Below are 136869 nucleotides of genomic sequence, written 5' to 3'. Positions count from 1 at the left end.
CCTCAGACAGGAGCCTGGGCACGCTGGGCGCTTCCCTCCGTGTCCCAGAGCACCCGGGGTGGGGGGAGGGCTCCACCAGGATCTCCAAATCCCCTCATGTCCTGGGGATTGGCTGCTTCCCCTCCTCCAGCTCAGATGCCCTGGAGATCCAGCTACCGCTAGAGCACCTCTAACCTGGTCTGGCCACTGCTACTGACCCCTCCCAAGACTTCCCACCTAGCTGCTGAGATCCTTTGGGGTGAATCCCAGAGGGCTGTCCCTGCTGCCTTCAGCCTCTGGGGCCCCGAGGGTGGGCTCCTGACATGCTGCTGACCTCAGGTTCTATCCCCTCTGGCCTCCTGCTCTTCACAAGTAGAGTCAGGAGTTGGCACTGTTGAGAGGTGAGCACCCACCCATGTGCAGGGCACCTACTGGGCTTTATGTCCATCATCTCTGATCCAGGAATCCTAGGGCCAGATAGGGAGTTGACATACCCAAGGCCACACAGCTGGGAGGTGGGAGGGGAGTTTCACATTTGACCTAAAGCTGCTGTCCGGAAAAGGGAGCTGCGAAGGAGGTCCCAGCTGTTGGACGGGCTGCCCCTCCACAGGCAGCAGCAGAGCCCGGCAGCCTGTCCATCTGTACCCCGATTTTTGGGGGAGAGGCCCAGCCTCCACCACGGCTGGCTGAGCCCAGCCCTCGGTGCCAGTCCCACATGACCTTTCCAGGTGGCTAATGAGAACCTGGGCACCACTCAGTAATTGGCCTCATTAGGCAGCTAGGGCTGCCCAGGGGATGGGGTGGCGGATGCTGGGCCCCATGGGGACTGGCCAGACAGCCGCCCGTTAATTACCTGAAAAATCAGACAATTAGGCTTCCTGCCACCCGCCTGCCCACGTCCTGCTGGCCCCTAATTACCGAGCGGCTGCTGAGCAGGCTGGGAGTGACCTGGATTTGGACTGAGGACCAGCCCCTGCCATCTTCCCCATCCCCCACCCACAGCCACCATCACATGCTGCAGGGACAGAGAGCTGGGGTGCAGCGTGTCTTTCAGGGATCTCCCCCTGGAGCCCCCAGCCCCCAGCCCCCAGCCCCCTTTCCCTGCCCTGTTCCCTTCCTGCTCACGATCTCTCCTGCTGAAGACAGCTCTGGAAGAGAAGAGACGGATGCCCAAAGCCCTGGTATGCCTCAGGGAAGATGGCTGCTAGGGGAAGGGCAAAAACCCAGAAAGGGGCTTCCAAGAGGCCTTGGTGAGGTATGTGGCTGCTTCCCCTCCTGCTCAGCTCCTCCAGGGAAAAGACAGTGGACTGTGTTCAGGAGTAGGAATGGCAGATAAGAGGAAGTTAAAAGCTCTCTTGAGAGCCCCAGCACAGCCCAGGGGATGCTGGGGGCCCAGACCTGCCCTTGGGGAATCTCCTCACTCAGAAGAGGAGATAGAGCTGGACAAAGCAAGACCAGCGTGCGGGGCTGGCCTGACTAGAGTGACCCTGCAAGGCTTCCCAGAGGCAAGACCAGCATGCGGTGCTGGCCTGACTAGAGTGACCCTGCAAGGCTTCCCAGAGGCAGTGACATTTAGGCTTGGTCAGGTGAAGTGTGCACTGTTCCAGGCAGAGGGAACCGTGCGTGCGAGGGTCTGAAAGTGGATCTTCCTCTGCAGGAAGCACAGCGAGGCAGGGCGCCCTCTCTGCAAGCACCGACCGTGCACCAGGCAACTGGCTGGAGGTGGCTAGATGGGCCCTAGCTCAGGAGGGAGTGGGGTGGACACCCTGGAGGCTAGAGTGAGGCTGATCTGGGATGTGGGGCCTCCTGCCATCAAGGTCCAGCATGCAGGAAGTACCTGGGCCACCCCCTTCCTGACCTGTTTCCTTTCTGGGTTCTGTGCTGGAATCGAAAGTCTCTTTCTTTGTTTCCCTTGGTGACTTGGAGGCCCAAAGGTACCTGCTCAGAAGGGCACTCCCAGCCCAGAGAGGTCAAGAGACTAAGCTGAGTTCACCCACCCGGGTGGCTAGAGTGGGCCTCAGAGGGGTCCACTGTGCTCTTCCGGTGGGGTTCTGGCCCAGCAGAGGTGAAGCCACCATAACAGCGTAGGAGAGAGACAGGAAGGAGATGGGACTCACTGGGAGGCTAGATACCAGCATTTGAGAGCTGCCACATAGGAGTCACGCCACCCGCCATCCCTAAGCCTAACACCAGGGTGGCCCCTAGAGGTCTTGCTCCCAATCCACTCCTTCCCCAAAGCCACCCTGATGGGAAGGCCAGGAAGGCTTCGTGGACTTCCTTTAACGCACGAACTGGATCCTGGGGCTTGGGGTGGCCTGAGGCCAGAAGTTGGGAGCAGAGTCTGAGGGCAGAGCAGGGGAAGCCCCCTTCTCTCCACCCCTTTCTGCTGGTCTGGGCTTGCTGACAATCAAGGGAGCAACTGCTCTGTGCTCTGCAACCTAAATTGCAACGGCTGCCGAGGTATTTCCTGTCACACACTACTTTGCTGCGTGGTGATTACCGCAGGGATGTGGGGCCTCCAGGCTTCTGCCAACAGCTCCCCAGAGTCAGAGTCCTGTGACACATGCACTTGTGTGCACCCAGCTTGGGTCCCTGACTGCCTGGCCGGCTCTGGGTCCACCTCTGCTGCATCATCATTGTCCGCTAGGGCCCAAGATGTACCCTGCACAACACCAGGACCCTGTTCGCACACATACCCTGCTCTCGTCTCTCTCTTTTTTTTGTTTGTTTGTTTTTGAGAAGGATTCTCTAACTGCCACCCAGGCTGGAGTGCAGTGGTGTGATCTCAGCTCACTGCAACCTCTGCCCTGCAGGTTTAAGCAATTCTCCTGCCTCAGCCTCCCAAGTAGCTGGGATTACAGGTGTCTGCCACCACGCCCAGCTAATTTCTAATAGAGACTGGGTTTCACTATGTTGGCCAGGCTGGTCTTGAACTCCTGACCTCGTGATCTGCCCACCTTGGCCTCCTGAAGTGCTAGGATTACAGGCGTGAGCCGCTGCGCCCGGCTGTCTCTCTGTTCTTATTAGACTGGTCCCATGCTTATACCTTTGCTACCTCTGAGGACAGGTTTTCACCTTCTCATGGTGCCTGACACACAGAGGATGCCTTATAAATGTGTGTTGTATGGCTTGTGGGTGGTTGATGCATGGGTGAACAGACGAGTGACTTAACTAAGCTCTCCTAGCCTGCTCCAGTGGATGTAGGATTTGAACCCGGGTCCTGGGCTCCCACATGCTGCCTGTCTTATTTGGCACCCAGCCTAATCCCAGCTGGATCCCCTTCAGGAAATAAGGGTGTCTGTACAATGAACACCCCCAGTCTGTGCCGCCACCTCTGGCTGCCACTGAACAGCGTGGGTCACCAGGTCCCAGGTCTCTGCCCCTGCTGCCGGGCGAGACCTAGGAAGGTGTCACACATCTGAAGGAAGATGCCATTGCCTGGGCCAACAGAATTCTCCCATTTGATTTCACCTCCAGGATCCAGAGCTGGGCAGAGCACACAGCTGGGAGGAGAGAGTGAAGAGAGGTATAAAAAACAGGGGTCCCCTACGTCTCACCAGGCTCCCAGGCCAGTCAGGGAAAAACGAGCATCCAGAGCTTTGGCCCTTCAGGTGGGAGATCCTTAGAGGCCAACTTCTTTTTTTTTTTTTAATATATATTTTATTGCGTTTTAGGTTCTGGGGTACAGGTGAAGAACATGCAAGATTGTTGCATAGGTACATACATGACAATGTGGTTTGCTGCCTTCCTCCCCATCACCTATATCTGGCATTTCTCCTCATGCTATCCCTCCCCAACTCCCCACCCACCGCTGTCCCTCCCCTAGTTCCCCCCAACAGACGCCAGTGTGTGATGCTCCCCTCCCTATGTCCATGTGTTCTCATTGTTCAACACCCCCTCAATGAGTGAGAACACGCGGTGTTTGATTTTCTGTTCTTGTGTCAGTTTGGTGAGAATGATGGTTTCCAGGTTCATCCATGTCCTGACAAAGGACACGAACTCATCGTTTTTTTATGGCTGCATGGTATTCCATGGTGTATATGTGCCACATTTTCCCTGTCCAGCCTATCATCGATGGGCATTTGGGTTGGTTCCAGGTCTTTGCTATTGTAAACTGTGCTGCAATGAACATTCGTGTGCATGTGTCCTTATAGTAGAACGATTTATAATCTTTGGATATATACCCAGTAATGGAATTGCTGGGTCAAATGGAATTTCTATTTCTAGGTCCTTGAGGAATCGCCACACTGTCTTCCACAATGATTGAACTAATTTACACTCTCACCAACAGTGTAAAAGTGTTCCTGTTTCTTCACATCCTCTCCAGCATCTGTTGTCTCCAGATTTTTTAATGATCACCATTCTAACTGGCGTGAGATGGTATCTCAATGTGGTTTTGATTTGCATTTCTCTAATGACCAGTGATGATGAGCTTTTTTTCATGTTTGTTGGCCTTTAGAGGCCAACTTCTGAGTAGAAAACCCATTTTAAGGGAGGGAGGTGTGGGACAGACAGAGTCCAGCAGCATGGCGGTCTCAGAGCCTGCAGGCGGCCGCCCAGCTCAGCTTCACCTCCTGCCTGCACCAGCGCCAAGTCAGCCAGACCTACATACAACCCGCCTTCATGGATCATGGGCTTGGACAGCCTGCTTCCTCCTGAAGCCTCAACTTTCGTACTCAGAATCAGGTGAACAATGAGATCAAGTGTCAAAAGATCTCTGGGCACAGTCCCCAGGCATTCCACAGATGATGGGCTATACTATGTATTGCTCCATTTTCTAGAAGGGGAAACTGAGTCCTGGAGAGGTAAAGTGACATCCTGAGAGCAATGGCAGAGCCAAGACTGGCACACCAAGCTTCTGGCATATGGTGTGGCATTTTGGCCACACTGCGCCCGGGCTTAGGGTGGGCCAGACCCAGCAGGTTCGTGCAGCTAGGATTTGTGGTCTCAGTTGGGTGTGTAGAGAAGAGCCACTCACATCTAGTCGAGGTCGGCTAAGCAGGCCTCCAACATAGTACCTGGGTGACCCTCAGGGCGCCGACCATGCAAGAAGCTTCGGAAGACCTTGCCCCCAGTCTGCCCTAGGCAATCGGGTCTGAAATTTTACCCTGAGCCGTTTTTGCTGTCCCTTCTCAATGTTGACCTCTGCCCTCCCCTCCCCTCCCCAACACCCAACCTGGGGCCAGCTGCCCAGGAAGCTATCCTGGGCTACACACTTGCTCTGAAACATCTGCTGGACATGGCCAGACACATATCCTTCCTGTGACAAGTTTGGCACAGGATGGGCAACACTGTCTTTGCTCTTTCTCAGGGCCATGCCAAGGTACAGGCTGTTCCTGGAAGATGGTGACATGAGCTGGGCGGGGGAGGACTGTGCCCATGGCCCACAGATTCTGGGCAGCTCTCTGATCAGTGGACTTCAGGCTCCCCTGTGATCAGGCTACCCAGGGCTATAGCTCAGCATGTCAAAGCCAGCAACTCAGGGACAGGAAACTGGTCCTTTCCTGTGGGGAAGAGCTAAGTGCCAACAACTCCATCCCCCAGTATAGCAATCTAGTACCTTCCAGGTGGTGATGGTGGCGGGGTTCCTGTATGCCAGGGCCTATGCAGGCTGGTCTTCAACATTAGTTCTCTTGATCTTGACTACAGCCCTGAAAGGAGGAGCTATCATGATTCCCATTCGGCAGATGAGGGTGTGAAGACCCAGACGGGGGTAGTCCTGAGATCACACAGCCCTAGAACTAGGCTCAGCTGGACCCTTGAGCAGGTGCTCCTTACTGCTACCAAGGATGTGGGTGTCATGGCCATTTATTACTAACTGATGAGCTAGAGGCTTAGGTGAGAGCAAGACGGAACCTCAGAGCCCCAGGGCTGTGCAGAAGATATGGCAGGCATGAGCCCTGAGCTGGGGAGCAAGAGGTGGAAGTCACAACAGGTAGACCAGTCCTGGCTGGACCAGAACTCTTGCCCTACTCCTTAGACAAGGCAAAGAGCTCCAGGTACCCGGGGCCAAGGACGAAGGCAGCAAGGGACAGCGGCCTCAAGGGGCAGCCTCAGGTGAGGGGCTGGCTGCAGGTGAGGGGCTCATACCAGGTGAGGGGCTGGCTGCAGAGACTCACAATTGTTGGATTTTTTAATTTAAAATTTTTAAAAGTTGGCAGGGTGTGGTGGCTCACGCCTGTAATCCCAGCACTTTGGGAGGCTGAGGTGAGTGGATTACCTGAGGTTAGGAGTTCAAAACCAGCCTGACCAACATGGTGAAACCCCATCTGTACTAAAAATACAAAAATCAGTTGGGTGTGGTGGTGGATACCTGTAATGCCAGCTACTCAGGAGGCTGAAGTAGGATAATTGCTTGAACCTGGGAGGTGGAGGTTGCGGTGAGCTGAGATCACGCCATTGTACTACAGCCTGGACAACAGGAGCATAACTCCATCTCAAAAAAAAAAAAAAAATTAATAGAAAAAAAAAAATTGGCTGGGCACAGTGGTTCATGCTTGTAAGCCTAGCACTTTGGGAGGCCGAGGCAGGTAGATCACCTGAGGTCAGGAGTTCAAGAGCAGAATGGCCAAAATGGTAAAACCCTGTCTCTACTAAAAATACAAAAATTAGCCAGGCGTGGTGGCAGGTGCCTGTAATCCCGGCTACTTGAGAGTCTGAAGCTGGAGAATCGCTTGAACCCACTAGGTGGAGGTTGCAGTGAGCGGAGATCATGCCATTGCATGCCAGCCTGGGCGACAAATGAAAAACTTCATCTCAAAAATAAAAAATAAAAGATAACCAATGAGACTTACGATTGCTTTTTGTTTTTGTTTTTTTTTTGAGACGGAGTTTCGCTCTTGTTACCCAGGCTGGAGTGCAATGGCGCGATCTCGGCTCACCGCAACCTCCGCCTCCTGGGTTCAGGCAATTCTCCTGCCTCAGCCTCCTGAGTAGCTGGGACTACAGGCACGTGCCACCATGCCCAGCTAATTTTTCATATTTTTAGTAGAGATGGAGTTTCACCATGTTGACCAGGATGGTCTCGATCTCTTGACCTCGTGATCCACCCGCCTCGGCCTCCCAAAGTGCTGGGATTACAGGCGTGAGCCACCGCACCCAGCCCCTGCTATTGTTTTACGGTGTTCCCTGCCTTGTTCCTGTCACCAAAAGCCATCAAGCCACAGGTCCTCCCGTGATCCTTCCGAAATGCTTCACATTCTACCATCACAGCATTGAGAATACTGAACTGAAATCCTGTCTATTGCTCCCAATGGTGGGGAGTTTCAGGAATTTGGCCACTTTTCTTTCACAGCTTGCCAGGTGACACAAAGGGGATGGTCAATGAATATTTGTTAAATGGGTGGATAGTTAGCTAAATGGACAGATGGATTGTTGGATGGATGGTTGAACAGACTGATAGTTGAGCAGATGGTAGGATGGATGGCTGGATGGATAGTTGGATGGATGGCTGGCTGGATGGATAGTTGGATAGATGGTTGGGTGGATGGTTGGATGGACAGTTGGATGGGTGGTTGGATGGATGGTTAGATGGAGAGTTGGATGGATGGCTGGATGGACAGTTGGATGGATGGCTGGATGGACAGTTGGATGGATGGTTGGATGGATGGATAGTTGGATATATGGTTGGATGGATGGCTGGATGGACAGTTGGATGGATGGTTGGATGGATGGATAGTTGGATAGATGGTTGGATAGATGGCTGAATGGACAGTTGGATGGATGGTTGGATGGATGGATAGTTGGATAGATGGTTGGATGGATGGCTGGATGGACAGTTGGATGGATGGTTGTATGGATGGATAGTTGGATGGATGGTTGGGTGGATGGCTGAATGGGTTGATAGTTGAACAGATGGTTGGATGGATGGATGGATGGACAGTTGGATGGATGGTTGGATGGACAGTTGGATGGATGGTTGGATGGATGGATAGTTAGATAGATGGTTGGGTGGATGGTTGCATGAAGGGCTGGATGGTTAGTTGGTGTATTAGTTTCCTATTGCTGCTGTAACAGATTACCACAAACTTCATGGCTTAAAACAACATGAATTTATTATCTTACAGTTCTGGACATCAGAAATCTGAAAGGGGTCTCACTGGGCTAAAATCAAGATGTCAGCAGGGTTGCATTCTGGAGGCTTTAAGGGAGCATTCACATCCTCCTTGTCTTCCCAGATTCGGGGGGCTGTCAGTTTTTCTTGTCTTGTGGCCCCTTACTCCATCTTCAAAGCCAACGGTGTAAGACCAAGTCCTTCTCACGCTGCCATTTCTCTGGTTTCCATTCTCCTCTTAAGAACCTTTGTGATTACCCTGGGCCCACCCAGATAATCCAAGATAATCTCCCTATTTTAACACCAAATGATTAGCAACCTTAATTCCATCTGCAACCTTAATCCCCATTTGCCATGTTAAGTAACATAATCATAGGCTCTGGAATTAGGATGGAGACATCTTTTGGGGACATTAGTCTGCCTATTACAGATGGATAGATGGTTGGTTGGATGGATGGGTAGATGTATGGATAGATGTATAGATGAACGATTGTATGGATGGATGGGCAGATGGATAGAGGGTTGGATGGATGGGTAGATGGTTGGATGGATGGGTGAGTGAATGAATGGATGGCAGACTAAACCCTCCTGACCCTCCTGACTCTGATGGGAATGAACAGCTTGAAACAGATCATACATGTTACCTCCCATCTCCTGCACTCTCTATCACTATTAATATAGTGCAAGAGCACTGAGCCAAGAGAGGGATGTTTGCCAGGCCCTGAATGTCTTTTTTTTTTTTTTTTTTTGGAGCTAGAGCCTCACTCTGTTGCCCAGGCTAGAGTGCAGTGGCACAATTTCGGCTACTATAACCTCTGCTTCCCGGGTTCAAGTGATTCTTCTGCCTCAGCCTCCCAAGTAGCTGGAATTACAGGCGTGTGCAACTATGCACAGCTAATTTTTTTTTTTTTTTGTATTTTTAGTAGAATGGGGTTTCACTATGTTGGTCAGGCTTGTCTCGAACTCCCGACCTCCCGTGATCCACCTGCCTCAGCCTCCCAAAGTGCTGGGATTCCAGACATGAGCCACTGCACCCGGCCACCCTGCATGTCTTTCTCTTTCCAACTGGTTCTGGTGCTCCCAGAAGTGGGGAACTCTGTCCCACCTTTGGCCTAGCACTCCAAGCCATATTTGACCCTTACCTGCTGCTGAATGAGAGAATGACTTTGTGGGACATTCAACTGGGCTGGGAGATTGGGATGGGGAAGGAAATCTGGGATTTGCACCCCCTCTAGGTGAGTGTGATGGGATATCCATGAGGGGTAGCAGGGAGAGGAGCTCAGCCCCAGAACCCACCCACTTGGGTGGGATGTTTTACTGGGGAGAAGGTCAGTTAAGTCTGTGTTTATTCCTTGTTTAATCTGTTTAAATACTAAATTTTATATATATGTACACACACACACACATATATAGTATTTAAACAGAATATATATAGATATATATAAATATAGATATAGATTTTTTTTTTTTTTTTGAGACCAAGTCACTCTGTCACCCAGGCTGAAGTGCAGTGGTGCAATCTTGGCTCACTGCAGCCTCCACCTCCCAGGTTCAAGTGATTCTTGTGCCCCAGCCTCCCAAGTAGCTGGGACTACAAACATGTACCACCACACCTGGCTAATTTTTGTATTTTTAGTAGAGATAGGGTTTTGCCATGTTGCCCAGGCTGGTCTCAAACTCCTGGGCTCAAACGATCCACCCAACTGGGCCTCCCAAAGTGTTGAGATTACAGGTGTGAGCCACCGTGCCTAGCCTAAAACAATATTTGATTAATATAAAATAATATCTGTGGCCGGGCACCGTAGCTCAAGCCTGTAATCCCAGCACTTTGAGAGGCTGAGGTGGGCAGATCACCTGAGGTTGGGAGTTTGAGACCAGCCTGGCCAACATGGTGAAACCTCGTCTCTACGAATATACAAAAATTAGCCAGGTGTGGTGGCTCATGCCTATAATCCCAGCTACTCGGGAGGCTGAGGCAGGAGAATAGCTTGAAGCTGGGAGGCGGAGGTTGCAGTGAGCTGAGATGGCACCACTGCACTCCAACTTGGGTGACAGAGCAAGACTCTGTCTCAAAAAAAAAAAAAAAAAAAAAAAAGAAGAAGAATATTTGTGAGGGACAATTCCTAATAGTATAATGGACAGCTGCAACCTACCGTACTATACAACACAGAATGGGAACGGCACTTGCCTGGCTAGACCATAAGCTCCACAGACCTGGGCTTCAGGTCTGCCTCGCTCACTCCTGTATCTCCTTGGCATCATGAAGAGTGCCCCGCACCCGGTGGCCTGTGGCAGATGTCCATGGTTGGCATCCCCCAAGTGTGCCTCTCTATCCAGCTCCTGCCTGTCCTAGAGTGTGACAGAGTTTGGATTAGCACTTCCTAGCCTCTAGATAGTTCTATCACATACGCCTGAACTCCTAAAATGATATCATTTGGTTACACTTCAGGGGGGCTTTATAAGAATGGCTTTGAACTGAATGTAGTCTACAATTTGCTTTTTCACCTCACGTGATGGTTCGGGATTCACCCATGCTGCTGTGGGAGCCGTGGCTGATTTCTGTTTGCCTGTCACTGGATAGTTGAGTTTCTCCTCAGGAACAGTGCTGCTAAAAATGTCCCCGGGTGGGGGGTGAGAGTTATTGTCATTATTGTTATCACTGGTCCTGTTCCCATTCAAGCAGGTTCACACTCCCCCTCTCCTCCCCACCTCCCAAAAGCACGGCCACTTCCCAGGCCCACTGGTGCCTCAGAATGAGGCTCCTTGTGGCCTGAGCCAAATGTGGGTGGGGGTGGGAGGAGGTATGGGAGGGCGCAGCTGTAGAGAACTTCTCCCATCTGGATCTATGCCCCTGCACCCCACCTTGAGTCACCCCCAAAAGCACATCTCGTCCCCCAGGCCCTACGTTTAGAATAGGATGAAATGGAAAACAGACTGCAGTTGGGCAGTGCTGGGTTCAAAATGAGCCCATCACGTCCAAGCCGTGTGACAAGTCAGTTCCCCTTTCTGAGCCTCGGTCTCCTCAAGTGTGACAGGGTGACCTCCCTGCTGTCCTCACAGCACATCTCGGCGCCAGAGGTGCTCAGGGAAGGGCAGGGAAGCTGAGGTCGCAGCTGTTGCTGTTTTCCCGACTGCAGCTACCATGCTCCATCTTCCCCAGATGCATCAGGGAGCATCTAACCCAGACCTCTTTTACAGATGAGGAAACTGAGGCAATGGCCGGGGGTGGGGCCTCCAGCCTGTTCCCTGCTGCAGGACGGATTGGTCCCACACCAGTATGTCCCCACTGCCTCCGTGCGCGTGCAAGGGACTGCCATGCTGTCCCCCTTCCACCATGCCACCCTGGACCTGCCCTTGAACTGCTTTTGCAGCATCCTGCTCTGGCCTGGCCCTGGGGTATGAAGGTGGGGATGGTGGGGGGCAGAGGAGCAGCAGTGATGGGGTCATGACTATGCCACCTGACCCCAGGCTTCTGCCTGGGTCCCCCAGTCACCTTCTACTCTCCATGAGGCCCTGGGGTCCCCACTCTCCCTGATCAGCCCTGCTACATCTCAAGAGACTCACGTCCTGCCTGCCCAACCTGGACAGAGCACCCACTCTGCTCTGAAGGGTGGTCACAGGGTGGGCCCCCTCTGCAGGCACCAAGGGGGTGGGCAGTGACAGAGCCCGAGGCTGCTGCTTCAGACAGATGAGAGGCTGTCTAAAGAATGGGGACGGAGGCAAATGCTTGATTTTGCAGTTGCATCCAGTTATCAGCTAAGGAAGTCGGGTTCAGTGTCACACAGAAGAAACAGGACATGAGCCCAGAACTGACGCCTCTGCCTGATGCCCCACACGGCTTGCATTCTGGTACCGCGGGAGGGCATGGAGGGGGCTCCTGCCCAGAGCATATACAGGGGGAGTCTCCTCCAACCCGGCGTCTGTGCTGGGAGGAGCACCCCCAACGCAGCCAGGCCGCTAACCCCCAGTGATGCAAGTGCAGGGGTCATTTTCTCTAGAAGCACTGTCCCCACACTGTCCCCAGGGAGCAGGCCTGAGCCTGGAGGAATGGGTGAGAAAGGGCCAGCTCCATTCAACAAGCTGCACCCCTTCCCACCTGCCGACACTCTTCACCATTTCCTGTCAGGGAACCCCTTCCTGGCTGCAGCAACATTCCCTCCAGGCGCCGCCCCCGCAGCCCCAGGCCCCTCCTCTTCGCCACGGTGGGAGCTCAGTAATTCAAGTTATTTTTAGTCAAGCTGCATCCTCCAGGAGATTCGAGTCAAGGGAAGCCGCCCCCGCACCTCCAGGAGCTGCTTGCGGAAAGAAAGTGATCGATTAAAACCAGTGCCGCAAGGGCCCCGTGCCAGGCAGGCAGCAGGCACTGAGACAGGCAGAGCCAGGACCGTGGGCCTCTCACCCGTGGGCTCCCAGACACTGGTGCTGCATTGTTAGGAGTGGCGGGGGTCCCCACAGGCCCCTCACTGCCACTGATCAGCAGCTGCTGGTCAGCCCAACCTCATCTGACCCTGTCCCCAGCAGCCCTACCCACAGGGAGAAGGGCCACTGCAGAGCCATCCCCTTCTCTCATCCCCACTCTGGGCGGGATGTTTGCCCCTGTCCCCACCAGCCCCTGCCACCTGGGGAGATTGGGGAGAGCAGAGAAGGACCCCCATTTAGCCGGCCTGGTCTTCTGTCCAATCCGAGTCTTGTCCCAGGAGAGCTGCTGGGTGGGCGGGGACAACCCTGGCCCCCTGACTGCCAGCATCTGGCCCTGAGGATTATCAGGAAATGGGGAGCAAAGCCGCAGGCAGGCGCAGGAGTTGGCAGGTGGCTGGGGGATTAACCAGGGCTGAGGAGTGCCCGGGCGAGCCGGTGACCGAGCAGTGTCCACAGGCCAGGCCCCAGTAAATGCTCAGAATGAACAGGGCCCCGGAGCCCTACCTGAGCCTGCCGAGTAGGTGGCGCCCTGCTCCCCTCTCCCTGATGAGGAAGCTGAGCCGTGGAGTTGAGTCTCTGCTCAAGGTCATGTGGCTGCCTGGCTCCAGGCAGGTCTGGACCGTGCTCCCCAGCCCTCTCAGTAGCTGCCTATTGGTGGGGTGTCTGAGAATTTGAAGAATCAACTAATGAGCGGGTATGGGGCCAATGTAGAAAGAGGGACTAACAAATGCAATATTGCAGGGGGTCGCCTGCTGGATGAGGTGGGCCTGAGTCTCCCAGCACCTGCCTCCACCTTCCACGGACGCCTTAGCACCGTCCGCCAGAGGGTCACTCCTTCCGGTAGGTGTCCCCTTCCTTTTCCCAAGTGGTCATCGATGTGAGAGTGTCAGGCAGTGTCCATGCCCAGGAGCATTTCCAAGAGTGGCTCTGACAGGGGAGAAAAGGCTGAGTGACCACCGGCAAGTCACTTTACTTTTCTGAGCCTCAGTTTCCTCCTCTGCAATGTGGGAAGCCACTCTGAGGTGTGGTGAGAACCAGCCACAGTACGGGCAAAACTCCTGACTCCAACCCCAGCAGCAGGCCCCTTTCCCTGCCCGTGCGCTGGACTTGGGGCTGTGTGCAGGAAAGGCGAGGGCATCTTCCTCAGGCCAGGCCTTGGGGGCCTCAGGGGCGCAGTGACAGCTCAGGAAGGCCTGGATCAGCTGGGAGTGCTATGGGAGCAAATGCCAACCTTCACCCTCTCCAGCCCACTGTGCTCTCCCCATCTCTGCCTGATGGCATAGGGCCTGCCTCATCTTCCAGGAAGGCCCCAGGGTGCTTCTCCAACCCCCAGAGGCTTTGTGGGGCCCCCTGGCCTGGCTTGAATGGACCCCTCTCTGGTCTACATCTGGGCGTGCTGTGCCCACAGCTTCTTCCCCTCCCAGCCTCCCCAGCTCTGCACACCATAGGTGCTCCCAGTGATCATGGCGGTGGCCCCGGCATAGCAGATTCAAGAGGTTTGGGTCTTCGACCCCTCACAGGACCTGTCCACAGCTCTGCATCTGCTGCCTCATGAGAATCTCCTGTAGCCGCGTGGTCGAAATCATTTACGTGGGGGTGGGAGTGGGCCGTTTAGCAGCCCCTGGGAAGTTGAGTGACTTGCCAGGGACACAGCCAGGAAAGGGCTGCCCTTGGGCTGGAACCCACTGGAACCCACTGCCTGCAGCCACAAGCCCTTCTTGCTCAGGGGACACTCGATGGGGCCTTTAGGATCCCCAGCCCCTGCAGACTCCTAGCTCCTCTCTGCTCTTGCTGGAGTCCCATGTGCCTCCCTAAACAGGCCAGGCCTGATTCTTCTTCCTTAGCCTAGGTTGTCCTGGGGCCTGGGAGGCGGTTATTGAAGCACTAGTGGAAACCCAGGAATAGGGACAGTGGAGAGGCCAGCACCTCTCAGGGAACAGAAGTGGGTAAGGGCAGCCAGGGGTTTTCCCTGGACCCATGAGGGAAGTGCCAGCAGCTGCCTTCCCATGGGGTGCGGGCCTCTTGTGGCCCTCCGTACCTATCCACTCCTCAGGCCAACAGTAGCAAATGCACCCTCCACCCCCACCCGGCTTAGGCCTCTCTGGTTCCCTTCCTGACTCTCCCATTTCACTGTGTGCGTTGAGCAAATTCCTTCTCCGCCCAGACCTCAGTTTCCCCAACCACAGGCTTAGAGAGGGGAACTAGATGACCTTCAAACCCCTGCTCCAGTGCTGGCTTTCTGAACTCTGTCAGGGGCTCCTGGGTCACAGCCTCTGTCTCCTGGGAGGGCGTAGGGACTGGGAGAGCTGGGGCTTGAAATCTTTGGGAGAAGATAGCCCCCTTGTTCATTCAGAATAATTCTTTCAAAGGTCATTTCATCCTGTCCTCTCTCCCTCTTAAAGATCCTCCATCTGATCCCTCCCTAGGAAGGGGTGGTCCTGGGAAGCAGCCAGGGCATTAACCCCAGGACTGCTTGGTGAGCAGAGAAGTCCTCTCTCCCCGACCCGCCCAGCCTCTCTTTAGTCTGAGCTGGGAAGGGAGGGAGGGAGGGTACAGAAGAGAGGGGCATCCAGGCAGGATGGGGTTAAAGGAGAAAGGGAGCTGGAAGGGGGCTGCGGTTGCCAAGGCAACGACATTGCTGGGGCCATTGGAGGCTGCTGGGGAGGGAATGGAGAGGGGTGTCCCGCCCAACCCTCAGCTTCATTCTTCCTTTCAGATGCTCTTTGTTAAAAGGGAGTCTCCTTAGCTTCCTTTTGTGGCTGGGAACAGGAGTGGGGAGAGGTACTGTGGCTTCCCTCCAGCCCTGTCCAGTACCCTCATGTCAGCCACCCACCTTGTCCCTTCCCTCCCACCCTTCCTGGCAGGTCTGTTTTCGGTGCTGCTGGGCTTCTCTTCCATTCATACCAGGCCAGCTGACCCTAGCCCCGGCCTGATCAGGCAGCAGCCTGCCCTCCATCCATGGACACCACCACCTCCTTTCTAGGCCTGCTCTGGATGGGCAGGGTGTCTGAGCAGAGGCAGGGGCTGCCACAGAGGATTTCCTCACTCTGGGCATCTGTTGGCCATAGAGGCCTTGGGCTTCTCCCATCACATGGCAGTCACTGTCACAAGGCCTCTTCCGTGGCCTCCCTGGGTACAAAGCACCCCATGCTCCCCCAGATTCTGGTGGATGCCTGGACGGCACTAGCTCTCCATTTGGCTGCAGGGCCTCTAGCCAGTCATGCCCAAGGACTCCATCTCCCCATCCATGAAGTGGGGTGATGAAAACCCCATCTCCTTCAAAGGCTGCTATGTGGTCTCATGGTCAAACCCGAGGGCCTCCCAAATGCACAGCGAGGCTCCGGGAGGCCTCCTGCCTGCTCAGCCCTGGTGCTGCTCGCCTCCACTGTGGCAGGAGGCTGAGGCTCAGAGAGGTGAAGCCACTCTGCTGGTTAGTGCCAGTCAGAATCAAAAACCAAGTCTGTCTGATGCCAAAGTCTGTTCCTTTAACCTACAAGAGGCATCGCCCTTGGGTAACTGCAAAGTGGGCCAGGAGGGGCTGTGCTCAGGGATGCCCATGGACTCTACTTCCTCTGCCTTGAACCCTCTCTGGGTGAAGACACTTCACCACCACCACCACCAGGAACTTGGAGGCAAGGGAGACCTGACCCAGCCTAGAGAACCTGTTCAAAATTGATGGACAGGGACTGAATCTGGAGGTGGGGCAGTGGGGGGTGCTGAGAAGTGCAGCTGTGAAACGCTTGGGAGGCTGCAAGAGCCTTCCGCGGGAGGGGAGTGTCTCCAGCCCACCTGCAGCACCAGATTCCCTCGGCGGTCCCACTCTGCCCCCTTGCGGATGATAGGCTCACATCCCGGCTCACTTCTGGGTTAGATGGGCCAGGTGCGCCCCCAGAGGGAAATCAGGCTTGGTGATGAGAGCGGGGGGAGGGGGGCGGCGGTCGCGGTAACCCGAGGAATGGGCCTCACCTCCCAGCTTCTGCTGGAGCCAAACTCTCTTCTGACAGATACTGAGCACCAGCCTGGCGTTGTGTGTGGTCCACCGCCCTTTCCTTCTGCCAGGAGCTTTGAATCCCAGACTCCTGGGAGGGAGTGAACTTAAGAGTTCTATTTTCCAAGCCTCCATCCCTTTTTTGGGAGGGGGAGGAAACAGAGTTTTACTCTTGTCGCCCAGGCTGGAGGGCAATGACGCGATCTCAGCTCACTGCAACCTCCGCCTCCTGGGTTCAAGTGATTCTCCTGCCTCAGCCTTCCAAGTAGCTGGGATTACAGGCACATGCCACCATGCCCATTTAACTTTTGTATTTTTAGCAGAGATGGGGTTTCACCATGTTGGCCAGGCTGGTCTCGAATTCCTGACCTCAGGTGATCCACTCACCTCAGCCTCCCAGAGTGCTGGGGTTACAAGTGTGAGCCACCACACCTGGCCCCCTCCATCCCATTTTTAAACTCCCAACCCCAGGTCATTCAGTGGCTGCTGGCACACCCCTTGTATCAGGAAGCTCGCTACCTCTGGGAGCAACCCATGGTTTAGCGGGAATTCTGATTGAAGAAATGCCTTTTAGCCATGGAGCTGGCATTTGCTTCCTTCAGTCATAGCTCTGTCTTCTAAGGACACACAGAATTAGGTAGCCCCTCACTCAGAAAGTCCTAAGCAGATCCAAAGTCCCAAAGCCCACCTCCCCTCTGCACTTCTGTCTTGCAGAAAAAACACCCTGGTTCTGATAAACTTCACAGTCCTTCTTACCTGAAAACACTGGTAGCCCCTGTCGTTCTGGAACTCAGAGGTCGATGGGACCTAGCGCCCCTGGCGACCTCCGGTTTCCTCTAGCCTGGCTTTCTCTTGTTCTTGGATCTTGTCCTTATTTCTAGCATCCACTTGCCACTAACTTTCTTTCCCCAAGCCTGTCTCCCTCCCCTGAGGCCTTGTGGGGAAGATGCATGGATGAGACTAACAATGATTGAGCACCTACTGTGTACTTAACATAGTGTTCTGTGCTTTATGCAAATTATCCAGTTTAGCTCCAAGAGGTAATTACTATTTTTATCCCCACGTTACGCTGGGAACTGAGGCTTGGCAAGCAAGGCTCTGGGTCCCAGGAGAAGAGCTGACTCTTTTTTTTTTTGAGACGAAGTCTCACTCTTGTCACCCAGGCTGGGTGCAATGGCACGATCTCAGCTCACTGCAACCTCTGCCTCATAGGTTCAACAATTTTCTGCCTCAGTCTCCTGAGTAGCTGGGATTACAGGCGCCTGCCACCATGCCCAGCTAGTTTTTTTGTATTTTTAGTAGAGACGGGGTTTCACCATCTTGGCTAGGCTGGTCTTGAACTCCTGACCTTGTGATCCACCCGCCTCAGCCTCCCAAAGTGTTGGGATTACAGGCGTGAGCCACGGAGCCTAGCCAACAGCTGATTCTTATCTCCGAGAAATCCCTCCAGGCCAGCTGGCTTCTTGCCCCTGATTCTGTCATCTTCCTAGATTTGTGAAATATGCACATTTAACTCCTCAAACATGTATCAGGTCCCCACATACTCCTGGGACTGTGACAGGAACTGCAAACACAAACCCAGGTGTCTCCAACCCCATCACTTTGCTGAGGAGACACCATGGGATCCTACTTGGGCTTTGAACTGGTAATAGGTCTGGACAAGGCAAGACCTTGCAGGCCACATGGTTTGGGCTGATCACATGCAGCCCCATCCAGCCCTATCTTGTCACCCAGGCTCACATCTTTCTCTGCCTTGTGCCCAAGGCATTTGAGAGGGACCTGGCTGATGCTCTGCTGAGTCCAGTCAGTGGCTCTGCCCAAGGCTACTCCATGGAGGGGGCAAGTAGACCCCAGCCTCCAGGTAGATTTGAGATGAAGCAAGAACCATTCACTCATGGAGAGTGGCAGTGTGTCAGTCCTAGAGGAAAGGTTAAGTTGTTTGTCTTTTTGTATGCATGTGCCAGAGACTCCTTTGACATCTGGTCGTATTTATTGACCTCTTCTCAAAATAATGTTTCAAAATATATAAAATAGATTAGGATTACAAAATATTTTCATAAGCAGGGAAAGATGTCTATAAATTATGATTAAATGCATAAAATCAGGTTACAGAAGAATTCACATAGCGTAAGCTTCCATTTGTGAAGATAGAGAAGGAGTGAAAAAGGGAGGGAGGAAGAAAGGAAAGAAAAGAAGGAAAGAAGGGAGGGAGGAAGGAAAGAAGGAAGGGAGGGAAGAAGGGAGAAACAAAACTATCCCTAGAAAGAACACTATCTTTGTAGACATGGCTGGCCCTATCATCCATCCCACTTTGAAAAGCATGACAGGGGCTAGGTGCGGTGGCTCACGTCTGTAATCCCAGCATTTTGGGAGGCCGAGGCAGGTGGATCACTTGAGATCAGGAGTTCGAGACCAGCCTGACCAACATGGTAAAACCCCGTTCTCTACTAAAAATTAGCTGGGCATAATGGTGGGTGGCTGTAATCCCAGCTACTTGGGAGGCCGAGGCAGGAGAATTGCTTGAACCTGGGAGGCGAAGGTTGCAGTGAGCTGAGATTGTGCCATTGCACTCTAGCCTAGTCAACGAGCAAAACTCCGTCTCAAAAAAAAGAAAGAAAGAAAGAAAAAGAAACAAAGAAAGAAAAGAAAAGCATGACAGGTCAGTGGCTCCAGGTCAGAGCCTTCTTTGGCTCCTGGACAGGTCCCCTCAGGTCACAGCCAAAGTTCCTCATTCTTGTCACTGCTTCCCCCTTGCCTAACAGCTGGGATTTCCCTCTGGGCCAATCCTAACGCAGCCCCAATGGTACTGCATGGCCCTGGTCCATCTCTGAATCTGCCTCCCCATCAGACCGTTGCTTTCTGCTCATTGCTTTTTCTGCCACTGTCATAATGGTCTAGCTAAACCATGTCACTACCCACTTCTTAGGAGATGTGGGAGCTGCTACCCAGCTGGAAGGCCACATAGCAGAGCAGCCTGGTTCTTTCAAAATCATCACAGGCTGGGCGTGGTGGCCCACGCCTGTAATCCCAGCACTTTGAGAGGCTGAGGCAGGTGAATCACCTGAGGTCAGGAGTTCGGGATCAGCCTGGCCAACATGGTGAAACCCCATCTCTACTAAAAATACAAAAATTGGCCAGCCGTGATGGTGTGTGGCTATAATCCCAGCTACTCAGGAGGCTGAAGCAGGAGAATTGCTTGAGTTTGGGAGGCAGAGGCTGGAGTGAGCCAAGCTCACGCCATTGCACTCCAGCCTGGGCGACAAGAGAGAAACTCCATCTCAAAAAAAAAAAAAAAGAATAAATAAGTAAATAAAGTCGTCACAGCCCTCGATGTCAGCCTCTACCCTGCTGGCTTCTCTTTCTAAAGAGCGTGGCAGTCAGACCTCCTCCCTGTCCCAACCTCCACAGCCACCTCTTCCACTTCCTGAGCTGAGGCCCAGGCTCACTGTCAGGTGTCACACCACCCCCACCTCCTGTAGTCTGTGTCTCTGCCCACCAGGTTCTCCACCTGTGCTCAGCACCCCACACGGACTTTGCTCCTGCAGAGACACTCTCCTCAGGCCTCAGCTGTTTCTTTCTTGGCACAAGGTCATCCATCAGTGTATGAGCCTGCTTTTCATTCTCCCAGCTCACACCTGCCAGATCTCTCTCTCCCCTTTCTTAGGAATGCTTCGGTAAGGAGTCATCCACGTGTCCTGCCTCTACAACCTCCTTCCCCCTTCACTCCCCAAACTTCTGCAGTATGTATCTGTGACTCCATGAAATGGCTTGCCAAGGAATATTCGCTGGGCATGTGTTTATTAAGCTCTTGCTCTATCCACATCGTGCTGAGTAAGGCAGTGGGAGAATGAAGGTGATTAAACCAGTCCCAAACTCAGGGCTCCTGTGATAATGGACACATACACCGGTAAGTAAACAATGTAATTAGAGTCTGGGAAAATTCTATAAAAAAAGCAAACCATGGCCAGGTACGGTGGCTTACATCTGTAATCCCAGCACTTTGGGAGGCCAAGGCGGGCGGATCATGATGTCAGGAGATCGAGACCATCCTGGCCAATATGGTGAAAACCCGTCTCTACTAAAATACAGAAAAATTAGCTGGGTGTGGTAGTGCACACCTGTAGTCCTAGCTACTCAGGAGGCTGATGCAGGGGAATTGCCTGAACCTGGGCTGTGGAGGATGTCGTAGGCCAAGATTGTGCCACTGTACTACATACAGCCTGGGCAACAGAGCAAGACTCCATCTCAAAAAAAAAAAAGCAAACCATGAGCGGACACAGAGTAACTGGGAGATAAGGCAGAGGTTCTCTATTTTAGATAGTGCAGTCCAGGGAGGCCTCTGTAGGAAAGAGCACACCATCCAAAGAACAGGGAGAAGGTCCTGAGGCAGAACACACATTTGTGCTTGGTGGGAAAGAAAGGCCATGGGTTTGGAGAGAAGTAAATGATAAAGAGAGGTTGCCAGGGTCAAGTGGGGTGAAGAATTGATCTTCAATGCAAGAGGATGTCCTTGCAGATTTAAGGGACAGGATCTAATCTGATTCTTAAAATGAGTCACCAAGCCCCACTGCCACATGGAAAATGAACTATAGAGGGAAAAGGTGGAGAGGGCCACAGAGCTATTAGAGGCAACGCTTACTCAATTCTGAGGTCCAACAGGCATCTCACATGTAATGCATCCGACGAAAATATCTCACTCCCCCTCAAATCAGAACAACCAAAGCCCCCTGCTCCCCACTCAATCTTCCATCTCTGTAAACAGCACCACCGTTCATTCAGTTGTCAAGCCAAAGACATAGGGCTATCCTTGCCTCCTTTCTCTCCCTCATCTTCCGCGTTCCAAGTCCAGTCTACTCTTTCCTTGTCCACTCCTCTGCATTCCCACTGTCCTCCCTTAGGTCCAGGCAGCCTTCCCTCCTTCCTTCCCTCTGCTCCTACTCCACAAAAGAGTCAGGGGTGCTTTTTTTTTTTTTTTTTTTTGGTGGAGTTTCACTCTTGTGGCCAGGCTGGAGTGCAATGGCACTGCAATGGCACCATCTCGACTCACCGCAACCTCCACCTCCCAGGTTCAAGCGATTTTCCTGCTTCAGCCTCCCTAGTAGCTGGGATTACAGGCATGCACCACCACAGGCCTGCACCACCACTCCCAGCTAATTTTGTATTTTTAGTAGAGACGGGGTTTCTCCATGTTGGTCAGGCTAGTCTTGAACTCCCAACCTCAGGTGATCTGCCCGCCTTGGCCTCCCAAAGTGCTGGAATTACAGGCGTGAGCTACAGCGCCCGACCAGGTCGGGTAGATCTCCTGGTCGGGTGCTTTTTAAGAACACAGATCTCCTGGCCGGGCACGATGGCTCATGCCTGTAATCCCAACACTTTGGGAGGCCGAGGCAGGCAGATCACCTGAGGTTGGGAGTTCGAGACCAGCATGGCCAACATGGTGAAACCCCGTCTCTACTAAAAATACAAAAATTAGCTGCGAGTGGTGGTGCATGCCTGTAATCCCAGCTACTCGGGAGGCTGAGGCAGGAGAATCCCTTGAACCCAGGAGGCGGAGGTTGCAGTGAGCCGAAATCGCGCCATTGCATTCCAGCCTGGGCGACAGAGTGAGACTCCGTCTCAAAAGTAAAAAAATGAAAAAAGAGCACAGATCTCCTTGCCCAACATCTATCCCTCAAGGATTCCTTTCGCTTTCAGGATCCTGAATAGACTTAAGAGCCCGGTCCTGGAGAAACAGGCGAGGACACAGCCTCAAGGGGGCGGAGCCAAGCTCGTAGCACCGCCTCCCCGTCTGGCTTGCGTTCTTCCGGGCTTCGGAACCTTTCTTCCCGGAGCCGGGGGAAGCATTTCCAGTAGTACTTTCCTGCGCTGTTGACCCTATTTCCCGTGCTGCACTGCGGCTCCTTTCTCTTCCGGTCCTAGGCGCTTCAGGAACCGCGGCTTAGGTGAGTGTTGGCCGCGCCGTATCCGATGCCATCCGCGACTTACGGGCGGCGGCGGGGCGCAGGCTGCGGAGAGGACGGGTGACCAGCTGTGTGTCTGTGGGGAGCGAAAGCTGCGGGGTGGGAATGGTGTTTCTAGGTCCTAAAGAGGAGGATGGCAGGGAAAGCCACTTTATGGGGAGCGCAGTCTTCTGGGGGTAGGGGGTTGATTTCAGGGCGTCATTACTGGGTTTGGGAGGCGAGAACTGGCGTCGGGTCGTGCAGAGCGAGTCGAGACTGGTGGAGGCTGCAGATCCAAAGCGTCTGTCTGCAGATTCATTCTGGCTTCTCGTCTCGCGTTCCACCAGATCGGGGGGCAGAGGTGGCCCAGCCTGGCGAGCCCCTCGCCCTGATCCCCACTCTTGTCTTCCAGGTGCAGACATGGCCAAGTCCAAGAACCACACCACACACAACCAGTGTAAGTTTTTCGGGCCCTGCCCACATCCCAGACCCTGGTAAGGACTGGTTCAGGCAAACGGGCAGGGATGAAGGGGCAGGTTTCTATTGTGGGCCTGAGGCTGATTAATTTCACCCAGTAATACCTTTAGGGTTATAAGTTTAGAGATCTACTTGAGATACACAGTGTTTTGCATTCAGTGGTAAGGGTTTCCCATACCTCAGGCGTAGCTGCTGTAGGAAGCCTTGGTTCTCCCTGCCTTGCCAGCTGTGGTGTTGGGTGGTTTTATTGGAGGAAAGTTCTTTGTGGCTTAATTCCCTTTCCCTCCTACAGCCCGAAAATGGCACAGAAATGGTATCAAGAAACCCCGATCACAAAGATACGAATCTCTTAAGGGGGTGAGTATGGACTGAATCACATGGATGTGTCTTTTCTTGATTCCAGGTGCACAGTCAAGGCTTTTCATGTAGTTTTTCTCTAGCTTCACCTTTCACGTAGTTTTTCTCTAGCTCAGCTTCTGCCTGAGCAGAGCCTAACTGGCCCATCCAAAGCCTGCAATTCCTTTTTCTACCCTACTGGCCCCATAATAAAGCTTTCCTTGGTCTTCCCCAGCCTGAAGTGTGACCCTCTGGTTAGGGCGTAACCTGTCTCCTGAGGGCAGTTTGTTTGACCATCTCCCTCACTCAGCAGTGGCACTTACGGTGAGGGTACAGAGTGGCCTTGTCTCAGTGTGTGCAGGACACCTTGTGATCTTTCCCTTCCCACACTGATCAGCCTTATGACCTTGATCTGACCCAGTGCTGGACTTGGGGTCAGCTTCTCTTCCTGTGTCAGGGGGTTCTAAGGATTCGCTGAGAAGGATGGAGGGTCTAGGGGAAAGCTGAGCCTGTCCTCAGTCTGTTCCCTTTACTTTTGCTCTCCATTCTGTGGAGTGAATTACAAACTCTGAGCCTCAGTTTCCCCATATTCTGCCTTGGCTATGAGTCTGTTGGACCAGACTTGGTATTTAATTGACACCTTTTATAGAAGGGAGGGGTGTCCCTGAGGGGATGTCAGAAAAAAAAGCTTGGTTGAACCCCTGCTGTAGGCAGTTGAAGTCCTGAAACGTTGGCGGATAGGGCAGCAAAGCAGCTTTTTTTTTGTTCTGAGGTCTGCACAGCATTATCCAGGTGGAGTATTGGCTCATTGGGGTGGTGGTCCACCTTCTCTGGAAATAGTTTCAAGAGGTTGGGTATCGCCACATTTGAGGTTGACTTGATGCTGGGTACCCCTGTAGAGAGGGGCACCAGGGAAGGACTTGCGGACCCACATGCTGCCACCTGTACCTTTCCTGCTTTTCAGGTGGACCCCAAGTTCCTGAGGAACATGCGCTTTGCCAAGAAGCACAACAAGAAGGGCCTAAAGAAGATGCAGGCCAACAACGCCAAGGCCATGAGCGCACGTGCCGAGGCCATCAAGGCCCTCGTAAAGCCCAAGGAGGTTAAGCCCAAGATCCCAAAGGGTGTCAGCCGCAAGCTCGATCGACTTGCCTACATTGCCCACCCCAAGCTTGGGAAGCGTGCTCGTGCACGCATTGCCAAGGGGCTCAGGCTCTGCCGGCCAAAGGTCAAGGCCAAGGCCAAGGATCAAACCAAGGCCCAGGCTGCAGCGCCAGCTTCAGTTCCAGCTCAGGCTCCCAAAGGTGCCCAGGCCCCTACAAAGGCTTCAGAGTAGATATCTCTGTCTGCCAACATGAGGACAGAAGGACTGGTGTGACCCCCCCGGGGTGGCCATCTGCATGGGGCTGGGGTCCTCCTGTGCTATTTGTACAAATAAACCTGAGGCAGGATTTGTTAGCCTCTGTCTGTGATCCTGGGGCTGGGGTTGGTTGCTCCATCTGTTGGTGTGAGAGAAGACATTAGCTTTCTGTGGAGGGTGGGGTGTGGGTGGGAGTCAGGAGATGGGGCCCTGAAGTGAAAGAGCGGACCTAATGAATGAGAAATGGGGGCTTGTGGGAAGTTTGGGCACATAGCTTGTTGAACTGGGTAAGCTGTCGAGCAAAGGGAGAAATCTTAAACATCCTCATGAGGTCTTGAAGCATACTCCAAGAGAGGGGAACAGGCTCCACTGAGCAGCTCTGCACTCTGGTCCAAGGTGTCCCAGACTGAAGCTCTTTCGGTGCACCCGGTCAGCATCCACTGTTATGGGTTGTGTTAGTCCCCCAACAGCTAGGGACCCAGGAAGGCAGGCGGTGGTGGCATTGCCTTACTCCCATGACTTTCTGATCCTGCTGTGCCCCTAGGTCAGCTGCTTCACATGTAGATCTTTATCCTCAGCAGACTGAAGTGAGTAGTAAAGTAGTAGTGAGCATTTGTGGAGGCTTCCTGTAGAAGGCACCAGGTGGAGCACTGTTCACCCTCAAGACCAGCCTTGGTCCAACCTTGGACACTTGAGGAAACTCAGAAAGGGGCGCTGTTGTGCTAGAGCAGCAGGTGCAGCCCTTGGCATGTGATCCTTACTTCTGAAGTAGATAGAATGTTTATCTTTGTTTCATGAGGCGGGGAACATGGGGGCGCAATACTGAAGATCATGCAGCTAGGAAGGGGTCGGGGGTAGCATTTGATCCTAGCCAGTACACGTGGGGCCCTAGGAAGTTTCAGTTGTCCAGCCAGGGCTGAGGCTCTAGCTCTTCACTGTAATCCTGGCAGTCTCTGGGTGGCCAACTGCCCCTTGCCAAGGCGTGTCAGGTGGAGGTGGGGGTCAAAAGGGAGCAGAAGCAGGTTTTGTGTTCTGAAGGTGGTTTGGCCCAGACAGGCCACCAGATTGGTTGACTTCCAAGTGAAGTCTCTGTGCTGATGTCGTGGACATGGGGTGTGAAGGCTTTCCTTTCCCCACCATCCTGCTATGAAAAAGTAGTGATCCCTTTACAGAGTTCCAGTCTGAGGGGGCGGCCAGGTCAGGGCTTCAACTAGACTTAAGGTCACAGTCAGCTGCTGCTCTCAGCCTCCAGCTTGTACGTGGACCTTGCCTTGTGCTCAGGAAGCAGAGACTCAAGACCCCAGTTCTTGAGTCTCAACTCCTTCACCTCCAAGCTCAAGCTCTAGACTAGGGCAAACTATATTATTAGTAGAACCTGCTTTTTTTTTTTTTTTTTTTTTTTGAGACAGTCTTGCTTTGTCACCCAGGCCAGAGTGCAGTGGTGCGATCTTGGTTTATACTGCAACCTCCACTCCCTGGGTTCAAGTGATTCTTCTGAATTAGCCTCCAGAGTAGCTGGGACTACAGGCACGTGCACGTGCCACCATGCCCAGCTAATTTTTTTTTTTTGTATTTTAAGTAGAGACATGGTTTTGCCATGTTGCCCAGGTTGAACTCCTGAGCTCAGGCAATCCGCTCTACTCAGCCTCCCAAAGTGTTAGAATTACAGGTGTGAGCCACCGCGCCTGGCCAGTGGACCCTGTTTCTACACTGCTAGTAGGATCTGGCATCCATTGCAAGATTGCTGTGAGAGTTCAATGAAAAGTAAGGCAGTCTTAAGTCCTGGCTCCTGGTCAGCTGGGAGCAGGAGTGATTGTTACTTCTATTAGTACTAAGCCTGCAGCCCAGAGCCCAGGACTTCTCTTCTGGCTACAGCTAGAAATTTAAAAAATCCAACCACCCTGCCCCATCCCTAACTCTCCTGCCCCATGCTCAGGGAAGTCATAACAGGATAGAGCAGATCAGCTAGAGCAGGCTCTGCTCTTGGGGCCATAGTTTACTCTTGGTACTGCCTGGGGGCCTAGCAAGGCTGAGATGGAAGCCCAGTTTCTGGGCCTCTGCACACACGGATCCAGGGTGATAAGGACCCTAAGATGAACTGACTTAGTCCACCAGGGCCACTGCCTCTCTGTGTCCCCTGTTGCCAACACCAGGGTGCAAAGGGTTTGACAGGAGCCAGCAGTCACGGTTGGCCCTCTGTCTGCCCCCCATCAGGGGCCCAGCTGGTGCTATTCTGGTCATGTGTTAGGACCCCAGATGTACCCCCAGGAAGGGAGTGTTTCCTGAGGCACTTGGTATCCCCCTTCAGTGAGAACGGAATCCCTGACAGGTCAGATCTAAGTATGGTGGCCACTCAAACAGGAACTGTGGCCCTTTCTTGCTAGGCACAGATGTGGCTGGATGGTACTGAATGGGTGTGCTGTTTCTAGGGGCACAGAGCAGTGTGGGGTAGTGGGGAAGTGCCCAGAGCCAGGCTCAGTTTCTTCATCTGTGAAATGGAGATGATAGCATGTCCCCAGGGAAAGGAAAATTCTTGGCTCCATGAGTGTCCTTGCTGTTAGTACGTCAGAGACAACCCTGTCCACAGACTTTATTATTTGGAAGGGGGAAGAGGGAGTCCCTGGTGCTGGTTGGGATGGAAGCCCCAGGGGCAGAGGTTGAGGAATTCCAGGGCTCAGCTCTCACTGGGCAGGGCAGGCACACTGGCAAGGGCAGGCAGCAGGCGTGTATATATGTCCACCCCACGGAGGAACACGGCCTCATGCAGTCGCTCATCATGGTCGTGCAGCAGCACAGGTGTGCGGTTCATGGGTGAGAAGCCTAGAGCTGGGACCCCCACCTGCAGGGGTGAGGAGGAGCCGTTAGGGGAAAGCCAGCACACAGGCCCAGTTCACTGCCCAGGCACTACGTGCAAGTGGCTCACCGCGCGGAGATAGCGGCTGTCGGTGGCAGCAGGGAGGATCTCAGGCTCCAGAGTGAGGTTCCTGTAGGAGAAAGCCTGATAAATGGGGAGGGAGATAGGGAAGGGGACAAGGGAAGAATTGAAGAGGCAAAGGAAGGTGGGAGAGAGGTGGGGGAAGGAGGGAGAAGGGAGGGGCAGCAGGAAGGAGAGGAGTAGGGGCTGGGCCGTGAGGAGAGCTGGCCAGCGTGCTCACATGTCCTTGCAGGCCCGGCTAAAAGCTGCCCACCAGGGGTTTGAGTCATCAGTAGGTGTCACTTGGGGCTGCATCCACTTCTGGGGGATGGAAAGGATGGCAGGATCAGGACATGGTTCTGGGCATCTTGCCCTATTTTCCATAGAATAGGCTGTGCCTGGCACAGAACACCTCCCCACCCCCACCCCTTCAACTACCCAGACACTGGGTGGCCAGTCCAGCCACAGGTCTGGAGCCTCGGTGACAGAGTGAGACTCTCAGAAAAAAGTAATATCACATAAATGTTTGATTTATGTCTATCTCCCCGTTTCACCTCACAAGGGCATTAACTGCACCTAATTTTACTCCCCACAGCATTCCCCAGCACCCACGGTGGCATCTACAACTAATGCTTGTTGGAATAAAATGTGTCTGTCACAGATAAATCCCCAGACATGCACACACTCTACTGTCGCACACTTGGGTCTCCCCCGGCCCTCACACTCCCCCATCACATGACCCAAATCCATTCATACCTGACCAAACTCAAAGGTGACCCCCTCACCAGCTGCCTGGCACCAGCTCTGCAGCTGCTCCTCGAAAGCCTAAGAGAAGGGGGATGAGCTGATCCCTCAGGCTTTCCAGGGGCCTCTAGGACAAGATTGACGACCCAGGATCCCTCCTCCAAACCCAGGTGGAGGTGGTACCTTTAAGTCCACATCTGGTGCCACGCGGAAGTCAAAGCTGGCGCTCATAGTGGCAGGTACCACGTTATAGGCCACGCCACCCTCTAGCTTAGTCAGGTTCACAGAGGTCACGGCCCCCTCTTTCAGGTGGGGGTTTGACTGCAGCCTGTGGTGCCAGGGTAGGGTAGGGGCAGCAACAGATAAAAGGAGGTGGCTCAGACTCTGTCCTCTGTAGTACCGCCTCCCAGAGCTGCCCCTACCGCTTCCCAGGCTGTCTCACCTCTGCCATTCCTTCTCCCGGAATGCCAGGATGGAGCTCACAACCTTGTGCTATGAGAGTATGAGGTTAGATGGGACAGTGGCCTCAGGATAGAGCCTCCCGAACTCCCAGACTCCCTCCCGGGGTGCCACGCACCAGCTTCTCTGCTGCTGTGTCCTCGATGAAGCGTGAGCCGTGGCCTGGCTTCCCAGTGCTGGTGACCCGCACCCCTGGGGAGGTATAGGGGAAAGGGAGTCTTCAGCACGAGAGGGGCTGGAGACACAGTCAGCCCTGGGGGGGTCCAGGTCTCCCCCTCATTCCAGGCTTCTCTGGCCTGGCCCTGTCTGCCCTCAGGGCCCATAGCAGAGAGCTGGTTTCTGCCCAGTCAGGGCTTGCCCTCAGAGAAGCTCAGGTAGGAAGCAGCCAGGAGGCAGAGGCCCTGGATTCAAGGCCTTCTCAGGTCTTAACTTGCTGTGCAACCCTTCATAGGACTGTGCCCTTTCTGGCCTAGCCTCCCACCTGCAGAGTGAGCCCTCCCTCCAAGCTCATACTTACACCAGGGACTCCGCTCACTATAAAAGACAGTGAAGGCATCGGTGGGGTTGGCCAGGCCTGAGGAGGGAAAGAGGGTTCAGAAGGTAGAGCGGCCCAGACCCCACTAGCAGCCTCCTACCCTGTCTGGCTGCTCAGTGGCTTGCCAACCTGCTTACCCTCATCCAGGGCGAAGCCTGCCCTCAGGGCCTGGAACTCTGGCCGCTGCACAAACAGCTCCATGCCTTGGTGACCCCCGACCTCCTCATCTGTAAAAGCGGCAGGGACATGAGATGAGGAGGCTGCCCAACCCCACCATCCCCTTTCCCAAAGGTATCTGAGCCACTCCTACCAGGCACAAAGGTCATGTGGATGGTTCTGGGGAACTGGTGGCCCTCCATCTTCAGCATCCTCACAGCCTCCAGGTACCTGATGGGGCATAAGCCAGGTGCGGGGAGAGCCATCAGATGCTCAGTCTGGCCCGGCAGGCAGGGACAGGCAGGGCCAGCAGGCTGGATTCCTGTGCCCTGGACTCTACCCTACCACACCCTAGTAGGGATTCCAGAAAGTCCCTGCTCCTCTCTGGGCTTAATCTCCCTATCCATGCAATGGTCATGGCAGTAATTCTTGTCCAGGAGGTGAAGGTGTCCCTTGGCCTTGAGTTTCTCCAATCACCCCCCAGGTCCTGGGTCAATCCATTGGACCAGTGGGGACATTGTGGGGGAGTGGGAATGGAGGACACTCACTGGATGCTGATGCACTTCATGTCCTGGGCGCCCCTGGCATAGATGTAGCCCTCAGAATCCTTGAAGGCCTCAAAGGGGTCGTGACTCCAACATTCCTGGGGGCAGGGATGGGAAGAGGGGCCCAAAACCCAGATTTAGTCATTGATCCACTCTGGTCAGTGGTGGCCCTGCCATAGGAGCCCACCATAGGGTTGGAGTGACGGAAGGAGTGGTGGGGGGGAAGATGGGGGCTGAAGAAGGCAGCTGATTGCCATCCCCCATCGATGTTTCCTGGTTCCCACCCCCCAATCCCCACCCTACTCTGGCACAGAACTGTTGCTGGACGAAGGCTGCTTGAGTGGTGTAATGTCATAAGGACATTGAGAGTTAGTGCCAGGACAAGAACCAGGACCATGGGCTCCCTGAGGTTGGGTCCTGGGGTCTGCATCATGTCTGTCCCCAATGCCTGCACTACCTACCTCCCCAGCCCCTTACACACCTTGAAGACAGGCACCACATCTGTGTGGGAGTTGAGCAAGATGGAGGAGAGTGTAGGGTTGGTGCCTGGCCAGGTCAGCACGGTCACCACATAGCCAGGTGCCACCTGGAGAGGGGGGTGGTCCGAGCAGGGTGAGGAAGTGCCCAGGCCCTCCTCCCCTCCCCACTTAGGGCCTCAGGCTCACCTCCACTTTCTGGCAGCTCAGACCCAGCTGGCGGGCTCTCTCTTCAAGGAAGGCCACCGCAGCTCCTGGAGGCACAGAGTGTCTTGGGGCTGTGTCTGCCTACACATGGCTTCCCACTAGCCCAGGCAGCCAAGAGAGAGGAGCAAACCCAGAAATGGATGCTGCCTCCCCAACACAATCCACATCCCTCAGACATACCTGCATTTCCATCCCCAAGAAAAAAAGTATTTTTGGCTAGTCAGTGACCCTTTCTGGAAGGTCAGGGGGATGTCCAGGGTTGGAGGAAGGTGTTATCTTCCTTAAATATGGTAAACTATGGCACAGAGACATGAAGAGATTCACCTACCATCTCTCAGCTCATTAATCAGAGCAGGAATTTGGACCCATACACACAATTCCCAGCCACCATGTTTTTTTTTTTCTTTTCTTTTTTTTTGAGACAGGGTCTCACTTTGTCACCAAGGCTGGAGTGAAGTGGTGCAATCTTGGCTCACTGCAGCCTCAACCTCCCAGGTTCAAGTGATCATCCCACCTCAACCTTCCACAAAGCTGGGGCTTCAGGTGGGCCACCACTCCTAATTTTTCTATTTTTCTGTAGAGACAGAGTCTTGCCGTGTTGCCCAGGCCAGTCTCGAACTCCTGGGTCCAGGCAATCCGCCAGCCTCAACCTCCGGAAGTGCTGGGATAACAGGCAGGAGCCATCTCCCAGGCCCTAGCTACCAAGCTTGATTCCCTAAGGGCTGCGGCCCTTGTCCAGCCCCAGTAGGCTTCTGGAGGGCCTCTCCTTCCCCTGTGGCTGCCCCAGGCTTCCCCCACCCGTCCCGCCCTGCGGAGTGAGGTGAAGGTTTTCCTTAAGCAGCTGCCAGGAGTAACCTTTACAGCAGCAGAGCCTCTGGGGAAAGGGTTCCTTCATAACCTGGAGGGGCTGCCTCAGTCCACTGACTTGGGGAATGGCTGGAGGGGGTGAGGAGCCGTTTGGGGCAGCGGAGTGGAGCTCAGCTGGGTGACAGGGGTTGGAGGCTGGTTTAGAGCACAGTTCCCATCCCTTAGGCCCTGTCATAGGCTCCGGAACTACCGTCTTCTCACCATAGTCAGGCTTGGGCTGGACGGTGCGGATGCGCAGGTACTGGCGGAAGAGCGTCACGGAGGGGTGCTCCTCCTCGGGACCCTTGCTGGTCATGGCGCTGTGCGTGGTGAGCTGAGGGCAAAGAATGGCTAACTACCCCTCCCAGCCCCTGGACCCGGTGCGCTCCTGCACACAGTCCATCCCACGGCGGCTCCCGGATCTCCCACAAGGGGAGGATACCGTGTCTCGGAGCCCCTGTTAAGGAGCACCCGTTCTGTTTCAGGCGCTGGGCTGTCCGCTTCCAGCACATTTCCTTATTTAATGCCCAAAAGAGCCTCATGGAGTTCGTGCTCAGAATGCCCACTTTACAGAGGAGAAAACTGAGAGGCTCAGAGAGGTTTAAGGACAGCTCAGAGAGTAGCTGAGCCAGGTTTGAACCCAGACTTGTCCTCCCCGTGCCCTCCTAAAAAACAAACAAACAAACAACAAAAAACCCCAAACACCTCTCAATTGCCCGGCTTTCAAGCCACAGAGTCCCAGTCCCTCCACCCCTCCCCAGGGCCCCCACCTCACTCTCCTGTCGCTGGACTCACGCTAGTTCCTCAGCGACAGCCCCAGACTGTGAACTGGACTCAGGGTCCTGCACCAGGTCGAAGGCTCAGGACCGCCCCCGTCCGCCCCACCACGTGGCCGGGCCCTGATCTCGGGGCGGAGACCTAAGACCGCCAGTGAGGGCAGTCTCGGCGCTCGCTGCCGCGTCGGCGCGGACTTCCCCGCCCGCCTCTAGTGCCGGCCTCAGCCGGATTACTGGAGGCTTAGTCCGGGATCCAGGCCCCGGGCAGCCACAGCCGCGGCCCGCCCCGACCCGCAAGCAACGAGCTACGGGCTGGCCCAGCCTTGACAGGCCCGCTCCGCCCCACACGACACGCCTGCCACTCCTGCCCAGGCCTGCGCCGGGAGTTTAGGACGGTCCCGCCCCCTGAGGGCGCCTCCTCCTTCAGCCTCCGGATAGGGCGGGAGGAGAGGAGGCCGCCCCGAGGCTCTCCGATGCAGAGCTGCAAAGCCCTCAGCCGGCGCCCCTGCCCTCCTCGGCAAGTCTCCAGCAGGTCCTCTTTGCATGCCTCAGCCTCTCGGGGAGGTCCTCCCTGACGTCTTAGCTCCGCTTGTACTGGTTACTGGCCAATGTCTGTCCGCCCCACTCTGTGACCTCCAGGAGGCTGTGAGCTCCGCTTCCTGAAAGGTCTGCCCCTGGCCGGGCCAAGCCCGGACTCCGTGCCAGGAATGAGGATAAATGCATGGACAGGAACACGTGTGATGGTGTGAGCGTGCCACTGCGTGTGCAGTCTACCAGTGGGTATGATCGTGTGTGTGACAGTGCGAGATGGTGGGTGGGTGTGATGATGTCACTGTGAGTGGATGTAATTGCGACCCTGGATGACAGTGAGGAAACTCTCTGGCTCTTCTGCAGCCACTGAGGCTAAACAGGCACACGTGTTCCACCGGCCCCCTGCAGGCCACAGCTGCAGTTGCCCACTTATGCATGAGCTGCCCTTTGTACTCCCAGCCAGGTCTGCCCTCTGCTCCAGGGGCTGAGTCAGCTTGGGGAAGGGTGAGTGACAAGGACTTCAATCTCTAGGCCAAGGAGGCAGGCTGTGGGGAGGAGGTCTGTCCCACTTTTCCTGAGAGTTAAGTCTTGGCTGCTCACATATAACATGGGGACAAATGGATTTTAACTCAGAACAATGCTGGCTAATTTTTTATTTAGGTATTTTTTTCATACAGAGTCTCACTCTGTCATGCGGCAAATAGACTTTAACTCATAACAATGCTGGCTGATTATTTAGCTATTCATTCGGGCAAATAGACTTTAACTCACAACAATGCTGGCTAATTATTTAGCTATTTATTTATTTAATACGGTGTCTCACTCTGTTGCCCAGGCTGGAGTGCAGTGGCTCGTTCTCGGCTCACTGCAAACTCCACCTCCTGGGTTCAAATGATTCTCCTGTCTCAGTCTCCTGAGTAGCTGGGATTACAGGTGCCTGCCACCACACTGGCTATCTTGTATATATATATATTTTTTTGAGACATTTTTTCACTCTTGTTGCCCAGGAGTACAGTGGTGTGATCTCGGCTCACCGCAACCTCCGCCTACCAGGTTCAAGCAATCCTCCTGCCTCAGCCTCCTGAGTAGCTGGAACTATAGGTGTGCGCCACCACACCCAGCTAATTTTTGTATTTTTAGTAGAGACGGGGTTTCGTCTTGTTGGCCAGGCTGGTCTTGACCTCCTGACCTCAGGTGATCCACCTGCCTTGGCCTCTCAAGGTACTGGGATTACAGATGTAAGCCACTGCACCCAGCCAATGCTAATTCTTAAATCACATTCCCCATACCCTCTAGGTTCCTGACTCCCTCAGCTTGGTAGTCCAAACCCTGGATTTCCCACCAATCCCAGCGGTCATGCAGCAGCGTGATACACCTGCCTCCCACAGCAATCCCTCACCCTTATACGGCCAAGTACTCAGTTATCCAGACTCATTCAGTCCTACAGCCACCCTCCAACCTAGGAGTTGCCATCATACCCGTTTTACAGATGAGGAAACTGAGGCACGGAGTGGTGAGGCCAGGCACTTAGGAATTGATGCACTCTTAGCCTTCCCGGGCTGCTGGAGCATCCCCTCCAGCTCCCAGGCCCAAAATAGTCCCAGACTTGCCTCCCACTCACATCTCTACTGCAGCACACCAGGAAATGGAACCTGTCACTTCCCAAGCAGGACAAATATGCTTTTTTATTGTGTCTGTGAAGTCTTGGCTGGGTCTGACCCTCTGGCCTCTGGCCTCCAATCCCAGGGGCTGTCTCCCTGGTTAGGGGAGGGTGGCAGTCCAGACTGTCCAAGTTAAGGCCAGGCTGGGACCGGGGAGTGGGTTAACTCAAGGTAGATGGTCAAGAAAGGCAAGCAGGGCAACGTGGAAGTCTTGCGGCTTATGGAGGTAACAGGCATGGCCTGCATTGCGTAGCTTCACCACGGTGTGGTTGGGCAGGTGGCGGAGCTGCCGCAGTGACTCTCGAGCCAGGATGTGGTCCAGCTCTCCATACAGGATAAGGGTTGGAGTCTGCAGGGCAAGGCAGGGGGCTGTGACCCTGGGGCCTGATGAGTATCTGACCCCCAAGCCACTTCCTAGGAAGCCTTCCCCAAACACCCCAATTCTTCCATCCAAGATCAGGGATAAGGCCATATCCCTCCAAGTAAGACTTGAGTCCTGAACCCCCCCAAGCCAGGGGCAGGGCGCCAGGACCTTTGAGATCCTTCTCCTAGTACCTTCACAGCCCAGAATTGCTCTTGGGTGTAGTTCTGGGTGGAGGTAGGTGCGATGGGCACAAATCCATGTAGCTGGTGGTGGCCTCGCATCAGGAAGGGCAGGGCATAGCGGCCACTCAGTGAGGGGCTCACCAACACGGCATTCTGTACCTCCAGGTCCTGCAGTGCTTGTGCCAGCAGCTCCGCCCGCCCTGCCTCTGTGCTTGCGTCCTTCGAAGGTGCTGAGTTCCCAAAACCTAGGAACGGCAGCAGGTACCAGCTGAGGGGCACTGGGAAGGGGTGCAGGACTTCCTACCCACCACAGTGGGGGAAAAGGTTGGGGACCAGTGGCACTGGCACACACTACCTAAAACTTCCCAGAAGCTATTTTTTGGTAATGTGATACCCCTGTCAGAAAAGCATATCTTGGATGCTGGGCACAGTAGCTTACACCTGTAATCCCAGCACTTTGGGAGACCGAGGTCGGTGGATCACCTGAGGTCAGGAGTTCGAGACCAGCCTGGCCAACATGGTGAAACCCTATCTCCAATAAAAATACAAAAATCAGCCGGGCGTGGTAGCGCACACTTGTAATCCCAGCTACTCAGGAGGCTGAGACAGGAAAACTGCTTGAACCCAGGAGGCGGAGGTTGCAGTGAGCCCAGATCGCGCCAATGTGCGCCAGCCTGGGCAACGAGAGTAAGACTCTGTCTTAGGAAAAAAAAAAAAGAAAAGAGAAGCATATCTTGACCTGGCGAGGTGGCTCATGCCTGTAATCCCAGCACTTTGGGAGGCTGAGGTGGGCAGATCACCTGAGGTCAGGAGTTTGAGACCAGCCTGGCCAACATGGAGAAACCCCGTCTCTACTAAAAAATACAAAAATTAGTGGGGTGTGGTGGTGTGTGCCTGTAATCCCAGCTACTTGGGAGGCTGAGGTAGGAAGATCGCTGGAACCCAGGAGGCGGAGGTTGTAGTGAGCCGAGATTACGCCACTGCACTGCAGCCTGGGCGACAGAGCGAGACTCTGTCTCAACAAAAAAGGAAAAAGAAAAGCACATTTTTTCATTCATCATAATATTAGCAAAGTGAAAAAGACTGAAATAATACCCAGTGTTGCAGAAGACATGGGGAAATGGGCACTTTCATACATGACAGATGGCAGGATAAATCCATACAGCCTTTTTGGAGGGTAGGCAGTAGTTATCTAAATTTAAAAATGCGCTTCCTTTGGCCCATCAATTGTCTTCAGTAGCTACCCTAGAGAAATTATTGCTTACATGCTCAAAGAAGCATGTCCAAGGATGCTTCAGCTACATTGCTTGAGCATTCTGCCAGTAGAGGAATGGCTGGATAAAAGCCCGTCCATCCCTCCTGTGGCACACACTGCAGGGTTAACACTAGAGAGGGAGGTTTGCAGGGACATGCAGGATCCTCAAGACATGGTATAGGGTGAGAAAACCAAGCTGCAGATGGATGCGCTAAGCAGGCAGGATGCCAATCATGTTTACAGCCCCCACCAGACAAGCCTCCATATTGAGTGGGAATACCCAGAAGAGGGTGTAGCATCCCCTAAACTTCTTAGAGAGGGTGAGAAATGTGGCATTGGTCTCTGAAAGCTTTGCTAGTTTTTCGATTATTTTTCATCCTGTATGACTCGATGACATTTTTTGCTTTTTCTAATGACAAGAATGATAGCATAAATCATTTGTGTACTTAAAAACACAAAGAGCTATATAGTTTGTCATAGAAAGTATACTGCTTGGCTGGGCGCAGTGGTTCACGCCTGTAATCCCAGCACTTTGGGAGGCCGAGGTGAATGGATCGTCTGAGGTCAGGAGTTTGAGACCAGCTTGGCCAGCATGGTGAAACTCCTTCTCTACTAAAAATACAAAAATTAGCTGGGCATGGTGGCAGGCGCCTGTAATCCCAGCTACTTGGAAGCTGAGGCAGGAGAATCGCTTGAACCTGGGAGGTGGAGGTTGCAGTGAGATCATGCCATTGGACTCCAGCCTGGGCAACAGAGGAAGATTTGTCTCAAAAAAAAAAAAAGAAGAAGAAAGTACACTGCTTGTGAAGTGAGTCACATTTCTATTTGCTCTGTTACCTACAATTCACACTGTAGTTTTCGTGGTAGAAAATAAAAACACAGACTTTTTCATAGTGCCACCTTACGCTGTGACCTGCCACTGCTTGTCCAGACACTGAGTCTTAGGGCTTAGAGCTTCCTTAGACGAAGGGGTGGGGGTGCTCACCTGGAAGGTCAAGGGCCACGACCCGGTAGCCCCTCTGCGACAGCAGCTGCAGTGTTCCCAGCTGCTCCCACGTGTGCGAGTTAAAGGCCTTTCCATGAAGCAGCACCACCTGCACCCTGCAGGCACACAGGGGAATGTGTGTGTGCTGAGGACCCGGTGTAGCCCACCTTTCTTTCTTCCTAGCCTTCTCCCATTGCTCTCCCAGGCCCTGAGCACCCTGAGTATAACTGGGGTCCCACACAGGGACTCCCCTTGGGCCTAACCCATCCACTAGACCCTTGGGGCAGCACCTACCTGCGTGCCCGGTTGAGCGGGAGCACCTCGCGGTAAAAGATGGGAGAGTTGCCAGGGGTGAGACCAGCTAGGACTGTGACATTGGGGTCTCCCCAGAGCCAAGAAGTCTGCTTGAGGGGGCCCGGCAGCCCCACATACAGTAGGAGCATGAGCAGCAGACCCAGGCCCAGCAGAGCTACCTGGAACCGGCTCACGGAGGTCTGTACCACAGTCTGGAGGAGTAGAGGAGAGGGAAAAGAGGCTGGGACTGAGCCCCTACAAAGGCCCCTGGACCCCGTCCCAAAACCCCACCCAGAGTCCCCAGCTCTAGCCCTTGCCCTTTCCCTTGCTCTGGGAAAAGATCTGAGGTTTCACACCCAACTACTCCACATGACAGGGCAAAGGCACAGATACTTCACAGTATGAGGAAGTGCATCTGAGCTGTCCCATGGCACACAGCATGCTCCGTGACTGCCACCATCATGACATCAGTTGAAACCACTATGGTTCATCGAGCGCTTATGACAGCAGGCCCTGAGTATGGCCCTTCACATACAAGGTTCTTTTCCACCAAGAACGCTGGGGAGAGATGTGATTATAGGTCTTTTATAGGCGAGGAGATAGAGGCTCAGAGAGGTACATTCTCTTGCCCAAAGTGCCAAGTAGCAAGTGGGGGAATTGGGGTTTGAACCTAAGACTGGCCTTCTAACTACCAGGCCACACTCAGATTGCCAAGGAGGAACCTGTAGAGCTGGGAGGTGATGGATGAACTGGAGCCTTGCTGGTGGAAAAAGTGGTGAGGGCTATCAAAGGAGAAAGACGAAGTGCAGAGGGACTTCCCACTTGAGGGCGTGTTTGGAAATGGTGCTTTTCATCTCACTGCATTTAATACTGCTAAAATCAGAACGTGCTTTACAATCACATTATAACAGTCTACCCCAGCTGTTTTGAAGAGGCTCACAGAGAATGTCTGTGATAGAGGAAAATGCTGAGGAGTGAGGGGCTGCAGGGCCAGGGAGGAGTGTGCTACACCTAGAAACGAAAAGTGCGGTGTGGAGTTTGGAGAGATGAATGCCACCTGCCACTCCCCATCCCACACACAGACAGCTTCCGGCCAAATGACCTGCTTCATGGACTCCTCCAGTCTGGGGTCTATGCCACCCCAGAGGGCAGCCCTTAGGACCCAGGACTCAAATAGGGCAGGCCTTTGAGACCGCCACTTCCTGGCATGTGTCTTCAGTTTCTCAGTAAGATGGGATAACCTCGTGGCTACCCTCCCAAGCTTCCTGTGAGATTTAGATAATACCGTGGGCTGGAACAGGGCTGTTCCTGCCATTTCTTGGGCCTAGGATGAGCACACTTGCTTCGTTTGGGGAGTCCAGCAAACACATCTTTATTGAGTGCCAATTGGGCACCTGCCTGAGCTAGGAGCCAGGGGCCTGTCTTGGGCCCTACTCGTCCCTCCGGGATGTTTTGGGGATGTTTCCCGAGCCCGCATCCCCAGGCTCCGGGGTCAGGGGGTTTGTGGTTGGCAGCCTCTCTGGTGTGTCTGAAAAACCAGCACCTAGGGGAGGAAGAGTGGGTTCCTGTTTTCTTCCAGGCCACGAACAACCTCGGATATGTATGTCCAACGGGCGTTAGCCCAGGTTCCCACCGAGCGTGAGGGACCTTTCCTTGCTGTCCACCCGGGGCGCCCTCGCGCTTCTCCAAGGAGGTAAGGGCGGGGTTTAGGCTGTTGCCTTGGCAACCCAGGTTGCCAGCAGTACTAGGCAATTGCGGCGGACCTGCAGCCGGCTGCCTTTGGAGATATGCGGGGGCAGGGTAAACTGTGCCCGCGTTAGGTCATTGGAATATACGTGGACAATGACACCCAAGTGAACACACACACACACAAAGACGAGTGTTGCCCCCACACACATTCTTTTGTACAAGCTATTCCCTGCACGTATAGGCAGCCTCCTTGTACATGCAGCTTCCTTGCACACACACTGGCCCGTGTGCAATCAATCCCTTGTAATGGTACCCTCGAAATCACTTAAGCAGTCAGGCATCAGGAAGGCCGACAGACTGATGGAGACGCACACTTTCAAAACCACATGCTGATCCTCAGAAATACTCAAGCACTGTCATACACACAACCGTAAGACTACACGCTCACACAAGAAAGACACATGCACAGGAAGGCAGACACACACACCAACCCCCAGAAATGCACACATACGCAGACAGTAGACACATACCCTTAAAGTCACACGCACACAGAAATACTCTCAGAAGACCCACACTGACACAAGCAGGCAGGCATCGACGAACACCCCCCCATTATAAGCGCGCAGAAACACACCCTGACGGACACCACACAGGCACATGAGCGTACACATACATACTCCCAGACCCTCAAGAACACACGCAGACCCTGCGCACACACACAACACGCGCGCACACGCACACTTGCGGCCCCAGCGCCCGCTTCTTCCGCGGGACTCTGCCCCGGAGCGCCGGGGCAAGGGGCGGGGTAAAGATGGCCCGCCCCCGGGCCACCGGCCGGCCTCCCTCCCCGGGGACACTCACCGGGCCGAGCGGGAGGAGGGGGCGGGCCCCGCCCAGGTGGAACCAGCAGCCGCACAGCGCCCCGACCATGGCTGCCTTCGCGGCTCCGCGGGCCGCTCCCGCTCTAGGCGTTCGGGAGCGCGGCCACCGAGGCGCGCTTGCGCACTCCGCAGCCGCCGGCCTGCCGCCCAGTTACCGAGTCGCCTGCCCCGAGTGGGTGCTGGGGGCAGAGCCCCAACTCTCTTTGGCCCGCCGCCCGCCCGGATTTTTGGAATTGTTTTTGACCTGAGGGCCGGCGGGGAGCCAGGTGGCTTCTTCCCAGCGGAACGTCTACACCCTCGCTCAGTTCTCTGGCCTGTATAATGGAGTTAAGGATAAAACCCACCGCACAGGGTTGTCCTAGGTTCTTAGGGACCGGTCAGGCCTCAGAACAGTGTTTGGAGCAGAGGCCTCGTTGTGTAAATGCCAGCTATTGTTATGCAGCAGCTCCAGGTCTTGGCCCAACCACTTTCCTGACTTCTACCCACTCCACCCCGCCCCGACGCACACCCCGACGCACACCCACGGTCAGAGCCTGGGCTGGGCCTTGGGCTCCTTCAGGTCTACTCCTGGCACCTGCCCTGGTTGGCGATATGTTACCAACGTCTGGCCTGTTCCAGGCCCAAGGTGGCTGTGCAGAGCTCGGAGTTTACTCCTTATTGTACCCTGCAGAGGTTGGCAATATCTAACCCGCTCTACAGGCGCGAAACAGGCTCGGAGGCATTGGGGAAAACGATCAAGGCCACTTGGCTGGACACTGGCGGAGCTCCTCACTCAAACCTGTCGGGCTTCAACTCCGTGCCAGGCGCACAACTCCGTGCCAGGCCGTCAACTTGCCCTGGGCAGTTCTGGCTGGGGGATGAGGGGGATGGGGAGCAGGAAGAGAGCAGCAAGGATGCTATCCCGAAGGAACTTTCCTCTTCAGACCCCTCCATGTCATTGTGAGGCAGGTAGCTGAGGAGTTCGAGACCGTGCTCAGCACCGCGTTTGGGGCATGTGGGAACGAGAGGCTTGGGGAAACTGAGGCCGCTGTGAGAACGACAGTTTAGCAGCGACTATGGACCCTGTGAGCTTGTGGCCACAAGAGGGCGTCCGGGAGTACGGCCCAGTCCCCGCCCCCGCTGGTTGGGGCCCGACCTCTTCCCCGAGTTCCTCCTCCGGCCCCATCCACCGCCAGCACTCGCCCGCCACCCTTCTGCGCGAGTCCACGCAGCTCCCCAGGTACCCGCCTTGCGCTCCTGACCTTTTCTTCTTCTCTCCAGTCAAAACCCAACCCCACCTACCCCAAGTCTTCCTTTCTCGGATTCCTGGGTCCCCTCCTTCGGGGTTGCCACCATTCCCTCTCCGTGCTCCATTCCAGACTTAGCGAACCAGAACGGTGGTCCGCGGAAGGAACCTGACCGCGAGGTCAACGCGTTGGGCCCCAGCGTTACCCTCTGGGCGCTTCGGTTTCCGCCTCTAGAAAATGGGCTTTCGGGTGTGGAGGCGCCTGCCTGTGGTTCCAGCTACTGGGGGGTGAGGCGGGAGGATCACTTGAGCCCAGGAAGGTCAAGGCTGCAGTGAGCCATGATTGCACCACTGCATTCCAGCCTGAGCGACAGAGCGAGATCCCTTCTCTTAAAAAAAGAAAGAAAGAAAGAAAGAAAGACGGTGGCTCACGCCTGTAATCCCAGCACTTTGGGAGGCCGAGGTGGGTGGATCACGAGGTCAAGAGATCGAGACCATCCTGGTCAACACAGTGAAACCCTGTCTCTACTAAAAATACAAAAAATTAGCTGGGCATGGTGGCGCGTGCCTGTAATCCCAGCTACTCGGGAGGCTGAGGCAGGAGAATTGCCTGAACCCAGGAGGCAGAGGTTGCGGTGAGCCGAGATCGCGCCATTGCACTCCAGCCTGGGTAACAAGAGCAAAACTCCGTCTCAAAAAAAAAAAAAGAAAGAAAAAGAAAAAGAAAATGGGCTTTTTACCTCAATTTGGGCTCCCTCTGGCCTGCGTTGCCAACCCACGACCTGTAAACCTGTAACTTACTGTTGAAGTACCAGAGTGGGTACTTACTGCTGATTGAGCAGTGACCCTTTCCTACGTGGTAGGCATGGCACATACATCACCTTATTTAATCCTGTCAACTACCTGTGACCTAGCACTATTGAATTATCCCCCTTTATAAAAAAGGATAATAACAATGAGAATAAGAACAGTAATCGCAATGGCAGCCCCACATATGAGTTTTTACAGCAGGCACCCCCACTGATAATTTTTTTCTTAAACTTACTTCCTAATTTTTGAGGTTGGCTTTATTGTTCCCACATTTCAGATCAAGAAGCTGAGGCCCAGGGTTACACAATAAAGTGAATGGCAGATGCAGAAATAACATCTATGTCCTCCTGAGCCCAAAGCATGTTCCTAAAGTTCCGGAAGCCTCCTGGAAGCTTCCTTGCTGGTCCTGTGGGACCCCCATCCTGTCTGTGGCAGCCTCCCTGCTCCACCTGGGCAGGGTGTTCTGTGGCCCCTCATCATCATGGCTTTGAATCACAGGCCCTTCACCAGCACAGCAGTGGCAGGCATGGCGGCAAGCGTGGAGCAGCGTGAGGGCACCATCCATGTGCAGGGCCAGGGTCTCTTCTTCCGAGAGGCCCGGCCCAGCAGTGGGCAGGCTCGCTTCTCTGTACTGCTGCTGCATGGTATCCGCTTCTCCTCCGAGACCTGGCAGAACCTGGGTACACTGCGCAGGCTGGCCCAGGCTGGCTACCAGGCTGTGGCCATTGACCTCCCAGGTACTTAAGGGGCACGCTTCTGGGCAGGGGTTGGGGAGGTCTCATCGGGGACCCACAGGTGGGGGGTATAGGATCAGGAGGACCCAGCCAGGCTGGGCCCTGAGCTTGACAGAGTTTGGTCAAGCACAGTGCAAGGGCCTCTGAGCAGTCTTGATCCAGATGTGGTCCTCACCACCCAGCTGCTTCTCACTGTTACCTGGGCAGTGTCTCAGTGTCTCTGAGCCTCCGTTTCCTCATCTGTAATGGGAAAAAACCACACTCATATTTGGGGCTGGCTCTAATGAGAATGGAATGAGATAATCCATGTGAGTATGTGGCTAGTACCTGACACAGAGTAATGGGTGCTCAGCAAACTGGAAGTAAAATATTTTGACTGTGTCATAACCATAGACTTTTGGAAGCCCTAAGGAGTGAGACCTGAGTCTTCTGAAGCCTTGGTATATGAGGCAGGGCCTGGTGGGTGGCCAGGCCCCCAGTTGTGATCCCACATGCAAAGCCCTGAGCTGGGTTCCAGGGGAGGTAGGGTCAGTGCCCAGACTGCCTGTCATAACCCAGATGGCTGGGTCCCAACCCTTGGTGCCAGGGGCAGCATGGCTGGCCCAATCCCCGAGTTCGCTTGAGCTTCAGGGTGAAGGTCTGGAGCTAATCTTGTTGGTGAAGACCGAATGACTGGAGGAGGAGCTATGAGTGCAGAACCTGCCCCTCAGCCACTATCCTTCAGGAGCCTCTCCTGTGCCATCTAGGGCCAGCTGCTTTTCACGCAGTTAATTTTCACAGTAATCTTAAATGGCAGATACTTTTGTTTTCTCCCTTAACAGATGGGGAAACTGAGCAGCTGAGAGAGGACTGAGGGAACCCACCCAAGGCCACATAGACAGGAGATGCAGAATTGGGTTCTGGACCCCGACTTATTGGGCTTCACAGCTTGATTCTCTCCAAGACACTTACTGCTGGGGAGACGGGCACAGACGTGGAGAGAAATGCCTCATTCTTGGCACAGATAGGATAGAGTGAGGCTACTGTAGGAATAAACGTGGGCACACTGGATGTTATAGGAACCTGGCCACAGAGAAAGTGACCTAAGAGGGCTTCCTGGAGAGAGGGACCATCTCCCTTGTTTTGCCATTCACTGCTCTGGTCTTGTCTCTTCCACACCTGAATCCCTGCAGGTCTGGGACACTCCAAGGAAGCAGCAGCCCCTGCCCCTATTGGGGAGCTGGCCCCTGCGAGCTTCTTGGCGGCTGTGGTGGATGCCTTGGAGCTGGGCCCCCCAGTTGTGATCAGTCCGTCACTGAGTGGCATGTACTCCCTGCCCTTACTCACGGCCCCTGGCTTCCAGCTCCGGGGCTATGTGCCAGTGGCCCCCATCTGCACTGACAAAATCAATGCTGCCAACTATGCCAGTGTGAAGGTACCCTTGTATGGGAAGCCAAGGTGTCCCTGCCAGGAGCAAGGAGCAAGGAAGGGTGCATCATTGGGCCTTCCTCATCTCGGGGCTGGGTAACCAAGGGGTGTCTTCTGGGAGGAGCTGGCCACCCAACTCCACCCTTTTGGTTTACTCAGCAGGCTACTGTGCCAAGCCCTGTGCTAAATTGTGTTCTGGGGCAAATGCCAATCTATGCCTCCATGCACTGGGCCAGCTTGTCTCTCTCCCTCATATGGGGTGGTCCCAGGGAGAGACTGAAGTGGTGGGGAGGGCTGGAGCTGATATGGCAGGTCCCTGTTGACTCTGCCCCCCACCCTTCCTTCCTCTCAGACTCCGGCTCTGATTGTATATGGAGACCAGGACCCCATGGGTCAGACCAGCTTTGAGCACCTGAAGCAGCTGCCCAACCACCGAGTGCTGATCATGAAGGGGGCGGGGCACCCCTGTTACCTGGACAAACCGGAGGAGTGGCATACGGGGCTGCTAGACTTCCTGCAGGGGCTGGAGTGAAGCACAGCACTGCTGCAGGGGGTGGGCTGCCTGCCTGCTCTGATCTCTCTCTGTCTCTCTGTCTCTCTCTGTCTCTGTATCTGTCTCTCTCTCTCTCTCGCACTCTCTCTCTTCTCTCATGGGCTCTGGCCCATGCACATGCAACATGTGTCTGTCTATATGTCTGCGTTCTTGTCTTTTGCAGTCTGTTTGTCTTTTCTGTTTCTTTCTTTTGCAGTAATAGACTGAGGAGGTAAAATCAAGAGAAAGAAACCTCAGGAATCAAGGAACATAATCCGGTGGAGGGTAATCCTTTAGATGAGCTTCTCCTGTTCTTCCACTTTCCTGCCTAGCCTTCACTCCTTCCTCTGCTCTGCCCAGCCTTCCCCTGCCACCCCTCCTCCTTCTCCAAGTGCCCTGCAGGCCAGCCCTTCCCCCAACACCCACTTCCCCACATACATACATGCCCACATGCACACTTAACACGTTTAGAGCCATCCATGTTCCCCAATATGACCCTTCGCTTGAGAGCAACTGCATAGGTACATGTAATTCTGGACCGGCATGCTCATTCTCATGTGCAGCTGTGCATATACACACATGCATACTTGAGGGGGTGTTTCTGTAGTGTAGTGGTTATCACGTTCGCCTAACACATGCATACTTGAGCCTCCACACAAGCACTTGCACACATGAGCACTTCTAACCATGGCTGGGGAGGTGGGGACCCCATGGGCCAGCCCTTGCAGGAGACCCTTTTGCAAGGCTTAGGGTGTGGCCAGCCCTGAAAGCTACTCAGCCACAGGTTTCAGCTGGCCCCAGGTCAGAAGTGGCCCCCAGAAAGGGAGGGCCACCGCTCTGTCCCCTTGCTTTTACCCTTCCCTCTGGGTGCTCTGCATCTCCCCAAGTTATCAAGCCTGAGGCTTCTCAGCAAAGCTTGATTTCTGCTCTGAGGCTTGAGGGGTGGGAGCCAGAGTGGAGGTCGGAGAAATAAAGTGATGGCAATTAGATCTCACCGGCTCCTGCGTCTAAAAAGCGCCGCCCCTCCCCCAACCCTGGGACCAACACTGTGGGCCCCTCCCCCACTCCGGCAGGACCAGATGGTCCCCCTGCCCTTTGTCCACCAGGCCAGATGGAGAGGAAGGGAGATTGGATTCCCCTCCCTACCCACACATACCCAGGTGCCAAGAGACTCAGCTGCGGGGGGAGGTGGAGGTCAGTGGGACCAGGCTGAGCCGATTATGGAGGAGAGGGGGAGGATAGTTGCTCCCCCGAGGGCGAGCGGGAGGAGGTCCGGGGGACTTGAGAACAGTTCAGCTCCTCCTCCACTACTATCCCTTCCACAGTAAAAGACTCAAAGGAGCCCGTCCCTTGCGACCCTAGCCCCAAAAGGAATTCCAGGATTAGATTCGGGGTTATCACAGGGCGGGTGCACAGGGCCACACGACTCTCAGGCCCCTCCTCCAGCCTGTCCTGCGCGGACCAGGGCCGGGCCGTGCCGCTGTGGGTGGCCGAGGGGAGCGGGTCTCGGTGGGCGCAAGCCCGAGCGGAGGATGGCGCGCAGGGAGCAGAGCCGGGAGCTGGGCGGGGCGCGGGATCGCAGCCGGAGCTCTGAGGGACCCCGGCCCGGAGCGAAGCGGAGCGGGAGCTGGCGGCGGGGCCGAGGAGGGGATGAGGGGTGCAAGGGGCTCGGCAGAGGCGTCGGGCGGGCGGCCCGGGCCGGAAAGACTGGCCTGGAGGGAGCTGAGGGGCTCGGGGCCGGGCGCAGCGCGGGCGGCGCGGGGAAGGGGCTGGGAACCGCGCTTCAGTCTGGACGCCCCTCGTCGCAACCCGCCGGGCTCTGGGAGCGGCAGGGGAAGGGTCGCCCGAGCCCTCCCGGAAGCGGCCGCCGCTCGGGGCGCACCGCGGCGCGCGGGGCGGGGCGGGCGGCTGCGGCACTGGGGCGGCTGGGGCGGGCCTGCCGCGCTGTAATCGGATCCGGGGAGGGGGGCGGGGAGGGGCCGGGCCGGGCGGGCCGGGGGGTGGGGGGGGCGCGGAGCCGGGCTCCGGGCCGGCCGGGCTCCGCGCCTGTCAAACCCCTCATTGTTCGCAGCTGATGTCACTCGCAGTTGTGAGCGGCCGCCTCTCCCGGGGACAATGTGGGACTGAGCGGCCCAGCCGCCGTGCCGCCGCCGCCGCCGCTGCAGGACAGCCCCAGCGAGGTAGGGCGCGGGCCGGGCGGGGCACGGCGGGCCGCGAAGTTTGGGGGTTCGTCCGGGGGCAGGGAGCCCGTGCCCGGATCCCTCGGTTGGGGTCCTGGGTTTGGAAGACTGCAAGACTGTGAGGAATACGTTCCCTGTCCCACACGGCTGAGGCCTGCACAGGTTGGGGGCGCTGGTCTGCCAGAGGAGCCCCCGGCACCAGGGAGGGGCTTTCTGGACCTTAGATCCCAGATTTGAGGCCCCCATCCCACTCGCCGTTTCTATCCTTTGGGCCTGCTCCTCTCTCTGCCGCCTGCTCTGGGTTCTAGTTCTGCTCCATCTCTGCCCTCATCTGCCACTCCCCTGTAGCTCCTGGCTGGACACACACCCCTTCCCATCCTCTGCAGTCCTTAGGTGAGCCAGAGACAGACCTCCAGGCCAGGGGTGTATGGAGATGACAGCTGGGGGCTCAGAGTGGTCCCTCTTGCCCCATAGCTCTTCAGCCCTTCAGCTCTGACCTAGCTTCTTGGCTGGGGTTCTGGGGGGTGGGGGTGGGAGGCTCTGCTACTCACTTCAGCCTGGCTTTCATGCCTGCCTGGCCAGGAGAGGGAGGTGCCCGCCTCCTTGCTCCCCTATCCCTGGCCCGCCATCTTGAGACCTGTGGCACCCAGTGCCCCACCCGGCCCCAGCACCCAGGGGGGTGGTCTCCAAGGTGATGCACCCAGGACCAGTTGCATTCCTTTCTCCCCACCAAGCCCAGGATGATCATGTTCATGCTGAACCCACAGGACATGTGTTCCCAGGGGCTCTCCTTCTGCCACAAAGGCTCTTAGAACCCATGAACTCCCTAGGAGCTGAGCTCCTGCCCTCCCTGTTCCCTGGGTCACCCTCATTGGCTGAGGACCAGTACCTGGGACCCTATACTTTCCCCATCTGAAAAATCTCCTGGCCTTTCCAGGTCCTGGAACCCCCTCAACCTCTAGGGCACCCCCATCCCAGCCCCCACCCCCTAGCCTTCATCAGCATGCAGGCTCAGGCTGCCCAAACACAAGGGGATTGTTCTTCTTGCATGCTCAGGGTGGGGGGCTGGGAGCAGGCAGCCCACACACCCTGGCAGGCCCAGGCCATGAGGAGGCTGGTTTGCCCCACCCTGTGTCCCCAGACAGGCTGTCCGCCCTCCCTACTCCCATCACTGCTGCCCCTGCAGCCTCCATCACCATTGCACAGTGGCGCTGACCTCTTGAGAAGAGCTCTGAGCTGCACAGGTAGACTCCCTGGGTTTCCCAGCTCTGCCAATTGCCTCCCATGTAGCCTTACAAACGTTTCCGTTCCTCTCTGGGCCTCGGGCTCCTCTTGTGATCAGTGAGGCCTTTCCAGCTGTGACAGGCTGAGTCCAACTCCACTCTGTGAAATGTACCCCACCCCCCAGCTCTTCTTCCAGTCTCCCTTTTCCATAAGGAGACCCACTCTGCTCCCACCCTCTGAAAACCTAAAGCACAGCCCAAATCCCCCACCCCAGCAGCATACCTCAGGAGCCCCGAGTCCTGGTAAAACAGCAGGAGTAGGGCTGGGGATGCTGAGAAAGGAACCAGGAACCCTGTCCAGGCAGGTCCTACCTCTACCCATGTGGCTGGTCCCTCACGTCTGGGTCTTCTCACTCTACTCTCATTACTCCTCTGGGAACCTCAGCCCCATCTTTGGTTCCAAATGTCCCCAGGCCCCGTGAGCCTCAACACTTCTCCCTCACACTGAGCCTGATCCTGTCTCAAATTTCCTCTTTCTGGAGCTCTGTGTATCGTGTAAAGACAGGCTCAGAAATGCCCAACGGGGACTTCTTTGAATTGCAGCAACATCTTTGAGGGGCACAGGCTTCCCATTGACTTGGAAGCCTGGGGAGGGCTACACAGAGGAGGTGGCATTTGAGAAGGATTTTGACAGAGAGTGAGGAGGATGGGCATTTTGAGCTGAGGTCAGCCTGGACAAAGGCCTGAAGGGCTGGAGGTGCTAAGTGTGTTCTGCAGCCTGGGATGTGTGGAGGATGGGGTGGAGATGAGACAAGAGAGGCAGGGGCTGGATCATGTGGTCCTTGATGGCCTGTCTGTGGAGCTCAGGCTTTATTCTTTGGGCACTGGGGAGCCATGGGTAGCTGTTGAGCAGCAGAGTAAGCATACCGTTTTCAGAACAGAGAATGGGAGCTAGAGACCTTTCTCAATGTGGATGAGACAGTGAGGGGATGGCCAGCATGAGACTGTGGCCTTTCTCCTGGAGCCCAGCCAGGGCCAGGCTTGACTTGGTTTCCCTTGGTTCTGAAGGCTCCTGGGGGGCTGCCTAATGATGCTGTAAAGGAAGCTGTAGCATTTCTGGCACCTGCCAACTTGTCAGAGCTGCCTTTCCCTTCCTGGCACTTTGTGTGGCAGATCTGAATGAAAAAGCCAGAGGCTGGAGCTTGTGGACCCCAGGATGCTCACCTGAGGCTCCTTACTCCTCTTCTCCTCTCACAGCTGGAGATGGTTGGCCATCCTGGGAAGCTGGGAGGCCCAGAGGCTGGGCACATGTATCCGAGGATGCTGGGGCCGTTCTTGTGAAGGCCTGGCTAGTCAGGAGAGTGAGCATCCCCAGAGAAGGGGATGGGCAGGAGAGTTAGGAGCCCTCGATACGGACCTGCTCAGGCCAAGGGTCCACCCCCACCACACCCTGCCTCCCAGGATGCTCTGAGCCATTCCCCAGCATCACTGGGCGTGGCTAGTGTGGCTGGGAATAGGAGAAGGAGGCTGCTAGGTGGGGAGCTGGGGGTGCTGAGGGGATGGGGGGATCTGAGATAGAGAGTGAAACCCAGGTGGGTCCACAGGCCCCAGCTGGTCCAGACATTCTGGCCAGCAGAGCGGAGGGAATCCCCCAAGGGGCGGGCCAGTCTACTTGAATTGCCTGGCCCCAGGAGCCCTCCCCTCTCCTGGATTGTTCTTGCTCCAGAACAAAGGCAGGGTGGACACTTGATCCCTGCATGTGGGGGGAGCTGGCTAAGCCCCCGGCCCTTTGGGCAGCTGTCATGGGAGAGAGACAGCTGAGGGGGAGGGGCAGGAAGGGGGCAGTCGCCATCGCTTACACAGCTGTCACTCCCCCCGCCCCCTCCAGCCTGAGTGGCAGAAAGCCAGGGACAGAAGGAGTGGGCACTGAGGCTGGGGAGGGGGCCTGGGAGTCAGGAGGGAATGCCCGATGTCAGAGGTCCAGTGTGAGCTTGGTGTGTTCTGCCAGGGAGCCCTGCTGACAGAGGGGGCTGGGCACCCTCGGAGGTGAGCTGGAGGTCAGTGTGGCATGTTGTGTGGCTGCCACGTGGGTGGCCCGGCAGAGACCCAGGGCCCACCAGGCTGCAGCAGCAAATAACTCCCTAGAGCCCCAGTGAGGGCAGGGGGAGCCAGTGATGCCTTATGGGGCTGCTTGTTCCTTGGACCCTAGGAGAATAATTTGGAAGACATGGGTCAGGACCCCTTGATCTTTCCTTAAGATGGCAAAAACCTTGAGAGTTTTTCAGAACAGGAAGGGTGCAGAGAGACCAGCAACTTTCTTCTTACCCCCAGCTCCTAAACACAATACAGGTGGGTAAACCGAGGCCTAGGTCAGATGAGGAACTGGCCAAAGTTACCCTCTGGACTTGGGGCGGTGGGTCTCTGCTGGGGACCCAGGTGTCTTTTCATGGCAGAAGCTCCAGTTTTGGCCATGTTCCAGACCTCCTGCCCCATTTTTTCCTGGAGCCACAAGAGGTGATGTAAAGATGGTATGGGGACAATGTCAGGTCTCCCACTGGTTACCATCCCAAGGGGGTCCTTGAGCCCCAGAAAATTTTGGAACTTATGACTGAGGCTCTGGACAAGTTGTCAGTCCTTTCCAAATAGTATCCCTGTCTACTAGCCAGGCAAAGTTCTCAGAAATGACTGAAGCCCAGTCCCCACTTCCAAAGGAGCCTGCCCTCCAGGAAGAGGACTAACAGATCCAGACAGGAGCAGCCTGAAAGGGGAGGCAGATGGGGCTTTGGATAGCCCCACACTAGCAATGCTGGTCCCACCATATCCCATCTCTCTGTGACCTTGGGCAGGTTACTGATCCTCTCCAGGCATCAGGTTCTCCTGTGCAGTGAATTCATCTGCTCAGCTAACCAGTGTGTTAGCTGAGTTCCAGCTGAGCTCAGTCTGTTCTGAGCACCTTCTCTGGCCTAGCTCTGAACTGAGCCCTGGGGACGTAAGGAAAGGCAGCAGCCTTCTTGGCTCCTGCTCCAAGGGGCTCCTGGGCTCCTGGGCTCCTGGGCTTGGCTGTCCAGAGAGGCAGAAACAAGCACGTCATCACAAGTGCTTTGATGGGGGAAGTGCAGGCAGCTGGGGGAATGTCTAGCAAGGGCAGCCAGCGTGAGGCTGGCCAGGATGCTCGGAGAGCACAGTCCCTGCATCCACTGCTCATCTCCACCCTCTGGAGTACCTATGGCGGAACTCAAATGGAAGGAGGAGCAGCTGCGCCCAGGGGAGCAGGGTGTCACCTCTGTTGGAGAGGTGAGGAAACAGACCTTACGCTGTTGTTGGCTTGCCCGGGGTTCTGAGAAGGAGCCAGGCTGGGAGTCCCCTTCCCCATCTGTGCTCACACTGTGGCTAGCAAGGGGAGTTCAGAAGAGGGCGTTGGACAGAGCCCCATGCCCATTCCTGTCATGTCAGGATGGGACGGGGGCTGAGGAGGAAGGCACCCAGAGACCTCTGGAGTGTTCCAAGCCCAGCACACTCATCCTTCGCCTGCACACCCTCCTGGGCAGGAGGAATTTGCAGTGTTAGGGCTTGGTCTTGGCCCAGACTTAGCACCAGTTGGTCCCACTCCCTGTTTTCCCCATAGGGTTCTGGTCCCCTAGTGAGCTCCCCATCAAGGCTGAGCCTTGGCAGGAGACAGACGCCTAAGGAGAGGGATTTCCAAGCAGGATTAAGGTTCAGGATTAAGTTGGGCCTGAAAAGGGGTCGGGTGGGGAGGGCTGGCGGCGGAGCTAATCCCAGCAGCTAATCTCAGGCTCCACCATCCTCCATCAGTTAATGGCCTTGACATTCCCGCAGCCCACCAAATCCTTCTCTTACCCATCACACAGTCCCAGGGAGAGGTGTTCCCTCCATTTTATGAGTGAGGAAATTGAGACTCAGAGCCCAAGTGACTTGCTTCTGGTACAGTAGAAAGTGTTCCAGGCCGGGAGTGTGGCCAGCCTGGACACTTCTTCCCTCCTGTTCCCAAGGCCATTTTCAGCACATAGGAGAGAGATTGGAAACCAATGTGCAGAACTGCCAGTCCCCTGACACCCTGTGCCCCACCCACTGCAGCCCAGTGCTGAATGAACCCTGCCCAGAGGTGTCTGTAGTGAGCCTCTGCTCTAGTGACTTCTGGTAGGTGGGAGTGGCCTCTGGCGGTGTGGCTCAATTTCCTCCTCAGTCTTCCTTCAAGCCTTTACCGGGCAGGGCAAGACCTGACCATATCTGAGGCCTCCCTCCCTCCAAGACTTCCCATGGCCACTCCAGCTTCCTCCACAACTGCTCCTCTGTGCTCCAGCCAGTAGAGGATCTGGCCTCTGGATGCAAGTGCCTCTTGTGTGGAGTAAACTTTCAGCCTGAACTCCACCTTCAAGCCCCCATCCACAGAGGTTCCCTCTTCCAAGAGGTCAGGGAGGCGGTTCTCCTCTCTGGACTCCCATAGATTCCTAGTTAATTATTTCTTTCAGCATCTCAGGGTAAGGGAAAGACTAGGTAGGTACCCACCCTGTATGTGCTTATTGTTTTAATTTTCGTCACTCTTTGGAGATGGGAATTCGTATCCCCTTCTGCAGATGGGGAAGCTGAGGATCAGAAGGGTTGAATGGGCTCCCCAGGCTTACACAGCTTGTGAGACACACATAAGCACCCTGGTCAGAAGGATGTGTGGCACTCAAGGTCCATGCAGTCTCTTTCCTCTGGGAGTTTGGCTAGCCCAGCTCTGGGGTTCCCATGTAAGGGCAGGGGCGGGGTGAACTGGGCTCCTCTTGAATCCCTCTTTGGTTGCCCCTGCCAGAGCCGGCCAGGCTGCAGGGTGGACACACTCGCAGGTCGCTGTGGCCCCAGCCCCGCCTGACAGGATGAGTGGCTCGGATGGGGGGCTGGAGGAGGAGCCAGAGCTGAGCATCACCCTCACACTGCGGATGCTGATGCACGGGAAGGTGAGCGGGAAGTGGAGGCGAGGGGAGGCGAGGCGAGGCTGGGCTGGGCTGGGCTTCACTGGGTGTACCAGTGGGGAGGGGCTGGGCCTGGGCACTGGCACCCATCTGACAGCTCTTGTCTTGTCTGCAGGAAGTGGGCAGCATCATCGGGAAGGTAGGTGACCAGCTCTGCTCTGTACATCCCCCTCCAGCTGAGGCCTCAGCCCAGGGAAGGAGGCTGGGACCTCTAAGGTTAAGAGCGATCCTGTTTTGTCTTCCACAGAAAGGCGAGACTGTAAAGCGAATCCGGGAGCAGGTGAGGATGGAGTTTGGGGTAGGAGCCAAAGGCACCTGATGTGAGGGAAGATCCCTGTCCCACCTTTTCCCTGAACCACTCCATCTGGGCTGACCACTGAGTGCTCCAGAGGGTGGCGGTGAGCCGTGCCTGGGGCCTGGTGAGTGGGGCAGGCAGACGAGTTCCGGCGAGGGAGCAGGGAAGATTCCCCGCTGCCCAGCGCTCGTTCTGTATCTGCAGAGCAGTGCCCGGATCACCATCTCCGAGGGCTCCTGCCCCGAACGCATTACCACCATCACCGGGTCTACAGCTGCTGTCTTCCATGCAGTCTCCATGATTGCTTTCAAACTGGATGAGGTCCGTGGCTGGCCAGGGCAGGAGGCCAAGAATGGTTCCCCGGGAGGAACGCAACTCCGACCCAGACAGTGGCTGTGGGTGGGAGGGGAGGTCAAGCCCTGGGCAGTGTTCCCTTGAAGTGGGACTGGGGAAAGGGTACCCTCCTGACCCCAGGGCGGATGTAGCAGGAATGAGCATGGCTAACCTACCATCTCCCTGTCCTAGGACCTTTGTGCTGCTCCTGCAAATGGTGGAAATGTCTCCAGGCCTCCGGTGACCCTGCGCCTTGTCATTCCTGCCAGCCAGTGTGGCTCACTGATTGGGAAGGCTGGCACTAAGATCAAGGAGATCCGAGAGGTGAGGGGAGAGGGATACCACCCATAGGGAGTCCCAGGCAAGGGAGTAGTTGTAAGAGGGGTGCTAGGCTGATGGTGTCTTCTTCATTAGAGAGCTCTGAGCCTGGGCAGCCCTTTTCTGGATTATAGGAGCAGCCAAAAGTGGCCCCTGTTTTCTGTTTGCAGACTACGGGTGCCCAGGTACAGGTGGCAGGGGACCTGCTCCCCAACTCTACAGAGCGAGCTGTTACAGTGTCTGGGGTGCCTGATGCCATCATCCTGTGTGTGCGCCAGATCTGCGCTGTTATCCTGGAGGTGCTGCCCTGGGACGGGGAGAGAGGGGCAGGAGATGGGCCCTGGGTCTGCCTTGTCGGGCCCCCTGTGCCACAGGTGGGGCAGAGCAGGGCTGCAGGGATAGACGATGACCTCCAGGGATCACGTGCATTTCCCTGGGGGTCATGGCGGGGGCCTGAGGCCACTGGGTAGCTGGGGAGGTTATCAGAGCCTGAGAGGGTCCTGACAGAGCCTCCCCATTTATGCCTTCCAGTCCCCACCCAAAGGAGCCACTATCCCCTACCATCCGAGCCTCTCCCTAGGTACTGTCCTTCTCTCCGCCAACCAGGTGAGGGGAACAGCAGGAGCAGTGGGACACATTACTAGAGAAGGGGGATTGAGATGGAGGAGGGGATGGAAGAAGGAATTGGGGGTTCAGGGAAAGGGGAAGGAGTGACTCTGGCTGAACTGACCTAATGTCACAGTAATCCCTGTTTTACTCCCTTTGTCTCCACAGGGCTTCTCTGTCCAGGGTCAGTATGGGGCTGTGACCCCAGCTGAGGTGAGTGACCCACAGCCCAAGGCACCCCTTCCCAAACCAAGCCTCCTCTGACCTCTGACCCCTCTTCTTTGGCACAGGTCACCAAGCTCCAGCAGCTCTCAAGCCATGCGGTCCCCTTTGCCACACCCAGCGTGGTGCCAGGTGAGCAGCCCCTGCACAAGGAGGCGGGGGAAGGTCCTAAGAGGGCAGCGCCTCCCTTCCAGGAAGAGTGGAAATGGTGGGGCAGGAAAGGCCCGGAACCATACTCAGTCCTTCTTCCCCACTCAGGACTGGATCCCGGCACACAGACCAGCTCACAGGAGTTCTTGGTTCCCAATGATGTGAGCAGGGGATGGGATGGCTGGAGGGTGGATAGGGAGCCTGGGGGTCCGGGCCTCACCTAGGGTTGAATTCTGCCCTCCCTCTAGCTGATTGGCTGTGTGATCGGGCGCCAGGGCAGCAAGATCAGCGAGATCCGGCAGATGTCAGGGGCACATATCAAGATCGGGAACCAAGCAGAGGGTGCTGGGGAGCGGCATGTGACCATCACTGGGTCACCGGTCTCCATCGCCCTGGCCCAGTACCTCATCACTGCCTGGTGAGCGTGGGGTGGGCGGCATCGGGGGAGCAGGTCATGGTTCTCATGTGCCCAAGAAAGGCAGGAGTGGGGAGAGGACAGTTGGCCTCCTCTCTCTGTCTGGGCCGGACCTCTGCCTCTCCTAACCCTATCCCAGTTCCCCACAGTCTTTGTCTAACTCACCCTCTGTTGCCCCATCTCCTGCCTTGATATCCACACCTCATGTCCTCATTCTTCATTGCTGTCTCTGGCCGCCCCATTTCTCCCTGCACCCCGTGCCGTATCTGCTTGTTCTTTCTTCCTCTTCCACCCTTCCCATCTTCCCCTCAAACACATCCACCCATGTCATTGTTCTCTTTTCACTGCCTCTCTCTTGCCTTTCATCTAATCTCATGCCCATCTCTGCCCTCACTGCCCCTCTCTCACTCCCACTTTCCTCTTCGTCTCCCCTCTATATCCCTCTCTCCAGTCTAGAGACGGCCAAGTCTACCTCTGGGGGGACACCCGGCTCGGCCCCCGCAGACCTGCCTGCCCCCTTCTCGCCGCCCCTGACGGCCCTGCCCACAGCTCCCCCCGGCCTGCTGGGCACACCCTATGCCATCTCCCTCTCCAACTTCATCGGCCTCAAGCCCATGCCCTTCTTGGCTCTACCACCTGCTTCCCCAGGGCCGCCGCCGGGCTTGGCGGCCTACACTGCCAAGATGGCAGCGGCTAATGGGAGTAAGAAGGCTGAGCGGCAGAAATTCTCCCCCTACTGAGGCCAGCTGAGGTACAGGCAGGGGCAGGCAGGACCGCCAGCAGGGGGCTGCCTCTGCACCCTACTCGCCCAAGGAGACTCCACCCTGGGGTCCCAAGTGCCGCTAACGCCCAGACGCATGGATGCACCCCCTACCCTGCCTCCGTCTATGGGAGTTCCTTCTCTCAGAATGGGGGCAGTTTCTGGCCCAGGGGTCTGAGCTGTGGCAGCCCCAGGCCAGGGGGCCCTACCCCCTCAGCTCTGTGCTTGGATACAGGGATCAGCCAGGGGATTCCCTAGTGCCCCCACCATGGTTGGTGTCACTCATGCACTCCCCATCCCTTAGGGCTTCCTGGCCTACTGCATCCTTGTGGGAGTCAGGGAGGAGGGCCGGTGGGTAGCTGGGGCCAGGCTTCTCTCCCCACCACCTGCAGATTTCTTGCTGCTTCCACTGATACCCTTTTGACTGGAATGAACTGGCTGGGCTTGTCAGGGGGCACCCCAAAGAGGGGGCACTGCCAGGTATCTGGGGCAGTGGCATGGGGCAGGGGCCCAGTTCTCAGCAGCAGACACTCTGTACAGTTTTTTCAATCCCTGTTTTTTGAATAAATATTCTCAGCGACCATGAAGTTGTGAAATACTGGTGGTGTGGGCGGGAAAACCTCTAGAAAATGGGTGCAGCTGAGGTCCTGGAGGACCCCCATGTGTGAATCCACCAACCTCAATTAGGCCTCAGCGCCTTCCACATGCCGGTTCTGGGGCTTCAGGACCCTTAGAGGGTCAAGTCATCCCGCCTCCTGCTTCTAACACCAAACTGGTCCAGTTGTCTTCTGGGCATTTTAGAAGCAGATGGAGGAGTTTCAGTAGCTTTGTCCAGACTCTCCTTGGTGCAGATGTCAGGGAAGTCCTGAGGGTCTCTCCAGTGGTTCTTCCTACTGCGGCTATAACCCAGATCCTGCCCTGCTTGGTGGATCACTTTGGTTGTGAGCCCTTAGGGCCCTCTTCTCTGTGACACCTGCCTACCTTGGCCTGGGGATTACCTGTGAGTTTCACAAACCACCTATGCTGGAGGGGCCCTTAGAGATGCTGCAGGGTGCAGATAGGAAAGCCAAGGCCTAAGGAAGGGTCGGCCTGTGCACAACGCTATGCAGTGCTGGGCCCAGACCCCAGCATTCCTGGCTCTCAGAAGTCCGTGGGCCTCACCAGGCTGCAGACACCCTTTCTCCTCCTGTTCCAGTGCCAGATGTCCAGCAGGGCACCTATGCAAGGGTTGGATGAGCCCCCGCGGAAACCACCCTCCTTTCTCCTGCTCAGGAGAGAGAGCTCTCAGGTGGCCCCTGGCATGCTGGGGCTCCGAACTCCAGCCAACTCGGGGGTCTGTTCCGGCGCCTCAGAAGGGCCTACAGTAGGGCCCTCTGGGGGTCTCTGGAGGCATCGCAGGAGTGCCCACGGGTGCCAGGCTTGCGGAGTGCAGGCCGGCGGAGGTCCAGGCAGTGCACGGCGAGTGAGGCGGCCCAGTGCCAAGCGCACGGGGCGCTGCAGCAGGCCATACAGGAAAGGGTGAGCCGCGAAGGCCGAGTAGGCGACCCAGGTGACAGCCGCCTCGGCTTCCGCGGCCAGCGCTGCGGGCGCCAGGCACGCGCAGCCATAAGGCAACCAGCAGGCTGCAAATTGGCCCACGGCCAGCGCTGGGGCCAGGGCCGCCTTGCCCCCGGGCAGGCGAGGCCGGAGGGGCGGCAATATGGAAAGGCGGCTATCCAAAGAGTCCGAGCGGAGCCGGGACCCTCGCGCCGGCCGTGGGGGCCTCAGGGCAGCGCGACGCGCCACCATGAAGATGCCGCCGTAGGCGCCGAGCAGCAGGAGGGCGGGCAGCGCGAAGGCCAGCAGCGCCCAGAGAGGCCGGAAGGGCCCGAGGCCCCCCGTCAGGACCGAGCAGCGAGCAGGAGCTGGGGGGGGCGCGGGCGGCGGCCCGAGCAAGGAGAGCGCGCCCAGCAGCCCGGCCGCGGCCCATACGGCGGTGAGCACGAGCACAGGCGGCGGCCGTGAGCCTGGCCGCAGAGGGTGCACGATGAGGCGGTAGCGCGCCAGGCCAAGTGCGGCCACACCGAGCGTGCAGGCCGGCAGCAACGCTGCGGAGAGGAAGCGCGCGGCGCGGCACGGCGCGGGGCCCAGGCGCACGCGGCCCAGCCCCGGCGGGGGTGCGGCCAGCAGGCCCAGCGGCATGATGGAGGCAGCTGCCAGCAGGTCCACGACGCACAGGTGAGCCAGGTAGAGCGCGTCGCGCAGTCCCGGCGTTCGCAGCACCACGACCAGCAGCACACCGTTGCCCAGCAGTGCCCCCACCTCCACGACAGCTGCCAGGATCAACCCCACCGAGCCTGCGACTTCCGAGGTGTTCAGCCCTGTGGAGTTGGCCATTTGGGCTCTCAGGCTTCACCCTGCGCTGGAATGTAGATGGCAAAATGTAGAGCCTATAGTTGCAGGGTTTCCATCACCTGTCCCTTCCTCCTCCTGTCCCTTGTTCCTCCGGCCCCTCACCTCATTGGCTGCCCTGGAGGTGGCTCCGACGCCCAGGCTTCCATCCTCTCGGGGGCTTGGCCAGCCCCATGGAGGGGTGCAAGGATGAGTCTGGCGTCTCTCTCCCCTGCCCCAGTCCAGTTCCAGCAACTCAGCCCCTGTCGGAGATGGTACTGGCTGTCACTCTGATGTTGCCACACAGGGCTGGCAAGGGAGGGGCAGGGCCTGGCGCCAGCCCCCTGGGTCCTAGCAGCTGCCAGCTGAAGGCTGGAGGCTCTGCTGTGGAAGGGCCTGGGGGTGTCTCTAGGGTGGTGGGGTGGAGGACAGAGCAGGCACCCACCTGGAGCCTAGAGTTGAGAGGGTTAGAGTATGGGCTTTGGAGTCAGTCAGAGCCTGCTCTACCTTTCTCAGTGGTGGGAAGTGGCCCCCATCTCCTCTCCTCCCCCATCCTCATCAATGGGGGTAATCACAGCATTTAGCTCTCATATTAAAGGGAAACTGCGGTAGCAGTGAGACAACAGCTGAAGCAGGAGGACCCTTAGGCATGGCCCGGCCCCTAAGAGGGCTAGTTCTCTTCAGAAAGAAAGGAGGTTGGGAAAAGTGAGAGAAAAGCATAGGACCTGGCACATAGTAGGTGCTTGGCTAATATTTCTTTTTTTTTGAGACAGAGTCTTGCACTGTTGCCTGGACTGGAGTGCAATGGCATGATCTCGGCTCACTGCAACCTCCGCCTCCCAGGTTCAAGCGATTCTCCTGCCTCAGCTTCCTGAGTAGCTGGGATTACACCCACCACCATGCCTGGATATTTTTTTGTATTTAGTAGAGATGAGGTTTCACTATGTTGGCCAGGCTGGTCTGAACTCCTGACCTCATGATCTGCCTGCCTTGGCCTCCCAAAGTGCTGGGATTACAGGCATGAGCCACCGCACCCGGCCATGCTCAGCTAATATTAATTACGCGCAGAATAGGTGTCCCATGATAGTGTGTGGGATAAGTGAGAGGAGGCTTTAGCGGGCAGATGCTGTTTGATTTTTTTGTTGCTGTTGTTTGCTTTTGTTTTTGCTGCTAGCAAACAGGTCCCCTTCTGGTAAGAGCGCCCTGAATTTAATTTTCTTTTCTTTTCACTTTCTCTCTCTCTCTTTCTTTTTTTGAGACAGGGTCTCAGTCTGTTGCCCAGGCTGGAATGCAGTGGTGCAATCTTGGCTCCCTGTTATCTCTGCCTCCCAGAGTCAAGTGATCCTCCCACCTCAGCCTCCCAAGTAGCTGGAACTACAGGCATGAGCCACCATACCTGGCTAAACACCCTGAATTTTCTTGAGGAAACCACCCCTCCCTGATTCTCAGGACAGGCAGTTTGGGCGAACAAGATCCCCACCCTCCATTTTCTTGATTAGGCACAAAACTCAGTCCTGACCAATCAGTGAATGGCAGGGTTCCCCGCCCCAACGTGGTTGGCTCATGGAAAGCCGTGTAACTCCAGTGGGGCATATTCCCCCAGGTGAAGTCACCCAGTTTCATGGCAAAACCCCATCTATACTCTGAAAGCTTCCAAAGATATCTGAAGCCTCTTCCTCTTTCCTTGGGTATCCATCTGCCTTTTCAACATTTTCCCCAGGACTTTCACTAATGGGCATCTCGAACTTCCTATGTTCAAAATAGAACCATGACTCTTGACCCTTCCCTAACAATCTGCTCCTTCCAGAATCTTCTCCATCTCAGTAAACTCTATCTCAGGATGCCTCCCTCTTCCTCATGCCCTATGTCCAATCTACTGAGATCTCTGGAATCCAGACATTTCTCACCATCACCATCAAGCTGGTCCCAGCCACTACCACCTCTCAGCTGGACCATCTCAGTATCCTTCTAACTGGTGTCATGGTCTTGGCTTCTGTACCTTGTGCTGGCCACCTGCCTGTTTGCCCTCAGATTCATCCTTCTTTCCCCCAGTGCTATACGGCCTTCCTGGGAACTGTATTTCCCAGGCTCCTTTGTCGACTGACTTTGGGTATGTTCAGCCAATGGAAGTTACCAGCAGAAGACTGGTGGATGGAAGGCGGGAGAAGTCAGGATTTATTTCCCTCTGAAGCTCAGCCAGGGGCTCCTTCAGGTGGCCCCCTCTGTGGTCTGGCTCCTGCAGGGTGACCCTCGCCTCTGGGCAGCAGAGCACCATTTGCTTCCTTGATCTCTCTAGTCTTAGGGTGGTAGTGACTTCCGGCTCTTGCTAATCTTTGGATTGCCGCATCATCCCCCATTTGGTCATTCAGTTCTTTCCCTGTATCAAATTTCCCTTGTCTGAAATACCTAGGGTAATTTCTATCTTGCTGACTGGATGTTAACTGACATATATTCTACTGTCCACTCTCTACACAGTGGCTGAAGTGGATCTCTCTAAAAACAAAGCAGATGGGGCATGACCCAGCTTTCATCCCTCCAAGAGCTTCCCATCATCAGAATAGATAAGAATAGAATCTCAGCTCTTCTGTGATGTGAGCTAGGCCCTATTATCTGCCTTTTCTGCCCATCTCTGAGCTCACCCTCCTTGCTCACAGTATTTCTAGTCACAGCAGTCTGCTTGCTGTTCCTTCTGCCCATCAAACCAGTTTCTTTGCATCTGGTGTTTCCATTGCAAGAACACCCTTCCTGCAGATCTGTCCACGGCTTGCTCCCTCACATGATTCAGATCTCTACTCGAGAGGTACCTTCAGCGACCGTCTTTTCTAAAATCGTTCTACCCTCTCATCACTCAAATCCTTTTATCCTGCTTTATTTTTCTTCCCGGCACTTTCCCTACCTGCTCTGGTATTTCATATTTATGCACACATTTGCTTAGAACCTGCTTTGCTAGAATGTAAGCTCCACGAGAGCAGGGATCTCATGAGTCTCACTTGTACCGCCTGTGCCCCTAGCATCCCTCACAGGCACATGGTCAGCATCGCTGCAGATCTAGATGGTGAAGACAGGACATGGGCCTCCTGGTTTGACTAATTTTGTGCTGGAATTCAAAGGACTCCAGTGTAGTTCTCCATTATTCAGATGAGAAAAGTAGGGCCCAGAGAGGGGAGAAATGTGTCCCAGATCCAGGTCACTTGCTTCCTAGAGCTACGTTCACACAGGTGTCCCTTCCTGTCCTTGGCTACAACTTGAACTTGGGCATTTGCTTCTAGAAGGTGAAGCTGGATTTTTGAAGTTTTGGTCTCTACCCAGGCAGCCCTGTAGGCCCAGGGCAGCCCTTGAGCTACCAGGCCCTGGAGGGAGCTCAGCAGGGCCAGGTGGGAGCAGCAAATGAGAAAAGTGGACTAGGGCGGGGTGGGGACTCTGGTGGGTTGCAGAGTTCATGCTCCCTTCAACATCGTTAATATGAATAAAAAATTAAAACACCTTGTTAGCATGTGTATATATGTGTGTGTATTGCAAAATTTGCAAAACACAAAACAAAACAAAATAAAAAACTCACAGGAAGGGTATGCCAGAAACTAAGAAACTGACTCCCTCCAGCACGTGAGTAGGAATGGAGTGAGGGGACAGAAGGATTCTACTTGCATAGAGTGGACCTTTTGGAACTATATTAATGTTCCACATATTGAAAATGATATAGTAACAAGAATGTAGACAGAAATGATTGAGCCTACCTGTATTTCAAACCAATAACATAACCTCATTGAAGAGAAAGAACCAATCCAAGTAACATCTGAACCTGTATTCAAACTGTTACTTTGGCCATGGACCCTCAGTCTAAAGACAAAAAGATAATCTTGAGTAAGATCAGATACATCATGAGCTCTATTTAGAACGTTTGTTTTTCACAGGGTATGGGTATGGCAATTCTGCAACTCCTTTTTGTGTAGAATTGAGCAAATAGGTAGTTATGTTGATGTTGATGGAAACCCAGGTTCTTACTGTTTGAGAACTGAGGAAATAGGGAATCGGGGAAGAATGGAAGAACTCTGTGGTATTTGAGTGGAACTGGAGAAACAGGTATAGAAAGATATGTTTGTTTTTTATTCACACATACTTATTCCTTCTCCCCCTTCTTTTTTTTCCTTTTTAATTTCTTTAGAGACAGAGTCTCAGTTTGTCATTCAGGCTGCAATGTAGTGTTGCAATCATAACTCACTCCAGCTTTGAACTCTTGAGCTCAAGAGATCCTCCTGCTTTGGCCTCTCAAAGTGCTGAAGTTACAGGCGAGAGCCGCTGTGCCCAGCCACATATACACATTCCTTAGCTCTTTTTGCTGAAAGGACTTAAAAATAATGACACCTTAGTACCAAGAAGCACATCTACTGCCCAGATCTTGGATTCTAAACAACATTTCCTGCTCCCAGGAACCAGGGCTCCTTGGAGAAATGGCTGATTCCAGGTTTGTACAAGATGAACTTGGAACATCTTGTGATGCCAGAGAGAAAGGATATGCTCAAAAAAAAAAAAAAGATACGCTCAAAAAAAAAAAAAAGATCGGGACACAGAAGGGACCTTCTGCTGGCCAAATCTGGGACAACTTGAGGCTCAAAAATAAATGACAGTAATGGATTATAACTCACTGAATAAAATAAAAATCCATGAGTCTATACTGATAACAAGACAGAAAGGATATTGTTAACTAATACTATAAAGGAAATGATGGAGTTAGGTAACTACCGTTTCCAACCATCTTAGCAAAAATTGATTCAGGTAATTGATTTCGGGTAAGTTATCATCAATGGATATTAAAGCTAGTGGGTGGGTGAAAGGTGATGAAAAAAGGGACATTTACACCCCACAATATTTCCCCACAGATTACTGATTAATTACAAAGAGAGAAATGGTAGCTTCACAGTGGAGAAACGTGGTGGACATCACCTTAATGGATGATCAAGGTTAATTAACATCACCAAGAATGGGCCATGCCCCTACAGATGGAATTCACTGAGGGCATATCATTTATGTCATGTTCCTGCCTATGCAATACCTAAATCTAATCACGACAAAGCATCAGAGAAACCTAAACTCAGAAACATTCTATAAAACTGGCCTATATTCTTCAAGAGTTCAAGAATGTCAAAGTTATAAAAGAAAAAAAACGCTGAGGAATGTTTTCAGATTACAGGAGACTAAAGGGACACAAGATTTAAATGTACCGTGCAACCCTAGCCTGGACGTCGCCTGCTCCAGCACTGGCACTCCTCGTCCGTGGGTAGGATGACCTGCTGGTGATCACTGGCATTCCTGCCTGAACAGCCTTCTTTCATGATTGCAGAGCTGTGCTCCTCTGACATGTGCTCAACTTGTTTGTAATATTTAGATTAAGACACAAAGGAGGCTGGGTGTAGTGGCTCATGCCTGTAATCCCAGCACTTTGGGAGGCCAAGGCAGGAGGATCACCTCAGCCCTGGAGCTTGAGACCAACCTGGGCAACACGGCAAAACTAAAAAATTAGCCAGGTATGGTGTCATGTACCTGCAGTCCCAGCTACCCTGGAGGCTGAGGTGGGAGGATCACCTGAGCCTGGGAGGTTGAGGCTGCAGTGAGCAGCGGTCACACCACTGCACTCCAGCCTGGGTGACAGAGTTAGACCCTGCCTCGAAAACAAAAAGACACAAAGGGATGTTTGGTGCTAAGACATGAGGAATGCTTGATTCACCTGGCAATGTCTGGGATGAAGGATAGAATCACCACGTGGGTCCCCAGATGAGAAATAGTTCTAAGTTCATAGTGGGGGTTGCCCTTGAAGGCTCAATGAGAGAAAGCAGGTTGTTGCAGTGATGGACCAGGAGGGGCAGGGGTATGTACATGATCCACATCAACCCATGTGAGTGCTCACTCCCTGGAGTGTGGCTGGAGGCTCAGGCCCAGTGCAGCTGTGGCACAGACAGGCAGAGGCTGGAGCAATAGAATACCACGTTTACTAAACCTGCTTGCACACGCCTGCAGTTTAGCCTACCTTGGTGACCACGTGGCTCCGATGTGCAGTCCAGGCCAGGATGGACGGCCTGGGTGGATGTGGGACCCAGTCCACTGCTAGCTGTGCCCCTTGAGTAGGCTGCTGCATCTGTGTCCCTGTAATATGCCCCCACCACACCTATCACTTTAGGAGGCAAGACTCTGGGGCCACAGCCATACCAAGGCTAACAGGAATTGGAGGGAAGGGGGATCGATGTCTGGGACGCAGGGGAGCCTGCAAGAGGGAGCGATATGGATCCAGCAACCATCCAAGGAGAATGAAATCAGCATGTCCAAGAGATGTCTGCGCTGCCAGTTCACTGCAGCACTGTTCACAATAGCCGAGAGATGGAAGCAACCTCAGTGTCCACCGATAGATGAACGGATAGAGGAAAGGTGGAGCATACACATAACAGAGTACCATTGAGCCTTAAAAAGGGAGGAAATCCTGTCCCAACATGGGTGAACCTGGTGGATATTATGCTAAGTGAAATAAGCCAGGCACAGGAAGACAAACATCGCATGACCTCACTTACACTGGAACCTAAAAAAGCTGCCTTATACAAGTGAAGAGTAGAATGCTGGGAGGAGAGGGACTGGGCAGCCGTGGGTCAAAGAATACAAAATTTCAGTCAGACAGGAGGAGTCAATCCAGGGATCTTGTACAGCTCGGTGACTGTAGTTAACAACAATGTATTGCATTCTTGAAAAAAGGAGTGATATGGGGGAACAGGAGATGGGCAGGAAGAGTGAAGATCACTGTCCAGCCCTGCAGGACCCAGGGGGACAGAGTGGGCACTCAGAGGTGAACCTCCAGCAGGTAGCGCAGGCGACACTGGCTCTCCTGGTAGATGAGATACTCGCTCTGGGAGAATGTGGAGCTGCTGAACTCTGGGCAGGGCACAGGCTGGCCCTGGGGCACCACTACTCGCTGGCCATCCAGCTCCAGCTCAGTGTCCTGGGTCGGATCTGCAGGGCACATCAAGGGCCAGGGTGGCTCAGGGGTCACTGGTCCCTGGCCTTACAAATAAGTCCTGCCCCCTACGGTCTCCACATCTGTCAGAGGGCACGCCTGCTCATTCCACCTTGCCCACCTCCAGACCACGGCATAGGCTGGGGCTTCTGCCTGGAGTGTCCGTCCCGCCTTCTCTCTGGGAAACTCCTACTCATCCTTCAATGCTCGGTCAATGACTGAGCACTGAAGCGCTCCGGGATGCCCAGGAAAGATTTGTTGAACCAGCGGATGTTTGTCAAATGACAAAGTAAGTGGCTACAGGGAATCTTCTTTTTGTCCCTCTTCACAGCCCCCTCCCTGAAAATGTCCCAGCCCCTACCTCAGCCCCACCTCTCTCCTTGGCCTGTCCAGCTTCCGAGGACTTACCAGGCTCGGTGTGGCCTCGGGCAATGACACTGTTGAAGCCAGGAGGTGGGGTCTTCAAGCTGGGGTTGTCCGTGGTGATATGATACTCTCTGCCCAGGGCCACCTCACCCAGGAACATGTAGCCAATGTAGTGGTCCCCACAGTTCATGCCAGTAACTGGAGAATACAGGGTGGCACCGGCAGGCAGCTCAGCCTGCCTCCTGCTAACCCGTGGGCTCCTCTCTGCTGCGATGTTATCCCTTCTGGCTTTGCTGCTCCAGCCCAGAAAAGGCTCACTCTCCTCCAGCCGTCACTCCCTCCTTGTCCCGGCCTGCTCCCTGTGGCCAGGCCTCTGCACCCACTGCTGTCCTCATGAAAGTCAGCAATGGCCTCCCAGTGACCAAACCCAGGGCAGGGGCTTTTCTCCCTGGCCTGCTCTGCTGACTTCGCTGCCGACATCATCAGCCCCTACCTGGGACCTCCTCACACTGGCTCTCCTGAGCCTACCCCGCCACTGTTTCCTAAGCTTCTCTGCCCTCCTGGTGGACCCCTTGCTCTTGGTGACCTCAGGCATCCTAGAACTTCAGCCCCATCTGTTCTGGGATGTATCCTTGGTCCATGCTCTCTTGGCCTTACAAATGGTGGTGGCCTCCAATGATGGGGTCAGCCTGGGAGGTCATTTCAGTGAGGACACTCCTGGCCAGAAACTCGGAAGTCACTGGAGACAGCGCTGACCCTTTCCCACATGCTGGCCATCCCACCTCCCACACGTCCCTCTCATGGGCTCCCTCCCCCGCACCTCCCAGCCCTGGACCAGGCACCCCTCACATCTGGCCTGGATGAGAACATGGCCTCCCTGCAGCCTCTGGCTGCTGCTACCCTCTCCACAGCTGTAGCCACTGAGCTCCTGCCACAGACAAGTCCAGCTGGGCTCGCCATCACTCCCAGGTCTGGTTGGTGCACCCATCCTATCTGTATTACCTCCTCCAGGAAGCCATCCCTGACCATCAGGCACTTCCCCTGAGACCCCTGCCCTAAAGCCCAGGACAACCCACTGAGCACTGTAGTCATTAACCACTCAATGATTCTTCTTTCGGATCCACCATGAGTTTCCAGTAGGCAAGGACTGGGCCCCATCCACCTTAGTGCCAACCCTCCCAGGGCCTGGCCTAGAGGGAAACCTCACCATAGCCAGCTGACTTGCTGTTCTCTGAGGCGAAGTAGATGCCCTTGCCAACACGCCCACCAGAATGTGGCATGATGCGGAGTCCACTAGTGAGGATGGCGGCCACCACGGCCACGTTGGTGCCGTGCCACAGCAGCCTCCGATTACCCAGTCTGGAGTGGGCCTGGAATCTGTCTCCCTGAGTGGAAAGGATGTGAGAAATGGGAGTCATGCCACCCAAGCACTCAGGCGCCTTGCCCTGCTGCTCAGAGGTGTGACCAAGGCTAAGGGCCCCTCTGCTTACTCACACTCATGGCCTGGCAGAAACTGAGCAGAGTTGCTAAACGACTTGCTAAGGGGCAGATAAGCCAAGGACATCTTCCTAAGGCACAGGAGTGATGGTGGAAGGGGTGGGGGAATCGCCCTCACCTCCCCTTCTCGGTTCACTCTCCAAACGTGTTGAAGAGTAGGGCACCTGTGGTTGTTGCCAGTCTGTTTTAAGTAGGTCTGTATCACCTGTGGGGAGAGCAGAAGCTGGGTGCCAGGGTGGGAGGCTCAGGAGCTAATCCCCCTCTTCTCGTCCCCCTAGTCCCGAGCCCTCTGCAGGCCCTGGAGACACAGGAAGAGAAGGCTGAGGGCGAGTATTCCTCTGGGTACCTGGAGGGCAGGTGGGCAGAGGGACGGGGCTCACTGTTAGCCTGGCCCCTCTGTGGGGCCCAGCTCACCTTGTACTCAGGTGCCCCAGGGTCCAGCAGCTGCAGCTGGCACTTGAGAAGCCGGTAGTCTCGGTCTAGGGGGTGTGGCACCTCCTCTACCATCTTCTCCTGCTCAGGGGCTGCCTGCAGGGCCTGGGCCAGCTCGATGTCCGCCAGCACCTAGGATGATGGGCCCTGGCCGCTTGTCTTCCCATGTGACCTCTGGCCTCCCCTATCCTTTCCCACATGCCTCGTACTGCAGCCACCCCACCTGTGTGTCCGCCTGTCCCATCACCCCATCTGTTGGCCTGGCCTTCCCCACCCATCTGTCAGCTTGCCCAGGCAGTCCACCCCTCTGGGCCTTCTTGGCCACCTGTCCCTCGTCTCACTCGTCGCCTAGGCTGTTCAGTGCCCCACTGCCTGCCCGCACCCCTGCCAGCCCTCACCAGCAGCATGTCCTTCTTGGCCTGCAGAAGCTCTGGGGTGTTGATGGGCGGGGGCCGGCTACGGCCGAAGTTGTGTGGGATGACGGTGTAAAAGTGGGAGGACAGCTCCTCCAGGCTCTGGCCACCATCCCTGGGGGCTTTCAGGGCGTCCTCCAGCGCCTCCAAGGCCTCGAAGCCCCGTGCAATCTGCTGCTTGCTCAGCTTTCCCAGGGGCATCTTCTTCACATCTGGGGGGACGGGGGAGTGGGGAGACTCAGCCCGCAGCCCTGCCTCCCTGAGGCCCCTGCCACCCTGCCTGCCTCAGCCCTTACCCAGGTCCATGAGGGCCATGGCATTCTTAAACATCTCCTTGCTGAAGATGTTAGTGATGAGTTTCTGTGTGGCTGGGTCCAGGGAGCAGGGCTGTACCTGCTTAGCCACAGTCCTCACTGGGCCTCCGTCCACCTGAAGATACAGGGCACATGTGAGCAGGAGCGGCTGGGCAGGGCGCGACACCAGACAGAGACCAGCCAGCCTGAGGCCAGAGGGGAGTTCTGTGCGTGAGGCTGCACAGCTGGGCAGTGGCACAGCCCAACCAGTGGGGACTCTCCAGCCAGTGCCCTCCCTCTGCCCAGGGCCCGCCTCCCTTCCCTGGCCCTCTCACCTTCACCACGGCTTCCTGGGCCTCATCCTCTCCCTGCACTTCGATAAGTGTGTACTTGCCGGGGTGGGCCACAAATCGGTCTCGCTCTGCCCATTTGTTCTTGGTCTTTTCCTGAAATTTCTTCTCAAAGTCCTTCTTTGCATCTTCTAGTGTTGTGAAGGGGTTGAGCTTCGACTGGCCGAGCTCTCCCTGCCACCCACAGACAGCCTTCAGGGGTGTGCCCACCATTGGCGCTGGCCTGTGTGCTAGGCCAGGCCCTGTGCTGAGCACCCCTGGACAGTTGGGGATGCCACTCAGTCAGTAGCCGTGGCCTTCTGGGGGCCCCCGGCAGCATGTACAGAGCAGGCGGGGCACTCACCACGCGGCCCCAGCGGGTCCAGCAGGCGAAGTGGCCGCCGTCCTGGAGCAGCTGGATGACGTAGAACTTGTTGTTGTTCTTCCCGATGTCGGTCTGGTTCAGGGTGCAGTCGTAGTCCTCATGCACCTGGGCCAGAAGGGAGGTGGGGGCAGGCTGGCTGGGGTCAGATGGGGTGCCTGGCTGCACACTGAGAGGGCTCCGAAGCGGACAGGAGTCTGATGGCAGTGGGAGTCAGAGGGACCCTGTCTTGGAAGCTTGGGTGGTCATGGCTCTTCCCTAGGGGATGTGGTGTGACACTCGCATGGGGGTATGGGGGGACACGGCTGGGCCCTGAATGGGGAAATCCAAGAGGGACATGGCTCTGCCCTGAGGGGACATGCGTGAACGCTGGGGAGACTGAGGTAGTCAGAGCCTTTCCCTAAGCATGCTGGCCGGAGGCCTGCATGGGGTCTGAAAAGCAGACGTGACCTGCCTAGACCTGATGGGACACAGCACTGATGTCTGTGGTCAGAAGAACATGGCCTCGCTCTGGCACGCTTGGGCTGGAGCCTTGGCCTCCAAAACCAGAACTGAGCCCCATGGGGGAGGCCTGGGTGTGTTTGCGCTTATCAGTGGGCAGGCTCTGGCCTGGCTGGGGCCACTCACCCGGGTCCCAGGGTTGCTGCTGAGTGGACACGTCGGATCCACACGGATTATGCGCTTCTCTGCAGGTGCGGCCCTGAGGGCCTCAGCGGTGGAGCGGAAGAGGTCCTCCTCCCCTGCCCCCTGCCGCCCCTTCTTCTTCTCAGGGCACTCAGTCTGTACCGAGGGCTTCCGCTTTGGAGCCATGGCTGTCCTGAGGCACAGAGGGGCCCCTGGGTCTCCTCATCCCCAATGCCCACTCTCACTCCCCACCCCTGCCCTGGGCCTGTACAGCACCAACTTGTCCCACCCCGGGCTCCCTGTTCGGTGGCCTTCCACTGTGTCCTCTGTCCACTCTGACTGCAGTCCCAGCCCCAGACCACACCCAGCTCTTTGTCACTCAGAAACACTCCTTTCCCCAGTCCCAAGAGCAAGGTTAGGACTCTGTCCAGTCTTCCCACTCTCGTCAACAGAGTCTGCCTGGCTCCCTACCCTCTCCAGCTCACCTGTGAGTCCTGAGGGGTAGGGAAACGGAAAGTGAAAGGAGGAACGCTCCAGTTCACTTAGGGGCTCCTCCCCCGTGTCAGCTTGTTCAGCCCTGGCATGGTTGCTGGGCTGAGTCACGGAGCTATGGGGGAGGGTGGGCAGAGGATCCTGGGGGGCGGGACTCTTGGGGCCAGATTTATTCCCCTGAAGCTTAGAACCCAGTGTTGTAGAGGCCCTTCCCAATGGACTGAAGAGTTCTGGGAAGCCAGAACTCCAGATCAATGGCCTTGAACTGCCAGAGGGCAAAGGCCAGTCCCACCAGGCTTTGCCCTGCCCTGCCCTGCTCTGCCCTGCTGAGGACTGTGGGCAGGACCATAGGACACTCACCTAAGAAAAGCAGGGACATGGGAGAGGTCTTGGCTGCCACCCGACCTGGTTGTGTGCGCCTCCCAGGGCAGTCCCAGGTCTAGCAACTCTCCATGAGTCTCAGGCGTGACTTAGCGAGGGAATTCCCAAGAATCGCCAGACGCCGTATGTGCTTGTGTAAGGGTTAGACATCGGCTATTTGGCCACCAGTGGGGTGAAGCAGAGGCTGGGGCAGGTCGAGTCAGGAGGCCAGTCCCAAGGACGGGTGGGCACTCGATCTGGCATTTCCAAGGCCCGGGCAGTCGCGTCCGTAGCGCTGCTCCTGTGGCCGGGGCCTGCGGCATGCATCTGTCGGTCGCCCGGTGACCTTGGGCCCGGGTACAGGCACTGCCTCCCTCTCTCCGGGGCTGCTTGGATCCCCGCTGGGCCTAGCGCCTGGCTGCCCAAGGAGGGGAGGAGTCACGCTCCAGAACGCGGATGGGTTCCGCGTCTCTGGCGCCGCCCAGCAGCCAAGGGGCGCAAACACCAAGAAGGCTCTTGCTCCGACTTCGAAGTCGGCCAGCAGCAGAGCGCAAGCGCCGCAGCTTCAGGCCGGAAGCGCCCGGGAGACGCCAGCTTCCCACTCGAGCCTAGGGCGGGAACCTATAGAACTCCAGGAGGCGGGGCCACAAGCGTGCATCCTATAGGTGCTTGGGGGCGTGGCAGAGCCTGCCGAAGGACCCAATGGAGCAGTGGAAGGCGGGGCCCGGGCTGTGGAAGCCTATCAGGACGCGGAATCTTGCCATGCGGCTAGGGTGCGGGAATGGTTCAGTTGCCACGTGAGTTCTCCGGTGGCTGCTGGCAGACACCCGGTGGGCATCATGTCGGCAAAAGCGGCGGCTCGAAAGCGGGGAAAGCCGGCTTCGGGGGCCGGGGCTGGTGCGGCGGCCGGCAAACGGCGGCGAAAGGTGAGCATGGTGCTTCTGCGGGCCGCGGTATGCCCTTGTGCTGGGACAACCATCCCGGGCCCTTCCCCAGCCCTTCGCCCGGGACACCAGCTGGAATCAGCTTCGTTTCTCTCTCCGCTAGCCAAATCCTAGAAAGCCGTGCGCTTAACCCGGGAGCCACTGCCTTTACCATCCTGGGGCTCATGAGGGACCCGAGGAGGCCCCTTAGTCAATGCCAGGGTGGTCGGGACTCTTGACCAAAGAAAAGACCGTATAATTCCCAGGCCGTCTCTGCGGGGGACAGGGGTATATCCAAAGGTGGCACCAAGATGAATGAGGAGATCTCCAGCGACTCTGAGAGCGAGAGGTGAGCTGTTCTTTTCCACCTAGTGGGAGGGAAAACTGAGGCCCATGGTGCATGGAAGACTCAGTGAGTCCGGGCAGAGCTAAGCCTAGAACCCAAGACTCTGGCCTTGGCTCTGAGATCGTGGCTCTTTCCTTTAGTTTCTGGTCCTGCAAAATCTCGTTTCTGCGAGGTCTGTGGATGGGAAGGACCCTAGGCCCCAATCCGAGGCTACTGCGACCTCCTTAGGTTTTGGCAGGGAGCTAAACATGGGACTGGACTGATTGTGAAATTGCAGGAAAACAGAACAAAGCTGTCAAGTATTTCTTGCATCCCTCTCCCCTTGCCACTTTTCCTGCAATTTCACAATTACTGGAGTCCCTGTCTCTTAACATGCCAGGCACTGTCTTCACTGTTGAAAGTGCAGAGTTAGGCAGGCAGGTGAAGAGAGTGTGTTGTAGTGAGATGTGTATCTTATAGTTGTGTGTCTGGGAACAGGGAAGGGACATTTAAATAGGATGAGGAGGAGTCTCTTATGGAGAGGTAGGGAAGGCATTCAGGGATCAGAGGAAAGTTTGAGGTGTAAGTGTGCCAGAATGGGTGATAGAAAAGATGGAAGGGGCTGGGCCTGGTAACCCATACCTGTGATACCAGCACTTTGGGAGGCCAAGGTGGGAGGATTGCTTGAGGTCAGGAGTTTGAGACCAGCCTGGACAACATAGCGAGCTCTTGTCTGTACAAAAAATAAAAAAGTTAGTTGGCTATGGTGGCATGCACCTGTAGTCCCACCTACTCGGGAGGCTAAGGTAGGGGGATCCCTTCCCAGGAAGTTGATGCTGCAGTGAGCTATGATCATGCACTGACCTCCGGTCTGGGTGACAGAGCAAGACCCTGTCTCTACAAAAACACAGTAACAGGAGGGGTGGTCATAGGTGCATGCAGATTCTAAAGGGCTTTGAATGCCTCCCTCATTTCTGCAGATGATGGGTGTGGTTGCTTGCAGGATTCCAAAGAGTCAGGCAAGGTGTCAGGCCTGACCCTGTGGGTTAGAGCTCTTGGATCAGGGAATCCTAGTGTCTTCCTTATGAGTTGACTTGAGAACCTCGCTTCTAGAATTGAGTATGTGTTGCCTTAATTTGCCTGCAGAAAGACTTAATGTCCTTTTTTTGTTTTTGAGACAGAGTCTCACTGTTGCCCAGGCTGGAGTGCAGTGATGTGATCTTGGCTTACTGCAACCTCTGCTTCCCTGGTTCGAGTGATTCTTCTGCCTCAGCCACCTGAGTAGTTGGGATTATAGTCCTGTACCACCATGCCTGGCTAATTATGTATGTGTAGTAGAGATGGAGTTTCACCATGGTGGCCAGGCTGGTCTCGAACTCCTGACCTCAATTGATCCACCCACCTCAGCCTCCCAGAGTGCTGGGATTACCAGCATGAGCTACCATGCCCAGCCATTAATGTACTTTTCTTAATCGGAAGGTTATTGTGGATAAGTATGTGGCAGGAAGGTTATTGTGGATGAGTGTGTGCCAGGCTAAGCACTTTTAAATATTTTTTAAATGTGTTGTGAAGCGTGTTAGATACAGAAGAGTGAATGATATACATTTGTAATTTAGAGAGTAGTGGTAAAATGGTAAACCTCTGCACTTACCACTTAGGTTAAGAACTAGAACATTTGCAGCAACTTAGAATCCCCAGCTGTTATTCCTAACTTGAGTTAATAATTTATTTGGTTTCTTTCTTCTTCTTTAAAAAAATTAATATTTTCCATTTAGGTATAATTTACATATAGTAACATTCACTTTTTAAAGTTATGGTTCGGTGAGTTTTGACAAAGATACACAGTCATGTAACTACCACTACCTTGAAGATATACAAGGGTTTCCTCACCCTCCAAAACTTCCTGCTCCTTCGTAGTCAGCTCCTCTCCCTCCCCCGGTCTGTGGTAGCCACTGCCCCTAGAATTGTGTGTTTTCTAGCATGCCATGTAAATGGAATCATAGTGTGTACTTCCCTTGCATTTCTTTACTGTTCTGCCTCATGCATTTGAATCCTTCAACCATAGATTGATTCGTTTGGCTAAACTGAGTAGAAGTCTGAACTTAGCACAGGTCCCTTGGCTGTGTAAGGGAAGGGCAGCACCAGCCCTGTTGTTGGCTGAAGACCTGCCAGGCGTAGGGCACTAAATGATTTCTGGGGCATGGTCCAGCTTTGGCTTTCCTGAGAGTTTTCGAGGTCCCTTCTGGGGAAGTCAGGGGCAGGGTTATGAGTGAGTCCTGGAAACACGGTTAGGGCAATGGACAGAGACTAGATGTCTGCGGGCACATCAACAGAGGGAATGGGCTACCCTGGATTTTCTGTGTTTGAGTGCCCATGACCTACTCTCAGCTCCCAGAAGCAGGTCAAAGCAGGACCTATCTTTGAGTGAAGTGAGTACTCTCCGCTGGTCTGAGGACTGGGGGCATGGAGGGGAAAGCAGTGACTTCATCAGTAAAGGTCAATCCTCAAGCAGTGAAGACTCATTTGGAACCTTGTCCCTAGGGTAAAGGATGGTGTGGTGGTGATGACAGTCCCGGTGTGTCTGCCTGATGGGTCCTTGGATCTGATCCAGACTGCCCCCGTCATGTCTGGGGATGGAGTCCTCTTCTCTGTTCTCTGTAGCATCTCTGGTTTCTGGCATCCCTTGCCTTCCCTTTCCCAGTTTACTCTCTTGTTTGGGGAGTACATCCTCTATCCTTCTTAAGAAAAAGAGGGAGAAACAATTCTGTGCACCTGGCACACCTGGCAGTGTCGTTGATCGTTTGACTGGGCATGGCATTTTAGGGGTCAGCATATTCCTCCAGAGCTGTGTGTGTGAGGCTCCTCTGTCTCGTTCTCAATATTGCTGTAGAGATGCCAGGGCATTTTGATTCCTGACTCTTTGTATGTGAACTGATTTCTTTTGGAAGCCTGGTTTCTCTCGGAAGCCTCCTCTTTCCCCCAGAGTTGAGAGGCTTTAGTGATCTCTTTGGGATTTGGGTCTGTTTCCACCCTTATGCGGGCTACTGAATGGGGCCTTTTAGCTTGGAGAGTCACATCCTTCAGCTTTCTGCAGTGTAGTTACCAGCCATATGGGCTGGCGGGGATGGGGAAGGTTGGATAGGAAGGTGAGCATTCAGAAGGCAGGGTCCTAGCGGCCAGAGGAACAAGCTGAACCCCTCAGACCCAGCCCCTCCCTGCCCACAGCCTACCTCCAAGGAGGCCTGAGGAGGAGGAAGAGGAAGAGCTGGAGGAAACTGCACAGGAGAAAAAGCTGCGCTTGGCCAAACTCTACCTAGAGCAGCTCCGACAGCAAGGTGAGCCAGTGGGCAGGCCGGCCATGGGCAGGGCTTGTGCCTGTGCTGGTCTGCTGCCCGCCGCTGCAGCCCCAGCCACCTGATGGGTGACCGACATGGGCGCCCAGTGAATGCCCGGGCTGTTGGTGCTGGCTGCCCTGTGGGGGTGGCCGGGAGCTCTCATGGGCCTTCCAGGAAGCAAGTACTGACAATAAGTACTGATCCAATAAGTAAAGGCACGAAGAAACCCTCCAGCCCGCCCTCCCCTCTGTGAGGCAGCTGGAACTTCCTGCATTACCCAGCCCTGGGACAGTGGGCTGGGGACAGGATGGGAGAAGAGGGGTCTGAGCCTCGGTTTACTTGGTCTGGTCTGTCCTGTGCAGAGGAGGAGAAAGCTGAGGCCCTAGCATTTGAGGAGGACCAGGTGGCGGGGCGCCTGAAGGAGGATGTGGTAGGTGTGGAGGGAGAGTTGGCGGAGGCAGGGGTGGAGCTGATCTGTTCCCAGGGTCCCATCTGACTCTTCTCCATGCAGCTTGAGCAGAGGGGCAGGCTGCAGAAGTCGGTGGCAAAGGAGGTGAGTGGGCGTGGTAAGGTTGGAGGGAATTGGGGTCCCACCTGGGTTGGTGGGCAGGCGACTCAGTGGGGGCTCGGGGTGTGGGGTCTTTGCTCTGGAACATGGTGGACACTTGGGACTATAGGGTCAGGTAAGGAGCTGGTCCCTGTAGCCTTGGGTCTTGTTTTCCTTCTGACCAGGATGGGTGGGAAGGGCCAACATGGCTGGGTGGGGTTGATGGGGATGGTGCCTTTATGCCACCAGCCACAGTGACCCAGCCCCTGTCCGCCCAGATCCAGGCCCCAGCCTTGACTGACATTCGCGTTTTACGGGGGCACCAGCTCTCTATCACATGTTTGGTCATCACCCCCGATGACTCGGCCATCTTCTCTGCTGCTAAAGACTGCACCATCATTAAGTGTGAGTGAGTGCCTGGGTGGGGCCGGAGCCCCCATGGCGCCTCCAAGATGGCTGGTCAGGGGAGCCAGAGTGGTCACGGCAGGCTGAGCCCTGAGCTGGAGGCAGGTGTGCTTCCCTAGAGGTGCTCTCTGGGTGACAGTGGAAGCTGCTGCCCGGCAGTGGGGCTTATGAGCTCCTTGTCCCTAGAGACCTTTGGATAAAGTCAGGCTGATGATTTAATGGGAATCAGTGTTGCTGGTGGGTGGCTGGACTAGAAGGCATTTCAGGCTGTGCAGTCCTGAGATTGAGTCCCCGGTCTTCCTGGGTTCCCATCCATTCTGGCTGAGCAGTTCTTCCTCTACGCACTGTGGTGACAGAACTCACACCATCAATCCCATGTCCATCCCTTTTCTTCTTTGGGCTTCATGGCTGCTGTTTGGCACTAATGTCCCTCTTCATAGATGAGGAAACTGAGGTGACTTTTCTGCAGGCTCATGGTGGCTGGGCCAGGTCTTCTGGCCGAGTCCAGTCCGGGACCTTTGCCATGGCTCTTTATTCCATGCTTGAGAGGGGTTGCCAGCCAGCCCTGTCCCTGCATCCCAGTAGCTTCTCCCCCACCCCCCACGGCAGGGAGTGTGGAGAGTGGACGGAAGCTGCATGTGATTCCTCGAGCCAAGAAGGGTGCCGAGGGAAAATCCCCTGGCCACAGCAGCCACGTCCTCTGCATGGCCATCTCCTCCGACGGCAAGTACCTTGTAAGGCCAGGTTGGCCCTGGGGGCAGGTGGGAGGTCTGGTGCACAGTGGGTGCCTGTGGTCATTGTCTTCACCCCGTAGGCCTCAGGTGACCGCAGCAAGCTCATTCTCATTTGGGAGGCCCAGAGCTGCCAGAACCTGTACACCTTCACAGGACACCGGGATGCAGTGTCGGTGAGGAGCTGGGCCTTTGCCAGTGGATAGTTAGCGGGCACGTGCTGAGTACGCCAGGCTCAGTGCTGGCCTCTGTAGTCCCGTCCTCAGGGAACCTGCATCCTGGGGTAGTGAGTGGGTAGTGAGTGGTGTTATAAAAGACATAAATGGGCCAAAGGGATGGGGAGGGCCTGGGGGACACTGGGTTGAGCTTGCTCAGGGATCAGGGAGGGCCTTGAGAAGTCCGCCTCTGGGTAGGGTGTGGCAGCTCTTAATCCCAACGCTTTGGGAGACTGGGTGGAAGGATCATGTGAGTCCAGGAAGTGGAGGCTGCAGTGAGCTATGATTGCACCATTGCACTCCAACCTGAGCAACACAGTGAGACCCTGTCTCCAAAAAAATAAAGAAGTCTGCATCTGCTCAGGAGCAGATGGGCACGTGGGCTGCACAAAAGTGCCTCCCAGGACATGCCGCATGGCTTGCTTTTTGGGAAGTCCTCCCAGGGCCTGACCTGTCTCTTGCCTGCTGTAGTCCAGGTCCCCTTTGTCCTCTCCCCATGCACCCTTAGGGGCTGGCGTTCCGCAGAGGCACCCACCAGCTCTACAGCACATCCCATGACCGCTCCGTGAAGGTGTGGAACGTGGCGGAGAACTCCTACGTGGAGACTCTGTGAGTGTGTGTGGGAGAGGGTGTGTGGATGCACGTGCATGGGTTCACGCATGACCCGTATCCTGCTCTGTCCGCTCTCCAGCTTCGGGCACCAGGACTCTGTGGCTGCACTAGATGCCCTGAGCCGGGAGTGCTGTGTGACGGCCGGGGGCCGGGATGGGACTGTACGTGTGTGGAAGATCCCTGAGGAGTCCCAGCTTGTCTTCTACGGCCACCAGTAAGGTGGCCTGCCATGCCAGTGGGCTACATGGGCTGGGGGTGGGCTTGGGCCATGCCCCATAACAGCCCCTTTCTCCAGGGGCTCCATCGACTGCATCCACCTAATCAACGAGGAGCACATGGTGTCTGGCGCAGACGATGGGTAAGGGCGCCTTTGGATGTCTCTGGCCACGCCTTCTGCTCCCGAGCGCTGGCTGCCTGCAGGGCCCTGAGCTTGCCTCATGCAACCCCCAGTGGGGTAGCTGTTGTAATCTCTTTTCATAGATGAGGACGCTGAGGCAGGGAGCTCAGATGACCTTATCTGAGCTGTGTGCTCTTGACCCCTTCCTGTCATGTGGCCTTTTTTCTTTTTTTTAGAACTAAAAAAAATTTATTGTGGGTACCTAGTAGTTGTATGTATTTATGGGGTACATGAGATGTTTTGATACAGGCATGCAATATGTCATAATCACATCATGGAAAGCGGTGTATCCATCCCCTCAAGCATTTAGCCTTTGTATTACATGTGTTGCCTTTTCTGGCCCCTCACTGCTGTACTCCCTCCCTGTCCATAGTTCTGTGGCCTTGTGGGGCCTCTCCAAGAAGCGACCACTTGCCCTGCAGCGTGAAGCTCACGGGCTGCGGGGGGAGCCAGGCCTGGAACAGCCCTTCTGGATATCATCGGTGGCAGCCCTCCTCAACACAGATCTCGTGGCCACAGGTGGGTGCCCTGAGAGGCAGGGAAGAGGGGCTGCTGGGTGGGCTGGTGTGGGGGTTGCTCACTGTCCCTGTCTCCCCAGGCTCCCACAGCTCCTGCTTGCGGCTTTGGCAGTGTGGGGAAGGCTTCCGGCGGCTTGACCTTCTCTGTGACATCCCGCTGGTGAGTGAGTGGGCTTGAATGCTCAGCCTGTCTTTGCCACACTGCTGAGGCCCTTGGAATTAGCTCTGTAAGGTCTTCCTGTCAGAAGGGAACCTTCTGAGGGCAGGGCCAGCTCCTAGCACAGGGCCTGGCAGGAACCCTCCCCACTTTCCCTCTTCTGCTCCCCTTCCTAGCCTAGGCCCTGTCCAGGGTGCTGGGGTACAAATCAGGGAGCAGCAGCATGGGCAAAGGCATGGAGGCCTGGCCCTGTGATGGGTTTTGCACCGCTAGTGCCAGATTGGGTGCTAGGCTAGAGTGTGTGGACTTGACTGTCCACACTGGGGTGACCTGGGGGAGAGTGGCAGGATCTGTCAGTGATGTGTGCTCAGAATGTGGGGTCTGGGTCAGTGGGGAGTCATGGGGTCTCTAGGGCCCCACAACCAGGAGCCAGCCTCAGGCCATGGCCTTGACAGACTTGGTGTACACTGCCTCCTTCATCCTCACAAACTCACTGCCAGCCCAGTGCTCTGCTTACCCTCATCTCGCAGATTTGGAAGCTGAGGCCCTGTTAGGTAAAGGGCTGGCCTGTGTCACCAGGTGGCAGGAGGCAGAGCAGGGATTTAACCCAGGCCTGGTAAGGCCCAGCCCTTGACTGTGATGCTGAAGATGGCGGTGGAGGGACGTTCTAATGTCTTTTCATGTCTTTCTCTCTCTGCTCAGGTGGGTTTTATTAACAGCCTCAAGTTCTCCAGCTCTGGGGACTTCCTGGTAGCTGGGGTGGGGCAGGAGCACAGGTAAGTGTGGCCCTTGAGGGTGTGGGTGAGGTGCTGCAGGCTGGACAACTTCGTGGAAATGGGCTGGAGACTGGTCCAGGTCTAAGCTGCTTCTTGTGCTCCCTGCAGGCTTGGCCGATGGTGGCGAATCAAAGAGGCTCGGAACTCTGTCTGCATCATCCCACTCCGCAGGGTCCCTGCACCCCCAGCTGCTGGCTCCTGACACCCTCCTTATTTAAGTCCTTCCCAGGCCATGGCCCACCCTCTTTGTATTAAAAGCCTCCTCTTTTGGGCCTTGTCTCTTGTAGCTTCTTGTGGGAGTGGAGTTGGGGGTGCATCAGGGGCTGGATGGGAGGCGGCCTGGGAGGGACAGGGCTCCAGCAGTCTCTTGGCTCTGCCCCTCTGCTAACCTGAGGGCCGTTATCCTTTTCCAAAGAACATGGGATGGAGACCTCAGCTGGCTCCTGGCTCCTGGCCCCTCCCTGAGTCTCCTGCACCACCTCACTGGGCTGGCTGCCCGTCACTGCTCTTGGGTGGTCGGGGTCAGAAGCTGCTCACCCTTCAAGCCATGGCTTGTAAGGGCTGGTGCTGGGATCAGAACTGGACTGTAGACAGCAGACTTGCAAGTCAAGCTGGCTTGGCTTTCCCAGGTCAGGTCAGGAAGCTGGTGGGAACAGACTGCCCCTGAGGTGTGGGGGGTGGGGAGTGGGAATGGGACCCTGCACTGGTGGGCTTGCTGTTTGGGGACAGGGGTCCAAGTTGGGAGGAGTGCTGTCTTTGGTCAAATGTCAGAACCAGGCTGCGGTGCTCATCACAGCCAGGACCTGCCTGCCAGGCAAGTGAGTCAGTGAATGCCCACTTTCCCAGATTTCACTGAGTGGGTAGCTCTCTCCTGCTGTGGGGTGAAGCCAATGAGGAGGAGGCAGAGGTGGACTGAAGGTGCAGAGCACAGCGAGGTCCCCTCCTCTCAGGAAAAAGGAGAAGGGGATGAGGGAAAGCCTTTGCCCATAGGGCCCAACAGCTGAACTTGTGAAGGAGTGGTGTGGTCCCCTGAGAGAGGAAGCCACCCCCTGTTGCCCCCATGCTCATGAGGCCTCCCCCTCAGACTGACCTGTGCCTGCCTGCAATTAACCTGGGACCAGAGGGGTCGAGTTCAGGCTGAGCCTCTGAAAAATACTATTTATTTATTTATTTATTTTTGAGACGCAGTTTCGTTCTTGTTGCCTAGGCTGGAGTGCAATCTTGGCTCATTGCAACCTCCGCCTCTCAGGTTCAGGCGATTCTCCCGCCTTAGCCTCCTGAGTAGCTGAGATTACAGGCATGCACCACCACTCCTGTCTAATTTTTGTATTTTTAGTAGGGACAGGGTTTTGTCGTGTTGGCCAGGCTGGTCTCAAACTCCTGACCTCAGGTGATCCATGCACCTCAGCCTCCCAAAATGTTGGGATTACAGGTGTGAGCCACTGCCTGGCCTGAAAAATCCTATTACTGATGAGAAGATGTTGGTAGAATTCACTCATTCCTATGTCCCATCACACATTGAGCTCAGCAATGTTATAAACACATCTGAAGAACACTGCACATGACACGGAAAAGCCCCTGAATATGTGAACCCTTTCCTATTAGTACATCGTCACCGAATGAAAATGACGACTCCAACTTGGAAGTGAAGGTAACTTCTCCCATGGTTTCTATTCTCAGCCTTTCTCTGTTGGGGCTTCCTTGCTATTGGATTCTTGAGCCGAGGCTGCTATCAGCAAACCCAGTGCCTCAGTCTCTCCCAGGACTCTTCTCCTCACCTCCTCTTTGGCCAAAATCTGGCTGTTCTGGGAGGGTTGAGTTCCATCCAGCTCTCAGGCTGAGATTGAGTAGGTGTTCATGACTCCTGCATCCATTAGCTATTGCTGGGTGACAAACCATCCTAAAACTGGCTTAGAACCATTAGTGTGCAAGAGTCTGTAGGCCAGCTGGGGGTTTCTTCTGGTCCCAGCTGAGCTTGCTCATGCTTTTGCAGTCAGCTGTGTGTTTGGAGCTCTGCTGACCTTGACTTGTCCATGTTTGGAGGTTGGCTGGCAATGGACACACTGGGAGAACTGCACTTCCACATGTGGTTTCTCATTCTCTAGCAGGCTAGCCCAGGCCAGGTTTGTTCACTTATCTGCACAGGGCTAAGAAGAGAGAAGCATGAAAGTCATCTAGAGGTCTGGGCTTGGATCTGGCACTTCCATCACGTTCAGCTGTCCAAAGTGAATGGCAGGCCATCCCAGATTCAAGGGAAAGAAACTTCCTCTTTTGATGGGAGCAACCGCCATGTCATGTTGTGAAGGGCACAGAAACGGGACATTTCGGCAGCGAATCCACAGTGTGTCCAGTCCAGAACATCACTCCACCTTTCTCCTGCCAGAGCTGGGCTCTTACTCCTGAGTGGGCAGAAGATGGTACTAGAGGGCAACCTTAGACTCTGATGGTCCAGGAAGAGTCAAGGATGGGATGGCCAGACCCTAGCCCTCTGGCCACTATTTTTTTTTTTTTTAACAGGGTCTCTCTCATCCAGGCTGGAGTACAGTGGCACTGTTTTGGCTCACTGTGACCTCTGCCTCCCTGGTTCAAATGATTCTAATGCCTCAGCCTCCCAAGTAGCTGGGTTTATAGGCATGCACCACTACACCTGGCTAAATTTTGTATTTTTGGTAAAGACGAAGTTTCACCATGTTGGCTAGGCTGGTCTCAAACTCCTGGCCTCAAGTGATCTGCCTGCCTTGGCCTCCCAAAGTGCTGGGATTACAGATACAAGCCACGGCACCTGACTGCCCCCCGGCCACTATTAGGAGATTGGCATGACAGATGAGCAGCCAGTATCCACTCTTCCCTCCTTCCTGAGAGTGGGCCTAGAAGTACAGTCTGTACCTCTGAGCCACCCAAACTACAGCCATTCTCAGGGAATCTACCATTAATCCTAACTTCAAAAGGGAAACTAGAAGTCAGGAAGGTGAAGGCAAGAGGGCTGGCAACCCATCTTCTAGGGGGCTAGGCTCACTTTGTAGGGATGGTGACAGTAATATGTCTTCCATACCTGTTGCATGGTCTGCCAGGTACTCATTCCCATTTCTTTCTGAAAGTGTAACTCCAGTTTCTCTTGGGAAACTATCCCTCACACCTTGTAGCATATCCATCCATCTGTCCATCTGTCGATCCATCCATTGATTCATCCATCCATCCATTGATCCATCCATCCGTCCATCTGTCCATCTGTCCAACAACACTTTATTGTGTTCCAGTGATGCCCCAGCTACTGTTCTAGGCCATGGTGATGCAGAAACGAACAAGAAAAATTCCTGCATTCAAGAGGCCTACATTCTGGAGGTATAAAGCATGTAAATAAGCAGACACAGTGCAAATCCAGATGATTAGTGTTATGAAGAGGTCAAGCAGAGTGAGAGGACAGAGACTGGGGTAAGGTCTCTGGAGAAGTGACATCCAGTGAGACCTGAATGATGGGAAGAACTGGGGGAAGAGCACCCCTAGTCTTGAAATCACCTGAGCAAAGGTCTAAGACAAGAGAATCTTCCTCAAGGAGCCACTTTCCAGGGCCTCCTGACTAGAGAAGTGTGTGGACAGAAACCCGAGGCAGAGTTGAGTAAGACAGAGGGATAGCTGGTGCAGGACGGGGTTGGCTCCCAGCTAAGTGGCCTGTCCCTTTCAACTCCTCTTAGTCTATCATGTCTCTGCCTCATTTCTCTCTTTTTTTTTTTTTTGAGACGGAGTTTCGCTCTTGTTACCCAGGCTGGAGTGCAATGGCGCGATCTCGGCTCACCACAACCTCTGCTTCCTGGGTTCAGGCAATTCTCCTGCCTCAGCCTCCTGAATAGCTGGGATTACAGGCACGCGCCACCATGCCCAGCTAATTTTTTGTATTTTTAGTAGAGACGGGGTTTCACTGTGTTGACCAGGATGGTCTCGATCTCTTGACCTCGTGATCCACTCGCCTCGGCCTCCCAAAGTGCTGGGATTACAGGCATGAACCACCGCGCCCAGCCCTCTGCCTCATTTCTCTTCCCCACCCCTACCTTTCCAATGCTGGCTCTTCTGGTTGCTGTCCGGTTCCCAGGGCTGAACTCCACCATCCCCTATGCAGAGCTTCCTCAAACCCAGCCCAGTCACTTTCTGCTCACCCCACCTCTACTGGGGTCACTGGGTACAGGGAAGTGCAATGGCAGGAGCTGTCCCTAGGCATGGAGAAAAGGATCTCAGGACTTCAGGGCTTTGGGTCTCCCTAGAGAAGCATCTGGTCCTCTTTTACTTTATAATATTCATTCATTAAATGAGCATTTATTTAGTACTTGCTCCTTGCTGGCACTTTTTAGCATCTGAGGAAAATGCTCAGATTCTGCCAGCAAGGAGCCAGATGAAGGAAGAGACAGGCCAGCAAAGGTGACCGTATAAGATCAGGTGGGGACCGCAGGTGGATATAGATCAGGTGGAGATCTATAAAGGGGGCCATGGGGCTTTCCCAAGGTGCAGGATCCACCAAGTAAACTCCTGGGTCCTCCTGGGAGGCTGCTGTGTCAGGGGCTGCATGCGAGGGTCATTTATCTGGGGATGGGGCTAGGGATGCTACAGAAGAAATGCCGGAGGCAGGGGCTGACGGTCGCCTTAGACAGCCCACTCCCAGGAGCCCTGCGTTCCCTCCTCTGCAGGCCATGGGGCTGGGAGCACAGGCGGAGGGCTGGTCCCACTGGGACCCTCGCTGAGCCTGGCTTTCTTCTCCCTTTTCCAGCCCTCCCTCAAGGGGCCCACTGAGAACCTCTGGGGGAAACTCCGGTAGAGGAGATGGAGAACGGTGGGGGTGGGATGGGAGAATGGTGCCCCAGGATGCTGGTACTTCTGCGCTCAGCGCTCACCCACAGTGGGCCTGAGGGGCCTGTGTCTTGCTCCCTGTGCTGCATCGCTTACCCCAGCTCCAGGAGGCTCACCCCACCATGCTCACCCCAGGCTCCTCACCCAGCGCACCCTCCAGTCTCCCCTTAGATGGCGTCTCCCTCTGCTCCTCAGCCCCTGCGGCGCCTCCTCCCTGCCCACTGGCTAGAGGCTGAGCTGGTCCTGGTGGCACTCCAGGTCCCAGAACTCACCCTGCCTCTAGGGTCATCAAATCCGGCAATGCCCCAGCCCTGAGTCTCGTCCCTGTCTGGGTCTTCCTCCATTCTGTGCTCCAGCTCTCTAGCCACCCTGGGCTCCAAATGTGGGATCTTTCCTGTGCCCTAGGAGTGCAGGAAGCTTCATCTCTTTGCTTCTCATTTAAACCCAAATAGGAGGATCATGATTGTTTTAAGTTGTTTTTAAAATTTATACACACTAAACTTGTTTTATGTGACATATGGGGCTTCTGAATTTTTAAAAATTATTGTGCAGTGAAACTGACTTTTTTTCTGTGAGTTATATAGTGTAACACATGTACAGATTCATGTAACCACCATCACAACTAAGATACAGAATAGTCCGTTACCCTAAAACAATCCCCTTGGTACCCCTTTGTGGTCAGACCTCCCCCATCTCTAACCTCGGGCAGCCACTGAGCTGTATTTTGGAGAATGTCACATGAATGAAATCATACAGTATGTAACATTTTGAGACTGTCTTTTTCAATTCAGCATAGTGTCTTTGAAATTCATTCACATTTTCACATCTTTTTCCTACTGAGTGGTATTCTATTGTACGGATGGACTCCAGTTTGTTTATCCATTCATATTGTGATGAACATTTGGGTTGTTTCAAATTTTTGGTGACTACGAATAGAGCTGCTACAAAGCTGGACACGGTGGCTCACGCCTGTAATCCCAGCACTTTGGGAGGCTGAGGTGGATGGATCACCTGAGTTCAGGAGTTTGAGACCAGCCTGGCCAACATGGTGAAATGCTGTCTCTACTAAAAATACAAAAATTTAGCCAGGTGTGGTGGCATGCACCTGTAATCCCCGCTACTTGGGAGGCTGAGGCAGGAGAATTGTGTGAACCCGGGAGGTGGAGGTTGCAGTGAGCTGAGATCACACCATTACACTCCAGCCTGGACAACAGAGTGAGACTCTGTCTCAAAAAAAAAAAAAAAAAAAAAAAAAAAAAAGGCTACTCTGAATATTCAAGGACCACTTTTTCACTTCTCAAGGTTAAATACCAAGGAGCTAGATTGCTGGGTCATATGTTGAACTTTATAAGAAGCTGCCAAACTATTTTCTGGAGCAGCTGTACCATTTCACATCCCTGCCAGCAATTTATAATGGATGTGGAGACTTCCAGTCGCTCCACATCCTTTATAACACTTGTTACTGTCAGTATTTTAAATTTTATCCATTTGAATAAATGTGTGGTGGTATCTCATTTTAGTGTTAATTTGTATTTCCTAGTGGATAATGGTGTTGGATATCTTTCATGCAGTTATTTTCCATCTGTATGTCTTCTTTGGTGAAGTATCTGTTCAAATCCTTTGCTCATTTTAGTATTATGTTGTTTGTCTTTTAAGAATGTCAAATAAATAGAATTATACAGCATATAACATTTTGAGAGTGGCTTCTATTACTCAACCTAATGTCTCTGAGGTTTGTACGAGTGGTTGTGTGTATTCACAGCTTGTTCCTCTTCGCTGCTGGAATGACAGCAGTTCGTGTTTATCCATTCTCCTTTTGAAGCATATTTGGGTTGTTTCCAGTTTTTGGCTATTACAGTTAAAGCTGCTGTGAACCTTTGTGTACATGTTTTTGCGTGAGTGTAAGGTTTAATTTCACTAGGGCAAATACCCAAGAGTGGGATTGCTGGGCGATTTGGTAAGTATATGTTTACCTTATAAGAAACTGCCAAATCATTTTCCAGCATGGTTGTATTTTTCTCATTCCAACCAGCAGTGTGTGAGTGTTCCAGTTCCTCATCATTCTTGCCAGCTTTTGGTGTTGCCAGGATTTTTAATTTTAGCATTTCTAACAGAGGCATAGAGATAGCTCATTGTGGTTTGAATTTGCATTTTCCTAATGGCTAATTATATTGAACATATATCAATACATTCACTTGCTATTATTATATCCTCTTTGATGGTGTGTTTGTTCAAGTCCTTTGTCCATTTTTAATTGGGTTTGTTTACTTATTATTTAATTTTGAGAATTCTTGATAATAGTCTCAATACAAATCCCTTCTAGAATGTGATTTGCATACATTTTCTCCAATTCTGTGGCTTGCTTTTCCATTCTGTTAACAGTTTTTTTCACTGAGCAAAAGTTTTAAATTTTGAAGTCACATTCGTCATTTTTTCTTTCATGGATAATGCTTTTGGTATTATATCAAAGAAGTATTTGGTTAACTCAATTACGAAAAATTTTCTCTTGTTCTTAAAATTTTACATTTTGCATTTACAGCTATATCTATTTTGGGTTAATTTTTTATAAGGTAGGAAGTTTAGGCTGAGAGTCTTTTTTTAATTTTCTGATAGATGTCCAATTATCTCAACATCATTACAAAAAAAAAGACTACTCTTTCTCCATTAAATTGCCTTTGCACCTTTGTGGGAAAAAAAGCAATTAGTCATATTTATGGAGATCTATTTCGGGACATTCTATTGTGATCCATTTATCTGTGTTTCTAATCTTCACTAATGCCACACTGTTTTGATTACTATAGCTTTATAGTAAGCCTTTTTTTTTTTTTTTGAGACAGAGTTTTGCTCTTTTTACCCAGGCTGGAGTGCAATGGCACCATCTTGGCTCACTGCAACTTCTGCCTCCCAGTTTCAAGTGATTCTCCTCCCTCAGCCCCCCAAGTAGCTGGGATTATGGGCATGTGCCACCATGCCCAGCTAATTTTGTATTTTTAGTAGAGATGGGATTTCACCATGTTGGTCAGCCTGGTCTTGAACTCCTGACCTTGTGATCTGCCCACCTCGGCCTCCCAAACTGCTGGGATTACAGGCATGAGCCACCATGCCTGGCCTTATAGTAAGTCTTAAAATTGAGTTATGTGAGTCTTTCAACTTTTTTTATCTTCAAAATTGTGCTATCTTAGTTCCTCTGCTTTTCTATATAAATTTTAGAATCAGCTTGTCTCTTCTAAAATGCTGCTTGGGATTTTGATTCAAGTGACATTTAATTTATGGACCAATTTGGGGAGTATTTAGCTATATTGAGTCTTCCAATCAATAGACACAATATATCTTTCCAATAGACATATATCTTTCTATTTGTGTCTTTTTATTTTGCTTATCAGCATTTTGTATATTTCAGAATATGTATTCTGCTTATGTTTTATTACGTATGTGTTTTATTAGGTGAGACAAATCCAATTATTATATTTTTGGAGCTAATGTAAATGATACTGTTTTTATAATTTTGGTTTCCCACAATTTATACAAGTATATAGACATATGATTAAATTTTGTATGTTAACCTTACATCTTTTTTTCTTTGAGCATGGAATAAATACTTATTTTAATCTTGCTAAGCTCACTTAGCTTTAAGGGCTTTTGGTGGAGTCCTTGAGATTTCCTACATAGACAATCACCGTGAATATGGACACTTGTATTTCTTTTTGAATGCATATGCCTTTTATTTCTTTTTCATGCTTTGTTGCACTAAGACTTCCAGCACAATCTTGAGCAGGAGTGGTGAGAGTGGACCCATTGTCTTGTTCCCAACCATAAGCGTGAATATTTAGTTTTCACCATTAACAATTATTTTACCTGTCAGTTCTTTTTAGAATCCCTTTATGGTGTTGAAGAAGTACTCTTCTGTTCCTAGCTTGCTGAGTTTTTATCATGTATTGCTGTTGAATTTTTTTTTTTTGTCTATTGATTGGAAGACAGAGTCTCACTCTGTTGCCCAGGCTAGAGTGCAGTGGCGTGATCTCGGCTCACTGCAACCTCTGCCTCCCAGGTTTAAGTAATTCTCCTGTCTCTGCCTCCCAAGTAGCTGGGATTACAGGCATGTACCATCACACCTGGCTAATTTTTGCATTTTTAGTGGAAACAGGGTTTCACCATGTTGGCCAGGCTGATCTCAAACTCCTGACCTCAGGTGATCTGTCCACCTTGGCCTCCCAAAGTGCTGGGATTACAGGCCATGGCATGCGGCCAACTTATTTATTTTTATTTTATTTATTTATTTTTTGAGACAGGGTCTCATTCTGTTGCCCAGGCTGGACTGCAATGCACAGTCTTGGCTCACTGCAACCTCTGCCTCCCAGGTTCAAGCGATTCTCCTGCCTCAGCCTCAGCTGGGATTACAGGTGCCCGCCACCACATCCGGCTAATTTTTGTATTTTTAGTAGAGACAGATTTCACATGTTGGCCAGGATGGTCTTGAACTCTTGAGCTCAGGCGATCTGCCTGACTCAGCCTCCCAAAGTGTTGGGATTACAGGAGTGAGCCACTGCGTCCAGCCTACTTATGTGATTTTTTTCTTTAATCTGCTTATATGATGGATTGTATCGATTGATTTTTTTTGAATATAGAAACTTCCTCGAATTCCTATAATAATCCCAATTGGTAGTGGTGTATTATTCTTTTTGTTTATTGCTAGATTTGATTAGCTAATATTTTGCTATTTTTTTTCTATGTTCATGAGGAACATAGTTTTATTTTCTTGTAATGTCTTTGCTGGTTTTGATATCGAGGTAATTCTGCTCTCTAAAGCTATTTGAAAATGGTTCCCTTCAGTTATATTTTATGGAAGAAATTGTATAGAACTGGTGCTATTTCTTCTTTAAATGTTTGGTAGAATATGCCAGCAAAGCCATCTTTATCTGGAATTTTCTTTATTAGAAAGTTTTAAACATCAAAGTCAATTTCTTTTCTTTTCCTTTGTTTTTTTTAATTAAGATGGAGTTGTGTCACCCAGGCTGGAGTGCAGTGGTGCAATCATAGCTCACTGCAGTAACTCCTGGGCTCAAGTGTTCCTTCTGCCTCAGCTGGGATTATAGGTGCACACCACCATGCCCAGCTAATTTTTTTATTTTTATTTTTTGTGGAGATGGGATCTCGCTATGTTGATCAGGCTGGTCTCAAACTCCTGGCTTCAAGTGATCCTCCTGCCTTAGCGTCCCAAAGTGCTGGGATTACAGGTGTGAACCACCGTGCCCAGCCCTGGTGCAGTGGCTCATGCCTGTAATCCCAGCATTTTTTTTTTCTTTCGATGCCAAACACTTTACTCTCCTTTGCTCAGATGATTTCTGATGAGAAGTTTGCTGTATTTCTTATCTTTGCTCTTCTGTGTGTAAGGTGTTCCTCTCCACTCCCCTGGCTTTTCAACATTTCCTCTTTGTCTTGATTTTCAGCCATTTGAATACGATGTGCATCGGTGTCATTTTTGATATCTATCCTGTTTGGTGTTCTCTGGGTTTCTGGGATCTATGGTTTGGTATCTACCATTAATTTGGAAAGTTCTTGGCCAATTTTTCTGCAAATACTTCTTCTGCTCTGTTCTCTCTTCTTTTTTAGGTATTCCAATGACACATATATTACACATTTTAGAAATTATCCCTCAGTTCTTGGATACATTGTCTTTTTTCCCTTTGTATTTTAGTTGGGAAGTTTCTATTGGCATATTTTCAAGCTCACTGATTTTTTTCTCAGTCATGTCAGGCTACAGGTGAGTCCACTGAAGACATTCTTCATTTCTGTTGTTACTGTGTTTTTAAATTTCTAGCTTTCCTTTTGATTCTTTCTTAGAGTCTCCATCTCTCTACTTATATTACCCATCCATTCTTGCATTACTTTTTCCATTTGAGCCCTTCACACAATAATCATATTTACTTACATTTCTCTGTCTGATAATTTCAATATCTGTGTTATATCTGAATTTGATTCTGATGAGTGTTTTGTCTCTTCAAATTATGTTTTGTGTGGTATGTTTTGCCTTTTGTCATGCTTGTAGTTTTGTGTTGAAAGCTGGAGGTGGACTGGGTGTGGTGGCTTCTACCTGGAAGAAGGTAATCCCAGTGCTTTGGGAGGCTGAGGTGGGATTATTGCTTGAGGTCAAGAGTTCAAGACTAGCCTGGGCAACATAGTGAGACCCCATCCCCCCCCAAAAAATTGCATGGCCTGGTGGCATACTCCTGTAGTCCTAACTACTCAGGAGGTTGAGGTGGGAGGATTGCTTGAGCCCAGGAGTTCGAGTCTGCAGTGAGCTATGATTGTGCCACTACACTCCAGCCTAGGAGAAGAGAACAAGATCTTGTCTCTAAAAAAAGAAAAGAAAAAGCTGGACACGCATCAGAAACTGAGGTAAATAGGCCTTTAGTGTGAGGATTTATGTTAATCTGCTAGGTTTGGGCTGTGGTTTTCTTTTGCTTGTTTTTGAGACGGTCTCACTGTTGCCTAGGCTGGAGTGCAGCTCACTACAACCTCTTCCTCCTGGGCGCAGGTGATCCTCCTGCCTCCTGAGTAGCTAGAACTGCAGGCATGCACCACCATGCCTGGCTAACTTTTGTATTGTTTTATACAGAGACAGGGTCTCACCTTGTTGCCCAGCTAATCTAGAACTCCTGGGCTTAAGTGATCTGCCTGCCCTGGCTTCCCAAAGCATTAGGATGACAGGTGTGAGCCACTGCATGCGGCCTGGGCTGTGTTTAGAATCCATCACTCCTAAATGTCTTCTCATGTTCCCCTCCTCTCACCCCTCCTGAAGCCCCACCTCCATCTTAAGGAAATCACTGATGTGCTCTCTGACATTTTAGATTAGTTTGTATTTTTCTAGAATTTTATACCAATGAATTCTATAGGATATATACAATTTTTACTGACATAGAAGAGTTGTACATGTTTATGGGGTACATGTAATATTTTAATACATGCATAGAATGTATAATGATCAAGTCAAGTTAATTGGGATATCCATCACTTCAGACATTTGGGAGCAACCTGGATGGAACTGGAAGACATATTGAGTGAAATAAGCTAGGCACAGAAAGGCAAATATTACATTTTCTCACTCCTATGTGGGAGCTAAAAAAATTGGTCTCATGGGTAGAATGATGGTTACCAGAGGCAGGAAAGGGTGGGGGATGAGGAAGAATGAAGACATATTGGTTAATGGGTGCAAAAATTCAGTTAGCTAGGAGGAATAAGTTGAAGCGTTAGCACAGTAGGGTGGCTATAGTTAAGGATTTACTGCATGTGGCTGGGTGCTGTAGTTCGCACCTGTAATCCCAGCACCTTGGGAGGTAGAGGCGGGCAGATCACCTGAGGTCAGGAGTTCGAGATCAACCTGGCCAACAGAGCAAAACCCCATCTCTACTAAAAGTACAAAATTAGCCAGGCATGGTGGTGCAAGCCTGTAATCCCAGCTACTTGGGAGGCTGAGGCATGAGAATCGCTTGAACTCAAGAGGCGGAGGTTGCAGTGAGCCCAGATCAAGCCACTGCACTCCAGCCTGGGTGACAGAGTGAGATCCTGTCTCAAAAAAAAAAAAAGAATTTATTGTATGTTTCAAAATAGTTGGAGGATTTGAAATGTTCTCAACACAAAGAGATGATAAATATTTTAGGATATATTCTTTTAATCTGTATACTTTTAAACAAAACTTACTTTGAGATTAAGCCCTCTTACTGCATATATCCAGAGTTTATTCCTTTTTATTGTGGAATAATTTGTGTCTCATTGAATGGGTGTGCTATATTTTGTTTATGTGTTCACATTTGTGTTGTTTTAAGGTTTTGTCTGTTACAAATAAAGTTGCTATGAACATGAGTGTACAAGTCTTTATGTACACATACGCTCTTGTTTCACTTGGGTAAATACGTAGGACTTCCTGAAATACCACGGGGGAAAAAAAAGAAAAATACTGAGGGCTGGAATAGGAGGGCCACATGGTAGGTATATGCAGAATGTTTTAAGAACTGTCAAACTTTTTGCACAGTTGTACCATTTTTCATTCTTATGAGCAGTGTGTACGAGTTCGGTCCCATCTAAAGAGTTCAAGTTGCTCTACATCCTTACGGGCTCTTGGCATGCGTCTTTTAAATTGTAGGCATTTTAATATGTGGGCCATATTAGTTTATAGTTCTAGTCTACATTTCCTAATTACTAAGGATTTTGAGTATCTATACACATACTTACTTACCGCTGAGATATCTTCTTTGGCTCCCGCTTCCCGCACAGTTGCCTGGAAACTCTCCAGGCAGTAAATCTCAGTTGTTTCCTTTCTCTTGGGAATCACCGTCCTTCACTGCTTGGTTTCTAGAATCTTAAAAATCATTGTTTTCTAGATTTTGTCTAGTTTTTGGTTGTTTCAGGTGGGAGAGTAAATCCGGTTACTGTTACTCCATCTTGGCCAGAAATGCAAGTCCCATCTTTTTACTTAAATTTTTTTATTGAGGTAAAAGAAACATAAAATTTACAATTTTAACTATTTTCATTGTGCATTAAGTACTTGTTTTACTTTTAACATGGTTATATAATTACATTTTAAGTAGATTTATTATAGAGAGCACACGGTTTGTCTTTTTTAAAAAAGCCAATATGTTACTACCTCTCTTTTAATGGTGTATTTAGACTGTTTACATGTAATAATAATAATAATATTATTATTATTATTTTGAGACAGAGTCTCTTGCTCTGTTGCCCAGGACGGAGTGCAGTGCCACGATCTCAGCTCACCACAACCTCTGCCTCCATGATTCAGGTGATTCTCCTGCCTCAGCCTCCCAAGTAGCTGGGATTACAGGTGCATGCCACCACGCCCAGCTAATTTTTGTGTTTTTAGTAGAGATGGAATTTCACTATGGTTGGCCAGGGTGGTCTTGAACTTCTGACCTCAAGTGATCCGCTCGCCTTGGCCTCCCAAGGTGCTGAGATTACAGGCGTGAGCCACTGTGCCCGGCCTAATATTATTATTGATATCACTTAAGACTACAGTTTATCATTTGTTTTCTGTGAATTTCCTCTGTTGTTTATTTTCTCCTTCTGTTCTCCATTCCTGATTTCTTTTTCTTTTGGGTTATTTAAATATGTTTTAGTGTTCCTTTTTTTTGAGACAGAGTCTCACTCTGTCTCCAGGCTGGAATGCAGTGGAGCAATCTCGGCTCACTGCAACCTCCGCCTCCCAGGTTCACGCAATTCTCCTGCCTCAGCCTCCCAAGTAGCTGGGACTATAGGCGCCTGCCACCAAGCTCGGTTAATTTTTGCATTTTTAGTAGAGGTGGGGTTTCACCATGTTGGCCGGGGTGGTCTCGATTTCTTGACCTCATGATCCACCTGCCTCGGCCTCTCAAAGTCCGGGATTACAGGCGTGAGCCACCATGCCTGGCCCCTAATGTTCCATTTTAATTTACCTTTTGGGTTTTTGAATATGTCTCGTTGTGTTTTTTAGTGTTTTATCTCAGGATGACTACATATTTATACATATAGCATACCTTCACAACCTATTAGAATTGATACTTCATCTCTTCAAGTAAAATGTAGAAACTTTACAACCACACAAGTCCCTTTATCTTCCCCTCTTATGTAATAGTTGCCATGTGTATTTCATTTGCATACTTTGAAAGCCCCACCAGACAATGCTATAACAACAGTCAAACATATTCTAAAGAACTCAAAAGACTACTTCTTTCAGTCTACTATATTTACCTAGAAAATCATTTCTGTTGTATTTCCTTCGTTCCTGAAGTTCCAAGTTTCCCTCTGGTATTATTTCTCTTCTTCCTAACTTCCTTTAGCATTTCTTTAGGAACAGTTCTGCTGGCAATGAATTCTCTTATTTCCTTCATCTGAGATTGTCTTCATATAACCATTATTCCAAAATGATTTTTTTCCTGGATATAGAATTCTGGGTGACAGTTCTCTTTAAGCATTTTATTTTATTATTTATTTATTTGTCCATGAGAAGAGTCAAATAAGCATTTTAAAGATGTTGTTCCACTGTCTTCTGGTCTTCATGATTTCTGATGAGGAATTCAGTCATTTGAATCATTATTTCCCTATAAGTAATGCATCGTTTTTTCTCTGGATGCTTTTAAGGTGTTTTTTCTTTTCTTTTCTTTCTTTTTCTGGTCTTTGGTTTTCAACAGTTTGATTATAATGTATCTGGGCATGGTTTTCTTTGATTATATCCTTTTTGGTGTTTGCTGAGATTCTTAAATCTGTAGATTTATGCCTTTTACCAAATTTGGGAAATTTTTAGCCATATTTCTTCAAACGACTTTTTTGGACAAATTTCTTTCTCCTTTCCTTCTAGGTCTTCAACAACACGAATGTTAGACTTTTGATACTGTTTCACAGTTCTCCGGGGCTCTGTTTATTATTTTTTCTAATCTTTATTTCTCTGTTGTTCAGAGTAGCTCATTTCAATTGTTCTATATTCAAATTCACTGACAGATTTTCTGTCATTGACATTCTTCCAGTGAGCCTGTCAGTGGATTCTTTATGTCAGATATTGATTGTATTTTACAGTTCTAAAAATTTGATTCACTTGTATTTCTTTATTTTTAAATTTTTAGTGGACCTACCTGCCCTCTGGAGGGAGAGGGAAGGCAGGGCCCTGGTTATATTTTTGTTTTATTTTACTTCTCTGCTGAGAGCTCCTATCTTTCCAGTCACTTATAAAGGATTCACCTTTGCTTTGTTGGAAATAACAGCTTGGAGTCGCAAAGAAAATAAGCACTCAAATGAAGGATTTCTTAGCAAGGCAAATTTACTTCTGCAGAAGTATGCTGCTTGCTCTTCTGGCTGCTGTGAGAGCACACCAGACAAAGGAGGGAAGGGGTTTTTATCCCTAATGCAGTTAGTCCCTGGTACTGTGTCTGGTCCCCATTGGCTGGAGTTGGACCACACAATCTAATATGAGCTCGACTGGCTATTTCAAATGGAGCAGGGGTGGGGCTATAGCAGCAGGAAGAGTAGTTTCAGAACTAAGGGCACAAATAAGGAACAGATGTGGGTTACAGATTGGGAACAATTGGAAGGTTATTTGCTGTAACTAGGGGCAAGGTGGCACAAAGATCAAGGAAGTTAGGCTTTGAAAATAGAGAACAAAGAACGAGGGAGTTGAACAAGTGGAACTTTTGAAGAGGAACTCACTGTATCCAACAGCTTCACGGATAATGGTTACAATAATTGCTTTAAAGTCTTTGATACTTCCAACATCTGAGTGACTTGGGAATGGCAAGAACTAATTGTCTTTTCCTTTGAGAATTAATCAGATTTTCCTGGCTCTTCATATTTTGAGTAATTTTCGATTGCATCCTAGACAGTTTAAATATTACATCTCTGGACAATGTTTACTTTGTATTTTAGCAGATAAATCAGCTACATAAAGACCAGAGCTTTGTCTTGATTTCTGTGGATGATGACTCTAATGTCAGTGTCAGTTTTCAAAGTCTTTTACATGCTGTTTGGGTCTGCCTTGCATGTGCTACATAGGGCTTAGTTTGGGACCTGGTAGTGGTTTTTGTTGTAGTTCATTTTTCAAAGGATGCTGTAAACCAAAAGTATCTAAGACAAGTCTCAGTTTAGGAGTTGATTTTTCCAAGGTTAAGGACATGCTGTGACACAGCCTCAGGAAGTCCTACGACCTGTGCCCAAGGTGGTGGGCCTACAACTTGGTTTTATACATTTTAGGGTGTCATAAGACATCAATCAATACATGTAAGATGTACATTGGTGTGGTCTGGAAAGGCAGGACAACTAGAAGTGGGGGCTTCCAGGTCATAGGCAGATTTAAAGATTTTTCTGATTGGCAATTGGTTATTATGTAAAAACTTGGAATCAATAGAAAGGAATGTCTGGGTTATGATAAGAGGTTGCAGAAACCAAGGGTTTATTATGCAGATGAAGGCCCCAGGTAGCAGGCTTCAGAGAAAATGGATTGTATATGTTTCTTATCAGACTTAAAGAGTCTGTTCTATCATTCTTAAGGTCTGTGTTGATATTAATAGCACAGAGGCATGTCTGACTCCCACTTGCTATCATGGCCTGAACTAGTCTTACAGGTTAGCTCTGGAGTGCCCTTGGCCAAGAGGAGGGGTTCATTCAGGTGGTTGAGCGGCTTAGAATTTTATTTTTGATTTAAAATGTGCAGCTAAGGCATGAGGCTGAGACATGTGTTTGTTATACATAGAATTATGGGATTCCTTTTCCCATATTTTCTGGGCTTTCCTCATTCTTCCACTCCTAGAGATTATGTTCTTGATTCCTCTGTCCAGAAATATGGATTTGTCTCAGAGTTTTAGACCACCACACTTCTATGCAGTTCCATGTGACTAGAGCTGCCTTCAGGGCGAAGTGGCAAAAGAAATGAGAAAAAAATGACTTCTTTCAGACTACAGGGGTCCCATCCCTTTGTACATTTTCTCTAGTCAGGGAGATGATTTTTCACATGCCCATAGCACCAACACTGTGACAGTGCAGTTCTGTGACTGGGCCTGGTTTGGGGTAGGGCCAAGAGGAAACACAGAGAGAAGAGTAGGGATGCTGTCCATATTCCCTAGCACAAGGAAGTGTCTTTTTCTGATCCTCTGACCCAAAATAAGGACTTTCTTTTGGATTATTTATTGCCTACACTTGTGTGCAGTTCTGCATTTTGACTTGGAAACTGGAACTGATAGTTCTTCACATTTGACTTTCTTCCCCAATCTGTGTGCTATTGTTCACTTTTCAGAGTCTAGTTGCTTTTTGTATTCTGTCCAGAGTTTTCCATTGTAATCACTGGAAAAATTTTCTATAGTGTACTTGCTTCACCTTGCCAGCACTGGACTCAATGGTATTTTAAAGAAATGTGAAAAGATGATCTTGCAATCTCCACCTCCTGGGATCAAGTGATTTTCATGCTTCAGCCTCCCAAATAGCTGGGATTACAGGCATGCACCACCATGCCGGGCTAATTTTTGTATTTTTAGTAGAGAAGGGGTTTTGCCATGTTGGCCAGGTTGGTCTTGAACTTCTGGCCTCAAGCAGTCCACCTGCCTCAGCCTCCCAAAGTGCTGGGATTACAGGCATGAGCCACCACACCTAGCCACCTCTGGTTTCTTTTTCTGTTCTTTTTCTTTTTTTTTTTTTTGAGACAGAGTCTTACTCTGTTGCTCAGGATGGAGCACAGTGGCGCGATCTTGGCTCACTGCAACCTCTGCCTCCCAGGTTCAAGCAATTCTCATGCCTCAGCCTCTGAGTAGCTGGGATTACAGGCACATGCCATCACACCCAGCTAATTTTTGTATTTTTAGTAGAGTTGGGTTTTCCCACCTTGTTGGCCAGGCTGGTCTCGAACTCCTGACCTCGAATGATCTGCCCGCCTCAGCCTCCCAAAGTGCTGGGATTATAGGGGTGAACCACCTGGGTTTTAAAAGCAATTTTCTTTTCCCTTGATTATTTAATCAGTTTTATTGTTGTACCTATATGTAGTTTTCTTTGTCTTTATCATGTTTATATAATTTTTTGACCTGCCTTTGAGTTTGATAATCCTTTCTTTTGCTACTCTCTCTAGTGAACTATTCGTTTTGGGCATTGTATTTTTCAGTTTTAGAATTTCAGAACTGGGCATGGTGGCACGTGCCTATAGTTCCAGATACTCAGGAGGCTGAGGCAGGAGTATTTCTTGAGCTCAGGAGTTTGAGACCAAGGTGGCTGATATAACAAGACCCTGTCTCTCTAAATAGAAAAAAAAATTGCATTTCTTTTATTCTGTTTTTTAGAGCTTTCATTTGTCTGCCAAAATTCTCTATCCCTTTTTTCATTTTTTTCTACCTTTACTTCTAAATTCTTTTTCTGTTATATGTATATTTATATCATATTTGCTGTTTCAAAGTCTTCGCTAATTCTAACATTGAATCATCTGTGAGTATGCTTCTATTCATTTTTTCCTTTTGATTACAGATCATTTTTCTGCTCTTCAAGTGTCTTCTTTTTAAGATTTTATGCAAACACTGGATAAAAGCGGTAGAGGCTAGGGTAGGCCATTTTTCAACTAATCAACAGTTCAGTTAGGTTGGGGCTGTGTTGACACTTTGGTTGGCTTGCATTCCCCTCAGTTTCAAATGTCTTGAGGATGGGCTCAGACTCCTTTCTCCAGCAAAAGTGTGGAATCTTGGCACTGTGAGACTTGAGAAAGCTCTCTCTGCTGTCCAGGCCAGCCCCTGGCTCCCTTTGCTGCTGCAGATCCAGCAGAAAATGTCCCATTGGAGGGAATGATGGCAGCAGAGGACTGTGTGTGTGTGTGTGTGTGTGTGTGTGTGGCTTTCCCAGATTCCAAGTTGCCTCACAGCTCACATGCAGCCATTGAAAGTTCAGCTGGTTTCTCCCCATCACAGCAGCATTTCTCTGCATATGGCAGGCTCATTCCTGCAGGTCCCTGTGTCCAGAGATTTGGCACATATCCACAGGCGTGAAAGCAGCCACTAATCCCTGTGCAACTAGAGAGGGACAGTCCTACTCTAGAATTCAGTTTATTTAGATGTTCCATACCGACTGCTATGCCATGTTTTAAGTTTGTCAGGTGTTTCTTTATCGTGCAGTTGCTGTGGGAGTATTTTGTGACCCTCTGCATCCTAACTGGAGGTGGAACCCTCTGACATTCCCATGAAGTGGCATTTCTTCCTCCTTTCTGGCTCCTCTGAAGGGAAGCCCTTCCATGTCCAGACCTGCCTTGTATTGTCTTATTTCCTCTCTCGATGTTGCCAGGGCTTTTTGTTCTTCACATGATGTGGGTTACCCCATATATTCTGATCTGTAATTAGATTTTGAATTTAATTTTTCTATCTCTCTTTTTTTTTTTTAAGACTGGGTCTCACTCTGTCACCCAGGTTGTAGTGCAATGATATGATCATGGCTCACTGCAGCCTCAACCTCACTGGGCACAGGTGATTTTTACTGCTTGTCTCCCAAGTAGCTGGGACTACAGACGCACAGCACCATGCCTGGCTAATTTTTGTATTTGTTGTAGATACAGGGTTTTGCCATGTTGCCCAGGCTGCTCTTAAATTCCTGGGCTCAAGTGATCCACCCGCCTTGGCCTCCCAAAGCGCTGGGATTACAGGTGTGTGTGAGCCACCATACCTGGCCTTTTCTGTCTTCTTATCTCTCAAAAAGCTGAGGCCCACTACTTAGGTTGTGAGGAGGTTGGGGATTATTCTTCCAGATAATGAAGCACGAGGCTGTCATGACTATGTGTGTGTTGTGTTGGGCTGTGGGAAGGTGTAGGGGAGTGTTGGGAGTTGGGGAAAGTAAAAAACTGACTAGTGTTACAACAAGGGCTTGTACCCTATTATCCTTCTCAAATGAACACATATCACACTTTCCCTGTCACACCCTCTATTAGCCCATTTTCATGCTGTTGAAAAAGACATACCCAAGACTGGGCAATTTACAAAAATAAAGAGGTTTAATTGGACTTATAGTTCCACATGACTGGGGAAGCCTCATAGTCATGGTGGACATCAAGGAGGAGCAAGTCATGTCTTACAAGGATGGCAGCAGGCAAAGAAAGCTTGTGTAGGCAAACTCCCATTTTAAAAACCATCAGATCTCGTAAGACTCATTCACTATCCCAAGAAAAGTGCAGAAAAGATCCACCCCCATGATTCAATCACCTCCCACCAGGTTCCTCCCATGACGCATGGGGATTGTGGGAGTTACAATTCAAGATGAGATTTGGGTAGGGACATAGCCAAACCATATTCTGCCCTGGCTCCTCCCAAATCTCATGTCCTCACATTTCAGAACCAATCATGCCTTCCCAATGGTCCCCCCAAAAGTCTCAACTCATTTCAGCATTAACTCAAAAGTCCACAGTCCAAAGTCTTATCTGAGACAAGGCAAGTCCCTTCTGCTTATGAGCCTGTAAAATCAAAAGCATGTTAGTTACTTCCTAGATACAATGGGGTGCAGATATTGAGCAATACAACTATTCTAAATGGGAGAGATTGGTCAAAACAAAAGGGCTACAGGCCCCATGCAAGTCCAAAATCTAGTGGTGCAGTTAAATCTTAAGGCTCCAAAATGATCTCCTTTGACTTCGTGTCTCATATCCAGGCCATGCTGATGCAAGAGGTGGGTTCCCATGGTCTTGGGCAGCTCCGCCCATGTGGTTTTGCAGGCTAGTCTTGAATTCCTGACCACAGTTGATCTGTCTGCCTTGGCCTCCCAAAGTGCTGGGATTACAGGCATGAGCCACTGCACCCAGCCAAGTGTTTTCAATTAAATGTTATTACCAATGACTAGCTTTTTATAAACCTTTACATCAATGGGCCAGTATTTCTGGCATCTTGCCTTTGAAGTCAGGGCTTTGGCCATTTCTGGCAGAAAAGAATGGGCAGCGCTTTTGTCTTTCCCTCTTTCCCTTGGAGGGGGCTCACCTGTTAGGTACCATCTGGTGCCTGAGTAACAGGTATCATTATGACATCACAGGTCTTTCTTCCTCTACCATTCCTGCCTGTGCTATGGCTGGATGAACACAGACCTGAGGGGATTTGAACCATCTACACCCAATTCATGTGTGAACAACGGTAAGAGAAAGCCAGACACACCAGCTTGTTAGAGATGTCCCCATAGATCTCTCAGGATGAAGGGATCACCTGACACTGAAGACTCTGAGAAGTCCTGGAAGCTGGGGATGCCTACCATACTGAATGGAGAGGGAGGGACAGCAGCCTCACTCTTGCCTTTCCCCTAATGCTGATTGCAGGAGGAGAAGCAGCCCCCAAAGACGAAGGAGCCCTCAAAAAGAGATAAGCCTCAGCAGAAGGAGACGCCGACCCCTTTGTCCTTAGGAGCAAAGTCGAAGGCAGAGGTAGGAGGAGCCCTGACTTGGATATCATTGATCCTATGTCCTAGTGCTTGTGGCTAGTGTATTTTGCATGGTGCTGAGCTAAGAAGAGAAATAAACTCAATCTTGTTAGTCCTCTTTCCCCATTTGCTTTTCAGGCTAAAACTCCAGCTCTGGTTGAGACACAGACAGTGGACAATGCCAGTGAGAAATTAGAAAAAGTACGACCTCCCAAACCACACGGGGCTGGGGCTGGGGATGTGGGGGCTGTGCTTTTGGAATGGAATGACTGTGATATGGGAAGCTGGGCTCAGTCAGAAGTGTGTGCGTGCATGTGTGTGTGTGTGTGTGCGTGCATGTTTGAGCTTGTGCATATACGGTGTTTGTGAATTAAGATTTAAAATGTGAAAGTTAAGAAAAATGATGATGGAGAAGAGAAGAACTTTGGGGTGGGGGAACTTTTAATACTATAAAATTGTTGGAAATAAGAGCTTGGAGTCACAAAGAAAATGAGCACTCAAACCAAGGATTTCTTAGCAAGGCCAAATTACATGTGCAGAAGGGTGCTTCTTGTATACAAGGCAGTGGCAAAAGCACACTGAACAACGGAAAGAAGGCATTCTTATTTCCTAGCACAGTCCCTGTTTCTGTGTGCTCCCCCTGTGGGTGGGGTCAGACTGCACAATTTAAACTGATCCCAATTGGCTAGATTTAGCAATTTTTTTAAATAAGGGAGGGATGTTGGGTACAGGCTTAGAACAGGACAAAGAAGTAGGAAGTTAACTGTTTGTACCTAATGACTTAAAGCAGGGCAGTGTAGGTCGGTTACAAGCTTGGCAGGTTAGGCAAGAAAGATTACTTATAGAATAGAACAAAGGACAAGGGAGTGAAATCTTTTGAGGAGGAACTGTTTGTTCCTAACAACATGTTGACGAAAAGAGTTGAACTCTGTAAAATATGAAGAGATTTATTCTGAGCCAAATATGAGTGACCATGGCCCACGACACAGCCTTCAGGAAGTCCTGAGAACATGTGCCCGAGGTGGTCGAGGCACAGCTTGGTTTTGTACATTTTAGAGAGACATGAAACATCAATCAAACACATTTAAGAAATACATTGGTTTGGTCCAGAAAGGTGTCCAGAAAGGACAACTCAAAGCAGTGGTGGGGGCGGGGAGGGAGGTGTGGTGGGGGAAGGGCAGTGCTTTCAGGCTGTAGGTGAATTTAAACATTCTCTGACTGACAATTGGTTGAGTTTGTCTAAAGACCTGGAATTCATAGAAAGGGAACATTCAGGTTAAGATAAAAAATTGTGGAGACCAAAGTTCCTTTGAAGTGTTATAGTGGCTGCCCTTAGAGACGACAGATGAGCAATGTTTCCCTTTCAGACCTTAGTAAATCTCTTCGGGATTGGGAGGGTGGGTCTGGAGGAAAAAGATCTAGTTATGTTAATAGAGATTCTTTACAGATGCAAATTATCCCCCACAAAGAACAGCTTTGGAGGGCCATTTCAAAATTTGGCAAAGAAACATGTTTTGGGATAAAGTATTTTTCTTCCTTGTCTCATAATGTTATTATGCCAGGGTCAGGTTGGAAAGTAAGTCACAATATATAGGGTTAAATCAAATCCATCTGATGAGAATTTATGATTTGTAGGGCATGACTCCCCAGACCCCTTTAGACAGGAATCCGGGCATGATAAAAAATATCAGAGTTTAGTTCTCAGATATGATAGAGGGACAGAACAGGCTGAGGTTATGAGCTGGAGTCAGGGATGAGAGGGCAGGGCTGGCAAAGGATGTCACTTCTCCGGCAGGTAGGAGGAGTCTGAAAGGAAGGGTAAGGCCTGAGTGGAACATGGTAACCCTTTGACTCCATATCACAGTGTCCTTGCTGGTCAACTAGGTCCATGGAAAACTGGGCAGGTGTGCCCCATGATGGGGACCTGAGACCCAGGGGCAAGGTGATGTGCTTGTGGCCATCAACCAGAGGATGGCAGAGGCAGGACACCTACCTGGTCTTCTGGTTCCAGCCGGTGCCCTCCCCAGTGCTCCTGAATTCCAGAAAAAGGGACAGTTGCTGATAGGGAATCAGGGCCTTTCCTGACACACCCCAGGGCTGAAGCCAGTGGGGAGCATTCTCTGAAGGTCCCTCTTTTCTCTTGAAAGCTCCCAGAAACCCAAAAGAAGCTCTCTGACAAAGATATGGTAGCCATCAAGATCCAGGCCTGGTGGCGGGGGACCCTGGTGCGTCGGGCACTGTTGCACGCAGCCCTCAGAGCCTGCATCATTCAGTGCTGGTGGCGGCTGATGCTGTCCAAGTTTCTGGAGAAGAGGCGGCGGGCAGCGCTGGAGGTCTTCTCCTGGGAGGAGTGGGCAGCAGTCACACTGCAGTCCCAGGCCCACATGTGGCACATCCGCAGGCGTTATTGCCAGGTGCTCAATGCTGTTCACATCATCCAGGCCTACGGGAGGTGCCGCGCCTGTGCTTCCCGGGGGTTCATCAAGGGCCAGTACAGAGTCATGGCTAACCAGCTGCATCTCGAGCTGGAGATCTTGCTGGGCTCAGGACCTTGCATTGTGACAGAGGGTATTCCCATCTCAATAAAGGAATGAAGTGGTCTTTTCTGCATAGTCTCTGTTTGACAAGCAGAGCAGAGCAGAGCAAAGGATGTCAGATACTTGGCATTTCATATACCAGCTCTGAGGAATGGGCAGGGCTTGTCTGAGGCCTCATGTGGAGCAGGACTCTGGGCCCCTCTTCCAGACTGAGCAGAGACTGTGATTGATTAGCAATGTCTGCTGTAGGAAGGAAAGTTGAGGGCAAAGACCTGTCAATTGGCCAACTCCAGGGAGCATCATTCATATTTACATCATTCTACGTAAATAGTGTACCCTCCCCAGGACTGGGTGTAATGGAAGCCTGGCTGGTGGTGGTCATGGCAACGGTAGCACATTCTCCAGGAATTCACCAGTCTGGATCTAGTTGCTCAGAGCTTGTTCCCCAATCCCTATGACTGAGAGGAGCCCCCCAACACCAAGCCCTGTGATCCTGTCTCCCTGGCGCACTGGGGGCTATGTCCTTATACTTGGCATCTGAGAATCTGAGACCAAACTGGAAGCTGTTAGCATAACTCAAGTCCTCATCCTCACCCCAAACCCCATCTGTCCCTTGCCCTCGAGCCCCATGTGGAAGCTAGGACTCATTTTCCTCCAGACCAGCCTGGCATGGGAGGTTCCACAGGCAAGGGGGTGGGAGAGAGGGCATTTTGCTGCCAGCCCAATCCTCTGGTGAGTATCAGACCTCAGGTTATCACAGCTGCAGGAGCTGAGGAGGCATCAGTCTTGTCTTCCTTACTCTCTCCCATGGTCCAACTACTGCAAGGACCAATCCAGGTAGAGCTGGCTCCTCTGAAAGTCCCTTCCTGTGAAATGCTGCCAGCTTGGGGTGGGGCTGGTGACCAGGTGATGATAAGGGCCAATTAAGAGGTGAAGGTTTGCATTACTCTGATAATTAGTGATGTTGAACAATTTTTCACGTATCTATTTGCCATTTAGCAAATAACAATGTAGTGTATATTTCAAGATTCTTAAAACAAGATTTTGAATGTTATCACTACAAAGAAATGATAAATGTTTAAAGTGATGGATATGGTAAATATCCCAATTTGGTCATTATATTATATATACATGCATTGAAATATAACATTATACCCCATAATTATGTATAATTTTTGTCAATTATAAATTAAAAAATTAATAACAACAAAAAAAGAGGTTAAGATTAGGCTGAACCTCTGCCTGTCAATACTGCTGTCCCTGTTCTGTGGTTCCCTGCAGAGAGGGAGGATTCTGAGGTCTGTGTCACAGCCTATGTCCAGCCCTGCTTCGACGACTGTGCCCTGGAGAGCTCATTCCTCAGCTCCCAGATGTTCTGAGACGCGCCCAGAAGTCTCAGGCTCTAGCTCCGGAGCATGAGCTCTGTATTCCCTGCTCTGTCTTGCGGTGTCCTGCTCCTTGTGTCTCATTTAGGGCCTGGGTCTCTCATACCCACTCTGAAGGATTGCTGTCTTTCTCCTTGCTTTCTGTTGTCCTGTCTTCAGAGTCTCAGAGCACAAAGCTCTGACCTCGGTCTGATCCCTGGCTCTGCCTCTCACTGCCGTGTGGCCATGAACAAGTCATTTCCCCTCTCTGAGCCCAGTGTCCTGAGCTGTGAACTGGTGCTAACGTTCCCCACCTTCCAGGGTAAATGTCAAGCACCATAAAAACTAGCATCTTCAAAACATCAAGTTTGTACACCTATATTGTATTTAACTTTGCTAACTGTACCTCAATAAAACTAAAAAATTTCTGCATCAGCATCAAAACAAGGAAAAGGGTCACAAACAAACTTTAAATACTGGTAACCATGGAAAAAGCAGCCAATTCTGGGGTCAGCTGGAGTGGCCCAGCAGAGCACATGGCAGCACGCTCATTGTTGTTGAGGTACTCCCACTCCGGGTCCTCCTCAGTGGACAGGGCCAGGAAACACGTTTGTGCATATGCACAAGCAATGCACATTCATATCTGTGTTTATTTCTGTACTTATCTATATTGAAATCTATGAGTTCACACTGATAGCTCCAATCCCACACCAAATTTAAGAATACACTCTAGTTTTCTCCTTTCCATATTTCTTTCTTTCTTTCTTTGAGATGGAGTCTGGCTCTGTTGCCCAGGCTGGAGTGCAGTTGCGTGATCTCGGCTCACTGCAACCTCCGCCTCTGGGTTCCAGCAATTCTCCTGTCTCAGCCTCCCAAGTAGCTGGGATTACAGGCAGCCACCAAAATGCTTGGCTAATTTTTGTATTTTTAGTAAAGACAGGGTTTTGACATGTTCGCTGGGCTGATCTTGAACTCCTGACCTCAAGTGATCCACCCACCTCGGCCTCACAAAGTGATGGGCTTACAGGCATGAGCCACTGTGCCCGGCCTCCTTTCTGTATTTCTAACTCCTCTTCCTGAGAGTGACACCCCTAGCTCCCATTATCTTTAATACATTTTCTTATTTGATCTTCTCTGTGTGCAACTAATTCTACACAGCTACTGCTGGCCTCTCACAGAGACATTGGCCCACTTCTCTTGATCTCTGATATACCATGCCGTCTATTGCCCTCTTCCCGTGGCTCAGGCTGTGGCTCCCCACATTAGTCTGATGATTGGGGTAAATGTCCCTTCGCCCAACCTGAGCTGACACAGAGGTGGTCAGGCCACCCTCTGTGTGGATATCCTCCTCACTGTGCTCAGGTTCTGACGGTCTATGCCACCAAGGATGCCCTTCTCATCCTGCTGGGTATGACACCATTATTGGTATGGTCTTACACCCCTGTGTGGACTCCTCCACCCACTGCCTGAGTTCCATGCTGGTCCCTCCTAGACCAATGCCTTCCTCCCCTGTCTTGTGACCCTCCCTCACCGGGCTCTGTTCCATGGTGGCGCTCTTTCCCCCTGGTGCATCTATGCTGCACTGCCCAGCCTGAGGATTTCAGACTGACTGACTGATTCAGGAAGGAAAGGGAAAAAAATAAAGGCAAGGGCAAGAGAAAACTAAATTTTCAATAAAAAAAATGGAGACAAAACATCTGCAGAAAAAAATTCTCAATCACGGGCTAATATATGCTTCAACGTTTTCACCTCAAACCTCAAGCAAGCATAACCACACAGAAGATCTGGAAATTGTTCATGAAATAATGAATCAAAATGTTTGAGTACAGGGTCAGGCTTTCCTCTCCCTTTGTGAATTCATAGGAATAACAGAAAGGAAATACATTGATGTCAAAAGTTTGTACTAGTACCTAAAATATAGTCAGGTTGCCTTCAGAGAATGGAAATCATGTGGAATCCCTAAAAGACAGGCATATGTGAAAAAACTGAAAGACAATCAATCAAAGATTCAGAAAAGCAAAAGCAAAGGCAAGAGTGGCCACGCAGTTTCTCCATGCTTGGAACTAGCTGGTCCAAGGACAGCAGGGCCGTGGGCTCTGCAGGGCGCTGGTTGGAATATGCCCATAGGAGGAGCAGCTGGCTCTCCATTGACCTACAAAGTTGGCAAGAGAGTGGCTGATGGCAGAGGGCTCTGTGACTGGCCTGGGTGGCATGGCAGGGCCTGGTACCATGTGACATCCGTGCACAGCAAGGCCCCTGCTCAGAGGACCACTCACAGAGGTTCCATCCTGACAGCCCACTCCACGGAAATGGAAGACCCGGAAGTTCCACTGTTGGTCAAATGTGTGCTTCTGAGAAAGATGGAGAATGGAGGGAAGGAGCACTCAAGCATGAATGAGAGGATCTTCCATCATCGATGAGAACTTTAATGAAATTCTTTAGAAAGAACTACAGTTTAAGACAGTTGACCAACGGCACCAAGATGACTGAAAACAGATGGAACCCAAAACATGTTATTGAAGATAAAATACTGAAACTTTTTTTTTTTTTTTGAGATGGAGTTTTGCTCTTGTTCCCCAGGCTGCAGTGGTATGATCTTGGCTCACTGCAACCACTGCCTCCCAGGTTCAAGCAATTCTCACACCTCAACCTCCTGAGTAGTTGGGATTACAGGCGCCAACCACCGCGCCTGGCTAATTTTTGTATTTTTAGTACAGACAGGGTTTCACCATTTTGGCCAGGCTGGTCTTGAACTCCTGACCTCAGGTGATCTGCTCACCCCCGTCTCCCAAAGGGCTGGGATTACAGGCGTGAGCCACTGTACCCCGCTAAGATACTGAAACATTTAAATAGGAAATAAAACCAATGGTTTACTCACCAAGGATTGGGTCAGGTTGACTTCAGCTTTCTCAGCAGCAACACTGAGTGCAAACAGAGAGTGGAGCCACAGCCCCAACTTTCTGCAGAATATTTTTTTTCAGCATAGAATCATAAACTCACCCGAATATTATCCAAGTGTTGTCCCCCACCTCCCCTGCAAACCATGGAATCAGGGACGTGGCACTCAATAGGCTAATGGGAAATCTAAAAACAAAGATGAGCACTCAAACAAGAACCACCAAGCTTTGGAGGAAACCGATAGCATGAAAAAGCATTCTTAAACTCTGCAAGCAGAAACCTGATAACCAAGGGAAAGGCTTGAGAAATTAATATCCTCATTGGGTGGAGGAAGACCTCTTAGATACAAAAGAACAAGCCTTATTTAAAAGCCATTTATGGATCTCAGAAAGGAATAATAATTGTCAAAATTAAAACCTAGTAAGTGGGATGAGTAGCAGAATGGACGTATAAAGTGCAGATTAGTGAGTGGAAACTCTGATGTGAAGAATCCTCCTGGAGTGTAGCACAAAAGGTCAGAGAAATGAAAAAGTTAAAGAAAATAAATAAAAGAATGAGGCATTGATCCAGAAGTTGCAGTCATGGTTGAATGTGTATCCCTGAGAAAGGAATTGCAGAGATGGAGGCAGAAACATTCAAAGCATTGATGAGTTTCCCAGAGCTTGAAGAGACTCACTTGCCCTCAAAAGATGAAGGAAAACAGATGGAGCTTCACACAGGTCACAACACAATCTCATAACTGATGAAGACAGAATACTTAAAGAGGAACAGGAATCAACACATCACCTGCTAAGGAATACGTTTCAAATTCACATTAGCTTTCTCAGCGTCAACACTGAGTGCAAGGAGAAAATGGAGCGACACTCCCAATGCTCTGAGAGAAAGTAAATGTGAGCATTGATTGCTATACTACCCCAAATGTCATTCAAGTGTGAGTGCAAAGTAAAAGCCATTCTTTTAATTCAAAATTTAGTCTACATCGACGTCTCTGACTGTATCTCTGGGAAATTAACTCCATGACAAAGGAAAAGAAATCCAGGAGAATGGCACGAGATGTAGTGATGAGTATAGATGCCACTAAAATTTGTTATCATGACTGAAGATTTTCCTATAAAATATGTGTATTTCTTTTTTTCTTGTTTTTTAGACAGTCTCTCTCTGTTACCAGGCTGGGGTGCAGTGGCTGGATTATGGGTCACTGCAGCCTGCACCTCCCAGGCTCAAGTTATCCTTCCACTTCAGCCTCCTGAGTAGCTGGGACTACAGGTGCATGCCACAATGCCCGACTAATTTTTGTATTTTTTGTAGAGATGGGGTCTCACTATGCTGCCCAGGCTGGTCTCAAACTCTGGGCTCTAGCAGTCTGCCTGCCTCAGCCTCACAAAGTGTTGGAATTACAAGTGTGAGCCACTATGTCTGGCCAAAATATGTATATTTCTATAAAATATGTCTATTTCTCAAATGATGGCAAATAGAAGGTTGCTGGTGGCAATGTACAGAGAAAAGGAACTAGGGCTAAAGTTCCTGCCTGGTTTGAGGCCTGGGTGATAGTGATTCACTTCAGATGCTCCATAATGCAAAATAAAATCTGTGTTAACATGTAAGTGCAAGTACTAGAAGGAAAGCAATGAGGTTTATAACGTCTAGGTAAATCAGAAACTACATTCAGCTAAAACAGAAATCTAAAATACAGTGAGTCAAACAAATTAGAGGTTTGTTTTACATCACCTAAAAGAAGTCTGAGAGTGGACAGTCCAGGCCCAGTGGGCAGCGCCATGATGTCATCACAGAACTAAGCATTTCCTGTTACTGCACCACCTCCCCACTATGTTGGGAGGTAACCCATGTCCTCATGCTCTCAAAGTCGTTACCAGAGTGCTGGCCATCATGTTCACATTTTAGAGAAGAAGAGGGTTAAGATGAAATGGGGAAAAGGCCCATTTGGAGCCCAGTCTGGCTCATTATAGAATTTTCCCAGAAGGCTCACCCAGTGACTCCTGCTGACATCTCATTGGCCGGTGAATATCACGTGACCACTCCAGTCGCAAGGGATGCTGAGAAACGCTATTCATTTAAGCGAGCATGTTGTCAGCCCCAATAAAATCAGTTCTTTTTGGTGATGAAGTGGGGGTTTAAGTATGGGTAAGCAACTCACAATATCTGACACAATTCCTAAAACAGTAGAAAGAAAAAAACTCACCAATCTTAAAACTCACTGAAAACCTAATTAATCCAAAAAAGACAGGATGATAAAAATAAATCATAAGGGAAATTATATATTTAAAGTACAAAAGGGTATAGCAATAAGCCAGATATATTAGGAATCAGTAAATGTAAATTAGTAATATCCACCTATTAGAAAATGAGACTTCTGGCTGTGCACAGTGGCTCACACCTATAATCCCAGCAACTTGGGAGGCCAAGGTGGGAGGATCACTTGAGCCCAGGAGTTCTAGACCAGCCTGGGCAACATAACAAAATCCTATCTGTACAAAAAATACAAAAATTGTCTGGGCATGGTGGTACGTGTCTGTGGTTCCAGCTACTGAAGGACTGAGGTGGGAGGGTCACTTGAGCCCAGGAGGTTGAGGGTGTAGTGAACTGTGATCATGTCACTACACTCCAGCCTGGGTAACAGAGTGAGACCCTGTCTCTGAGAGAGAGAGAGAGAGGGGGGAGGAGGAGGAGGAGGAGGAGGAGGAGGAGGAGGAGGAGGAGGAGGAGGAGGAGGAGGAGGAGAGAAAGAGAGAGAGAGAGACTGAGAGACTCTTATGCTAGGTTAGACAGATTGTGCTTATGGTGGATGTCGAGATGCACCACTCAGACTCCTCTTTGACAAAGGACCTGTTGTATCAGCTCCTAGGAGTGCTGACTGCAGCTGTTAGCTCCTTCAGGGACTGCTTCAGCTGCAGAAAGCCTGCCTTGCCCAAGGTCAAGCCCTTCCAGATGCCACCCACGATGACTGATCCAGGTGAATGGATAACCACCTGGCCACCACATTCAAATTGGGCAATTCCACCAGGCTATTTTAGAGTCAGAGCTTCCTATGGTACTTGATAAGGATACCAAGGGAATACTATGTACAATACACATTAAATTAATGAATGGATCAATTCATTGAAAACAAAAAACTACTTACGATACCAAAACTTGTCCAACATGAAATAAATAACTGGAGCCATTCTATAGCTATTTAAAAGATTGAATTTACAGTTTAAAACCTTCTAGTTGGTTTTATTGGCAACTTCTACCAAGTATTTTACACATAACACCAATTCTACACCATCTCTTCTGAAAAATAGAAGATGAGAGACACTTTTGAATTCATTTTATGGGGCCAACATTATCCTGACAGCAAGACCAGACAAAGATAGTGTAAGAATAGAAAATTATGGACCAAGGCCAGGCCCAATGGCCCACACTTGTAATCCCAGCACTTTGGGAGGCCAAGGTGGGTGGATCACCTGAGTTCAGAAGTTCAACACCAGCATGGCCAACATGGCAAAACTCTGTCTCTACTAAAAATATAAAAATTAGCTGGGCAGGGTGGCGGGTGCCTGTAATCCCAGCTACTCAGGACGCTGAGGCGGGAGAAACGCTTGAACCCAGGAGGTGGAGGTTGCAATGAGCCAAGATCTTGCCACTGCACTCCAGCAACAAGAGTAAAACTCTGTCTCAGAAAAAAAAAAAAGAAAGAAAGAAATCTGTGGACCAATATAAGTTATGAACACAGAAATAAAAAAATTATTAACAAAGCATTAGCAAATCCAATTTAACAGAAAGTATATAATATTACAGTCACATATCGCTTAATATGGGGATATGTTGTGGGAAATGCACCATTAGGTGATTTCATTTTTGTGGGAACACCATAGATTATGCTTACATAAACATAGATGGTATAGTTTTCTACATAACTAGGCTATATAGACAAGGTACAGCCTATTGCTCCTAGGCTGCAAACCTGTACAGCCTATTACTCTGCTGAATACTTTAGGGAATTATAACACATCAATGGTGTCTGTGTACCTAAGCATAGAAAAAGTACAGTAAAAACATCGTATTATAGTATTATGGGACCACTGGTGTATATGTGACTGAAATACTGTTATGTAGTGCATGACTGTATGTATTACACACACACACCACAACATGACCAAGTGGGCCTCATTTCTGGAATGCGCAACTTCATATTTCAAGAATTCACAGTTTCAATACTTGAAAACCAACCATTATAACTTACATGATTAATTTAAAAGAGGAAAACCACATGATCATATCACTTGAAGTTAGAAAACGTTAGGGCCAGGTGTGGTGGCTCACGCCTGTAATCCCAGTACTTTAGGAGGCTGAGGTGGGTGGATCATGAGGTCAGAAATTCAAGACCAGCCTGGCCAACATGCTGAAACCCCATCTCTACTAAAAATACAAAAAAATTAGCCAGACATGATGGCAGGCGCCTACAATCCCAGCCATTTGGGAGGTTGAGGCAGAGAATTGCTTGAACCTGGGAGGCAGAGATCGCAGTGAGTCGAGATTGTGCACTCCAGCCTGGCAACACAGTGAGACTCCGTCTCAAAAAAAAAAAAAAACCATTTGACAAAATTCAACATTTGTTCATAATACTCTCAGCAAATTAGGACTAGAAGGGAATTTTCTCAACCTGATAAAGTTTATTTACAAAAATCCTACAGCTAATATCCTACTTAGTAGAGAAAGATGAAACGCTTTCCGCCAGTGTTGGGAACAAGGCAAGGGTATTTTCTCTCACCAGTCCTGCTTACTAGATGTTCTTGCCAGAAAAAGAAATGAAGATATACAGATTGGAAATAAGAAAATAAAACTACGCCTATTCATAAGCAACAGGATTGTCTGTGTAAAAAAAGCCCAAGGAATCTACAAAATAAAAGCCCAAAACTCTTCTAGAATAGATAAGACAATTGAGCAACATTGCAGGAAACAAGGTTAACATAAAATTCAGTCATGTTTCTATATGCTGACAATATACAATTGGAAACTTAAATATGAAAAACAGTACTATTTACAATAGTTCCATAAAATGAAATTCTTAGGTATACAGCTAAAAAAAATGTACAGAATCTATATTTGGAAAACTAGAAAACACTGACTAAAAGTACCAAAGAAGGCCTAAATCAGTGGAGAAACAGTGTGTTCACACATTGGAAGACTCAGTAAAGATGTTAATTACACTCAAATTGATCTGTAGATTTAATATAATTCCAATCAAAATCCCAGAAAGATTTTTATAGATATATACAAGCTGATTCTAAAATTTATGTGGAAAATTCAAAGTATTTGGTTACCCAGAGCACTTTTGAAAAAGAACAACAAATGTAGAGTAATTATATTATTTGATTTTAAGACTTATTATAAAGCTGCAGTAATAATTAAGACTGTGGTATTGGTAAAGGGATAGACACACAGATCAATGAACTAGACTAGAGGGTACGTAGGTAGATTCATACAAACAAGGCCAATCAATTTTCCACAAAGATATAAAGGAATTCCAGTGGAAAGAGGACAGTCTTTTTGTGGTCAAATAATTGGAAATTCATATGCAAGAAAATGAACCCCAACCTAATCCTCATATAAAAATTAATTCAACGTATACCCGTGTAACAAACCTGCACGATCTGCACATGTACACCCGAACGTAAAGTATAGTAAATAAATTTAAAAAATTAATTTAGAATGCATCATAGCCATAAATGTAAACCATAACTACAAAATCTTAGGAAATAACATATAGAAAATCTTTATCACCTAGAATTAGAAAAGGAGTTCTTAGATACAACAAACGTGAAATTCATAAAGGTTCGTAATTTATTAATTGGACTTCATCCGTGAAAGATACTGTTGAGAGAATGAAAATGTAAGCCACATAATGGGAGAACATATAAATCACATATCTCACAGATAATTTTTATCCATAATATATAAGAACTCTCAAAATTTATTAGTATTTGTGATGGTTAATGCATGTGTCAATGTGTGCTAAAAGATGCCCAGATAGCTGGTAAAACAAGATTTCTTGGTGTGTCTGTGAGGATGTTTCTGGAAGAGATTAGCATTGAAATTGGTAGGTTGAGTCAACGAGATTGCCCTCATCAATGTGGTGGCCAGTATCCAATTTGTTGAGAGCCTGCATAGAACAAAAAGGTGGAAGAAGTATGAACTCACTCTCTCTTCTTGAGCTGGGACATTCACCTTCTACAGAGCGCCTGGTTCTCTGACTTCAGACTTTGGGACTTGCACTAGAGGGCACTCCTCCCTTTCCTACCCTTCCAGCTCCAGCCGAATTACTTTACCAGTTTCCTGGTTCTCCAGCTTTCAGAGGGCGGATTGTGAACTTCTCAGTCTTCACAGTTGCAGTGAGCCAATCCCATGATAAATCTCTCTATTTCTATCTATCTCCTCTTGCTTCTGTTTCTCTGGAGAACTTCAATGAATACAGTAATAAAATAAACAGCCCATTAACATATGGCCAAAGACTTGAGCATACACATTAGTAAAGAAGATATATAGATACCAACTAAGCACACTAAGATGCTCATCGCCATTAGCCATTAGGGAAATAAGTTAGCAAACTTTTTCAGTAAAGGATTAGATAGATAGTAAACATTTCCAGCTTTATGGGCTGAGAGGCAAAATTGATGATATGATGTGTATACGTAGTTATATAGCAAGAGAGAAAACAAGTTTCCACAAATTTGTATTGATGAAATTAAAGATATAATAAAAATTAAGTTTTGTAATGCAAGTGGATTAATGAAAATAGCGCATTTTTTGGGTGAGGGAGGGACAATGTTTAGTTTAATTAGGGCTGAAAGTTAGTGTTTCTTGTCTTCAAAATCAGTTGCACATGCTTATATGTAATGAATTTTATATATTTCATCTTTGCAATGTCTTTTTACACATATAAGCACCGTGTGAAATATTTGGTACTACCAAATACTAATATGAATCTGATATGCTTTGGATCTGTATCCCCACCAAATCTCATGTTGAATTGTAGTTCTCAGTGTTGGAGGTGGGGCCTGGTGGGAGGTGATTGGAGCATTGGAGCATGGAGGTGGTCCTTCATGAAGGATTTAGCACCATCCCCTTAGTGCTGTTCTTGTGATAGTGAGTTCTGATGAGATCTGGTTGTTTAAAAGTATAGCACCTCCCCGCCACCCTTCCTCCTGCTCCAGCCATGTGAAGTGCCAGCTTCCCTTTCATCTTCTGCCATGATTGTAAGTTTCCTGAGGTCTCCCCAGAAGCTGAGCAGCTGCTGCCATGCTTCCTGTACAGCCTGAAGAATTATGAGCCAATTAGACCTCTTTTCTTTATAAATTACCCAGTCTCAGGTATTCCTTTATAGCAGTAGAAAAATGGACTAATATAGAATCCATGAACATACGACTTTGATTGAGAATATTTTCACTTGGGAGACATTTATAGAGTTCTATTAAATTCTTCTTTTGACATTTGCCTGTACACATGTCATTACATTTGTTGATTAACTACTTCCAGTTGAAGTTTAGGTGGTTGCTACTCAATTGCTTAAATAAATAGATTTAGAAATGTTGAAATTCCCCTCGTACTGGCATAGAAGTCTGAAATGCACATGCTACTGGAACTGCAGTTTGAGTTCAGGAAAGATACCTGTGCAAATTTGTGTGGGAATGGATATCTCACTTCAGGTTTTAACTTTTGACGTCTCAGGAAGTTCTTAGAGCAGTTTAACATTACTTGTGATTCAAAATTGTGGCCAACTTGACTTTACCACAGTATAGGTGCTATGTATAAGTTTTGTTTTGCCCTTTAACTTCAGGTTTAATTCATTAAGGAACATAAAGACTGCAGCAAAAACTTATTTGTAGTGCTTTTCACTTATTTATAGTGCTATTTGATAATAGTAGTTAAAGGCAGTTTTTCTCATTCAGCAAAATTTCAATCTCGACCTTGAATTTTAAAGTTCTCAGTAAAACCTTATCACTGCTAAGCCATGAAACTGCTGTGTGGTTGGGCAAGTCAGCATATCTAGCTTCTATTTATCACAAAAGTTCATAGAACTGATGATGGTTCCGTCAATGACGCCATGAGAAGTTTACTATTGACACTACTGGTTCAGTAACAGGATTGATTCCAATATTTTCCACAAAGTACCAACAGATGAATGATAGGCTTTAAGCACCTACATTTTCATAAGTTTTGTTTTTTCAACTAAGCCTTTGTTTGGCCCTACACATATTTTCACTAATATCAGATTTATCACATCTTGGCACATTCCATTTTCAGGTTGTGTTGAATTAGCATTTTTTCAATTTCTTCAACAACTATTCTCATCCATGTTTGCTTCATACACATAGAGGTTAATTTCTCAGTCATTTCAAACTTGGCAGTTACCCTTCAGTAAGCAACAGCCGAGCTGTATTGGTACATCTGTCAACTCATTAAGAGCCAAGAAAAACCACTTGAAATCATTTGCCTTGTTGTTTAATTGACTATTGATGTTGTTACTCATGTCTTTGACTCTCTGAGCCGTTATTCTCATTGAAAGGCTAACAATGGGCTTGGGGCGGCAGCTCACACCTGTAATCCCAGCACTTTGGGAGGCCAACACCAGCAGATTACCTGAGGTCAGGAATTCAAGACCAGCCTGGCCAACATGGTGAAATACCATCTCTACTAAAAATACAAAAATTAGTCGGGTGTGGTGGCACATGCCTGTAATCCCAGCTACTCAGGAGGCTGAGGCAGGAGAATTGCTTGAACTTCTGAGGTGGAGGTTGCAGTGAGCCAAGATCGCACCACTGCACTCCAGCCTGGGTGAGAGTGACAGTCTGCCTCAAAAAAAAAAAAAAAAAGAAAAAAGAAAAGAAAAAAGGCTACCAATGTTTATTTTCTCTGGACACATTTCTTCAGCTGCTGCATTCAAATATGATTTAATTAATTCACTACTGGTAATAAGCTTTCCCTGCTTGGCTAACAAATGAGCAACTTGGAAACCTATTTCTCTCGCAGTCGCATTTTCATTTTTTAGTTTCTGTAAAGAAATTCTACTATAATGAGATATGCCATTTAAAATGTCTAAATTTTGTGATTATTGATTTCTTGTAAGTTAGGAATATGGTGGAGTGCTTAGTCTGTTAATGTTGATGCATAACATTGCGGTCTTTTAGCACAGCTATAGTGTCATTGCGTAATGGACACAATGCTTTGCCATTGTCTTTTTTTTTTTTTTTTTTTGAGACAGAGTCTCACTCCGTTGCAGGCTGGAATGCAGTAGCATTATCTCGGCTCACTGCAACCTCTGACTCCTGAGTTCAGGCAATTCTCCTGCCTCAGCTTCCTGAGTAGCTGGGATTACAGGCGCCCACCACCACGCCCAGCTAATTTTTGTATTTTTAGTAGAGACGAGGTTTCACCATGTTGGCCAGGATGGCCTCAATCTCCTGACCTCGTGATCTGCCCGCCTCAGCCTCCCAAAGTGCTGGGATTACAGGTGTAAGCCACTGTGCCCGGCCTGCTATTGTCTTAAAAGTGCAACACTTAAAGTCTGCTTTTCTCTTTTCTTCTTATTTTGATGTGATGGGCATGTGCTGGTAATTAAAAAATAGGTCACAGTACAGCACTATGTATCTATATGCAGTGCACAAAATACTGTTTAGCTATAACTGCACCTCTGTGATTTTTGTGGGCTGAGCAGCAGTGGAAGTGAGGAAGGTGCCCATATAGTCCCCTTCACAACTACGTAATTCTGTCATTGTAGCGCAAGTGTGGCGATAGACAATATATAAGCAAATAAGCATGGTAATGTTCCAATAAGACTTTATAGACACAGAAATATGAATTTCATATAATTTTCATATGTCATGAAATAATATTCTTGGAGTTTTTCCAATCACTGAAAAATGTACAAAGTATTCTTTGCAGGATGTACAAAAACAGGCAGTGGGCTATATTGACCTACTAGTTGAGGAATGCCCAACCATGCCCCAAGTCAATGTCCATTACACAGTGCTGAGTCCCTAATAGGACCCAATGTGCGGAATGGTAGTGGACCTGTGACCACCCCTCCAGTTATTCACTTGGGAATTCATGCATTCTGTCCCTGTAACTTCAGGCTCCATGCGATTGGAGGTACTAGATTCTAGGGAGGGGAGACATTTATCAGGGCTCACAGTAAGAGTCTCACTAAACATAAAGCTATGGCTGTGACCCGGTCACTTTATCCTCCTGTAATGAAAGGAGTCACTCTGTTAGCAGGAATAATTAAACCTGATCATTAGTAGAAGATGCCCTGCTGCTACACTAGGTGAGGGTGAGCAGGAAAGACTATGAATTCGGCCTGGGTAATTCACTGGAAAAAATCTCATGGTGCTTCGCTGCCAAGGGGTAATGGTAGATTAACCCATAGAGCCATCATAGCCTGAGAATTATTATAGCCAGGGATGAAGATCTGGATCTTCACTGCACCCAATCCCTTTCCCCTTACTGGTAGCCTGCCCGGACAGCAGAGAAGCAAGTCAAATGGGAAAGGACTCTAGAAGGGGTAGTGGATGAAGGGGAAAAGATGTGTGACTAATGGTCTCAAAGTAAACAATGGGAATGTGGCTTGTCCTTTTGACCCTTTTCTTCAGGGGTACACTTGGAGGTTTAGTAAACATAGGTAAATTTGTGTTATGGGGTTTCTCGTACATTTTGTCACCCAGGTAATAAGCCTATTACTCATAAGTTATTTTTCTTGATCTTCTCCCTCCTCCCACCCTCCACCCTCCCATAGGCCCCAGTATCTGTGGTTCCCCTCTGTGTGTCCATGTGTTCTCACCATTTCACCCACTTGTGAGTGAAAACATGTGGTATTTGGTTTTCTGTTCCTGTGTTAGTTTGCTAAGGATAATAGACTCCAGCTCCATCCATGTTCCCGCAAAGGACATGATCTCATTCTTTTTATGGCTGCATAGTATTCCATGGTGTATGTGTACCAGATTTTCTCAGTGTACTATTGATGGGCATTTATGTTGTAAGGAATATAAGTCATTCTGTCATAAAAACACATGCATGTGTATGTTTGTTGCAGCACTATTCACAATAGCGAAGACATAACCCTTCTCTTTTAAGTTTTCCCAGGAGACAAGACCAACTAGAATCCTGAAGAAGCCACTTTTATTTTATTTTATTTATTTTGAGATAGAGTCTTGCTCTGATGTCAGGCTGGAGCGCAATGGAGTGATCTTGGCTCACTGCAACCTCCATCTCCCAGGTTTTTTGGAGAGAAAAAAACCATCTCCCGCATTTTGCCTGCCTCAGCCTCCTGAGTAGCTGGGACTATAGGTGCACAACACCACACCTGGCTAATTTTTTGTATATTAGTAGAGACGGGGTTTCACCATGTTGGCCAGGCTGGTCTCGATCTCCTGACCTCTTGATCCACCTGCCTTGGCATCCCAAAGTGCTGGGATTATAGGTGTGAGCCACTGAACCCAGCCAGAAGCTATTTTTGGATGGTGAAAATTTAGTATGAGAAGCAGCTCGATATGAGTGGCATAAAGGGTTGGGCTGCAGTGGATATGCAGTTGTAGTAGATCCTTTCTTCATAGTTGGTGACTCATCCCATATCTCTTGGGAATATTGGCTGCTGCTGGGTCATTGCTGTTTTCTACTGGGAATTGTCTTTGGCCATAGGGAAGAGATTTGACCAAGATTATGTCCTCTCCTAAGGGGAATCCTGCAGCTAATCACTGGCTTGTGGTTGGTGTTATAGGTTGAAATGTATCCCTCCAAAAAGATATGTTGAAGTCCTAACCCTCAATACCTCAAAAACTGACCTTATTTGGAAATAGAGTTTTTGCAGATGTAATGAATAAGATGAGGTCGTTGGGTGGGCCCTAATCCGATATGATTGGTGTCCTTATGTTAAAGGGAAATTTGGACAGAGGCACAGATGTGTACAGGGGGAAGAATATGTGAAGACACAGGGAGAATGCCACGTGAAGACAGAGGATTGGAGTGATGTATCTACATGCCATGGAGCACCAGAGATTGCCAGCAAATCCCCCAAAGCTAGGAAGAGGAAAGGAAAGGTCCTTTTCCTGCAGGTTTCAGGAGCATGGCCTTGCCGACACATTGATTTTGGATTTCTAACCTCCGGAACTGTGAGCCAATTAAACTTTTGTTATTCTAGTTCCCTGTCTTAGTTTGTCCAGGCTGCTATAAGAAAATACTATAAACTGGGTAGCTTATAAACAGTAGAAATTTATTTCTCACTGTTATCGGAGGCTAGGAAGTCCAAGATCAAGATGCCATCAGATTTGATGTCTAGTGAGGGCCCACTTTCTCTGTATATGGCAGAAGGGGTAAGGCAGCTCTCTGGGGGCCTCTTTTGTAGGGGCACTAATTTCATTCATGAGGACTCTGCCCTCATGACCTAATCACCTCTCAAAGTCTCCATCTCTTAATACTATCACTCTGGGAGCTGGGTGTGATGGCTCACACCTGTAATCCCAACCACTTGGGAGGCTGAAACAGGAGGATCATCTGAGGCCAAGAGTTTGAGACCAGCCTGGGCAACATAGTGAGCATCTGCCTCTAAAACAAAAACAAAAACAAAAAACTTAGCTGAGCATGGCAGGGTGCATGCTCTGTAGCTCCAGCTATGGAGGCTGAGGTGGGAGGATTGCTGGAGCCCAGGAGTTCAAGGCTGCAGTGAGCTATGATTGCACCATTGCACTCCAGCCTGGGCGACAGAGTGAGATCTTGACTCTAAAAAACAAAACGAGGCTGGGTGCGGTAACTCATGCCTGTAATCCCAGCACTGTGGGAAGCCGAGGCAAGCAGGTCACCTGAGGTCAAGGGTTTGAGACCAGCCTGGCCAACACGGAGGAACCCCATCTCTACTAAAAATATAAAAATTAGCCAGGTGTGGTGGTGGGTGCCTGTAATGCCAGCTATTTGGGAGGCTGAGGCAGGAGAATTATTTGAACCCGGGAGTGAGGGGTTTGTGGGGAGCCGAGATCATGCCAATGCACTCCAGCCTGGGCGCGAGGATTAGGTTTGGACATATGAATTGGGGAGTGGGGGTAAAGTCAGATCCTAATAGCTACCCGGTCTGCAGTACTTTGTTATGGCAGCCCTAGCCAACGAGCACAGTGGGATACAAAGGCCAGTTCCCTTTCCCTCAACTTTCCCTGAATTGGAGCAATTCTGAAGGGTCATCTAGCTGACAAGCTTCCGATAGGATTGGTTGAGACCTCACGTGCGATGCATTGTACATTAGCTTCTCCTTTTGCCCAACAGTACACTCCTCACTGCCTTAGAGGTGCTCCTAGCAGTCTCCAGTTAAACTGTATGCAAGCCCCATCTCAGAGTCTGTTTCTAGGGACCCTAATATAAGACAGGGTCTGAATTAGGATTCAGGAATCCCCCAGTCCGCCGTCCTGCCGTGGCATCTGGCCACCCAGGACTATCCAGTTATGAACTTCCATGACCCCACAATACCCTCAACCAGCAATATAGAGACTCTGCATATCTCCCATACTCAGGACCTAGTGTTACAGCAAATGTGTCTCTTGGGCCAGAGTCTCTCTCCAGGTGAGGCACACTCAGGGCTTCTGTTGTGTCTTGGTCACCCAGCGTAGGACAGAATTGGGCTGGGACCACCAGGAAGGAGAGAGAAACGGTATTTTGTGGGCAACCGTCACGTCCAAAGTCCTGGAGCAAGGATCTTAGCTGCGGCAGTAAAGGATCTTAGTAGACTCATTCTCAAAACCGCCTGCCAGGAACTCTCGGCTGGGACCCTGGACAGTCAGTGGACAGAAGAATGGGGGCAGCAAGCTTCTTTAGTAGAGAGACCCTGAGGGTTCAGGACTTTCACTGGTTGCAGCCTAGAAAAATCACATTCTGGTCAGGCGCAGTGGCTCAGGTTACAGGCTCGCCTTGAGAGGCTGAGGCATGAGAATCATTTGAAGCCAGGAAGTGGAAGCTGCAGTGAGCTGAGATCACACTACTGTATTCTAGCCTGGGAGACAGAGTGAGACCCTGTCTCAAAAAAAAAAGAAAAAGAAAAAGAAAAGAAAGAAAGAAAAAGAAAAATCACATTCTGTCTCACCTTCTTCCTCCCTGCTCCCCCTTTCTCTCTCAGACTCCAAGTCCCCACATTTCCCCTCTGTCTTCTCCCTCCAGGTTTCTTCCTCCCTCTCTCCCTCCCTCCCTCCCTTCTTCCCTCCTTCTTTCCTTCCTCCCTCCCTCCCTCCTTCCTCCCTCCCTCCCTCCTTCCTTCCTCCCTCCCTCCTTCCTTCCCTCCTTCCTTCCCTCCCTCCCTCACTCCCTCCTTCCTTCCTTCCTGCTTTCCTTCTACAGGGTCTTGCTGTGTTGCACAGGCTAGAGTATAGTGGCGTGATCTGCAGCCTTGATCTCTTGGCCTCAAGTTATCCCCGCTTTTTGGTCTCCCAAAGTGCTGCTGGGATTACAGACAGCACCACTGTGCCTGGCCGCCTCCCCCCAGGTTTCTCTATTTCTCTCTCCCCTGCCTTCCCCATGTCACCCTTCTCCTCCAGCCCCAAAGTGCCCAGCCTCCTCACCTTGGATCTGGGACTTTCAGCACCAGCCCAGGTCCATCCAGGCCCATGCCCACCCCTACAAGGGTAGAGGGGACAGAGGAGGAAATGACAGAATTTGTCTCCAGGGATGCAGACCCCGAAGGCTTTGGGTCTCCTCAGAGAGGTGGGCTATGAGTAAATAGTCCATTCATTCATCAACTCATTATACTTTCAGTGAACATTTATGTTTCACCTATTATGTCCTGTTATTTTGCAGACTCTGGGGTCACAAACATGAAGAATGCTTAGGCTCTGCCCTCTAGGAACCAGTGAGGAAAGGGGCCAGCCAGGAAGCAGGTGGCCATATAAGATCAGGTGGGGACCACAGGTGGATATAGATCAGGTGGAGATCTATAAAGGAGGCCATGGGGCTTCCCAAGGTGGAGGATCCACCAAGTAAACTCCTGGGTCCTCCTGGGAGGCTGCTGTGTCAGGGGCTGCATGCGAGGGTCATTTATCTGGGGATGGGGCTAGGGATGCTACAGAAGAAATGCTGGAGGCAGGGGCTGACGGTCGCCTTAGACAGCCCACTCCCAGGAGCCCTGCGTTCCCTCCTCTGCAGGCCATGGGGCTGGGAGCACAGGCGGAGGGCTGGTCCCACTGGGACCCTCGCTGAGCCTGGCTTTCTTCTCCCTTTTCCAGCCCTCCCTCAAGGGGCCCACTGAGAACCTCTGGGGGAAACTCTGGTAGAGGAGATGGAGAACGGTGGGGGTGGGATGGGAGAATGGTGCCCCAGGATGCTGGTACTTCTGCACTCAGCGCTCACCCACAGTGGCTCTGAGGGGCCTGTGTCTTGCTCCCTGTGCTGCATCGCTTACCCCAGCTCCAGGAGGCTCACCCCACCATGCTCACCCCAGGCCCCTCACCCAGCGCACCCTCCAGTCTCCCCTTGGATGGCGTCTCCCTCTGCTCCTCAGCCCCTGCGGCGCCTCCTCCCTGCCCACTGGCTAGAGGCTGAGCTGGTCCTGGTGGCACTCAAGGTCCCAGAACTCACCCTGCCTCTAGGGTCATCAAATCCAGCAATGCCCCAGCCCCTGGGCCTCTTCCCTGTCTGGGTCTCCCTCCTTTCCGGACTCCAACCCCCTTGTTCCACTGAGCTCTAGTAATGGGATCTTTTCTGTGCCCTTGGAGTACAGGGAAGTTTATCCTTCCCCTGCCATCCAAACATACTTGGATCCTAGTATGATGATCTCTGTGTTGTAATAGAGAGGGATAGAGGTATTTAAATAAACATTTATTGAAGCATAATTTATATACACATAACATATATCCATTTTAGATGTACATTTCATTGATTTTTGGGGGGACAAGTTTATACACCTGTGTGACCATCATGGCAACCAAAATGAAGACATTCTAGGCTGGGCATGGTGGCTCATGCCTGTAATCCCAGCACTCTGGGAGGCCAAGGCCAGGCAGATTGCTTGAGCTCAGGAGTTTGAGAACAGCCTGGGCAACATGGTGAAACACTGTCTCTACAAAAAATATAAAAATTAGCTGGGTATGGTGGTGTATACCTGTAGTCCCAGCTATTCTGGAGGCTGAGGTTGGAGGATTGCTTGAGGCCAGGTGGTTGCGGCTGCAGTGAGACATGATTGTGCCACTTCACTCCAGCCTGGGTGACAGAGCCAGACCCTGAAAAAAAATGAAAGAAGAAAGAAGAAAGAAAGAAAGAAAGAAAAAAGGAAGAAAAAAGAAAGAAAGAAAGAAAGAAAGAAAGAAACCAACCTAGAACATTCCATTATCTACATAGTTCCATTCAGTCTCCATCCCAAAGTCTGGGCAACCACTGCTCTGTCCCCACTGACGACAGCTGTCCCTGCTTCAGGACACATGCATGGATTCACACAGTGTGCCCTCCTCAGAGTCTGGCTTCTTTTGCTTGGCTAATTTTTTAAGATTCAGGATGAAGATTTCTTAGTGGAATTTTTTCTAGAAATGATGACAACCAGAAGCTGTGGGAAAGCATGGAGGTGCTGGAGTCTGCATGATGTGGTGGTTTAGAGCCAAGGCTCAGGGTGGAGCAGAGCTGGAACCAAAGGCTAGCCTCACAGCTGACCAGCTCTGAAACGGCGAGGTGAGTGAGGCATGATCTCTGCACCTCCATTTTCTCAGCTGTGAAGTGGGGCTAATGTCACTGCATTGCTATTACCATGGACAGGAATATGGTGACTAGCGGTTTGATGACTAGCGGCTTGACTCTGGAGCTAGACTGATGGAGGCACTAAATTGACGCAGGTCTCCTGGGGGCCTGGCCAACATCTTTATCTTCAAATAGATGCTTCCTGCTCCTTTGCTGTCCCACACATTGTACCCTACTATTTCCCCATCCCCAACCTCATTGCTGTCTTCCCCACTCCCTCATTCCATTAACTCCAAACCAACACACTCCCCAGCCTCAAAGCATCTCCTCCTCTTCCCTACATTCCCCCTACAGATCCACATCGGCCTCTCCCATACTCACCCTACACATTCCAAGTGCACTCCTCCGTGACCTCTGGGGCTGTACCTCTGAGGCCGGGATCAGGCAGAAAGGGGCCCCGTCTGTGCGGTGGCCATCCTCATCTATCTGATGCCTCGAGGTGCTGAGGGGCAGAGGAAGACAGGAGAGTGCTTGAACCCATTTGAGCTTTGGATGGAGCCCAGGCTAGTCCTGGGGGCCTCATGGAGTTTTCTGGCCTGTGTGTGTCCTGTCCTCTCAGGTGCCTCAAAGCAGACTGACCTGCAGATAAGTCAGACACAGGGGGATTAGCCACAGTGAAGGAATTTGTCTCGTCCCTCCAATTCCACCGTCCTCATCAGAGATATCATTGTTAGTTTTGTGTACAACCTCCTACTCCACAGGAAAATAATGCCTTTACAACACGTGTATAAATGTGTGCTTATATTGGGATCACCTTGCCTTTCATCTTGATTTGTTTCACTTACTAATCTTGTACTTTTCTATATCTGTACATAGAGAGCAAACCCATTCTAATAGTTATTTGGAATACTAGTGTTTAAAGGAACTGAAAGCCATTTAATGCATACCAGCCAGATTTTAATGAGCAGCATTATACACCTTTATGTCAATGGATTAGTACTTGGGGTCTTCTAGGTTTTCTTTTTGTTTGTTTTTTGAGACGGAGTCTCGCTCTGTCACCAGGCTGGAGTGCAGTGGTGCGATCTCAGCTCAAGGCAACCTCCACCTCCCAGGTTCAAGCCGTTCTCCTGCCTTAGCCTCCTGAGTAGCTGGGACTACAGATGTGCACCACCATCCCTAGCTAATTTTTGTAATTTTAGTAGAGACGAGATTTCACCATGTTGGCCAGGATGGTCTTGATCTCTTGACCTTGTGATCCACCAGCCTCAGCCTCCCAAAGTGCTGGGATTACAGGCTTGTGCCACCACACCCCACGAGAAGTTTTTTTTTTGAGATGGAGTTTCACTCTTGCTGCCCAGGCTGGAGTGCAGTGGCATGATCTCAGCTAATGGCATCCTCCACTTCCCGAGTTCAAGCAATTCTCCTGCCTCAGCCTCCTGAGTAGCTGGGCTTACAGCGCATGCCACCACACCCAGCTAATTTTTGTATTTTTAGTAGAGACAGGGTTTCGCCAAATTGGTCAGGCTGGTCTTGAACCCCTGACCTCAGGTGATCCACCTACCTTGACCTCCCAAAGGGCTGGGATTACAGGCATGAGCTACCACTCCCAGCATGGGTTTTTCTTAGAAGAGGCTCATATGCTGGAAACCATCCTGGTGCCTGCATCACAGGTGCCCTTATGACATCACAGGTCCCTCGCCTCCTCCACTCTTCCTGCTGGAGTGGCGATCGGAGGAGTGCAGACCGGAGGGTGATGGAACCATCTGGCCCCTAGCCATGGGTAATTTAGTAAAGTGCAGACCTGCGGGGATTTTACCACCTGTCCCCAATTAGATGTTTTGTAAGAGGCAGTCAGAACCACGCTAGCTTTCTGAGGGGGGGATAAATTCCCCACAGTTACTCATGACAGGAACCCCCTCTATGTCTGAAGTCCTAGAGAAAGCCAGGAAGCTGAATCTAGAAACAGTGAGAACCGTGGTTGACTTGGCACCTAGCAGTCGGGAGAGCACTTTTACTTTCTCCCCTATTTTCCCCCATACACTCAGATTCCAGACGGATAGCAAGCTGTTTTAAACGATCATCAAAGATAATGATGAAATCACATCGATAGAACAGAGCTGGAAGGAACAAAGGGGAGAAGAGGGAAGCGGCTCCATCGCCAACACCCTCACCCCTACCCGGCCACACCCTCACCCCTACCCGGCCACACCCTCACCCCTACCCGGCCATACCCTTACCCCCAGCTCCGTGAGTAGCTGGGTCCAGAGAGCATTAACTAGTGACATCTCTGACCCTTGTGGTCCAGCAGAGTGACTCAAAGATCTATGGCCCTGTAATTTATTGTACGAAGAGTGGCTTCACTGAGGGAAATGGGCATTTGTCCTCATTACCTGACATCAATCAGGTGTCCCAGAAAAACGGGTGAAATGTCAGCATATGCAGAGCTGGAATGAACGAGGATTGGCTGTCTCTTTCTCCCAATTTCTTGTCAGGCAGAGAGAAGTGAGTCTGGCTGAGATACAGAGTGGAGATTGTGGCAAGGAGCAGGGCAGAGGAGTGTGATCCCAGACCACACAGGGCTGGGGGCTGCAAGTGGGGACTGTGGGGAATGCAGGGACCAAGGGGCAGGAATTAAAATGTGTGTTAGTGTGTGGACTGTGCATGTTTGTACTGATGTATGCACAGCTGAAGTTCAAGCTGTTCACCATGTGTGTGAGGTGGAGCAATCTGTTACCGCTTTGGTGAGGAGGAGGGAACACAGCAGCTTGTGGGTTTGACCTGAAGTCGGAGTGAAGAGGGCTGGGGAGCAAAGGACACCACTTCTTCAGCAGGTGGGAGGGCTCTGAAGGCAAGAGGCATAGATCCCAGGTAGATGGTAGCTCTTTTACCTCAGAGTCACAGTGTTCTTGCTCTAGACTGGCCAGCAAGGTCCATTGAAAATGAGGTGACGTAGCTAGGGCAGATGTACACCTATTTTGCAGATGGGGACATTGGGACTCAGAGGTCAAGGTGAGGTGAGCACGTCCACTAACCTGTGGGTGGCAGAGCGGGGACACCTGCCTGGTCTCCTGGGTTCAGCTGTTGTCCCGCCCCATGCTGAGCTTCTATCATTGATAGAGATCAGGGACCCTTCCTGGCATACCCTGAGTGTTCTCTGTTTTCTCTTGTAAGGCCCAAAAGAGAAGATCATCATGACAGAAAGGTCAGCAGCTGTTTTCATCCAGGCCTGGTGGCGGGGCACGCTGGTGCGACGCACACTTCTGCATGCAGCCCTCGGGGCTTGGATCATTCAGTGCTGGTGGAGGCAGGTGCTGACGAAGCTGCTGGCAAAGAGGCGGAGGATGGTGTTGGAGTTCTATGTGCAGCAGGAGTGGGCAGCAGTCAGGCTGCAGTCCTGGGTCCGCATGTGGCATGTCCGCCGGCGTTACTGTCGTTTGCTCAATGCTGTCCGCATCATCCAGGTCTATTGGCGCTGGCACAGCTGCCATTCCCGTGGCTTTATTGAGGGCCACTACGAACTCAAAGAAAACCAACTTAATGTTCAACTTGAAATCTCTCTGGGCTCACAGGCTTGTAAGGTGCAACAATGCATACCCCTTCCATTAAAAGAATGACCAGGTCTGCTATATCTGTGTCCCCAGCTCTCTTTGCCAGATGTATTTTCAGGAAGTCATTGTTTGAGATAATGATGGGAAACATGAGGCATGTCACAAGTCAACTCTGAGCAATCAGCAGGGGTTGTCTGGGGTCCCATATGGAGAAAGATTCTGAGAGCCATCTTGGATGAGTAGGACCTGTGATTGATTAGCAATGTCTGTCATAGGTAGGAGAGTTGGGCTTCGGGATCACCAGGTCAACCAACTCTAGGGAGACTATGTAAATGGAAGCCCCTGCAGTTGTGCAGCATGGAAGACTGTGTCATCCTTTGCTATTCATTCATTCGTTCATTCATGGAGACTAGGTCTTGCTTTGTTGCCCAGGGTGAAGTATAGTGATTCAATCATAGTTCACTGCAGCTTCCAACTCTTTCCTGCTGCCTTAGCATCCTGAGTAGCTGGGACCACAGGTGCCCACCACCACACCTGGCTAATTTTTAAAAATTTTTTTGTAGAGATGGGGTCTCACTATGTTGCCCAGGCTGGTCTCAAACTCCTGGCTTCAAGCAATCCTCCTGACATAGTCTCTGAAGTTGCCGGGATTACAGGTGTGACTCACTGTGCCCAGACTCTTAAAATAAATTTTAAGGATTTATTTTAAACATGGTGTTAAAATATACATAACATAAAATTTACTATTTTAACCATTTTAGGTGTATAGTTCAGTGTAATTAAGTACATTCACATTGTTGTGCAACCGTCACCTGCATCCAACCCCAGAACTTTTTTTAACTTGCAAAACTGAAACATTATACCCATTAAACAATATCTCCCCAGTCCTCCCTCCTCTAGCCCCGACAATCACCATTCTACTTTCTGTCTCTATGAATTTGACTACTCAAAGTACCTCATATGAATGAAATCATACAGTGTTTGTTTTTTTGTGACTGGCTTATTCCACTTAGCATCATGTCTTAAAGATGTCGTCCATATTGTAGCATGTGTCACATTTTCCTTCCTCAGGCCGAGTAATATTCCATCGTATGTATGTGCTACATTTTATTCATTCATCCATGGATGGACACTGGGATCCTTTCACCTTTTGGCTATTTGGATAATGCTGCTATGAACATGGATGTGCAAATATCGCTTCAAGACCCTGCTTTCAATTCTTTTGGGTATATACATGGAAGTGGAATTGCTGGATCATATGGTAATTCTATTTTTACTTTATTTTATTTTTTTGTTATTGTTATTTTAAGACACAAGGTCTCACTATGTTGCTCAGGCTGGAGTGCAGTGGCTATTCACAGGTGCAATCCCACTACTGAACAATACAGGAATTTTGACGTGCTCCATTTCCAGTGGGGGATGGTTCACTCCTACTAGGGAAATCTGGTGGTGCCCTGCTCCTAGGAGGTCACCATATTGTTGCAAAACTTAGTGTGAACAACTGATTGGCATAGGGCACTACAGCCCAGAGCTCCTGGACCCAAGTGATCTTCCTGTTTCAGCCTCCTGAGTAGCTGGGACTATGGGCACACCACCATGCCCCAGCTATTTTTAATTTATGAGGTAGCTGCCATACTGTTTTCTATAGCAACTGTAACATTTTACATTGTTACCAGCAGTGCACAAGCTATCCAATTTCTCCACATCCTCATCAACACTTGTTATCTCTGCTTTTTTCATCATAGTCCTCCCAATGGGTATGAAGTGGCATGTCATTGTGTTTTTGATGTGCATTCTCCTAATGATTAGTGATGAAAAACATCTTTTTATGCTCTTGTTGGCAATGTAATATTTTCTTTGGAGAAATGTCTATTCAAATTCTTTGCCCATTTTTGAATTGGGGTTTTTGGTCTTGTTAGTGTATTGTAGGTTTTTTTTAATACTTTATATGATATATGATTTATAAAGTTTTTTTCTCATTCTGTGGATTGATTTTCACTCTTGTTTTTGTCTTTTGATGCACAGAAATTTTTAATTTCTTTCTTTTTTTTTTTTTAGACAGAGTCACTCTGTCACCTGGCTGGAGTGCAGTGGTGTGATCTCCGCTCACTGCAACCTCCACCTCCTGGGTTCAAGTGATTCTTCTGCTTCAGCCTCCTGAGTAGCTGTGATTACAAGCATGCCACCACACCCAGCTAATTTCTGTATTTTTAGTAGAGACAGGGTTTTACCATGTTGGCCATACTATCTCGAACTCCTGGCCCCAAGTGATCCACTCACCTCGGCTTCCCAAAGTGCTGGGATTACAAACATGAGCCACCGTCCCTGGCCAGAAGTTTTAAATTTTGGTGTAATTGAATTCCCCAATTTTTTTTTCTTTGTTGCCAGTTCTTTTGGTATCATATCTAATTAAATCATTCCCAAATTCAGTGTTATGAAGATTTTCCTCTATGTTTTCTTCTAAGAGTTTTATAGCTTCATATCTTATGTTTAGGTCTTTGATCCATTTTGAGTTAATTTTTGTATATGGTGTAAGGTAAGGATGCCTCTTCATTTTTTGCATGTGGATATCAGTTTTCCTATCACCATTTGTTGAAGGCACTGTTTTTCCTTACTGAATGACTTGGGACCCTTGTTGGAAATCATTTGACCATATCCATGAAGGTTTATTTCTGGCCTCTCTCTTCCATTCTACTGGTTTAGAGATCTGTATTTATGTCAGTACCACACTGTTTGATTACTGTAGCTTTGTAATAAGTTTTGAAATTTGGAAGTATGAGATCTCCAACTTTGCTCTTCTTTTTTCAGTATTATTTTGGCTATATGGGGGTCTCTTTAGATTCCATATAAATTTTAGGATGGGCATGGTGGCTCATGCCTGTAATCTCAGCACTTTAGGAGGCTGCAATGGGAGGATCACTTGAGGCCAGGAGTTCGAGAGCAGCCTGGCCAACATGGTGAAACCCCATCTCTACAAAAATACAAAAATTAGCTGGATACAGTCGCACATGCCTGTATCTCAGCTACTTGGGAGGCTGAAGTGAGAGGATTACTTGATCCCAGGACGTGGAGGTTGCAGTGAGCTGAGATGGTGCCACAGCACTCCAGCCTGGGTGACAGAACAAAACTGTCTCAAAAATAAAAAATAAAAATAAAAATAAATAATTTTTCTCATCAGTTTTAAAATGTTTTCAAGAGTGGGCTGTAATATGCAGACAGTTGGAGTCCCAGAAAACCTGGTACACCTTGGGCCGGGCGTGGTGGCTCACGCCTGTAATCCCAGCACTTTGGGAGGCCGAGGTGGGTGGATCACGAGGTCAAGAGATCGAGACCATCCTGGTCAACACGGTGAAACCCCGTCTCTACTAAAAATACAAAAAATTAGCTAGGCATAGTGGTGCGTGCCTGTAATCCCAGCTACTCAGGAGGCTGAGGCAGGAAAATTGCCTGAACCCAGGAGGCGGAGGTTGCGGTGAGCCAAGATCGCGCCATTGCACTCCAGCCTGGGTAACAAGAGTGAAACTCCGTCTCAAAAAAAAAAAAAAAAAAAAAGGAAAACCTGGTACACCTTAATGTTCGAGAATTCCATTCTGTTTCTTATTAATCTCTCAAGAGCAAAGAACATTCTATAAATCCTGTTGGGGAACACCAGGAGTTTAGGCTCATGTTTCAGATGGTGGTGACTTCCCTAGTGGCTTTTAATTAGCAGTCCTGCACCCACCATCCAGAATGTTTGTTTTTGCTTTTAGAAGATCTTCAGAAACAAGAAAAAAGAGTCAAACCAAATAAAAAAGCACCAGTATAAGAGTGTTCGCAAAAATTGTAACCTATGAATGCTGATCAATATATTAAATGAATTCCACAAACTAGAAAAGACATGCCTCACAGACTGAGTTCTCTTGTAGAAATAATAATTTACACCACCTCCTCTCCAAAAGTTTGTTATTTAGGTTGGAATAATCGTGTCAGAAATGAAACCTGAAAAAGAACACTATTGGAAGGGATTGACGATTCTTAGAACTGGTCTGCAGGACCCACTTGAGCCTTTTGAGTTCTCTGCTTCCAAGGCTCACCTTGTAGAAAACAAGAGAACTCAATTCAGAAAGACTCAATTTCCTTGTCATCCAGGGAAAGATGTATGGTCCTTTATTAAGGTTGCATGATCCAAACCAGATCCCAAGTAATATCAAATAGTACCAAAATTAGGGATGCTCAGCCTGAGAGAAGAAAGAGGGGAGCCTTGGAAGCAAAGAGCTCAAAGGGCTCGAGTGGGTCCTGTCAACCAGTGCCAAGAATCACCGATCCCTTCCAATAGTGTTCTTTTTCAGATTTCATTTCTGACACAATTTATTCCAACCTAAATAACAAACATTTGGAGAGGAGGTGGTGTAAATTATTCAACTCAGAAAATATAAATGCAAATATCCTAGAGAAATGTATTGGGAAATTAGTCCAGTTGAGATACGTGGTCACGAATATAAATTAAATCCATGCCTCGTGGTGGTTGGTTTTGTCCCAACCGTGCTCCCTTACTCTGTAGGCACGGAACAGGGAGATGGTTGGCTTCGTCTCATGCATGTTTGCAGAAAAAGAGTGAGCCAAGGGAGTCAGGTAGTGCAGGGGAAAGATGATCATAATTAACCACGGAATCTGCACTAGGTAAAGAAACATGCAAGAGCATGTCAGGGGTGGTGGCTGTGAAAAAATAAAAGGGTCAATTAACTGGAAAATCTTATCACATCTGAAGAAATATTCTATTGGAGTTATTGAAAAGGTGAACTGAAAGGAAAGAAGAAAGTAATCAAAGAATGGAAAACTAGAAAAACAATTTGAATAATAGTACAATTATTGGTGATGATGAGGTCTAGAGCCTCCTTGTCCAATGATTATTTAAATTTAAATTAAATAAAATCAAAAGTTCAATTCCTCAGTTGTACTGGGCACATTTCAGGTGCACCACACCCATATGTGGCTAGTGGCTACTATGTTGGACAGCATAGAGAAGATTGCCACCATCACAGAAGTTCTATAGAATAGCACTGTTTTGGTATGACTGTGGGAGTGAATAGCTGAGGAGGAGAGCAGAAAAGGTTTATTTGAGGTTAGAATGGAGGAGATTGTAGGGTCATCTTGACCAATGATAAAATCACCAATAATTGAGATAACAGTAGGGGTGGGGGTAATATCAGAGGGAGCCCTGTTTGTCACATGGCCCTTGGGGAGAGGAGTTCTGGTGAAGGAATTGTAGAGAAAGAGATGAGCTTCTGTGAACTTCTGTTTTCCACTAGTCCTCAGGGTCACCACCTAATCATTAGCATGCCTAGCCCCAGCCCCACTACCACTAAGGCCAGCCTCTTATTCTTCACCTGGGACTGCATTGCATTGCTCCCAGGAGAATCAGGCAAATATTGCTATTCTTCCATCTAGGTGCTTGCCTAAAAGGAAACTGAGGCATCCCAGACCCCAGATGACCTTGATTCTAGGTTGACAGAGCAGAGCCCAATAATCCATCCATATACGCAGAGGTGTCCAGAATCTCCAGGAATATGCAGCCCAATTGCCTCCCAGATCCCTCAGTGAGAACAAAATAAGGCTGGGGATGGGAATGGAATTTCTAGCTCTGTCATACATCAGGGCAGATTGGAGCTTCCTAAAGCCATTATCAGCCCAAAACAGGGTCCATGGACACAGGGGGCAAACCTCACTGAAATTCTTTGCCAGGAAGAAGAGGAGGCAGCAAGGTTCAAGTCTCAAGATTCCCATTAGCTGGGAGACCCCGTGAGACACATAAGACCAGGTTAGATCTTTAATAGGGACAGTAGACACAGTGCCCTTCCTGCCAGCCCTTAGGAATTGATGATCTCAATGTGAAACTGCAGGTGAGTGGCTGTGACCACACAGTGGCCCTGGAGGAGAGCGCAGGTCTGGCAGTTGTGGCATTGCCAGTGGCCCTGGATGACGTAGATGGCATTGAGCACCTGGCAGTATCGCCAGTGGACGCGCCACATACGGACCAAAGAGTGGAGCTTGATCACTGCCCTCTCTCTGGTTGCGTAGGCAATCAGAGCTGCCTGCCGTTTCTTCTCCAGCACCGTCAACAGCGTCATCCGCCACCAGCACTGAATTATCCAGGCCCTGAGGGCCGCATGCAGCAGTGTCCTGCGCACCAGGGTGCCCCGCCACCAGGCCTGGATCTTTATGGCTGCTTTTGTTCTTATTCTACGTTTTTCCTAGGCAGAGACAAGAGAGATCACTCAGGAAACTTCCTGCCACCAACTTCTAGGATCTTCCTAGAAGGAGCCTGGGTTTCCTCTCTCAACACACAGCCCTTCCTCAGAGTTCAGGAGAGTTAGCAGGACACTGACAAGGAGCCAGCAGACCTGGTGGTGACCTTCCTCTGCCACTGTGGACACATCACCTCACTCTCAGAGTCACAGAGTCCTTCTCCTGACTATCTCAGCCGTGCATGGATCAAGGGAAAAACCATTAGTAACTAGAAGGGTGCAGTAGCGATGTGCAGGACCTTGTTAGTCACTCATCTCTTCGGTGTTCACTGGGTTTGGAAAGCTTGGCCTCATAACCTTCTGCCTGGTTACTCTCTGCTAATTCCAGCCCCAAACCAGCACTGGCTGATTTCTGTCTGCCACAACCATATATTTCGATACTATGGTGGGGTTTAAATACCCTGACCACATATTCTACTCTAAGCCTTTCCATATTTTGAACATTCTACCCTCTAATTCCAGGTTCTCACATTCTCACCTCTCAGCCCCATGCATTTCTTGATGGCTTTCATTCTTTCCAATCATTCTCAGTGTCTCAGTCAGACCCTGATCAGACAGCCTAGACTGAGAAGGGGATGGAGGGAAAATTAGCTAACATTGAGTTGACTCTTAATTAGACTCTGGATCCATAAGAGGCAAAGTCCCACACCTCATGATGTACATATAAATATTCTGGATTTCTCTTAACTACATAGAATTCTCACCTTGGTTTTCTGCTGTTTCTTCTTCTGCAATATCTTCCATTCAATGGTTTCGTCAACATCCTCAATTACACTTAAAATTAAATTGCCTTTGGTCTGTCATCAGAATTAAATGGAAAATACATAAATGAGTTAAGACTGTTGTTTCTCTCTATGGCTCTATACAAAGACATTACTTTAGCATCCTCTCTTTTCTCAAGTTCTGTAAAGCCCAGGGAGATACCTACCCACCCCTAGTCCACCTAATAGATCTGGCCATGTCACTTACACAAAATTGAACCCCCATGGCCTGTCCCTAGATGGTTCATTAGCCCTGATTTCTCTGCATCCCAAGGTCTGGCATGAGTAACATGAGTAAGGAGAGAGCTCTGAATTCACAATTGCATTATGACATAGGGATTGCGGCATCTGCCACTGAGATGGGTCTCTGTCAGAAACAAACTCCAGGGGAACTTGTACCACCTGTCTACTTGCCTCCTGTCAGAGATGTGTCAGAACTGAGGGTGGAAAAATAGAGCACTTGAGTGCCATTCCATACCAGGGCTCTCCTCATGTGAAGTCTATTTATAGTCCTTTCTCTTTATCGGAGGCATGACAAAGCAGGGAGGACCATGGTGGTGCATCCTCACATCATTCTCCAGTGTCTGATGAGATTTAGCACCTCCTGTCTTACCTTGACTCAGTGCCTCATGATGCCTTAGGAATACACGAGACAAATCCAGATAGCTGTCAAATAAAGATCAACACTTAATGACATAGAAAACAAAGGTGGATAGTGGAAAATAAATTTAAAAGGTAGTATTCTGACAAGTTTTAAAGATACTCGGTTATTCTGACAAGTTTTAAAGATACTGGGTAATCAAGAAAGAGAACAAAGTGGAATGACAAAGGTGAAACAGCCACAGTAAATACAAGAAAATATTAATGGTGACAAATTTGAACACTAAGAGGAAATGTTTTTCTTTTTTCTTTTTTTTTTTTTTTTGAGATAGAGTGTCATTCTGTTGTCCAGGCTGGAGAGCAGTGGCGCAACTTTGGCTCACTGCAGCCTCGACCTCCCTGGGCTCAGGCAATCCTCCCGTCTCAGTCTTCTGAGTAATTGGGACTACAGGCACAAACAATCATGCCTGGCTATTTTTTTCATTTTTTGTTCTTTTATTTTTTTAAATATTTATTTAGAGAAAATATTTATTTATTTATTTAGAGAAATATTTCAACAATGTTTTGAAGTTTTCAGTGTGCACTATGTTGATTGGGCTGGTCTCAAACTCCTGGGCTTAAGTAATTCTCCCACCTCAGCTTCCCAAAGTGCTGGAATTATAGGTGTGAGTCACCATACTTGGCCGATTTATACTTCTAAGAGTTTTACAGCTTTAGCTCTTACATTTAGATCTTTGA

The 136869-nt window shown here is 50.8% G+C and overlaps 10 protein-coding genes across 23 annotated transcripts; 6 read left to right on the top strand and 4 right to left on the bottom strand.

Moving 5' to 3' along the window:
* Positions 1 to 22315: 22315 nt before the first annotated feature.
* Positions 22316 to 24649, top strand: RPL29 (ribosomal protein L29). Of its 2 annotated transcripts, XM_012460651.3 has the most exons (4): positions 22316 to 22381; positions 22791 to 22835; positions 23148 to 23212; positions 24156 to 24649. In XM_012460651.3, exons 2-4 carry the CDS (start codon positions 22799 to 22801, stop codon positions 24525 to 24527), a joined length of 474 nt encoding a protein of 157 aa, XP_012316074.1. In that variant the 5' UTR covers positions 22316 to 22381; positions 22791 to 22798; the 3' UTR covers positions 24528 to 24649. The 2 variants fall into 2 exon arrangements, with proteins under 2 accessions (XP_012316074.1, XP_064222865.1); XM_064366795.1 differs by lacking the exon at positions 22316 to 22381 and having other exon boundaries at positions 22506 to 22872.
* Positions 24650 to 27099: 2450 nt separating this feature from the next.
* Positions 27100 to 41533, bottom strand: LOC105722879 (aminoacylase-1). Of its 5 annotated transcripts, none has more exons than XM_064367150.1 (18): positions 41333 to 41533; positions 37482 to 37693; positions 37188 to 37303; positions 35107 to 35192; positions 31656 to 31767; positions 30570 to 30634; positions 30386 to 30490; positions 29908 to 30002; positions 29514 to 29590; positions 29341 to 29430; positions 29186 to 29242; positions 28787 to 28860; positions 28652 to 28701; positions 28393 to 28537; positions 28222 to 28290; positions 27707 to 27786; positions 27475 to 27535; positions 27100 to 27390 (listed from the first exon to the last, which is right to left on the bottom strand). In XM_064367150.1, the coding sequence occupies exons 1-18, from the start codon at positions 41402 to 41404 to the stop codon at positions 27226 to 27228; spliced, it is 1731 nt and encodes a 576-aa protein (XP_064223220.1). In that variant the 5' UTR covers positions 41405 to 41533; the 3' UTR covers positions 27100 to 27225. The 5 variants fall into 5 exon arrangements, with proteins under 5 accessions (XP_064223220.1, XP_012316058.1, XP_012316059.1 ...); XM_012460635.3 differs by lacking the exon at positions 41333 to 41533 and adding an exon at positions 40032 to 40106; XM_012460636.2 differs by lacking the exons at positions 35107 to 35192; positions 37188 to 37303; positions 37482 to 37693; positions 41333 to 41533 and adding an exon at positions 32204 to 32312.
* ABHD14B (abhydrolase domain containing 14B) lies at positions 41189 to 45739 on the top strand. 3 transcript variants are annotated; one of them, XM_021671616.2, is made up of 4 exons: positions 41189 to 41270; positions 42364 to 42823; positions 43993 to 44234; positions 44580 to 45739. In XM_021671616.2, the coding sequence occupies exons 2-4, from the start codon at positions 42568 to 42570 to the stop codon at positions 44757 to 44759; spliced, it is 678 nt and encodes a 225-aa protein (XP_021527291.1). In that variant the 5' UTR covers positions 41189 to 41270; positions 42364 to 42567; the 3' UTR covers positions 44760 to 45739. The 3 variants fall into 3 exon arrangements, with proteins under 3 accessions (XP_021527291.1, XP_012316073.1, XP_012316072.1); XM_012460650.2 differs by having other exon boundaries at positions 41205 to 41270; positions 42585 to 42823; XM_012460649.3 differs by lacking the exon at positions 41189 to 41270 and having other exon boundaries at positions 41761 to 42823.
* Positions 45740 to 46809: 1070 nt separating this feature from the next.
* On the top strand, positions 46810 to 56818 carry PCBP4 (poly(rC) binding protein 4). Of its 3 annotated transcripts, none has more exons than XM_012460644.3 (13): positions 46810 to 46939; positions 52979 to 53123; positions 53254 to 53277; positions 53386 to 53418; positions 53638 to 53754; positions 53959 to 54090; positions 54255 to 54383; positions 54616 to 54690; positions 54859 to 54903; positions 54981 to 55044; positions 55171 to 55223; positions 55311 to 55480; positions 55929 to 56818. In XM_012460644.3, the coding sequence occupies exons 2-13, from the start codon at positions 53043 to 53045 to the stop codon at positions 56215 to 56217; spliced, it is 1212 nt and encodes a 403-aa protein (XP_012316067.1). In that variant the 5' UTR covers positions 46810 to 46939; positions 52979 to 53042; the 3' UTR covers positions 56218 to 56818. The 3 variants fall into 3 exon arrangements, with proteins under 3 accessions (XP_012316067.1, XP_012316068.1, XP_012316069.1); XM_012460645.3 differs by lacking the exon at positions 46810 to 46939 and adding an exon at positions 51205 to 51456; XM_012460646.3 differs by lacking the exon at positions 46810 to 46939 and having other exon boundaries at positions 51205 to 53123; positions 56126 to 56818.
* On the bottom strand, positions 56773 to 58613 carry GPR62 (G protein-coupled receptor 62). Its single transcript, XM_012460648.3, has one exon. It carries the CDS (start codon positions 58611 to 58613, stop codon positions 57522 to 57524), a length of 1092 nt encoding a protein of 363 aa, XP_012316071.1. The 3' UTR covers positions 56773 to 57521.
* PARP3 (poly(ADP-ribose) polymerase family member 3) lies at positions 56773 to 71169 on the bottom strand. 5 transcript variants are annotated; one of them, XM_012460640.2, is made up of 11 exons: positions 70790 to 71169; positions 69941 to 70149; positions 69296 to 69421; positions 68938 to 69126; positions 68606 to 68738; positions 68295 to 68521; positions 67879 to 68028; positions 67583 to 67669; positions 67175 to 67352; positions 66010 to 66165; positions 56773 to 58870 (listed from the first exon to the last, which is right to left on the bottom strand). In XM_012460640.2, exons 1-11 carry the CDS (start codon positions 70806 to 70808, stop codon positions 58629 to 58631), a joined length of 1716 nt encoding a protein of 571 aa, XP_012316063.1. In that variant the 5' UTR covers positions 70809 to 71169; the 3' UTR covers positions 56773 to 58628. The 5 variants fall into 5 exon arrangements, with proteins under 5 accessions (XP_012316063.1, XP_064223218.1, XP_012316064.1 ...); XM_064367148.1 differs by lacking the exon at positions 56773 to 58870 and adding an exon at positions 65281 to 65597 and having other exon boundaries at positions 69941 to 70130; positions 70423 to 71167; XM_012460641.2 differs by lacking the exon at positions 56773 to 58870 and adding an exon at positions 65281 to 65597 and having other exon boundaries at positions 70790 to 71167.
* Positions 71170 to 71574: 405 nt separating this feature from the next.
* On the top strand, positions 71575 to 80007 carry RRP9 (ribosomal RNA processing 9, U3 small nucleolar RNA binding protein). The gene is made up of 15 exons (XM_012460634.2): positions 71575 to 71715; positions 71979 to 72061; positions 75263 to 75372; positions 75735 to 75802; positions 75884 to 75925; positions 76198 to 76324; positions 76934 to 77058; positions 77139 to 77231; positions 77779 to 77879; positions 77962 to 78096; positions 78178 to 78240; positions 78653 to 78798; positions 78878 to 78957; positions 79657 to 79730; positions 79839 to 80007. Exons 1-15 carry the CDS (start codon positions 71629 to 71631, stop codon positions 79930 to 79932), a joined length of 1428 nt encoding a protein of 475 aa, XP_012316057.1. The 5' UTR covers positions 71575 to 71628; the 3' UTR covers positions 79933 to 80007.
* A 20657-nt stretch (positions 80008 to 100664) lies between these two features.
* LOC105722863 (IQ domain-containing protein F1) lies at positions 100665 to 104044 on the top strand. The gene is made up of 4 exons (XM_064366779.1): positions 100665 to 100715; positions 101350 to 101454; positions 101589 to 101651; positions 103598 to 104044. The coding sequence occupies exons 1-4, from the start codon at positions 100665 to 100667 to the stop codon at positions 104042 to 104044; spliced, it is 666 nt and encodes a 221-aa protein (XP_064222849.1).
* A 22600-nt stretch (positions 104045 to 126644) lies between these two features.
* LOC105722866 (IQ domain-containing protein F5) lies at positions 126645 to 128564 on the top strand. The gene is made up of 2 exons (XM_012460613.2): positions 126645 to 126718; positions 128110 to 128564. The coding sequence occupies exons 1-2, from the start codon at positions 126715 to 126717 to the stop codon at positions 128550 to 128552; spliced, it is 447 nt and encodes a 148-aa protein (XP_012316036.1). The 5' UTR covers positions 126645 to 126714; the 3' UTR covers positions 128553 to 128564.
* Positions 128565 to 134278: 5714 nt separating this feature from the next.
* Positions 134279 to 135809, bottom strand: IQCF2 (IQ motif containing F2). The gene is made up of 3 exons (XM_012460612.2): positions 135740 to 135809; positions 135475 to 135567; positions 134279 to 134716 (listed from the first exon to the last, which is right to left on the bottom strand). Exons 1-3 carry the CDS (start codon positions 135755 to 135757, stop codon positions 134333 to 134335), a joined length of 495 nt encoding a protein of 164 aa, XP_012316035.2. The 5' UTR covers positions 135758 to 135809; the 3' UTR covers positions 134279 to 134332.
* Between the last annotated feature and the right edge of the window lie 1060 nt (positions 135810 to 136869).

This window comes from Aotus nancymaae, unplaced genomic scaffold, assembly GCF_030222135.1.
Source record: "Aotus nancymaae isolate 86718 unplaced genomic scaffold, 86718_ANA_hifiasm-v0.15.2.pri h1tg000067l, whole genome shotgun sequence".
NCBI lineage: Eukaryota > Metazoa > Chordata > Mammalia > Primates > Aotidae > Aotus > Aotus nancymaae.
The sequence above is the reverse complement of the archived record's forward strand: the minus strand, read 5'-3'. Positions and strand labels throughout refer to the sequence as shown.

Coding starts and splice junctions, on each gene's coding strand:
- RPL29 (XM_064366795.1), top strand. CDS start 22,533: ATGGCAGGGAAAGCCACTTTATGGGGAGCGCAGTCTTCTGGGGGTAGG. Junction 22,873..23,147: donor TGCCCACATCCCAGACCCTG/GTAAGGACTGGT, acceptor TCCCTCCTACAG/CCCGAAAATGGCACAGAAAT. Junction 23,213..24,155: donor GATACGAATCTCTTAAGGGG/GTGAGTATGGAC, acceptor CCTGCTTTTCAG/GTGGACCCCAAGTTCCTGAG.
- LOC105722879 (XM_064367150.1), bottom strand. CDS start 41,404: ATGGAGCACGGAGAGGGAATGGTGGCAACCCCGAAGGAGGGGACCCAG. Junction 29,431..29,513: donor CCACATGACCTTTGTGCCTG/GTAGGAGTGGCT, acceptor CCGCTTTTACAG/ATGAGGAGGTCGGGGGTCAC. Junction 29,243..29,340: donor AGGCTTCGCCCTGGATGAGG/GTAAGCAGGTTG, acceptor TTCCCTCCTCAG/GCCTGGCCAACCCCACCGAT.
- ABHD14B (XM_021671616.2), top strand. CDS start 42,568: ATGGCTTTGAATCACAGGCCCTTCACCAGCACAGCAGTGGCAGGCATG. Junction 42,824..43,992: donor TGTGGCCATTGACCTCCCAG/GTACTTAAGGGG, acceptor GAATCCCTGCAG/GTCTGGGACACTCCAAGGAA. Junction 44,235..44,579: donor CCAACTATGCCAGTGTGAAG/GTACCCTTGTAT, acceptor CCTTCCTCTCAG/ACTCCGGCTCTGATTGTATA.
- PCBP4 (XM_012460644.3), top strand. CDS start 53,043: ATGAGTGGCTCGGATGGGGGGCTGGAGGAGGAGCCAGAGCTGAGCATC. Junction 54,691..54,858: donor TCCTTCTCTCCGCCAACCAG/GTGAGGGGAACA, acceptor TTGTCTCCACAG/GGCTTCTCTGTCCAGGGTCA. Junction 55,481..55,928: donor CAGTACCTCATCACTGCCTG/GTGAGCGTGGGG, acceptor CCCTCTCTCCAG/TCTAGAGACGGCCAAGTCTA.
- GPR62 (XM_012460648.3), bottom strand. CDS start 58,613: ATGGCCAACTCCACAGGGCTGAACACCTCGGAAGTCGCAGGCTCGGTG.
- PARP3 (XM_012460640.2), bottom strand. Junction 68,522..68,605: donor CATGGCCCTCATGGACCTGG/GTAAGGGCTGAG, acceptor CCGTCCCCCCAG/ATGTGAAGAAGATGCCCCTG. Junction 66,166..67,174: donor CAGCAAGTCAGCTGGCTATG/GTGAGGTTTCCC, acceptor TGTATTCTCCAG/TTACTGGCATGAACTGTGGG.
- RRP9 (XM_012460634.2), top strand. CDS start 71,629: ATGTCGGCAAAAGCGGCGGCTCGAAAGCGGGGAAAGCCGGCTTCGGGG. Junction 78,799..78,877: donor CACAGATCTCGTGGCCACAG/GTGGGTGCCCTG, acceptor CTGTCTCCCCAG/GCTCCCACAGCTCCTGCTTG. Junction 78,958..79,656: donor TTCTCTGTGACATCCCGCTG/GTGAGTGAGTGG, acceptor CTCTCTGCTCAG/GTGGGTTTTATTAACAGCCT.
- LOC105722863 (XM_064366779.1), top strand. CDS start 100,665: ATGATCTCCTTTGACTTCGTGTCTCATATCCAGGCCATGCTGATGCAA. Junction 100,716..101,349: donor AGGCCATGCTGATGCAAGAG/GTGGGTTCCCAT, acceptor TGCTGATTGCAG/GAGGAGAAGCAGCCCCCAAA. Junction 101,455..101,588: donor GAGCAAAGTCGAAGGCAGAG/GTAGGAGGAGCC, acceptor TTTGCTTTTCAG/GCTAAAACTCCAGCTCTGGT.
- IQCF2 (XM_012460612.2), bottom strand. Junction 134,717..135,474: donor AGAAACAGCAGAAAACCAAG/GTGAGAATTCTA, acceptor GTCTCTGCCTAG/GAAAAACGTAGAATAAGAAC.